Below are 144,179 nucleotides of genomic sequence, written 5' to 3'. Positions count from 1 at the left end.
AGTAGGTTGTATTGTGCTGTATTGACATTCAGGCTGTTGGTTGATTAGTCAGTTGCCAGTGTGTTGTTAAGAGAGAATATAATTTATGACAGTCCAGTGTGAGATAATAAGATTAATAAAGTGCAGTGCTGATATATATTGATTATGAGAGATCAAGAGTTCAAAAGTCTGATTGCTTGGGGGAAGAAGCTGTCATGAATTTGGCTGGTGCAGGTCCTGATGCTGCGATACCACCTGCCTGATGGTAGCAGTGAGAGCAGCCCATGGCTCAGGTGGCTGGAGTCTCTGATGATCCTCCGAGCTTTTTTCACACACCGCCTGGTATGTATGTCCTGGAGGGAGGGAAGCTCACCTCCGTGCCGTGCCTTGTATGGCACCTCCCTATTTTACAAACTCAATGTACTTCCTCTGAGGAGCATGATATCCTATGTTGGCTTTTATTGTACACAGCTCAAGGATCTCTGCCAGCTTTTGCAGCACTTGATCATGCCTCCACCTGTACCGTCCTTGTGCCAAGGTAGTCTTGCACCCAGCCAACATGTGCTGCAGATTTGCTCTTGGGGCCTCGCAGAGGGGACAACTCTCCTCTTTATCATACCACAGAGACAAATTTCCAGGGCTTGGAAGAGTGTCATAGGTGGATTTTATTAGTAAATTTAGCCTGGCCTTCTTCCACAGGTCAGCCCATCCTAAAACTCTATTAGATGCACCTTCCCATACTGTCCAGTGCCCTTGCTGCTGCTGTGTGACTACTCAAATAATATACCCTTCCTCTTCCATCTTAGTTACTTCTGTCACTACCATCACTTTCTTCTGTTTTTTAGAAGCTGCTGACCACAGTTTGGGAACTATCCCCCATCCAATGCCTGCTCTTCCTGATTAGGTTCTTCCAAAAATCTCTTGTTGCTTCAGACTTGTTGCTGGCAATCTCACCCCAGATTGTGCACGGATTCCTTGGGCCATCTGTCTGGCACCTATTAGAATGATCTCGAATGCAGCTGTGAACAGGATGGGAGAGATTGAACATCCCATCGCAATCCCCTTTTCCAGTTGCTGCCATCCAGTTATGTACTCCTGTGTTGCATTAAATATTTTCAGTTACCCATAGTAACTATCTACCAAGCTCTTAATACACTCTGGTACATGGAAAAACTCCAGTGCATAGCTGACGAGCTGTTGTGGAACTGATCCATAGGCATTTGCCAGGTCCATCCACACTACATGGAGGTATTTCTTGTCTCTCTTGGCAGACTGTATCTGCTCCCATCTTACTGATGCATGCTCCACACATCCCGGAAAACCTGGTACACCTGCCTTCTGACAGCTTTTATCTATGTATCCATTCTTCAGGAGGTAATCAGACATCCTCTTTGCTACCACCGAAAAGAAAGTCTTTCCTTCTACATTCAGCAGAGCAATACTTCTAAACTGACTTAAGTTGGTGGATTCCTTTTCTTTGGGTATAAAGATGGCAACTGCCCTTCGCCATTCCAGTGGTATGCACTGCTTCTTTCAGGCAACTCTCAGTAGTCTCCATAACAGTTTAAGAACTGTTGGGCACTGCTTATACAACCTATAAGGTATGATCTCCCTCAACTTGGGTGGAGCTACATCAAATCCCACTACTGTGGGAAATATCTGGGTGAGCCTATCGGGCTGTCTTTACAGGGATCTCCTAGTTGTTCTTTCATGTGATCTTCTAGATCTTGCTTTGGCATCACCAGCTTTCAACTCCTCTTCTCTTTGAGAAGATTTCTGGCAAATGTAAAATGATCCTTGATGATTTTCATCCTCTCATGCTCCTTCCTTCCTTCTCATCTGTCGAATTCTCCCTGCCCTCCTCAAAACCGACAACCTAGCCCTTATGCCATCCTACAATACCTTTAAGCCCTCCTTCTCATGCTCATCTGCTCCTCTCCATGCCTTGCAAAGCTGCCTCTGCTCTTTCACCAGCTGCAATATTTCCTTTTCTCTCCTACCTATCACCATGGGACCACACTTCTTCACTGATGCTTCCCAGTAATCCATATGACTCCAGTGGTTAAATCCATATCTTCAGAAGCGATATGATAGGTGTGGGTGAGAAACATAAAAATTTAAGTCCATTTTTTTATTCTAAATATCCATTTTTACTTTTACATCTGAAAGTGAAAATTAATGTGGAGATTTAGAGTAAAAAGGGACTTAAATATTGTTCTGTTTCTCACCCACACCTATCATATCACTTCTGAAGATATGGATTTAAACACTGGATCATATGGATTACTTATGTTTCCTTTATGTGATTTTTGGAGCTACACAGGTCTTATTACCATTCACTTGCATTGTATAGACCTACAGAGCTGAAATATTCTTTGTTTGTGTTCTGCTAGAGAAAGAAAGAGGGTGAGTAAATGATAAGAGAATTTTCATTTTTGGGTAAACTATTCCTTTAAGAGCAGATATATTCCCTGACATAACTGAAAGTTGTGATGTAATAAAAATAATAATAAGTTATGGGTGCTCTATAGTTATGAGGTGAAGGGTTGTTTTGCATCATAGCTGTTACTATATTGTGGATTATAGCATGGATGGAATGCTGTATAATGCAATCAGCATCCAGGATCGAAACTATCAGTTTTAAAGAGCCCATATTATGCTAATTTACAGGTTCATAATTTTATTTAGGGGGTCTGCTAGAATAGGTTTACATGCTTTAATATTCAAAAAACACATACTGTACATTTCTGCTAAACCTATTTTCATCCTCTGGCTCAAACACTCTGATTTAGGTCCTGTCTCTTTAAAGTCCCCCTTTCCGAAAAGCCCAGTCTGCTCTGATTGGTCAGCAGGCCTAGTCTGTTGTGATTGGTTAACCGCATAGAGCGTGTGTCGGAAATATAATGCCCCTTACCAAAACTGAGTTTCAGGCTTCCTTAACAGCTGTAAACACTATTGTAACTATGGTAGCAGTGGCATCGGTTTTTGCCGTACCAGTTTGAGTCTGATAATGAAAGTTTGGAAGAACAAGCTGATCAACCCGAACCACCTTCGCAAGCACAAATTGAGCAGGACGTTTCACAGTGGTAAGTTTTAATTTTGTAGCTTTCTTACAAGTACACTGTTGATTATTGTGAACCTAACATAGCTTCAAGTAAAAGACACGCAGTGCATCTAAGTTAGTCATCTTTTACTGGAATGGCTGTATACGAACTTTTTTCACCCGAGATATGAACGGAGAACAGAGGCTTACTCCTGGTTAGTGAGCAGGTTAGCCGTGGACTACCGTGGATAGTGGCCGTAACATTACAGCTTGTAATTATATAATTATATAAGACTCTTGAGATCGACCATTTTACACAGTTTTAGGTAAAAGCCAGCCCACAGCTGAATAGTAAACCCTTAAACAAAACAATAACATTACATAGCAAATTAGCCGAGCACTACCGTGGCTTGCAGACATAAAATGACCGTTTGTAAAAATAAATCCACCTCCACACTTGATCACTATTCATGATAGTAAGAACAACAAACAATCTGCATAATTTTACACAACTGTAGGTAAGTTGGCCCGCAGCTGGTTAGCAAAACTATCTCAACACAATAACATTAGCTAGCAGGTTAGTAGAGGCCTACAGATGTGCACTGGGTGTACACAGTAGCTGCAACACAAAACTCTGCATTTGAACTCTCGGTAGCAGATAAATCCACAAATAATCAAACATACTTACAGGTTGTGATCCTGAAGTGCCAGATTGTCCCAACAAAGTGAAAACTGCACCATCTTGAAAATCCAGCATTGGTTGTGGTTGTACTGCTTAATAATTCAAATAAATGTTAACCACTGATTCTTCAATTCGCCTGCCTTTGGAAGTCCAAACAAAGAGGTTTTGCTTTTGCAGTGAAGAAAACAGCGTCTTCTCGACATGGCAACAATACTAAACCAACTCATCCTGGCCTCTGCTATAACTACATTTGTTTGAGGGTGGGCCAAAGTAGCCCTTAGGGGGGCATTATGCAAATGTGTTACATCGTGACGTAGATACTTTACGGAAGAATTGGTTGGACTCAAATCCAGCCATTTCTTGTAGTTCTTGAGCAGTGTTGTCTGTGGGAGAGAATAATTCCCTTTTGCGTGGACTTTGTGCTTTGTAACGTTGCAGACATTTTACATGCACAAACAGCTATATTACACACTAAAGGAAAGGTAAAATCCCAAAAAGCATAATATGGCCTCTTTAAAAATATGGCAATATGACAATAAACATGTTTTCAGGATACTCCTTTATCTGCACCTAACAAATTTCTTTGTAAAATAGAAATGCCTGTGCACTATTTTCAGGAATGGTCTTCTGGGCGGTACAGTGTCTTGTTCAAGGGCACAGTGGTAATAAAGCAGGATTGTTATTGCGAGTATCTCTCCTGCTTTTGACTCCTCCCTCTCTGGGACTGATCCTCCAACTATTCTATTAATGGCACAGATCCTCAATTATGAACACTTATCAGCAATCCAACAAGTCTGAATAATTCTGCACAAAGATGAATTCAGGTTCAATACAAGTTAATCTCAGTCAGCAGCATTTGTGGCATAATGTTGATTACCACAAAAAAAACAAAAAAAAAACAAAAACGTTTTTATTAAAAACAAAACAAAGGCAGAAATGTGAAGCTTATAATTTATTAAAAGTACTTAAATAAATGTAAACTGCAAAGTTGTTTAAATCATAGTTTTTACAGTTGTTTAGGATTTACGGCGTTACTGCGTTATGGCAACAAATTTGGAAAACTTGGATGTAAACTTTCCAAAGAAAAGGAGAGTAAGCATTTTATCACACTAAAATAATGTTAACACACATATTGTTTATGTCTTGTGGCTATACTATAAACAGTGAGTATTTTAACATTTACAGATTGGCCCCATTCACATTTTTTGCTTTTTTTTTTTTTAAAGAAAAGGCAAGACAAGTTGAGAGTAATTTTGGTGGTAATCAACATAATCCCACAAAAGCTGTTGATTAAGCTTAATTTGTATTGGACCCAGAATGTTCTTTTAATGTCGCAGTCTAATTTTAACCCAGAGACCTACAGTCATCAGATTGATGCAAATGGCTTTCAGGCCACAGATATGGATTTTTAGAGACTTCAATAAATTATTAATGTGAGCTGCAGTATATTGTGGTGCTGAGAAATTTTCTCATCAAGCAAACTGAATTAAGCACATGTCTTGAGGGAAGACTGTTAATTTTGTATGACAAAAATGTGTTAGGATGTGAATCTGTTGCAGACTTGAAAGTACTCACTGAATGAAGATATGGGCTTAGTAAATTGTTTATTGGCTGGATATTGGATTTATTTTTTTATTTTTTTATTTTTTGGATAAGAATCAGAATTTCTAGTGTTCTTTTGAAAGCCATTCTCATCACCCCACACACTGATCTGACTGCTCTCAGATAGATCGGAACACTAATCTGAATGTTTATTAATTTCACTGAAAATGAAAATAATTTTCTTCAAAAGTCAAATTAAGTCATTTTTATTTGTATTGAACTTTTCAAAATGCACATCGTTCAGCAATCAAGAATCCTATGAAACTTCATTACCGCAATGCTGTGTTTTTAGTATGGTACCTAGAAAAATATTTGCTATTTTTTTATATGTGTCTAAGCATGTCATGGTTACTTGTGTAACCTCCATTTCCTGATAGAGGGAACGAGACGTTGTGTCGATGTAGTGACACTAGGGGTCACTCTTGGGAGCCCGAGACACCTCTGGTCTTTGATAAATGGCCAATGAAAATTGGCGAGTGGTATCTGCATGCCACTCCCCCTGACATACGGGTATAAAAGGAGCTGGTATGCAACCACTCATTCAGGTTTTATGCTGAGGAGCCGATATAAGGTCCAGCCATTTCAGCGGGTAGTTCAGCGTTGTGGCAGAAGGGACACAACGTCTCGTTCCCTCCATCAGGGAACGGAGGTTACACAAGTAACCATGACGTTCCCTATCTGTCACTCACTCGACGTTGTGTCGATGTAGTGACACTAGGGGTCCCTATACGAAACACCACAACTGGCTGAACTGTGTTACGTGAACTGGCGGTGTGTGGTGGGCAGACTACTGTGTGCCTCATAGCCAGCACACCAGGTCGACACATAACCTCCCCCAACATAGTTATGAGTGTCGAACGGCCCTTTTTGGGGACAAGTCGACTACCCAAAAGATAGAGACAGGCTTAACCCAGTCGTGGCCTCTTTTCCCCTTCTTTTTTTCCACTCCCTAAAAAAGAAGGGGGATTATCTGACTGGGCTGCCAGGTCTAGTCGGGGGGTGTCCCTCCCAAGGGGTAGACACAGCGGAGACCACACCTCGACCAAGGAGAGGGGGGGATATTTAAGTGGAAAAATATGTCAAATGGTCTTTCCAACCATGTGGAGAGTCTTCAAGGTAGATCCTGCCCAATGGGGGAGGAGTTACTACAAACATAGAGACTGGGGCAGAGGGGCTCTGCCCAAGGAAGACGCAGTTTGCCAACAGGGAAACGAATTAGCGGAAAATATATATAGCATGGGGTTAGCCTTACAGGGAACCACCACATGCGGAGCACCTACCCCAGAACAGGGCTCTTAGTTAGTGCATGTACTGGGCCTGCAACGAATCTCTCCGAAAACTCGACTGCCACAGGACTCGGAGGAAGTCAACCAGGGAACAAACTTGTGAACACTACTGGGAATTAATGGCGCACGTCTTCAGCTCAAAAGGAGGTGGAAGGCGCTATGTGCAAGCGATACACCCGGCCGGCTATCCCAGGCTTATCCGCTTGTGTTGCGTGCCACTACCTGGGACGAAACCGGTTCCACCCGGAGGCTGTAGAACCTTGCACAGGTGTTGGGTGTTGCCCAGCCCGCTGCTCTGCAGATGTCTGTTAGAGAGGCACCTCTGGCCAGGGCCCAGGAAGCCGCTACACCTCTGGTAGAATGGGCTCATAGCCCTACCGGGGGCGGCATGTCCTGGGCGAGATATGCCATAGTTATGGTGTCAATGAGCCAGTGGGTGATCCTCTGCTTGGAGACAGCGCTTCCTTTCCGCTGTGCACCAAAGCAGACAAAGAGCTGCTCAGAGATTTTTAAGCTCTGCATGTGATCCAAATAGATGCATAAAGCACGCACCGGACACAGCGATGACAGGGCTGGGTCTGCCTCCTCCTGGGGCAGCGCTTGCAGGTTCACCACCTGGTCCCTAAAGGGGTGGTGGGAACCTTGGGCACATAGCCCGGTTGGGGCCTCAGGATCATGTGAGAGTAACCCGGACTGAACTCCAGGCACGTTTCGCTGACAGAAAACGCTTGCAGGTCACCTACCCTCTTGATGGAAGTGAGCGCAGTCAGGAGGGCAGTCTTCAAGAAGAGTGCCTTAAGCTCGGCTGACTGCAAAGGCTCAAAGGGGGCTCTCTGTAGACCCTGAAGAACTACAGAGAGGTCCGATGAGGGAACGAGGCGCGGTCTGGAGGGATTCAGCCTCCTGGCGCCTCTTTGGAACCTGATGATCAGGCCGTGCTTCCCTAAGGACTTACCATCAACTGCGTCATGGTGTGTGCTATGGCGGCAACGTACACCTTCAAGGTGGAAGGGGACAGCCTCCCTTCCAACCTCTCCTGCAGGAAGGAAAGCACTGATCCGACTGCGCATCTCTGGGGTCTTCCCGACGGGAAGAACACCACTTAGCGAACAGACGCCATTTAAAGGCATACAGGCACCTCATAGAGGGGGCCCTAGCCTGAGTGATCGTGTCTACCACCACAGGTGGTAGACTGCTTAGGTCTTCCGCATCCCGTCCAGGGGCCAGACATGGAGATTCCAGAGGTCTGGTCACGGGTACCAGATGGTGCCCCGTCCCTGAGAAAGAAGATCCTTCCTCAAGGGAATTCGCCGGGGGGGGGCTGTTGTGAGGAGCGTGAGGTCCAAGAGCCACGCCTGGGCAGGCCAATAGGGTGCTACCAGGATGACCTGGTCCACGTCCTCCCTGACCTTGCACAACGTCATCAGACGTATCGGCAGGTGGGGCCTCACAGCAGGGTGGAGCTCGAGGTGGATTTGTGCCACAGCTGGGCGCTCAGGGGCGGGAGACCGCCGCTGGAGCGCCAAACCTGCCAAATAGAGTGGTGGACAGTGGTCGTGATGACAGCCGTGCACACTGGATATGTGACCCAGGGAACAAGCGTCTACTTCCTGCGGTGGGCTCCACGCCGGGGCCGGGCCGAAGGGGCGGGCTGCAGCGGAGCCAGTGCAGTCACTGCAGGGGGATGCCCTTGGCGACAAGCAAATGGGGTGCGGGATCTTGAGTCGCGCCGGGGCAGGATATGCAAGATAGCCTCTGTCTGCTGCTCCACCATCGAGAACTGCTGGGCAAAGTCCTCGACGATGTCGCCGAATAGGCCCGCCTGGGAAATGGGGGCAGCAAGGAACTGTGTCTTGTCGGCCTCGCCCATCTCGACCAGGTTGAGCCAAAGGTGGCACTCCTGGACCACTAGTGTGGCCATCGTCCACCCGAGAGACCGCGCCGTGACCTCCATCGCTCGGAGAGCGTAGGCGGTCGCCGAGCGCAGTTCCTGCATCAATCCCGGGGCAGAATTACCCTCATGCAGTTCCTTTAGCGCCTTGGCGGACTTGCAGGAGAGCCATGGTGTGCAGGGCAGAGGCGGCTTGTCCAGCGGCACCGTAGGCCTTGGCCGTCAGAGACAACTTAAACCTACAGGCCTTGGACAGGGGCTTTGGGCACCCGCGCCAGGTGGCGGCGCTCTGCGGGCATTGGTGCACCGCGAGCGCCTTTATCCACCGGGGGATTGCCGAATAGCCCTTGGCCGGCCCACCATCGAGGGTAGTGAGGGCAGGGAAGCTGAAAAGATCGGGACCGGGCAGTAAAAAGTGCCTCCCATGACCTTGTCAGCTCTTCATGCACTTCCGGGAAGAAAGGAACGGGGGCGGGCGTGGCTTTGAGCGGTGCCGCGAGCCCAGGAACCAATCATCGAGCCGCGAGGGTTCAGGGAAGAGCAGAGGGTTCCACTTTAGCCGACGCTCGCGGCTGCCCGGGAAAGTATGTCATCTCCGCGTCAGCCTGTGACTGGGCAATCGTCCCCGAAGGGAGGAGCCCAGCTGAGGCTTCCGACTGGACGAGCCCGCTCTCCGATGCTGTGCTCGAGAGCTCATCACTTACGCGGGCTCCGAATAAGAGGTCGAACTCGCCGTGAGATGAGCCGGCGGACTCATCCGGAAGCCCGATCAGGGCAGGCGAGTATGCTGGGGAATGGGAGGTCCGCGGGGGGATACCCGGCGGAGGCGGCCCCATTGGGGTCCCCAAATTGCCCCCAGTGCTAGCCACGCTGGCCTCATACCCGTGGGTAAAAGGACCGAGGCGGAAGCCTCTGGGGTGGCTTGCTTTCTTACGAAGGCGAGCCGCGACTGCATCGTTGCCATGGACATGTCCTCGCAATGAGAACATGACCATCCATGAATGCTGTCTCCGCGTGAGCAGTGCCCAGACACGAAAGACAGTGATCGTGACTGTCAGAAGGCGAGAGATAACGAGCGCAACCAGGAATAACACACAATCGGAAAAGCGTCTTTAAAAAGACGTTCCGTGTGTGCCGCTCTTTTAGAGAAATATACTCTTTTTTTTCTGCCGAAGCGCCCAGGGGCATTCTCTGCATTGCACCAGTGCAGAGGGGGGAGAAGCCGCTGAAATGCGCTGTCAGATCCAGCAGAGGTGAATAAACAGTCGTGGGAATTTAGCTCAGTGAGCATGACTGTTTGGCTCCAAAGAGAAAATCTGAATGAGTGGTTGCATACCAGCTCCTTTTATACCCGTATGTCCGGGGGAGTGGCATGCAAATACCACTCGCCAATTTTCATTGGCCTTTTATCAAAGACCAGAGGTGTCTCGGGCTCCCAAGAGTGACCCCTAGTGTCACTACATCGACACAACGTCGAGTGAGTGACAGATAGGGAACTTATGTTTGGGTTTTTACAAAATCCCTAAACCAAGACCAAAACTTCTAACACTAACTCTTCCTAGAGCTTTCAAGGTACATCCATGAAATCCTGCCCAGACCTTCAGACTGTTCTGACTTGCTGCTATATCTATTCTAACAAATTGAACATACAGTTTTCCCATATTAGTGCCCAGTTGCATAAAGCACCTTAAATGTAATTTTTCCTTAAGATCTCCCTAAACTTTCCCTTAAACCTAAGGGTGTTGCAGGAAATAACTCTTAAGTGTTACTTAAGGGGTTTTATAGATAAAACGTCACAATCTCTTATGATTTCCCTCAAATAGTTATTTTTTCCTTAAGTTCTCCCTTAAAAACTGTTATGTTTTGCATAAAGCCCCTTAATTGCCATTTTCCTAAGTATTTCTTAAGGTTAGGAAAACTTCACCTTAAGTATAGGTTAAGAGTTACAAGGTTTGTAAAAATGAAGATATGGCTTAGTTTATAGAACCAATTGAAGAGTATAATGTGCCGAGGCAAATGTTTGTGACAGGGAGAAGCCAGTTTGAGACTGTCCTCGCTACGATCATAGCGTGATGACGTAGTGGATTTAATCCACTACGTAGTTGATTTCCATGACGTAATGGATGTTTTTAATGTGCACGCCCACAGCTACATATTACATTAGATTCTCTTTACAATATTGTGTTATTTAGTGTTGTCAATAAGACTATATGCAATTTTGTTTACAGGTTATATTAGCATAGTGGTTAACTAAAAGTTAGGAGTTTAACTTCTGCTGGTAGACATCTGTGTCCGTATAAGCTTTAATGTTTAAATTTATCCATATAATAAAGGTTATTTTCTCTCTGGCATCTTCAAAGTTTGGTGTTTATTTTAAAGACTGGATATTTGCATTGTTTTGTATTTTATCTCCACGAAACTGCTCTACTCATGCCATATCGTAATCGACAATAGCAGGATATATAAAGATTCTTTTATTCTTGTCATCTCAAGTAAGTCATATTTTATAACAATATATGTGTTGTCTATAATCCACATAACTTTGTTTTGGAAATAAAAATCTACTAGCCTACACATTTTTATTTGTCCACTATGTTTTGCTATCCAAAATGTCAGGTTTAGAATCTGAAAATATCTATCTGCAACTGTATAATTATTCTCTAGTTTTATAGAGACACTTTGATCATAGATGTGCAGAAGCAGTCATCGGCGTGTAATAATCATTAATCAGGATCAAATAATGGCTATATATTTATGTTCCTCTGTGATATACGTGACAGAGTATAAAACATGTTATACTAAAATAAGATTTTAATCCCATAACAAATTAAAGAAGAAATAGGACTGTATATGTTCTCGAAAAAAAATCAAACAAATAAAAAAAACATATAATAGTCATAATCCATGCCAAACAAATTCACTCCAAATACTCAGCAACCTCATGTTCGTTATAAGACTAAAATCCCAGATGCTCAAAAGCTATAATATACTACTACTACTACTACTACTACTACTAATCTCTCTCTTTCTCTCTCTCTCTCGCTCTCTCTCTCTCTCTCTCTCTCTCTCTCTCTCTCTCTATATATATATATATATAGTATAAGTTTAAGGAAATACAATCATTATTACACTCTCTCACTTTATATTTACACATAACCCTACATACTGTACACTCTGAATAGAATGTTTGCATTAAAAACTTCCAGTATATCACGGCTCCAAACGTTTTATATCCATTAAAACATGGATTTATTCCATTACGTAATGGATGTCCGTGGCATGGTTGATGAAATCCACTATTCTTGGCCATTGTAGTGATGAAAAACTATTGCAGGAGATTTGATGGTCATGCAATATGAGAAATCGCTTACAAGCTGGAGGGAGATCTAATAGGAACACACACAAACCAGAAGTGTTCCCAGTATTATCTGCTCTCTGCCTCTGTATAAACTGTAGAAATGGACGCATTAAAATCACACCGCAAGTTAATTTGCATTATATCACAAAATTTTTATATATATCCTACACCCCTACTGACCACCACTAATATTCTTAATTTGGGTTGGCAATCAGTTCTCTGCACAGTTATAAAGCATCTTTACCTCTTGCACCTCTAGTCCACACTTACCTGGCACAGTGTTTCAAGGGTGTCTTTCTCAATAGGGCACTTGCCGGCCTGCTGTAAAAGCAGAATCCCCCATTAATTGGTCTGCATGCAAAACGTTTACACAGGAAAAATGTGTACACACACAAAAAAGTGTTTGAAGCGATCAAATTCAGTACCTCTATACAAATGGAAAATTGCCCGTGGCCATGTATCCTCCAGAAAATTAGTTTGAAAAAATATTTATGCAGTAACCATAAAAGACTGTGATTGGTGCATACTGAAAAGTGCTGTGAAAACTAACACATGACACGTGACAACGGCATTTACCCACTGCTTCAGAAGAGGTCGGACGATAATTTGCACATTAATAATGATACTGAGAAACTTTAATAGTCTTTATGATATGTTTTTATTCTACCTTTAAAGTATTTTCTTTGTGGTAAAATTGCCCAAGTGCTGATCGGGACAAATTCCAATCTTCTGAAAGTTGGCAAAGACATGTCATGTCCATGGTAACCGTAGGATTTTATGATGATAAAACCTCACTCACTTTAGTAAATCTCTTAACAGTTTCCCTTACCTAAGAGAAGTATCTAAGAGATTATATGCAACACCCTCAAGTCATTCCCTCAGGTAAAGGTAAATCGTGCTTTAAGTGATATCCTTAAGGGAAAAACTTAAGGTGTTTTATGCAACCGGGCAAAGGCCTTCAGACTGGCTAAAAAATCCCATAGACTTACATTGACAGAATGTTCAAATGTGCCAAGAGGCTGAAATGGAATATTCGTGAATTCAAACTCTTAACTGTCAGAAAATTCAAATGTAAACCAAACCACACAAGGCCTTTGATCAAAAGCTCCTTGTTGCAAGTATAGCATCCTATTGGCTCCCATTAGTAGCTGCACAGTTGATAAGTGGAAACTGTTTAGCATGGTTAGATTTATGCTTCTAAAACAAAATATTGTAACTGTAGCCAGCTGGTAGGTAGCTGCGCAGTGTGTAAACCTCACTCCTCTGGCCTCAAGAGGCTCACCAGCGACTGACGCTAAAGGCTATTGTTAGCGTGCCCGCCTCCCATGCCAGAGACCCCGGTTTGAATCACGCTCAAGTCGAGCAGGACCGGTTACAATATCTCAATCAGGCAAGACTCAATTATGTATTATGCATCTCATGGTCTTTTACTACTGTGTAAAAAAAAATGTCATCATATTGTAATTGGTTGGGGTTATTTCCTTTCAATAAGTGCAACTTAAGAAATGGCTCATGTGGGCAGACAATTGTATGTGTAGAGTGGCCAGTCAGATTTTGCCTAATTAACTGAAAAGTTAATGAACTTTAAAGGCTACCCATTTTTGTTTCACACGGTATCATGACAGAGACAAAAGCTGTGTGTGCAGATGTGCATTGTGAGTGTGCATTGACTAGCACTCTTGCTCTCACAGTGACAATGGAGTAAAGGACTTGAGGCCAGTCAGAGATAAGGCAGGGATAGCAGGCTCTGCAACCATAGTGATGTGATTAGTGTGCGTTGACTGCAGATGGACCTGTCAGACTTGCCAGCGGAGAGAATGTCACCCACTGCAGCACAAGTCACCAAATTGATTAATGTTCATTCACTGCCACACCACACAAACACAAACAACCCTACACCTAGTGTCATGTACAACACAGATTCAAAGAGGGTTTTTTTCCCCCCAAACATCTCTCATTGTTCCTCTCAATTTTTCTTTCCTGATACTGAACAGTTTAATTTCCCATTTTAACAGTTTAGTTATTACATGTCCATTTATTATTTATTTGACAAATAGTCTTGTAATAAGCTGGATAATAAGCTGTCAGATGGTAATTTATGCTAAATAAATACCAACTCCAAAGCAAACTGGAAAATAAATTCTGCTGTTTCTGGAGATTCTATGGTTTCGTTATTCTCATATAATAACATAATTTCAATGAAAATCAACATTTCATGTCTATTTATTTATTTAGCGGTGTAATAAGTGGGATAGTGTATAGTCAGATGGTCATTATAGCTAAATAAACCCCGTCACGGTGATGAAAGACCCCTCTGCGTCAAGGTCCACCATGTCCGGGTTTATTTTGCGATAATGACCGGCTTAAGGTACATTATCCTTTACATATATTGTTTATTTATTATATATTTATTGTACAACATTTTCAATTATGTGCCACTATTATTAATCCATTATTTGCTGCACATTTAAAAGGTTTGTTAGCCCTGTTTTTCCCACGACATCTAAAGAATGAGAGCTCTTTTACTGTAAACTTCACTCTTTTCAAGAAACAAGATTTCTCAGTATTGCTTTTTCAAAATATGACACACAACAGAATTATCTAATAAAATGTCTAAACACATTCCAGCTCCTCAGAGGATTCTGCTTGATGAATCCATCTTGTTGAGCACCTCTAAACAGCCATCAGTGACTTCTGTTTAATTTTTCTTCACCACTTTCCGAGTTGGCCTTTTGTTATTACCGTGACCACTTAGGACTAAGAGCCCTTTCAATGGTGATTGTAAAAAAATAAGGCACACACAAGATGGTTTTGTTCGTATATTCACATGTATATTGCTGGTCGTCTTGTAACTAGCACATTGTAATTGCAATAACATTCATCCAGATCCTGAAGTTAAGACTGGACGAGCACCCACATTCATTTTTAATCACAAATACACACCACAAGTATTCTGGAAAGTCATGCATATCATCACCAAAATACACTGCTGCAGCAGAATGTGAGAAGAAAATGACTGAATGAATTGAGCAAAGAACATCAATGACTATGTTCACACAGCAGCAGAATACTGTAGTCAGTCCTGTTTTGGGTTGCTAAATATGTGTTCACACACAATTCAGTTATGAACAAGAGTGACAGTCGCATTATATATCTATAGAACCTTTCATTTTCGTGACTGACAACCACATTTTTTGAGTGAATTTGGTTAACGTGCTGTGTGAATGGAACAGCAGTGGACAACAACAATAGTTTTCTGTCAAGTAATTCAGTGAGATAGCTAACGCATTATTCGTGGATAACGCGGAAATAGAAAAGGGGCTTCACTTTGGTTGCTCAATAATATAGACATTATTTGATAACATTCTGTAAACTATTGTATGTCAGTGAAAACAGTTGTCAATGCAAACACTATCTTAGTGAACATAGCTTATGGCGATTCCACAGACACAATCACACATGAACAGGGCTGAACATTCACAACAGAATTGTGTGGTTTTTTTTAATTATTATTAATGATTTGTTTGCTAAGGCAACTATTATAGCATTAAGTGACATTCCAAAACAGGAAGCAGAAAGGAGATATTACAAAAGTGAGGTCTCAGAGAATCTTTTAGCTGGGGTAACTCTTAGCTCTGAGATATAATTAATTAGAGAACCTTGTCAACAGACTCCAAACACGCAAGTTGTTATACATGTGGACTACAAATGAGGCACTGTATATTTATCACCTGTTCCAGACAGGCAAATATCTCACATTCAAGGTATTGCCTGAGGCAATGAGCTACCATTTGGTCCTTTACATTCAAATATAGCTGTGATTCCTTGTATCTCTCTATAAGACATCCTGGCTTGAAACCACATTGTGATACTGAGACTGTTGATGATCTATGTTCAATTCCCGGCCAAATATTTAAGGGATAGTTCACCCTATTTATTCACTCTCACCCTGTTGTTCCAAATCTGTTTGACTTTGTTACTTCTGTGAAACACTAAATGAGCTGAATGTTAGCTTCAGTCACCATTGATTTTCATTGCAATTTTTTTCCCATACAATAAAAGTGAATGTGACTGAGGCCTAACATACTCCTATTGTGTTCCATGAAAGAAAAACAGTCATGCAGTTTTCATAGAACGACAGAATTTTCTTGTCTGGGTGTATTATCCCTTTATGTGGCTCAAAGCCAAATACAAGCAAACACATCATGCTTGCACCGATTCTCAATACACCATCAGCTGCATATACAGTACACAAGTCTGGACAGAGTAAAAAGTCCCCTTATTTAATTCATGGGTTAAATTCAAATCTATCTAAGCCTGACATAATAAATGGTGCTTTAATCACTCCATAACTCCATTGAGGTGTCTTGACCCTCTATGCTTGTTGTCCACTGGGCTGGTCACCACTTCCGAGGTCTGACTCGGCTTCTCCACTTGCCCCCCCTCTCCGTGCAGAGAGTCGGTCCAATGATTTAGGAGAAGAATTATGATTCTTTCTACAAAAATAGCTGGTTATGTCTGCTCGGAACGAGGGCGTGAAGAAACCATAGATGACCGGATCGCAGCATGTGTTAAGGTTGCCGAAGATAAAGAGGGCATGGTGGACGTATTCTGGCATCACCTGTAGCATACGAGGCTGGAACCAGTACCAGATTCCGAGCAGGTAGTATGGCGTCCAGCACACCACAAAGGATGCCACAATAATGATGGTCATTTTTAGGGTCTTCATACGTGCTTTTGGGATTATGTCAGTTCCGCTGCGTCTCAGACAAGGTTCCCCACCTAGAAACGCAAATGTAGCTTAGGACAGGACTAGAGACATGTTTTATGTCAATGACCACATTTACAAAATTTTCAGATTAAGGTCCATATTCTGATTAAGCCTTAATTCTGAAAGAGATGTTTACATGCACCATAGCTTGCTAGTCTCTTTTGAAATTATAACTCTTGTCATTTATTCTGCTGCATTTTAGCAATTTTGGACAGTAGTTTAATCAATTAATATTCCATTATCAAATGAGGATACATAACAATCACACACACACACACACACAAAAAAAAAACAACAAAAAAAAACATTGGGGGGAAAGAAATGTACAATGTAGGCCATGACATTTCTTTTAAAGGGGTAGTTCACCCAAAAATGAAAATTACTCACCCTCATGCCATTCTAAATGTGTATGACTGTGTATGATGTGTATCTTTCTTCTACAGAACACAAATTAAGATTTTTAGAATATCTCAGCTCTGTAGGTCCATACAATGCAAATGAATGGTAACCAGAACTCAGAAGGTCATAACAAATAAAGTCAGCAAAAAAATTCATTGACTCCAGTGGTTAAATCCATGTCTTCAGAAGTGAAATTATAGGTGAGGTTGAGAAACAGATCAATATTTAAGTCCTTTTTTATTATAAATCTTCCTCTTTGAATAGCCCCAACACCAGAATGTGAAAGTGAAAGAGTAGATTTACAGTGAAAAAATACTTAAATATTGATCTGTTTCTCAATCACACCTATCATATCACTTCAAGAGATATTGATTTTACCACTGGAGTCTTATAGATTACTTTTATGCTGCCTTTTTGTCCTTTTTAGACCTTCTGAATTCTGGTCAACATTCACTTGCATTGTCATGACCTACATTGTCATGAGCTAAAATATTATTCTAAAAATCTTCATTTATGTTCAGCAGAATAAAGAAAGTCATACACATCTGGGATGGCATGAGGGTGAGTAAATGATAAGAGAATGTTCATTTTTGGATGAACTATTCCTTTAATGTCGGTAAAATGTTAGTACAAATTTAGTCTCCTCCTCGCTGTCTATATCTAAAATCACCCAGACTTACCTTTTTTTGGGCATGTGCAGATATAAATGAATGCTCATTTACAGTGGATATTTAGAATAAAATGCTCACATGACCCACAATTCTGATTAATACAGGCATATTCCAGTTGTCTTATTTAGATTTCTAGAAACCAGAATATTGGCCTAATTCGGTTATAGCCATCAGGTTAATGTGTTTACATGATGCTCACATAATTGGAATGTGACCAAATTTTGATAAATATCTGAATATTCTTGTAGGTAGGCAGTCAAGTCAGCTCATTTTTATTTGTATAGTGCTTTTCAAAATACACTTCATTTTAAAGCAGTTTTACAGAAAATAATGCTGTAATGTCTGTAATGTCTTAAAGTTGAGCAGTTTCATTGAAGAATGTCATTGAAAATCATTATTTAAAAATTAGGCCCCCATTGAGCAAGCCAAAAGCGACTTTGGCAAGGAACCAAAAACTCTGTAAGATGTTAGTTAATGGAGAAAAATAAACCTAGGGAGAAACCAGGCTCAGCTGGGGGAGCCAGTTCCACCTCCAGCTATACAGCATGAATATAATGCCAAAATCAGTTAACTATGTGAAATACAACAGGTACCACTTCAGAACAGTGCAAATTACCTTTTCCTTTACCACGTGGCATCTGACGGTTGATTTCCACTAGGATTCGAGTGTAGCAGAAGCTCATGACAAGCAAAGGGAACACATAGAGGGTGACAAAGTGGAACATGTTGTAGGCTGTTTCCTGCCAACGCTGCTGGAAGCTTCCATGTGTAACACACTGCACAAAGTCTACTCCTTTAGCTTTAATTGCCCTGAAAATAAACAACTGGGGGAAAAAAAGAACAAAGAAAATGAGTTGATAAGGAGAGGTAAGATGTAGAGCAACCCCAAAGATAAATACTCATTGTTTTTTGCTTATATGGGCACTTGCCAATATAAGTGTATGTCTTAGGTCCTCTAACTGATCACCATTTCTTTTAAGTTTTCACCATTTCTAACCACCTTTTTTCCTCAACTAGTTCATTTTAAATGGTCCTGCGGTGTGACCAAATAATGTATAAAAGTACAAATATTCTATGTAGTCTTTCAAATAAAATAATTAGCGAAATGCCATTTAAAATAGTTAATGTCATTCTATTCATGTTAACTACCCAAAAACATTGTAAAGTAATTAATGCTTCTGTTGTGGTGTCAAAAAGCTGTGTTGTTGTTCCGACTTCATGATAGGAGTTCCTCTGTGAACTGTGGGATGTATAATGGATTTTGAGGGGGAAATAAAAAAAGAAAAAAAAGAAAAAAAAAGAAAAAAAGAAAAACACATTCTGTTATCCTTGTTAAACTTAAATCAAATAAATTCTTGTCATGTTATGGCTTTATGCTTTCAGATATAGGAAATGTATGTGCTTTAGGTTGGCATTATTTTTCCATTCAATGTGCCTCTCTATAATATCTTACACAATTTATCAGGTAGCACACAGCGTGACAGAGGGAAGCCCCACAATTTTTTCTCAGGCTGGGGGAGGTGTGCACTGTGCACATAGAATACAGGAGTGGGGGTGGTAGTGAAGAGAAGTACAGATGTATTGATATACACAACTCAGTGCCCACACTCTTGTCTACAGAGTTACATCTCTTTCCCATTATCCGTGACTGACTAACTGCCCTTGTATCAGAGTGGCTTCTTTATCTCCCTCTTAATGATTTTAAAAGCCAATGTCACATCCACAGGCTGCTAAAAACAACAACTCCTGCATTACTGGAATTAAGTATGTGAAGAGAAATCTTTCTTTCAGAAGGGAACAGGGAAAGATCACACTGAAGGGAGTCAGTCAAGCATGTTAAAAGTTACAGAAAAATGCCCCAAGCCTAGTGTAGCTTGACAAATAGGATCCATAAGCAATGCAGCAAGTGTTAAGTGAAGAGCCACTATCCAGGGTCAGCTATTACACCACTTCAAGCTACAACTAATCACTTAAAAAAAAAATGCTAACCTTAGATGGATATCAGGAGATGCTTCATGTGGTATACTGAAAGTGGTATTTCTGCATCATTTCAATTGAATTAACTTTGGTAGAAAGCAAAACTAATTCAGTTTGGCCATGTAATTTCTCTGCCACTAGCATCTAAAGGTTTTGCAAAAATAATAACAATTTTCATGCAGGTTTCACAAACACTCCCCTCATCTGTCATCAGTCGAACAAACAGATAATCCCACCCCACACTCCCACCATTGGTTGAACCAATGTTACTGCATTCATATCAGGCTGATTTGGATGCTGAAACAAACACAGTAGTGTTTTAAAAGCATTATTGGGGGGAATCTGCCTGCAGATGGCGTTATATTTATAGTTGTTATAGTTTTTTAACAAACATGGGGTGTCATTTCACTGTTATGCAGATGACACTCAAATATATCTGCCCTTGAAGCATAATGACAAAAATGGCTTGAAGTCCTTATCCGCTTGCCTGTCGGATATTAAGTCATGGATGTCCTTACATTTCTTAAATCTAAATGAGAGCAAAACAGAGGTGATAGTGTTTGGGCCTTCAGGCATCTCAGGCAGCAAAAATTATGATTTGGGAGATCTGGAATCTTATGTTAAACCCTCTGTGAAAAATGTGGGTGTCATATTCGAGTCTGCACTGAAATTTGACAAACAGATAAATGCAGTAGTCAAATCTAGCTTTTTTCAATTAAGGCTCTTAGCTAAGGTTAAGAGTTTTTTTTTTTTTTATCATTTGTAGAGTTTGAGAGAGTGACACATGCTTTTGTTTCATCTCGACTCGACTACTGCAGTTCACTTTATAGAGGGATAAACCAATCGTACATTAATAATTTACAAACTGTTCAAAATGCAGCTGCTAGACTTTTGACTTGTACTTGGAAAAATGACCACATTACCCGTCTTATTCTCTTTACACTGGTTGCCAGTCCGGTACAGAATTGATTTTAAAATCCTACTTTATGTTTTTAAAGCCTTGAATGGACTGCCACTGAATTATCTCTCTGACCTTCTGAGTGCAAATACATCTGTTAGACGTCTAAGGTCATCTGATCAGAGATTATTGATGGTTCCCAGGTCTAGACTGAAGTCGAAGGGTGACTGTGCTTTTGCCATTGCCGGCCCTAAACTGTGGAATAGTTTACCAATATCCCTAAATAAATTTAAATCAAAGTTAAAAACTTTTCTTTTTGCGCAGGCTTACAATTGTCCTTAGAGTCCAAAGGTGTAAACTTATATATGTGCTTTGATGTACCTCTTTATCTTGCATTGCGGTTTGTACAGCATAGCTGTATTGATGTATTTTGATGGTGTATTTATGTGATGTATTTTTGTGATATTTCTTTTATTATGGTTGTAAAGCACAGTTGTGAAATACTGTTGTTTTTATTGTGTTCTATAAATAAATTGATTGATTGATTGATTGATTGATTGAGTTGTCTCTGCGTATTAAGTGGGAATAATTTTTTAACTTTAAAAATTACTCATCACATTTAAAGCTGAAGTTCATTGTAAAAAAATGTGTTTTATCAGGTAACCTAAAAATGTGCTTCATGTGTAGTGTTGTTAACTGTTTGCTGGGAAGTCTCATATTTTGGCCAAAATGAGGACCTATGCACCATTTGTCCCATATTTTAGCAGCAACGCAATTGAGGGGGAGCCCCGTCCCGTTTAATTGCTTAAAATGCTCAAGTGTCCCGTATTCACATGGTGAAAAGTTGGTGTAACGGGAGCCAGCTGGTACATGATAGCTGTGCGGTATGTGTAAACCTCATTCCTCTGGCCTCAAGAAGTGCACTAGCGACTGATGCTAGGGGCTGTAGCCTTTAGCCTCCTTGTTAACGCGCCCGCCTCCCATGCTGGAGATGCTGGTTCGAATCACGTTCAGAGCAGGTCGAGCAGGACCGGTTACAGTGGTACCGTTGACCTGGATGGGAGTGAGGTTTAGGAGGGTGAGTGTAACGGGAGCCAGCAGGTATGTGATAGCTGTGCGGTATGTGTAAACCTCACTCCCCTGGCCTCAAGAGGCACACTAGTGACTGACTCTAGAGGCTGTAGCCTTTTGCCTCCTCGTTAGTGCACCTGTCTCCCATGTTGCAGGACCGGTTACATTGGCAACACTGTTTCAGTCATGACAGCTCTTGGAAAGATTAAGCATGTTAATTTGGGTATGACATATCGATAAGATATTGGTCTTGGCAGGCTAGATCTGCTATGCTGCTGCTGCTGTTGCAGAGCACATACGCAGACTTGCTAATGCTAGGAAATATAGTACACAGACATGCTGAGGTAAGCATGTAGACATGCTACTGCTGCTGCACAATTAGGCAAAATGCAAGACACGATGCATCGAGCATTTATGACATGCTGCTGCACAAATTTACAAAAACAATCCCTATGTAGCAGATCTAGACAAGTGGAGGTGGGTTTCAGAGAAAAAATCTTACAGTGTGCTCCACTGAATCTGGCTTTTCTGCAAAATGTAGCAATTTAAACGTTAGACAAAGAGAGAGAGATGCAAGTTGATTGGCTACCCGATTACATGTCAAAGGACCATTCATCTTGCTTACACCATGCGAGCCGGTTGTCTTAACATGCCACATGTGAGCGAGCTGATTGGCTAACACATAATTAGTTCAAAGCACTTATCAGCTTGCGCCACATGGCTGAACTCTGGTCATACATGTGGTAGCTTCCAAACTGACTGATTTTACTCAAGTTAAAAATATTTAATATGACTAAATCAATCTTAATACATTAGGTTACACAAACAAAAGTTATTTTTAAGGGTTATAGAGCAAAATAAAATACTTTCTCCTATCCCATCTTAATATGCAGAGAAAACTTTTGAGAATCCTGACCAGCCTGACACAGCAAAATTGGCTCAATCAGTGGTGTGAGTTTAGGGAGGGACTCTTTGTCCAACTTTTTTTTTTTTTTTTTTTTTAGCAATTATGTTTAGTGGCAGAGAAATTATACACTTCAGCTTTAATGAGTGCCTCCAAACACCATTATTATCATCAATCTATAAACTCTCTGAGACAGTTTAATGCTGGTTCATAACAAGACAATTCCACACATGACAACTCTCATTAAAATAACGTCTTGTTAATTCACTTACTGTACCTGTGGAGAAGCAAGCAGTATGCTGAGGATCCAAGCAGCTAGCAGCATCCTCCTGTTCCTGCGTCCGGCATCTAGAGCTTCCAGCGGGTGCAGAATGGCATGGTGCCTGTCCAGACTGACCACCACTAGGATAAATGCTGCGGAGTGCATGGCAAAGAGCTTGAGAAAGCAGAGCAGCTTGCACATGGCATCACCGGCATACCACTGCACTGTGATATTCCAAATAGCATCAAGTGGCATAACCACAAAAGTCATGACCAGGTCAGCAGAGGCCAGGCTGGCGATGAGAGGCCGCAGGTGGGATGCCAGGCGGCGTCCTCGTCCCCTGGTAACACTGATCAGTACTGAGAGGTTACTGATAGCAGCAAAGATAAAGAGTACCATGGTGGCCACCACACGGAAGTGAGCAGCTACAGTGAATGTGGGTGCCTCCCAGTTAGGTGGGAAGTGAGGAGGGGAGGTGATTAACAGAGAGGAGTTGTCCCAAATACTTGTGGGACTTACTGAAAACAGAGACAAGTTTCCTGACATCCTGTGAATGAAAAAAGACTTTTGTTGAATAATACAGGATTGACACAAATTAACACAGGGGTCACACAATGTAAAATTGTTAAAATTATGCAACATTTCTTTATCACATGGTTTGAATATGGGTGAATGATGTGATGCTTTTTTTTTTTTTGTTGAGATCTATTAATTCATTCCAAAATACATAATAAAAGCACACAAAACAATTATTAAATTCACATCTACTATGATGCACATATTTTCAATTTCTAAATTCCTGATTCACTTTAAAACAACATCTGAGGCTGAAAGTCAAATTGTCTAAGTGGCATAACAGTCCTGAGACAGTAAAAAAAACAAAAAACATAAATGCTTAATTAAAAGCTGAAATTCTTGAAAAACAATTTTTTGACACTAGCAGTTTGGAATACACTTTTATTATTATTTCTTTAAAAATAAGCAGTGAAATTTAGTTTTGTTTTGTTTTTTTAAATATATTTAATATTTGAAAAACCTTTGTCCACCAAATCAAAGTCAGCTGTCACTCTGTTGTCATGTGACAAAGAAGACCCTTTCAGAACCTCATGACTATGTGCTATCTATAAAAATCAGTTATTTTGAAAAAATAATATGAAAATGCACATTATGTTCATGGAGTAACCATAAAAACCCTAAGAAATTATATAATAATTATTCAAAGAATGAGGAAAGTATTTTAATATCTTAAGTATTTTAATGTTTTCTTGATGGTTACACAACATGGTCATTAAGTAATAGACTAAGTCATAACAACAGACAAAACACGTTCTGCTTAAATAAGTGACACACAAACAATGTTATGTTTTCAAGTCTGAAAAAAGTGGAAAAAGTGAATCCTCATGCCTAGGACGTCTCCAAATCTTTGGAATCAGGAGTCCGCTAACCTAGACTCCAATAACTGAGATGAGATTGGAGATGATCAGAGCCACTCTGCCCTTTAAAAACTTAAATATTTTGAGTTTGCTATTTACAATAAGCACTGCATGCCTAATACGAACCATGCCTTGAACAAAAGAGAACTCAGTACATCTAAAATTTTAAATCATAGCATAAAGCCGGAAAGGGTTTCAAAAGTATCTCTAAGAGCCTTGATGTTCATTTGTCCACCTCTCTTAATTTACATAGTTACAGTACATTCTTAGTATCTCTTTTAAGCACATCACTGATTAATACTAACATGAATATTCTGAGCACATCTGCTAGAAACCCTGATTACCATTACATTAGAATACACAGATGCATCATTCACCCTCTCAGCATTACACCTCAATATCCATTGCCCCTGCTCCATGCACTGTAATATCCCGTGCATTCAGTGGCCATTTCATCTTCTAGAGACAGGAAACTCTTGCCAGGGGCCTTTTTTCACTCAGGATCACATCAAATTGGGGGGCCTTCGTAAAAGTGGCAGGGAGATTGATTACACCTAAGAGGTTCTTTAAATGTCTATATATAAACCTCAGAGACAACTATCAGGGGTCTGCTTTTAGATTATGTGCATTTACAGCAGGCAGAGGCACACTGAGATAAGAAATAAAGACATTGTTTTGTTTGTATGTTTGTTTGTTTTTTCATTCACATATACAATATGTTCTAAATGCCTTGTTTGTCATGCTTGATGATATCTGATTTGGCCAATTATGGTATTGATAAAACATTAAGCAGCCTACATTTAAGATTAGTTTAAATTACCATAAATTTGATCAAACTGAATGAAGCAAATTCCCATTGAATGATTACCTGATGGAAAAGATAAAAACATAAAGTTTACATTCTTGATAACATCATGCTGCCCTAAAGACAAAATAATAATTTAAGGTTCCTGCTCTGGTTCAGATATAAGTGCCCTATCGTGTTGACAAATGGCTGTTATCACTATTTCCCTCCATTTTAAAGTGATATGTATGGTCTTTTGTGTGGTTGTTGTCTGGGTAAACAGCATGGTGGTGATAGATAGAGAGAACAGTAAACAGGACTACTGCACCAATCTACCTTGTATCTGCACCCCCCACACCAGTTTGGCGCAGTGCTTTAGTACTACAATACTGGAATTGTTGTTCAATGCTTCACCTGAATTACATTCACCATAGAGTAACAAAATTATTGACTACACTTTAAAAAAGTGGTAAAATTAGTTTTGTTGTAAAACAATGAATTCAGGTTGATTCAGTGATGTTAATTTAGATTAAGACCAATTAGACCAATTTTTTTGGTTAACATTTTTTTCAGTGCAGTAAAACTTTCAAGATGCATTTCCAAATCAAAGCAGAAGAAAAGGTATTTTGTTGGATAAAATGAACCAAATGAGCCTACCTTGACATTTAGTATATCTCTGATTTATTAATTAGAGTGACTATTGCAGTTTACAGCTGTTGTAATAGATGCATCTCCTTTACATTGCTGTCAGATCAACTGAATGATTGCTGGACACCCTCCCACTGGAATCATGGCAGCTCAGCAATACTGCCCCATAATGTAGATATACATTATGTAAATATATGCAAGGAAGAGCATAAGCCATCATAACTCTTTACAATATATAACCATGGATGTTCAAATCTAACTAAAGATCTGTTAGAAATGCAGACTAAATGATTAAATTCCTGTCTTTCTTTTTCTGTCTGTCTTTCTTTCTTTCTTTCTGTTTTCCAGTGGCCTTAATGACTTAAGATGACTTGAGATGCACCTATAAGCATCTGGTTGGAAAAGTCACACTGTATTAATTTCGTTTAGTTTAGAAAGGTTTTAAGGGATCATTGCCATCATACTATTCAACTTTGTGATTAAGGATAATTCTATTTATATTCTTGATCACGTGACAAATGACTTAGAGCCAGTTAATTAAGATAAGTTTGATGAGAATATTAAGATTTCATAGCAAATTACTGTATGAGTGAGCTGACATTTGCCACAGTGCTTTGAGACAAGGCAGTGCTTTGAGAGAAGGCAAGTTTAGCCTTTAGAGTATTATTTCTAACCATGAAAAGAAAGAAAATAATATGCAAAAAATAAAAATGATAATAAAGTCGAATGAAGGCAAGGCAAGTTTATTTATATAGCTCATTTCATACACAATGGCAATTCAAAGTGCTTTACATAAAAATGAAAAATAAAACACAAGATACATTTTAAAACCAATTAAGAACAAGAAATGAGAATAAAAAGTGATAGAATAAATAAAAAAGTAAAAATTATTACAATGAATATAAAAGAAAAATAATATAGAAATAAAACGATGCAGTACAATCAGTGAGTGCAGCACAGTGTTCAGTTAGTAAATGCAAAGCTAAACAGATGTGTTTTTAGTCTGGACTTGAATGTGGCTACTGTTAGAGCACATCTGACCTCTTCTGGAAGATGGTTCCAGCTACAGGTGGCATAATAGCTAAGCAGTCTCACCTTGGTTTGAGTGAACCCTTGGTATTTCTAACTGACATTATTCTAATGATCTGAGAGGTCTGTTATGTTTATATTCACCAAGCACATCTGCAATGTATTTAGGTCCTAGGCCATTGAGTGATTTTTAAATGAGTAATAGTACTTTAAAATCTATTCTAAATGTAACTGAAAGCCAGTGTAAAGATATAAGGACTGGAGTAATATGCTCAGATTTTTTTGGTTTGGGTGACAATCCTGGCAGCATGTGCTGTCTAATGGTCTTTTTGGGAAGGCCGGCGAGGAGTCCATGGCAGTAGTCCACCCTACTGGTGATGAATGCATAAACAAGTTTCTCATCTTGACTGGATAGAAAACAACTAATTCTAGCTATATTTTTGAAATGATAGTAGGCTGATTTAGTTATTGAAGGTTATAATGCTACTCCTGCTCTCAGACATATTTCTTTTAGATGGTCTTGTTAGGTGTAAACTGTACTTAGGCAGAAGTTATTAACATATTACAGTAATGCAATATACATGTTCTGTAACAAACAATGTGTTATCCTGCACCTCACTGCCATGTAACCAACATTATCAGCTTCAACATAAAGCTCAACAGATTTTATTACTGGCCCTACTTTATGCCATTTGATGCTGTGAAATGTCTGCGAAATACACCTAAATGAAGTCACTTAGCTTTTCTATTATACCCTTTCCTTTCCTCGCCTCAAAAGCTTACACTTACACTGTAAAAAAATGTTTTGTCTGGTAAACCAAAATATGTGCTTCCTGTGGTAATATCTAAATCTACTAGTTTTATTCATGAGAAAAATAGTATTTAAAATCACTTAATCAACCTGAATACAATACTGATTTTATGGGTAAGATCAGGCACAACACCTTAAGATAACAATTGCAGGTCACCACATTTTACAGCAAATAGGCTATAGCCATCTAGTATTCAAAAGGGAAACTTCCTTATAGTTTTGTTGGTCCATTCACAACGATTTCTTAAAACAGATATCTACTAAACAGATTGATGCTGAAATCAATTACAAACTCAGACTTTAAGGCTGGGTCTTCAAACTCTGCGCTCCCTATCTACAGTAGCCCATCAAATATGAGCCTATTTTTAGATATCAATTTTGAGCTCAGGTGACTCAGAACCCACACATGATAGCCAATAAAGAGCTGCACAAGCATGTGATGCCCAGAAATGCCAAGTAGGTGGCATGCTTTGATACACAACCTTTGAGTTTTCTGATAGTGACAGTTTTGATCACGATCCTAATACGAGAGTATAATATCATTAAAAAGTTCTAAATGACTATTGTAAACATAATTGTTATTAGACTTACCTGTATGCTGGAATGTTTTCAATGTATAGATTAGTCCATACATTTTCCACTCATTTTTCCCAGTCTTGAGTCAGTCATTTACATATCAGACATGTTCTGCTCCAGAGAAAGAAATTATGCTATTTATTCGGTCCGATATCAGAACATCAAGACGAGTACTGCATTGATAAACATGCAAATCCATGAGAAGTCTCGTCTGAGACGCGGAGATTTATCGTTTCCATCTCGGCTTGAGCTTGACAGCATCGTGTACAGCAGATGACAGTTTGCCGCAGTCTACAGTAATTCACCCATCAGGGTTGTAACGATGATCTCCTGGAACAAAAGTTTGGTAGATTGAAGGTTTAGAATTGTAGAACTGTTTTTAAGAAGCTAAACTGTAGGTTTAGTCGCAGTTTTACGAAAATTGCAAATCCGTTGACTACGGATTTGCGGAGCTGTCCAGGTGCTGAAGAGTCTCCAAAGCCAAGCGTCAGCACTGTCTGTATTCATACCACCCACCACTCCTTCACCTTGAGTCAGACTTATCAGCTGCACTAAATCCTCCTCAACAGAACACCACAGTGATGAAACCTCAGCGTCACTATACAGATGTAATTGCGAATGGACTGGCAATCTGAGGGTGTGTATTCCACTTTTAGAGGTTATGTGTGAAGATTAAAAATAGCCTTGAATATATATATATATATATATATATATTAGGATTTATACGTTGTACATTTCAATAATAAACAAATAAATAAACTAAAAAAACTAACAAACTAACTAGCTAAAATAAATTAATTGGAAAAGTGATAAAGTGAAAGTCTCTTTGGGGTTTAATTGGTCAGTGAATGAATATAAAGCATGCATATTGTTTTTATGTTGCAAATAAAATAAAATAACTAAAACAATAAGTTTATAAGTAAGGATATAGGTAGGTAAATAAAATAAATAAATAAATAAAGTGAAAGTCTCATGGCAGTTAGCTTGATGGTCAGAAAATAACTAAAGGAAGGGAAAAATAGTTGACCTAATTCAGTAATCTTGTTCTTCTTATAAGCAAACCAGAAAAACTGAGTAAGTGAGAGAAAAGAGAACCTTTTCATCAAATAATATGGCTTTAAAACAACAGGAAGTCTTTGCTAAACAACTTTATTGGGTTGGATTTTCTGAAAGTCAAATGCTTGAGGTGGATTAACAGCTCATGGTAACTGACTTTTGATTTTTTTCCCCCAGTGGTAAATGTTATAAAGAGCACTATTTTATAATTTGTCTTCACCTTCCCTGTGTATTGCACACGTTAATGGATGCATTCGAAAGTAACAGGCTTTAACATTTGCCTCTGTAAACATTTTAATTGCTAAGAATGTGTTGATGCATTGATCTCTGCTGTCACATCTCTCCAAGGTTAAGTGGTCCAGAGATTAAATGTCGTGCAAGATGATAATTGCATTCCATTCTTCATGCTTTGCTGATTAAATAAATCAGTAATATTAATTAAATAATATAAAGTCAATTTTTGGTTACCTATACAGAATGAATGTAAAGAGTGCTTTATTTTCCAGTGTTGATGTGGTGAGGGACATAGAACAGAACTCCTAAATCTGCTCATTTTGTTCTTTAGTACTCACCTAATTATAGACTGTACAAGGTTTTACCATTCTAAGTAGCTACATTTCCTATCTAAAGAATTTAACAGACGCTCTTATCCAATATGACTTGCATAACATACTCTAGCTTCCAGGGTTGTGGACTCAAGTTGCATGACTTGGACTTGACTTGGACTCGAGTCACAATTTTGATGACTTGCTACTTGACTCGACATAATCAAAGAATATTTGCGACTCAAATTAGACTTTGACAACGATGACTTGAGACTTGACTAGGACTTGAGCCCTCTGACATGGAAAGGCTTTATACCTTCTAAAACCAAATATCGGAGTTGTACATTTACAAATATGCAGCAAATCAAAGATAAGATTTGTTTTCCCAATAAACAATTCATTTGATTTTCAAATCTGCATTTCCATGCTCCACATTCAAACAATCAGACAACCAACGAATCAGCTTCCACGAGAACAGGACCAAGATTGAAGATTGCGCATTCAAGGACAACACAGCCAAAATGATACCAAAGGTATTATCATTTGGATACAAAGAATGCAATATCGAAGGCAACAAAAGGATTGCAACATGTAGAACCTGTGGTTCAAAAATTACAGACGCTATATCAACAACATCCAATTTTGTGAGGCATCAGAGGCTGCAGTGGGCCTACCATCTCTGTGCCTCAGCCAAAATCGAGATTCATCAGACCAGGCTATGTTTTTCCAGTCTTTGACTGTCCAGTTTGGGTGAGCCTGTGTCCACTGCAGCCTCAGCTTTATGTTCTTGGTTGACAGAAGTGGAACCTGACATGGTCTTCTGTTGTTGTAGCCCATCTGCCCCAAGGTTTGACATGTTGTGCATTCTGAGATGCTATTCTGCTCACTACAGTTGTACAGAGTGGTTATCTGAGCTACTGTAGCCTTTCTGTCAGCTCAAACCAGTCTGGCCATTCTCCGTTGACCTCTCTAATCAACAAGGCGTTTGTGTCCGCAGAACTGCTGTTCACTGGATGTTTTTTATTTATGGCACCATTCTGAGTAAACTCTAAAGACTGTTGTGTGTGAAAATCCCAGGAGATCAGCAGTTATACCATACCTTAGTATTTATACCAAATACTCATACCAGCCCGTCTGGCACCAAAAATCAAGCCACAGTCAAAATCACTGAGATCACATTTTTTCCCATTCTGATGGCTGATGTGACCGTTAACTGAAGCTCTTTAACCAATACCTGCAAGATTTTATGCATTGCACTGCTGCCACGCAATTGGCTGATTAGATAATCACATGAATAAGTAGGTGTACAGGTGTACCTAATAAAGCGGTTGTGAGTGTATATCTCACATGAAATTGAACTGGGTGATGAATATACTTCAAAAAGCGTTCCTGATATAAATTAATATGAATTTAATATAGTAATTAATACTCGGACACTATTTTGGGCAAAGAGCACTAATGGCTTGTTTAATTCTTGAAGCTAAAAGTTGAGGACTTGGGACTTGACTTGAGACTTGAAAACAAAGACTTAAGACTTACTTGTGTCTTGTAAGCAATGACTTGGTCTCACCTCTGTTAGCTTCCAGTGTTAGACAGCTGTAGCCTACTCAACAAGTAGCAAGCAAGTGTGCAATTCGGAACATTATCGTTGTAATTTTCGATCTTTATATTATATGATCTGTTGTCCGTTAGACAATCAGTGATCTCACTGAAATTAATGGGAAATCCTGACTGTTCGGGGGGGTCACATATAAATAATAATGCAAATTAACATAGTTTAGTTTATGCCTGTTGCATAGATTTTTCTCTCTCGATTGTTTAGTATTCCTGAAACGACTCTGAAGGAGTCTGCAATGTGCTTAACCCTTGTGCGTCAATTTAAAAAAGTTACTCAGAGGTCCTTAGAGGACAAAAATGTCCACGTCAAAAAACTGCCATAAAAATGTTATATATTAATATTATTTTCCACTTTCACTGACTTTTTTAACCAACATCCGTCCTGATCATAACTACCAAATATTCATTCATTTTCAGGATTTTAAACCTTTAAATGCCAGTTTGTTTACATAATGCCACTGTTGTTTTTTTACACACACACACACACACACACACACACACACACACACACACACACACACACACACACACACACACACACACACATTTCTCAATACACATACAAAGCACATTCTGACATCCATACCAACACACCCACACAATTTTAGCGGCATCATTTATTCAATTGGGGCGGGGGCGGGTGGGGGGGGGGGGGGGTGCATGTATTTGCGCCATAGGCTAAACATGAGAAAAATTGCGCCATCTGGTGGAAAATATAAAAACATTTAATTTTGAAGCCAGGGCTCCGGAATAAAAGCATAATATCATAGAATTCATGATTTTTTAATGGCACTGGGATCAAATACTGCAGTTTTAATAGGTTTCAAAGGGGACATTTTTTTTCCTTAAGTTCCTGAGTGTAACCATTTTGTGTACACGGTGTATTATAGATGTATTATAGGAACTGAGGTTGAAATATCAAAATTCCCCCCAAAATACACACCTTTGGCAAAATTTATGCCGTTAGCATCAACACAGCCAAAATGATCGAAAACACAATAATGAAAGACAAAAATTTCCCGAAGGTCAAACTTGTTTTAGGAGCATTGAGTCGGAAATGATCAAAGCATTTAATTATTTACTTTCATTTAGTCACAATTTATTAATGACCATATTTATTCATAATTCCTTGCTCCTTTTCTCAGACTGGGACATTTTTGCAGAGCCTGTACTCATGATCGGCAATCTCTCTTAAGGCTGTACTGCCCTTTGCTGGTAAAATATGGTTATGCCAGCTCAAAGAGAAAGGAAGAGTCTCAGAGACAGACAACAGCCGCACATAAAACATATTTTAGTCTATTCTTAAGATAAATTCATAACAAAATCAATCCGAATTTTATGTAATTTTTTATAAAACTGAAATGCGGAAATATTTGTTTCAATTAGCAATGAGAAATCATGTGTAACATTTGTTTAATGAACAGTCATACATCAGTGATTACAAATCAAGCATTTGGGCATGCTAAAACGGGTTTCCCTATGTATACAAGCCATACATAGGGTGCCATACAAGCATAGAACCGCTACTCTCTCTCTCTCTCTCTCTCTGTGTGTGTGTGTGTGTGTGTGTGTGTGTGTGTGTGTGTGTGTGTGTGTGTGTGTTGCAGTCTCAGTTGACAGATTGCATAACATGAGATTATTTAATATGCACTTTGAGTGTTTATATAACATCTCCCCTGTTTGGGAGCTTAAGAAAGGATTTGATGCTGTCTCTAGTATTGATGTCACACAGTTTACTGATATTAATAGCTTAATCCTCCCATGTCATGAACTGAATTTGATGCTGAATGTTGATTTTGATGTGTTTTCTATCCAAATGTTATTTATAATAATGAACATTCAATCCTTTAAATGATCTGACAGCTCACACACCAAGGAACCCCTCTGCCAGTTGTGTGTAATAATCCTTAATGCTATTCAAACCTTACTGAGCTGTAACTCATTGACAGGGTGCTTAATTATTCCCTGTCTACAGTCTTCCTAAATCTTAATTCTGAACATTAATTTGCAATGAGAAATAATCTGTAACATTTGATCAATGAACAATCATACACAAGTAATTAAAAATCAAGCATGGCAATACAACAAATGGAGCTCTTCGTATGTCAGATCTAAATAAACGCAATGAATATCCTCTTGCTCTGTCTTAAAGCCTAGAATTTTATTGTATTGTTCACTTCATTCATATATATATAAAAAAAAGAATTAAACTATGCTATTCATACTATGTAAAGTTAACATGTACAGTGATTCAATTGGAGAAATAAGGCATCAGTTCCATCAAACAAGTTACTTTTTATGTATAATACACTATAAAGCATTTATTGTATACCTACAAAAAAACGCTACAAACCTTTGCAAGTGTTCCACTGTAATAAGTACAAAATGCTTTTTATTTTGTGAATTACATGGAGACTGTTGTCTTTTTATGTATTTATTTTTCTTTCAAGTGCACTACTTAGATGGAGTTTAACATTATGACCACCAGGTGGGAGACTAACTCTGTAAAAGCCAATCAAACACACAATCAAAGTATACAAAATCAGTCTTTTGTATACTTCAAGGCACTACTTGCACAATCAAGCCAACCCAGATCAAATAAAAAGTGCACTGATTTATGTTCTAAGCATATATTTTGACATTATTATTGACCTGAACAGTGTCTAAGAAACTGGTATTACAATGGAAAAGTGAGTGGATCTCTGTTCTCACTTTGATGGAGAAGGAGTTTGCCTAAAAACTTACTGATGGCATCGTCGAAGTCGTACTTGTTGTTTCCCTTATTTTCAAGTCGCAGTTTTTAATCATGAGTTAAACCGCTTAGTCTACTTAGATTTAGTCTTTAATGCAGACCTCATGCTGATTTACCCAGTTTGTGGGTAGAATTTGGGAGATTCTAATAGACTATAACAAATACTTTCCTCTTTGTTTTAATTGACTTGAAGCTAAGAAAGCGCTGTTAACATCTCGTAATGTGTTTTTACACATTTCCAATGTGGGATTACAGGAATCAACACAAGTGACAGTGGTGCAAATGCGCTGGTATAAATAAGCGCGGCAGTTCACACTAATTTAAATATTATGTACATAAAGCTTACAGGAAGTGTATTGGTTCACACATCTCAAGATCTTCAGCATATTGTGTTCAAGCTATGTTCATTTTTAGAGGCTTGGGTCATTTTCTTCAAAAGAAAAAGCATAAGATGGCAGGTTTGTATGAGAACCTAGTCTGGATGTTACAGTATTATTACAGTCTTTATTCCAAACATGTGACTGCACTCATACACTTGCCACATGACACCATGTGACTGCAAACCTTATAGATGTGTGTGTGTGTGTGTGTGTGTGTGTGTGTGTGTGTGTGGGCAGGTTTAAGTGGTTTACGAGGATGTTTTTTTTTTTAGGTTACAAACTGGTAATTACAATGGTATTATGCTATAAATGTGGTTTATGAGGACATTTCTAGTGTTCCCATAATTCAAATCGCTTAAAAAACATACTAAACAATGTTTTATTGAAAATGTAAAAATGCAGAAAGTTTTTTGTGAGGGTTGGGTTTAGGGGTAGAAGTTAGGGTTAGGGGATAGAATCTATAGTTTGTACAGTATAAAAATAATTTTGTCCATGGAGAGTCCTCATAAGGATAGCCGCACCAACATGAGTGTGTGTGTGTGTGTGTGTGTGTGTGTGTGTGTGTGTGTGTGTAAGAAAGACAGAGAGTATGTGAGTGAGAGAGAAGGAGGGAAAAGAACAGGAATTTGGCTTCTGTCACCTAACCAACAAAAACTTTGGTTGTTCATATTTCATAAAGTGAGTGCGAGTGTTCATTGGACTACCATACAAATGGCCAATCTGTTAAGAGAATGCTGGATTAGTTCAGACTTCAGAGAATCACTGCATGCAGTATTTAGCCCTAATCTGTATTCTTAAATCCAACAAGCTCTCCTAATTGAAATGAATTACACATAACCTGTTCTGAGAAGCACAATGGAAGTTAAGCCATCATCTGACTCAAAATAACTGGCAAAATATATTACTGCATGGGAAAATACTTGTCACATTCTCTGTTTTAACACTGAACCACTCACTTCTGTGTCATTCATAACATTTCAGTTCTGTCTGGACCTAAAGGGCAATCTAGCATCCATATAGGTAAAGTTGTGCAGTGTTTTTTCCTCCTTTGTCGAGAATAAAGAACAAGAGGTATTTAGTTGGCACAAATAAGAAACTTCTTCTAGGTTATTTTAAAGTGAAAGTACGACTCATTGAGGAGGTTTTTCTTTTGGGGAGAAGGTAACTCTTAATTGGTGAATGTTTTAAGTATTGGAAACATTTGTTAGATTTTTCTTTATGAAATACACAATTTCTATTGGCCTATATACAGAATTAGTCTAGAAGCATAGTAGGGTACAATGGGGCTATAGGCACACATTAAGGACAATATGCTTTTTTTCTGGTCACAAAGTGTATCAAGATAAATAAATACAAATAAAAAAAAAAGAGATTTCTTTATATTGATGGAACATCATAACATACACTATATTGCCAAAAGTATTAGCTCATCTGCCTTTAGACGCATATGACCTTAAGCGACATCCCATTCTTAATCCATAGGGTTTAATATGACGTTGGCCCACCCTTTGCAGCTATAACAGCTTCAACTCTTCTGGGAAGGCTTTCCACAAGGTTTAGGAGTGTGTTTATGGGAATTTTTGACCATTCTTCCAGAAGCGCATTTGTGAGGTCAGACACTGATGTTGGACGAGAAGGCCTGGCTCGCAGTCTTCGCTCTAATTCATCCCAAAGGTGCTCTATCGGGTTGAGGTCAGGACTCTGTGCAGGCCAGTCAAGTTCTTCCACACCAAACTCGCTCATCCATGTCTTTATGGACCTTGCTTTGTGCACTGGTGCGCAGTCATGTTGGAACAGGAAGAGGCCATCCCCAAACTGTTCCCACAAAGTTGGGAGCATGGAATTGTCCAAAATCTCTTGGTATGCTGAAGCATTCAGAGTTCCTTTCACTGGAACTAAGGGGCCAAGCCCAGCTCCTGAAAAACAACCCCACACCATAATCCCCCCCTCCACCAAACTTCACAGTTGGCACAATGCAGTCAGACAAGTACTGTTCTCCTGGCAACCGCCAAACCCAGACTCGTCCATCAGATTGCCAGATGGAGAAGCGTGATTCGTCACTCCAGAGAACGCGTCTCCACTGCTCTAGAGTCCAGTGGCGGCATGCTTTACACCACTGCATCCGACGCTTTGCATTGCACTTGGTGATGTATGGCTTGGATGCAGCTGCTCGGCCATGGAAACCCATTCCATTAAGCTCTCTACGCACTGTTCTTGAGCTAATCTGAAGGCCACATGAACTTTGGAGGTCTGTAGCGATTGACTCTGCAGAAAGTTGGCGACCTCTGCGCACTATGCGCCACAGCATCCGCTGACCCCGCTCTGTCATTTTATGTGGCCTACCACTTCGTAGCTGACTTGCTGTCATTCCCAATCGCTTCCACTTTGTTATAATACCACTGACAGTTGACTGTGGAATATTTAGTAGCGAGGAAATTTCACGACTGGACTTGTTGCACAGGTGGCATCCTATCACAGTACCATGCTGGAATTCACTGTGCTCCTGAGAGCGGCCCATTCTTTCACAAATGTTTGTAGAAGCAGTCTGCATGCCTAGGTGCTTCATTTTATACACCTGTTGCCATGGAAGTGATTGGAACACCTGAATTCAATTATTTGGATGGGTGAGCGAATACTTTTGGCAATATAGTGTATGTGAAAAGAAATAACTGGAGGTGGTTTTGATTCTTTTTTAGAAGGTGGCAAGGGAGCCTTTTACACCACAGTTGGGGGTAAAAGTCTCCCAGGGGGGTTATAGTGAAATCATGTAAGTATAGGGACAATAGTTATAGGGCAAAACTTGTCACCTTTCAGTGCATCCGGAAATTAGTCACAGCGCTTCACTTTTCCACATTTTGTTATGTTACAGCCTTATTCCAAAATGGATTAAATTCATTATTTTCCTCAAAATTCTACAAACAATACCCCATAATGACAACGTGAATGAAGTTTGTTTGAAATCTTTGCAAATGTATAAAAAAAAATAAACAATAAAAAAAAAAAAAAAAACACACACACACGTACATAAGTATTCACAGCCTTTGCGCAATACTTTGTTGAAGCACCTTTGGCACCAATTACAGCCTCAAGTCTCTTGGAGTATGATGCTACAAGCTTGGCACACCTATTTTTGGGCAGTTTCTCCCATTCTTCTTTGCAGGACCTCTCAAGCTCCATCAGGTTGGATGGGGAGCGTCGGTGCACAGCCATTTTCAGATCTCTCCAGAGATGTTCAATCAGGTTCAAGTCTGGGCTCTGGCTGGGCCACACAAGGACATTCACAGAGTTGTCCCGGAGCCACTCCTTTGTTATCTTGGCTGTGTTCTTCGCCCCAGTCGGAGGTCCAGAGCGCTCTGGAGCAGATTTTCATCAAGGATGTCTCTGTACATTGCTGCATTCATCTTTCCCTCGATCCTGACTAGTCTCCCAGTTCCTGCCACTGAAAAACATCCCCACAGCATGATGCTGCCACCACCATGCTTCACTGTAGGGATGGTATTGGCCAGGTGATGAGCGGTGCCTGGTTTCCTCCAGACATGCTGCTTGCCATTCAGGCCAAAGAGTTCAATCTTTGTTTCTCATGGTCTGAGAGTCCTTCAGGTGCCCTTTGGCAAACTCCAGGCCGGCTGTCATGTGCCTTTTACTGAGGAGTGGCTTCCGTCTGGCCACTCTACCATACAGGTCTGATTGGTGGAGTGCTGCAGAGATGGTTGTTCTTCTGGAAGGTTCTCCTCTCTCCACAGAGAAATGCTGGAGCTCTGTCAGAGTGACCATCGGGCTCTTGGTCACCTCCCTGACTAAGGCCCTTCTCCCCTGATCACTCAGTTTGGCCAGGTGGCCAGCTCTAGGAAGAGTCATGGTGGTTCCAAACTTCTTCCATTTACGGATGATGGAGGCCACTGTGCTCATTGGGACCTTCAATGCTGCAGAAATTTTTCTGTACCCTTCCCCAGATCTGTGCCTCGATACAATCCTGTCTCGGAGGTCTACAGACAATTCCTTGGACTTCATGGCTTGGTTTGTGCTCTGACATGCCCTGTTAACTGTGGGACCTTATATAGACAGGTGTGTGCCTTTCCAAATCATGTCCAATCAACTGAATTTACCACAGGTGGACTCCAATCAAGTTGTAGAAACATCTCAAGGATGATCAGTGGAAACAGGATGCACCTGAGCTCAATTTTGAGTGTCATGGCAAAGGCTGTGAATACTTATGTACTTGGGATTTTAGTTTTTTTTTTTTTTTTTTTTATAAATGTGCAAAGCTTTCAAACAAACTTCTTTCATGTTGTCATTATGGGGTATTGTTTGTAGAATTTTGAGGAAAATAATGAATTTAATCAATTTTGGAATAAGGCTGTAACATAACAAAATGTGGAAAAAGTGAAGCGATGTGAATACTTTCCGGATGCACTGTAGGTGCTGTCATAAATACTTTTGAGACAGCAAGATGCCTTTTTGAGTAACAAATTAAGATAATGCTCATTCAAAATGACCACTTCAGAAAAGGGTTAACCTTTTTCTGTTATTATCAGTCACATATGGCATTTCATTCCATATTCAGTTTTCTAAACAAATGAATCTCCATTGTGATTGGATCAGTCAGTGTGAGCCCACTTTGATTTTATTTTTAGAACAAATCTATTCCCCACTTAAGAAAAACAGTGTGTTTTATGGGGGCCTTTAGCCCCTGCAACAGGGGGGCTTTTATTATCCTTATTTATTATCCTTTCACCTATTGGACAGTTATTGAAAAACATTTGATTTAATCGCCTAGGATAAAAGTGAAAATGACAAATAAGTGTTCTTTATCAAAATCAATTATTATTAAATTGACATTTTCAGGGATTCTCCTTAGCTACATAAAATTGCAATATTTAAACAATTATTAAATAGTAGAACAAATTACATTTAAAATCAAATTTTATACATTGTCGCAATGATCTCATAGAATCAGGAATATTTTAGTGCATAGTGACGAACAGGTGTTAAGGAATGTACTGTTGGAATTTGTTTTTTCTGTCTAGTGTTTTGAGAGAAAATAGAATCAAAAGTGCCTTTTACCCCTGAGGGCCTTTAGCCTCGTTGTACCGTATACATACAACTCAATATAAGTTTGTATATCAGAGTAAGCCATTTGACTGTGATGTAATGCTATACAAAGTAGCTCAGACCCTTATGATAGGTGTAGACAGTAAAGTTATTAATGCATCATGTGACCCCATGTTGCAGTGACTCTCTTAGCTACTTTTTACGTTTTAAATCTACCGTAAGCAACACAAACCACCGCTAGAGGTCTCAACTCCAGTGTTGACAAACAATAAAAGAGTTCTTTGCGAACATCAGTACATAACTGATGTTCAGATAAAACGCTTTGCGGGTTTATGGTGGACAAATGTTGCGATTTGTCAGGTCAGTCATCTTCTAAAAAGACAGTTCCAGTTAACCATAGAACAGCTTCCCATGCGACTGACGGGACAAAGCCGTTTCGGTCCCGTATACCCCAGTACAGTACTGTACAGTAACAGTATTTGACTAGCGAGATACATACAGTATAAAAACCGTGACTGTAAACAACACTCGGGATCACCGCTGAATGAAAAAAGCCGAAACCAAATAAACACTGCATATAGAAATAATCTGACTGAATCTTATTTTCCTGCAGGCGCACTTGCTAACGATAACCAACAATTATATCTTTGTCCGATCTTTAGTAACACAGAGTTTCATACTTTTGCTGCATTTAGTATTCGGGGGTGCAACAATGCATGCCGATTTTCTGGTGTAAGTAGGTCAAGGGAGAATAGTATTGTTCAGTGTGTCACTGCCCGATCAGTTTGTCGTGTAAGAAAGAATAAATAAAAGCAAGCAAACGAAAGGGGAAAAAGCCAAAAATAGTTTTTTTTTTTTTTTGACAAGCACTCCAAATTAGGTATGTCATGCTACCGAAAACAACTGAGCAGATTCGGATATCTCCTTTAAATGCGCATCTTTTAATTATTATGAATATTAATTTTCTAACACTTGCCGGTTCAGACAATAGCATATCAAATTTCGCAGGAATCACTCATGTCCACCTATGCGGCCTGAAATAAAAAATAAAAGAATCACATATCTGATACTGTTTTGGTGTTCTGTAAGTTTTAGGCACGATCGAAGAATGTCAAAACGCTCGCGATCACAATGTTCCTCAAAATGCTCCAGTCGATCGCTCCTGAAGACCTGAAGAGGGAGTTAATATGGCTGTCCACAATTTATCTGTCAGTGTAGTAGTAAGTTCTCCTTGTGCTGCCGACACGACGCGCTGCATAACAACCCATTTAGTTCCCATCATTTCAGAGCTTCTTGTCCCCTCCCCTCCAGACACAGACAACAACATACACCTTAATAAGGGCGCGTCTCCGACACAGCCGCCGACCAATAACCCGTATGTCTGGGCAGAGACCAAGGGGATGAGCGCTCGCCGAGGCCCAATCAGCGCTTTTTTGTTGCCTGCCGGTGCCCGGGACTGGTTGTGAGGAGCTACAGCAGCGCTTCAGGATCGGAGAGTAAACCCGGAGCCAGAGGAACCTGAAGGGGAAAGGCGAGTCAGGTGAGTCCGGGGGTTCGAATGAGGCCTAGCCGGTATCAGAGCGGATTAGAATTTACACGCGAAATGATTTACAAGCACGAATGATGCGTCAGTTGATGCAACGGAATGGGGTAAACGAGTAAAAGCGATCACCGACGCACGCTTTTGAGGAGCCAGACAATAGCATAGCAGCATTTGCGTGGAAAGCAAAGCGCTTCTAACATGCAGCAGTTCAAAGTGACTGGCTAATACTATTAAAATGATCTCGGGATTGCTCTGTTGCGTGTCGTAAACCGAGCGGCTCGCTTTTCTACGGAAAAGCCGTTATGTTTAGGAAGCAACTTTAAGAAGTTAGGTGGTTTATATGTGTGAAATGGGTTTCATTGTTTCATCTGGTGTCTCTAGGGGTTAACCCAGATTGGCGGAGAAAGCCTCGCGTCCTCCCGGCTGTGGCTACAGTAGCAGCGGCTCAGAGACAATGAAAGATCATAACAAATTCACTCTTACTGCGCCATCTAAATCAATCTACGGGACATATTCAAGCAATATCAGCTCAAACGTGCTGTTTGGTGTCTGTTTTGAGGGAGCGGATTTTCTCTGAATTGTGTTCAGGACACACGGTGGTGCACGGTGAGCCTTGATGGCTGTATAATTAAAAAAAAAAAAAAGAAAAAATCTCGAAATGCATCAGCCATTTACGTAAGTGAGGACGTTCTCTCAACTTGCTCCATATGCACGCAAATGGCTGCCCAACACTTGACAGACGTGAGAGTGAAATCTAATTCCAGCGTGAATGCAGGTATTGATCCAAGCCAACAGGGAGTCACTGATAATCGGGGGGAGATGACGTTTAGAAAGAAACTCTGATCAATGATATATGCTGTTTGTTATTCGTGCTCTACAGACACGTCCAAAGTGAGACCGTGCTTAATTTATAGGCTTTGTATAGTCAGCGGCTTACTATAGTAGTCTGATTTGCAGAGATTGGCCCCTCAAGGATTTGTAATATGCTTTCAGGAGCCAAATAATAGAAGTTTATGGAGAGATCCGTATTTTTTTTTTCTTCATTCTTTTTTGACACGTTATCATTTTCTTTATAGTGTACAACATATCACATTAAAAGTTAGTTTGAAATAATTTTAAGTAAAAAAATTAACTTGCCACAGATTTCAAGGTCCTCCATCTTTCCACTATATGAACAAATTTCACTAATCAGTTTTATCATTTGCACATATTACACAGAGTTTACTGAGCATCGAAATGCTTAGGATGAGGCTCAGATTGGGCAAAAACAAGACGCAGATGAAAAATGTAAACACAAAGGTAATATAAAGTATAGAGTAAAAATCTGTATATAAATGAAAAAATATAAAAGTTATAAAATGAATAAAATCTAATGCATATGAAGAACAGTAAATGAACTCCAAAGGTGGAAGGCATAATATGCAATAAACAAATAGACAGTGCAGTAAAGTGATGTGCTGTGTGGTAGTAGAGCAATGACAAATAACCAGTTAAACAGTAGAAACAGTAATAGTAGGTGTGCAGTGGCCACCCCACCCAAAAAGTTATAATTTTAAAGGAATATTCTGGGTTCAATATAAGTTAAGCTCAATAAACAGCATTTGTGGCATTATGTTGATTACCACAAAAATAGTTCATTCTTCTCTTAAAACTTGTGTGTTGTTTGAGCTGTAAAGTTTTTTTTTAAACTATCGTTTTTAATAATCGCCTTAGGGTTTACAGCAGTATGTCGTCATGGGAACAAAGTTGTAAAATTGGAAATAACTTTACACAGAAAAGGTTACTTCCCGATTTTATCACACTAATATCATGGTAGTACGCATATGTTTACATCTTGTGGCTATACTTTTGAAACATTGAATACTTTAACATTTACAGATTGGCCTCATTCACTTTCATTGTAAGTGTCTCACTGTAACCTAGATTTGTGCTTTTTTTAAGAAAAGGAGGGACAGGTCGAAATAAATGTTTATGATAATCAACATTGTGCCACAATAGTGTGGATTAAGCTTAACTTGTATTGAACCTGGAATATTACTTTAAATGCAATGAATTACTTAAGAATCTCACACACATTCTTATGTACTCTTATGCAATATTTTGTATAGTATGTAAAAGTGTCAGAGAAAAGGCTCTCCACCCACTGTGATCAGAAGTCATGGAACATGTACTTCTTGTGGAATGACCCTGTTCAAATCATACTAATGTCTCATGTAGTAATTTGTGTAAACAACTTATAAAACAAAATATTTTTTAGCAAGTGGCACATCTGATAAGGGCCAGTTGGACTATTTTCTGCTAATTTTGAAAAAGGCTGCTGCATACTGTGAGGGGCACCCCACTAGTATTACATCCTCAAGAGGGGTCCAAACAATGTTCTTATTGACTGTTTTGCTCAAAGGCATTTTGTGTGGACTGTTCCCTCCCTCCTCTCCCTCAGGCGGAAGACACTTGGCAGCATGGTATTTATTTTTCTACCTTTTTTAGGCTATTCGTCAAGCTTGTGGCCATCGCTTGTGAAAGGATTTTATGCAGTTTGTTCTCTTTAATTTCCATGGTGAATGAGCGCCTTATTGCTAGTGACTGTCTGGTCTCGTTAAGCCTACAAAACCTGTGAAGTGTGGTGCCAAGTGATAAGATGGAGCTGAGCAAAGACTCTGAGCTCAAGTTATCAATGGAGATTTCATCATAGATCTGTCACGGTTTAGAAGTACCTGTTCAAGTACTGCTTATACCTGCATCACACCAGATCTTATAGTGCTACAAGTGCTTCACCACACCATTGACATTCTTATGCTAAATACACCACTATAAGTCTAGGTCGTATTGTGTAATGAAAAGATGAAAATTGTCATGGTTTACTCACTCTCATTTAGCTAAATCCAAGTTGACATTTGTTTTTTTTTTGTTTTTTATATGAAGGAAACAAAATGTAAGGGACTGACAGCCTCAGTCACCATTCACTTTCATTGTAAAGAAATATTGATGCAATGAAATTCAATGGTGACTGGGGCCAAAATTCTGGCTAACATCTCTTTTTGTGTTTCATGGAAGAAAGTCATATGGGCTTGGAATAACATGAAGGTGAGTAAATGATGACAGAATGATTTTTAAGTGCAGAATAGCTATTGACATTATACCTAAATACAAGACTGTTAAACAGTTCCTTAACTTTTCTCTGGCTCCTCTGTTCAAATGTGGGTTTGTCTGGAAGACCAGTTCACACTTTGCCACTGAAAGCTGAAAGAGATATTTGAAGTGGAAATCACATTTAGAACTGGATATTGACTCTTGGATCAGAAAGAGTAGTCAAGTTGGCTGAGTTTCAGGCCTGCTGAATGGTCAGAAAAGGTAGTGTTTAGAATTAGCAGTGCCCCCTTGGCAAACGTTTTGAGTAGACACAACAAGATGACTTGCTCTGTAAACATATGATGTGAGATTTATGGCAGTGCAAAATGATGATGTAGACCAAAGTTGTCCTAGTTTTGTAAAACAAACCCTCACTGCGACAGTTCCGAGACACGAGAGGTGAGCACTGACACTCGCATGTCCTCCCATTGATCTCTTAACCTTCAACGCACCTTCAGTGCCTATGCGGTTGTTTTAAAGCCAGTCAGAATGGCTCTTTATTTCCGCCATGTTTGCATCCAGCAGATTCTTGGTTTTTTGTGATAGTGGGTTTAAAAAAAGACCCTCAGGACCGAGCTGTCAGGTCCAAAAAGTTTGATTCATTGACTCTTGGGGAAGCTAGGGGCTGCTGCTGCTCTCTCTTTCAAAGATAAGGCTTATGGGTCTAGGAAACAATATGACCACATGTCTTTCTGCTTTATAAAGCAGAGTGACGGACAACATCATTACCTCAGACCTTCCCACTGACATCATTGTAAAATGCATTAGCCCCTCAAATACTCACAGGAATGCTATCTGTTTTGGGGCTTATGTTTGGGATACAAATGGCCGTAATATAGATCATACAAGTTTTTAATGATTAATACTCATAATTATGAAAAAAAATTTCATGTTCATCATTCATTCAGTATTTCAACTGAAGTTTCCAACTATTTCCTTTTGGTTACATTTGTGATCAAGTGGTGTTCATACTAGTTATTTCTCATTTGTCTTTGATAATTGATCAGTTTGTATACTAAGGAAGTATACTTCTCTTCTCATTTGCTGTTAAGAGCGTATCCGATTGATACCTACTTAAAATCAGTGCTCTTTTCATGGCCCATAGTTAGGTAAAAAATAAGACCTGAATGCCTTATGTTTTGATAAGAATGAAATCAATGTAATTACCTCTTAATCAGAAAAATTTGGTTTATTTAAAAATCCTCAGTGAAAATCCTTTGAGGGGAAAATGTCTTGTCAGTTGCTGGTACATGCTACTAATTGATATGTATGATGTTAATGAATGCTTGTGAAGCGATAAATCTAGAGCAGCAAATGAAGACTAGTATCAATTAAGTGTAATGTAGTCAAACTGTTTCTGGGCCTTTTTGGGCTTCATACCACTCTGTCCATTTTCACTAATAGTGAACCAAATGAGTACCGTTAAGCCATAATAAACAATTTGGAAACCAGTACTATTGTAGGTGTCAACTTCAAACTTTAATTTGAGAATAGTTATTCCTCTCAAAGTCGTCAAACAGATTTTGCAAATAGGCCTATACTATGCTATGTTTTTAGAAGTAGGCCTTAGGGCTGGGTGGTTTTTCAGATTTTTCTAATTAATTCCAATTTGCATTTTGACACACACAAAAAAAAATGTAATCGAGATTTAGCAAAAAATATTGCAAACGTTATAGTTAGATACATTTAAATCCACCAAAGGCTGAATAAGGAAGAGAAAAAGAATTCATAGCGCTTGTCTTAATGCCGCTCCCGATTTGATTAGCTGTGCGTGTGTGGCACGCTCCAAATGAACGTGACAGATGAACAACATGGAGACAGATATAAAAGACAGCGGTAATATTCCCCATATGATTGTACACAGTAGGGCTGCAACTAATGATTATTTTGATAATCGATTAATCTAACAATTTTTAGAACGATTATTCGACTATAGTTTATTAATCAACTATTGTTGATTAATCGATAATCGTTGAATATTGCCGATTATTCAGCTTGTGCCTGACTTAAAAGGTTGTATTAAATGTGCTTTCTAACAATAGAGGACAAATGATCTTTTTCACTGAATTAAAGGGAAAATAATTTTTAAGTTTAATCCAGTAAAGAAATTCACTGCAAAAAAAATGATTTTAAGTGATTGTCTTGTTTTCCATTTAAAATAGTCTAAAAATCCTTAAAACAAGATACATTTACTTGAGAAGCAAAATATAAGATATTTAGGCTTGCTTTAAGAGAATGTATCTTAAATAAGTGTATTTTTTCAATTGGTTATACTTAAATATACTTATTCAAGATCTATTCTCTAAAAGCAAGTCTAAATATCTTATATGCTGCTTCTCAGGTGAATGCATATATTTTTTTTAAAGGATTTTTAGATATTTTTAAATATTTGTATTTTTAATATTATATTCAACATTTCAGAATTTTTTTCTTCAACAGTATAGCTGCTAAAGTATTTTGTTGCAATGTTTGATGGGGCGAAGACTATCCTCTCTCACCTTTCTGTTCACTTCAATCCATCTTTAACCCACAAAAAAAACTCTTATTATTATTAATAAATAAATTATTAATGAATTATGAGTAAAGTCTTACTAAAGCTGCGTATTGCCAATTTTCTTCACGATAAGAAATGCACAGTGACATATATTATGATTCAATAAGTCGCGAGCCATCACATTATAATCTAGCTGCATTAAGCGTGCGCGCTCGGAATGAGTTTCCCCCACGACAGAGTGTGCCTCAGCCGGGTGCAGTTTCAGTCTCTTCCCCCTTAGATCGGGACATTCGCGCAACTCGTAGAAGAGGCGCTGACCGCACAGAGAAATGCCAGTTTCGAAGTTTGTAGTTATTTACATGATCTGCTTCTGTGTTATTTTAACTTTAATAAATCTATAAAGCATTAAATATAACTGCATTTAAGATGTAACACCGCAATGTTTCCTTTAAAGACTCTCGACATGCAAGTTTTGCTCCAGCTCCACTTATTCAACAACGAGAGTGCTTCTGTATTTACTTATTTTGCATTTTTGCATAAGTCCCTCATACTTTGCGATCTACATCACCTGAAGCTGTGAAAATTTTGAGTTCATCTGGAATGTGAACTGTGTAATTCTTCCTCTCCTCAGTCAGGTGTGAACTGCAGTGCTTCTCTTGCATGGCATCATTAATTTAATGTGATCTCATGTTACGTTAAATGAGATCAAACGACTATTCGACAACGAAAATTTTTGTCGTCAATTTTTTTTATTGTCGACATTGTCTATAACGTTGACTAATCGTTTCAGTCCTAGTACACAGTGTGATTGTAGCTCAGCTTCGTCCATCATGCAGACATACACCGGCTTATGACCATAACTGGCCTCGGCATGTGCATGTTGATGAACGGTCTCTTTTTCTTTTTACCCATGACCGTTATTGCGCTTCATTTCAAATCATGGAGAGGCTATATATGGGAGAATCAAACATCCGGTGCTCCTTTTGCCATGATGATTCAGGTAGATTGCAAATTATTAATGGTTGGTGCATTTGTAAATTTTTCTTGCACACCTTTGTTTCCTATATTGAAAAGAACTTGAATTTTTCTAACCAGGTTGCCTTGCATTCTAATAAAGAACATACAAATTGAATCATGTTGGAGTACATTTAAAAGGCCCTAGTAGGCCTGTCCTAAACCCTTTGGGGGTCGTCGGTTGCATGGGGACCTTTGACTCCTTAGCTTCTCCATTCAGTTCTGTCAGTTGCTGATTAATTATTCTCCACCAATTTATTTGTGATCTTAGTTGAGCACAGTGAGATGGTGAAGAGAGGGACTGTTTCTGTCGACTGTAATGCATTGCGTGTATGTTTGTGTGCTAGTCTTTAACACCTGAATGGGGAGGCTGCATTCTGCGGGCCTCCTGCTAGGCTTATTGAACCCCATGCAAAAACAATCAGCCCAGATGAATGACTTCCTGTGAAGTTTAATTAGAGGGCCTCCCTGATGCTTTTGCTGGATAAACAGCAGCAAGAAACGACATGACAGGCCTCTTAAGTTGATTCTTGAAGAATGTGTATATGCAAAGAGTGATTATTCCAACTGGAAACTTGCACAGTTGCACATGAAAGTAGGCACGAATAATATTGGGATGTACGGGGGTATTTAAACCTGGTCACTTTATGCGTTTTACTGATCAGATAGCGATCGTTGCAAAACTATGTGTAAATGCCCTCCGAAACGAATAGCAACTCGACTAAGGTATACTTCATCTTTACGCGTGCCATTACGTCTAATGGTCGACCGATTTATCTGCCTCTGCGATATATCGGCTGATATTCGGAATGTTTTAATTATCGCTATTGGCTGAGAAATTTTCCCCTTTGGCCGATTTGTTTCTTGAGTGTGCTGAGAATCGCCTGCTTTCATGTGAAGCGACTGAGACATGTAACTACCAGTCATGGTTCATTTTGTTGGTATGTGCCATCGTGTTACTACAAAAATAGAACGGTGTGCAACATAGTCTCATTTAAACGGTCCGAATATCAGAGCCGCGGCAGACGCGTTAGAGCTCATAATGTTAAAGTGCTAGCCTGTTTCATTCTCCCTCTCTCTTCTCAGCAGTTCCCTGTAACTTTTAACTGTCTTGTCTAATGATAAAAAGGCAAATATCAATAAAACTTATATCATATACTGTCTGCAAATCTGCGCATAGCTCATTTAAACATATGTAATAAACCAACCTCACACAACTTCAGCAGATCCAGCATCCTGTGGAATGCTCAAATCTTCCTCTGAAGCATGTATTCTATCAGTCTCTCCTCAACAGTTCCCTGTAACTTTTTTTTTTTTTTCTCCCCTTTTCCTCCCCAATTTTGAATGCCCAATTCCCAATGCACTCTGAGTTCTCGTGGTGGCGTAGTGACGCCTCAGTCCGGGTGGCGGAGTACGAATCTCAGTTGCCTCTGCGTCTGAGACCGTCAACCCACGCATCTTATCACGTGGCTTGTTGAGTGCGTTACCGCGGAGACATAGCGCATGTGGAGGCTTCACGCCATCCACCACGGTATCAACGCACAACTCACCATGTGCCCCACCGAGAGCGAACCACATTATAGTGACAATGAGGAGGTTACCCCATGTGACTCTACCCTCCCTAGCATCCGGGCCAGTTTGGTTGCTTAGGAGACCTGGCTGGAGTCATTCAGCACGCCCTGGATTTGAACTCGCCGACTCCAGGTGGTAGTCAACGTCTTTACTCACTGAGCTACCCAGGCCACTCCCTGTAACTTTTCTAATGATATAAGGCAAATATCAATAAAACTTCTATCATATACTTTCTGCAAATTTGCAGACATCTCGTTTAAACAGATGCAATTCACAAACCACACAAAAATCAGCGTTTTCTTCTGTCGAGTGCTAATCAAATATCTTCCTCTGAAGCGTGTATTCTATCAGCCAGAATCAAAACTTCAGGATGAAAAGTTCCTCCGATTCACAAATCATGACGGTCAGTCCGTGACAATCCAAGCAGGTGATCCATGCCGTTTAAACTGTCAGGAGATTGCTGCTCAAGCGTTTCACGTGCGCTATAAGTAAATGTCTTATTCACTATGCACTGTATGTGCAATTGGTTTGATTCTGTATTTTTTGAGAAAATGCAATTGCTAGCGTGGACATGCCATCCATGGTTGCTGGACTACTGTGTGTACTGTTATTTCCTTCCTAATGTATTGGCAATTTCTTCATGTGCAAATATATTACTAAAATTTGATGACTAAACAAAAACCATAAGAAACTGCTATCTACCATTTTAAATACAATATTTTTTTTTTAAGTTTAGTGTGAAATTGAGTAAATATAGTGCTAAAGAAGAGTTTATTCATTTTTTTAGCAGTTGTATGTTTGTTATTTACTATATTTGTGTGATTTATCGGCATTTTATCGGCCATCCCGCTCTCTGGATATCGGCATCAGCCATTAAAAAAAACGTATATCGGTGGGGCCTGTGTAGCTCAGCGGGTAAAGACGCTGACTACCACCCCTGGAGTCACGAGTTCGAATACAGGGCGTGCTGAGTGACTCCGGCCAGGTCTCCTAAGTAACCTCCTCATGGTCGCTATAATATGGTTCTCGCTCTCGGTGGGGCACGTGGTGAGTTGTGCATGGATGCCGCGGAGAATAACGTGAAGCCTCCACATGTGCTATGTCTCTGCGGCAACGCGCTCAACAAGCCACATGATAAGATGTGTGGATTGACTGTCTTAGATGCGGAGGCAACTGAGATTCGTCCTCCACCACCCAGATTGAGGCGAGTCACTACGTCACCACGAGGACTTAGTGTGCATTGGGAATTGGCCATTCCAAATTGGGGAGAAAGAAAAAAAAAACATATCAGTCGATCACTTTGCACACAGCCAAGCATTCTAGACTTTCAAAGTATACTTGCTATGTTTACATGCACTAAAGAAAACTACTCTGGAATATCTGGAAATAAAGCGAAGCAACAGAGAATAAAATTGCGACGTTTATCTCAGATGCCATGTTCTGTTATATACACAGGCGTTGTAGGAAAATTACGTTGCCGTGGTGAAGCTGTTTAATGATTGAGCCGCATATATACGGGAGTAGGGATGCTAATGGTTAATCAAAAATCGATTAATTGTCTTTAATAATTTGATCGATTAAGCTTATCGATTGTCGATTAATTAATTTCAGGTCAGATTCTTTCAGTAATCATGCAAGCAGATGTCAATAAGGCTGTCTATACTGTCACCCGCTGCTAGAGGGTACTTGCACGCTGCATGTTATGTCTTATCCAAATCACAGGAGAAGATGCACAGATCAGAAATGAAGCAGACTCGATGGCTGTTTCTCGTTTGGAAGGCTGCGTCCTCCGGGCGTCGCATTTGTCGGCCGCATACATCATCAAGGCCGTCTCATTTCAGAAAAGCGAATAGGACACTTTGAATGCAGCCTTCGAATGCGACTGTCTTTCACGGGAATTCGGAGGATGCATTAGGTGTATCCTTCGTGGGCACTCACAACCCACAATTCTTTGCTTCACGAAAATGTCGTAAAAAAAAAAATGATGCCAATTTGCCCGTAAATATGATGTTCAAACACAAGTAATGTTAATAATAAAGTTGAAGTACCTCAGTAGATGGGTGCAGAGTATATAATGTCTAATTATATTAATGTGTATTTAAAATAATGTATTACAGACTAAAAGTACACCTGTAAAATCTATTTTCTTTTCTCTTTACATCATTATAACTCTCTTAAAATTTACCTCATACATTCCCTTCCAAAGGGACTTTGTTCCCTTCTCACTCAAAGCGCTCGCGCTTGTTAAAGAGTGGTGTGCTGTCATAGCAACCATGTTACGTTCCGTTTCCGTTTGTCCTATGAAGGCCGTCTCGTTTAAACGAGGCTTGTTTAAAGGAGGACGCTCAGTATACTGCAGCCTTCAAAGGACATGTCCTACCTAGCACGCAGCCTTCGAAACGAGACACAGCTAAAGTAAACAATGTAGGAGCATTTCTATTGATCATTAATGTTTTCTGCACACACCGTGATAGTGTGTTAAAGTACAACATGACAACAAGCACTGTTGATCTCCTTGTTTCATCCCAACCTACAATTACGTCAGCGATCATCAGGAAAGCACGAAGGCACAGTCAGCTGACATCTCACCATTACCTTAGAAATGGTACATTAAGTACTTTATTTACACAGCATTTTATAATTTAACTTAATTTCAATTAAGGTCCGAAATATCACACGACCCACAATGTGAGGTTTTAATGAACTCCAGTATGTATACAAGTGACACATCATGTATACAAGTTATTTCTAACAGTAGCCTAATTTATTGGGGCCTGGGTAGCTCAGTGGTAAAATACGCTGGCTGTCACCCCTGGAGTTCGCTAGTTCGATTCCCAGGGCGTGCTGAGTGACTCCAGCCAGGTCTCCTAAGCAACCAAATTGGCCTGGTTGCTAGGGAGGGTAGAGTCACATGGGGTAACCTCCTGTAGTTCACTAGTTCGAATCCCAGGGCGTGCTGAGTGACTCCAGCCAGGTCTCCTAAGCAACCAAATTGGCCCGGTTGCTAGGGAGGGTAGAGTCACATGGGGTAAACTCCTCGTGGTCGCTGTAATGTGGTTTGTTCTCGGTGGGGCGCGTGGTGAATTGAGCGTGGTTGCCGCGGTGGATGGCGTGAAGCCTCCATGCGCTATATCTCCGTGGCAACGTGCTCAACAAGCCACGTGATAAGATGCGCGGGTTGACTATCTCAGACGCGGAGGCAACTGGGATTCATCCTCCGCCACCCAGACTGAAGCGAATCACTATGCGACCACGAGGACTTAGAGCGCATTGGGAATTGGGCATTCCAAATTGGGAGAAAAAGGGGAAACCCCCCCCCCCCCCGCCCCCAATAATTTTTTATTTACAATAATTAAGCTCAAATTCATAGTAAACATAGACTAAATATATTAAAATACAATTAACTAAGAATATTTTAAGAGGAAATTGCTAATACTTGCATTTCTTAAGTGTATTAATTTATATTTAAACAATACAGTTGGCTGCATGCACATATATGGAGTCCTTCATGTGCATTTTGCGGTATGTACAATAACGATTAATCGATTAATTAAACGTTAATTTCCACGATGATCGATTATGAAAATGTTTAAAAATTGACATCCCTATACGGGGAGTTAAGAGACAGCTGCAAACACTGCATGTAGTGCATACAATGACTTCAAGTCTTAAGCAGCTTTTTCACAATAAACGGCTTTCTGGATAATAGATCCAGCCCTCTACAATAAGAGTAAATCACGGTTTTTGGACTGTTTCAGACTTTTCACAACATTCTCCATTTCAGCATTGCTAGAGACCAGTAACGCGCCTTTTGGATGTCTGTTAGAAGGTAAAAGTGTTGCAAAACTCGAGCTTATAGATTTTAATTTGAGAACTTGTACAATAAGTCAATACATATTATGCAAGTAAAAGTCCTGCCATCCTTTTGGCTTGTTCCAGGTAATTTGTGTCCAAAGACGAGATTCACACACTCCAATTTCATTTTGTGTCTCTTTTTTTAACCTTACTGTTATTTACAGTCAGTTGGTGATCAAAAAGTAAAAAATAAAACAAATTCTAATCATACACTGCAAGGATGAGGAAAAAACACTATGCAACTTATCTCTTGTTAAAGTGCGCAGTGCTCATCTACCATAACACCATCTCTTAAATTACCATTTTACCAATTTAGCGCTTGTTATACTGTACATAACAATGTAAACTCAATGCAAATCGTACAAGTGCATATAAACAAACATGTAACAAAATGTAGTAATGTAGTATGTGTAATAAATATTGAAAGGGACAATCATACATTATTAAATATTTTAACTTCAACAAACAGTAAATATGGAAGAATTTGGCAAATAGGCTCTTACAGCATCTCTGCAGGAGTTTTTACAAAACTTTTTTACATGGTACTTTTGATATAGAAGCATTTAAATGATTATTTTTATAATACAATTATTACATTAGTGTTAGATGTAGTGGTGCACCAATCAGGAAATTTGAAGCCGATACCAATCTCTGATTTTTAGAACATTAAGATCCGACGATACCAATTTTTTTTTATTTTTATTTTTTTTTATTAAAGTGCCCTTTGCCACAAGTTATATGCTGCAGTTATATGTTTATGCCCCACACAGTAAAATTATGGTAACACTTTACAAAAAGGTTTCATTTGTTAATATTATTTAATAACGGTGGTTAACATGAACTAATGAACTTGATGTGCGTTACAACATATACTATTACATTTTTCAAATCAAAAGTTGTACTACTTAACATTAATGCGCTATGAACTAACAATGAACAACTGTATTTTTATTAACTAACATAATGGTTAATAAATGCTGTAAAAAATATATTGTTCGTTGTTTGTTCATGATACCTAATGCATTAACTAATGTTAAAGAAATGAAGCCTTTTTATAAAGTGTTACTAAAATGACATTTAATTGTGAACGGTTATGAATAGATATGTTGTCAATATCAAAGGTCATTGTGACATACTGGCAACCAGTAAAAACCATGAGATCATCACACAACAGACATATGTTCAAAAATAAGAAAATTATATCCATTATAAGATTTAAAACTGCTCCAGTGAGAGATCATTAATGTTTATGATTTGTTTACTGTCTTTGGCGTCTTGTAACTCAAATCACTAATTATTAAGCAAATGCATGAAGACGCGGTGCCGTTATTGAAGATTAAACGGTTATATCTGTTATTAGTGGTATTGTGACCAACATTGATCTGATTTAAATTGGGATCCTCGCAGAATAGCGCTGAGATGAGTGACTGATGAGATATTGAGAGCACCTGCAGAGTGCGCATGTTTGACACCGAGAGCGCTCATGTTGAAGGAAGTGAAGCTGAAAGTGATGGCTCAAACAGTCACTATCGCTCCACACAACGAGTGATTGTCACGACTCACATTACATCTCATGTACTCAGATTTGTATTTGCATTTATATTTGTTTAATTTGATTTTATACCCGTTTGCATTCTCTTTATCATCTACCTGCTCACAGTGCAGCGAGTCGTAATGACTCTAGAAAATGGGCAACTTAATATTCATACACGTCTAATTCTTACACATTTAAAAAAAAAAAAAAAAAAAAAAAAACGGCATATTCATGTGAATTACATCATGTCTGAAAGTTTAAATTTGTGAATACTTGGAATTGCCAACAACTCACCCTCCAAAGACCACTCTGTCATGCATCAAGGGCTGAGCAAGCACTCACTGTATGAGCAAGCACTCATACACTGCTATGTGAATCACACAGCAGTGTATGTGTGATTCATTGTGTGCTGCAAAAAAGATCGGCTCTTATTCTAGTCACGATTGGCCGATCACTGATTTAAGACGAAGATCGGCCTATTTCGATCGGTGGTCGATCGAGCAGTGCACCCCTAGTTATGTGGAATTCTATTTTCATGATTAGATTCCAACTTGAAATTTTTAAACCATGACAACAGCTTGTATTATTATTATATATGCAATTTCATGACATCAAATAAATTGATACAATGTGAAATTTGTACTTTAAAAAAAAAAGCTAAAATGTGATTGAAATGATAAAGAAAAAATGAAATAAAATTTACAATCTCACATACTATATTGCCTGGAGTCATATATATGAATATATATGTGAACATGCATTACGCTTGCATGTCGTCAAAAGTCTGGTGAGTAAAAACAAAAATATACTAGCCAATGGCGATTCTTTCTTCAAATTGTCCATAGAGGTTTGAGATCAGATTTATATGCATTTTGTTGAGACACATTAATGTGGCCAAGTGTAAATGGTATGTGCATACTTCAGTCGATCAAGAGAAGAGGTCTTCAACCATTTTCAGGCCAAGGACCCCTTGGTGGGTAGAGAGACAGAGCCGGGACCCCTGTTACATATTATACAAAATTGAGTGTTGCGTTTTATGCCTATAAAAACTTCATATTATTGTATATACTGTACATACTTCATGATATTTACATTGCAAAGCCATTGAAATAATCACTAAATGCTGTCCTGCTGAAAAGACCAGCTAAAACCAGCGTTTGCTGGTTGGCTGGTTTTAACTGGGCACCCAGCCTGGTCATAGCTGGTCAGGCTGGTTTTTAAAAGGGTTTTGAACACTTTACTATTTAGCTGGTCTTAGCTGGTCACAGGGGCGGAGCCAGGAGTTTTTCACAGGGGTGGCCTGGCAGGGGCCAGCGATCAGTCTGTAGTGGCACAGAAATTTTCAGGCAGCATTTCTGTATTGTGGTGGGGGGGTGGGGGAGGGGGAGGGGGAGACAGTTCCACCTCTAAAATTTAAATTGTGCCCAAGACAAAAAATGACCAAAGAGGCATTTGCGAGCGGGGTGGCCAATGGGGTGGCCAGGCTTCGGTCCATGCTTCGCCACTGGCTGGTCAGGGTGGTCTTGGCTGGTCAGGCTGGTCTTAGCTAGTCTCCCAGCCTGGCCAAGCTGGTTTAAGCTGTGAGGCTAGCTGGTCTCCCATCCTGACCAGCTAAAACCAGCCAACCACCTTAGGCTGGTTTTAGGGTACGTTTACACGACAACGATGTACTAAAAAAGGAAACGTTTTTCCTTTTGTGTTTTTGAAAAGTTTCACATACAGAAAACAACGTTACCAAAACGATCCCCGTACGCACGGATCCGCGAAAACAACAAAATCGCTGTATTATGCATGCCAGGCCAGTAGTTGGCGATGTCACTTTATGAAGAAACATTACGCGCCTGTGCACATAAGCATTCTTCCACAGAGTGGTGAATACAAACAATGAAGATGGCGAAAGCATCGAGCAATTTTGTCTGGATGGACGATGAGGTTACTTTATTACTACAATTATTTTGCTGGAGAAGCGTCAATAAACTCAAAATCTTGAGCAGCACAAACACAGACCTGTAGTCCGCCTTTGTAGTTTTGAATGTCTCGCGCGTTGTTTTGAAGTACTCGCGCATGCTGAACTCTCAAGATTATTCAATAAACTCTGCTCATTTTTACCATCACTTCATCTCCTGCCTTCTTCTGTATTCCCCCTGCTGACTCTTGGGCTGGTAGGAGAGTAAGTTAACATAACAAGCTGTTAATGTTGACTGGTTTTGGAAATCAGACAGAACTCTGATATATGGATATCTTCTGACGGAGAGAGAGGTCTTGTGTACACTGGATCTAACATGCATTTTCACTGCCTCATGTTTTCATATTCTAAGCATATCATTGAATACTGTACATGGCATCACATCTCTGTCTGTTGGCTATATACTTAAGCGGTGGGTGGATGAATTGCAGGGTAAAGGTACATCAAATAAAATTAAGTAAATAAATAACATTTAAAATACAAATACATTTTTCCCATCTGAATCCATACATTAATTTCAAGATTTTCAAATTGCAGGTTCTGCCTACTGTACAATGTTCACACTCCATACAAAACACTCCAAATGAATAAATTGTTGATTATTGTTATTTGCACAGACACCAATATTCATATTGATAATTATACATCTCAAATTGATGCCTATCAATCCATCATTCTTTATATAACACGTAATACGCGTACGCATGACGTCATCGTTTTCACATTTGCGTTTTTGTATGTTTACACTGAGACGATAATGGCATTGTTTTCAAAAACTTGCACTTTGAAACCTGTTTTCAAAAGTTTGCGTTTTCAGGCCCCAAAACGTCGTTGTCGTGTAAACGAACAGCCAAAACACATAAAAAGTTTTCAGTTTTTAGTTGAAAACGTTGTCGTGTAAACGGCCCCTTAGTTGGTCTTTTCAGCAGGGTGTACAGCAGGGGTCCACAACATTTTTGGCATGGTGACATTTTTAATTTTCCTTGTTAATCCCTGTGCCAAACCTCCTCCAAAAAGAAAGAAAAACAGACAGACCCTGTCCATGCAGACTAAAACAACTTTTATAAGGTTACTAAAGTGTCTTCATCTCATGTGAGTGATCGATTTTATACATATATTTCAAAATTAATGTTCCTTTCATTGAGTAAAATGTTCTTTTTATGAGGAAAACAATGATTGAGTGCACCTTGAATTATGTTGATTTGAGGGTCACCGTCTTGTGTGTGTGTGTGTGTGTGTGTGTGTGTGTGTGTGTGTGTGTGTATATAACTCACGCGACCCTCCACTGCAGCGCTGCTAAACTTGATGTGTGTCGTGCATTGAGGGGCTTGTGATGAGCATGGGTGTGTGAAGGGTTTGTCCGGGCTGCGCGCTTCTGCTGACAAGCTCCGTTTAGTCACACTTTAAGATTTGGCATGCAGCTGTGAAGGACTTCAACATGTCGATAAACTAAAATTCATACCCCTCGCTGTCACTCGTGTGCGAGTGAGTGATTATTACTAATGCCAATGTTGGATCAAACAATAATTTGCAGACCCCCTGTTGAAGACCCTTGATCAAGAGGCATAAAGCGACTTGGGTATAAATAGGCCCACAGTGACAAAAGATGTTTTTAGGTTTAAGAAAGTTGTCGTTTTCATTTTGTTTTTGTAGTTTTCCTTTCTTCCTCCCCCCTCCCCCCCATGGATAGTGTCTGAACATCCCAGACATAAAATAGGTGAACTTGTCACTAGTGTTCTGGATTGTTGTTAATTTGTTCAACCTCTCTTAAGTGGGAGTTCTGTAAAAATGAAATGTGGACTGCGTTAATTGCAAAGTCTCCAGGTATTGGCTCTGGTTGAAAAATTCAGAAGTATTGATTCAGGCCAAGCTGTTTTCATCATTCTGCAATGTGTTTGATTGTAGCGAGACGGAAGCTGTGAGTGAATATGAAGCACATAGACCTGTTTTACCACAGAGTAAGGTGAGGATATAGAATCCCCTGATGGGTGACTCTCGTAGTGTGACGTTCTGACTGCACTTGTGTGCGAATGAGGAAACTGTGTGAGTTGATCGAAGGACTGCTGGAATCCTTAATTCAATGCAAGATAAAAAAGAACCCATACAAATCATTTCTCTGTGGAGCCACCTTAGTTTTCATGGCCTGGGGTTAGTTTATCTATTAATATTGATGGACTTGACAATGTGCATGGCGTTGCATCATTTATTTAAGGTAAATTTGACTTAGAATGTGATGTTTAGTTTTTGACAATGCAGTCATGAAAACTTTTTTTATATATAGTGACATCAGCGAAGACTAAGTGCCTGATCTGGTTTTAGTGAATTTTGGCACACTCACATAATCCGGAATGCCTGTACTTTTAAGTTTTACATGACATTATCAGTTCCACAATGCAGTTTAGACTGAAATGACTACATAAGAAGTCAGTTTCTGGTGGTTGACCGCTATGGGTTTTTTAATGGCTGATTCCGACACCAATATCTGTAGAATAGAACGTTTATGTGTGTGTGTGTGTGAGAGAGATATATAATATAATATATATACATACCTCACAGTAGCCAATTATATACTGTATGTATGTGTGTGTGTGTGAGATTATATATCTCACACACACACACACACATACATACAGTATATAATTGGCTAGTGTGAGGTGTATGTATGTATGTATGTATGTATGTATGTATATATATATATATCTCATACATACAGTATATAATCCTGTACACCTACTTATTCATGCGATTTATCTTATCAGCCAATTGTGTGGCAGCAGTGCAGTGCATAAATTCATGCAGACACGGGTCAGGAGCTTCAGTTAATGTTCATATCAACCATCAGAATGGGGAAAAATGTGATCTCTGTGATTTTGACTGTGGCATGATTTTTGGTGCCAGACGGGCTGGTTTTAGTATTTTTCTAACTGCTGATCACCTGGGATTTTCACACACAACAGTCTCAAGAGTTTACCCAAAATGGTGCCAAAAACAAAAAACATCCAGTGAAAAGCAGTTCTGTGGACAGAAACGCCTTGTTGATGAGAGAGGTCAACAGAGAATGGCCAGACTGGTTCGAGCTGACAGAAAGGCTACGGTAACTCTGATTACCACTCTGTACAATTGTAGTGAGCAGAATAGCATCTCAGAATGCACAACATATCAAACCTTGAGGCAGATGGGCTGCAACAGTAGAAGTCCACATCGGGTTCCACTTCTGTCAGCCAAGAACAGAAAGCTGAGGCTCAGTGGACACAGGCTCACCAAAACTAGACAGTTTAAGACTGGAAAAACATAGCCTGGTCTGATGAATTTCAATTTCTGCTGAGGTACACAGATGGTAGGCCCATTGCAGCCTTAGCTTTCTGTTCATGGCTGATAGAAGTGGAACTGGACATGGTCTTCTGCTATTGTAGCCCATCCGCCTCATGCTATTCTGCTCACTACAATTGTACAGAGTGGTTATGAGTTACCGTAGCCTTTTTTCAGCTCAAACCAGTCTGGCCATTCTCCGTTGACCTCTCTCATCAACAAGGCGTTTATGTCCACAGAAATAATACGCATCTTAATATCAGGTGTAAACGGGGTCTGACAGTATACAATACAGTGCTGTGAAAAAGTATTTGCCCCTTCCTGATTTCTTCTGGGTTTTTTTTATATTTTTTTTTTTCAAAAATTAAAGCAAAATATAACATAAAAAAAGGCAATCTGAGTAAACACAAAATAGTTTTTAAATGATAATGTTATTTAGGGCCCTATGAAATCTGTTTTATTTTTCCCCAAAATTCTGTGTTTTCTGTTTTATTTTCTCTGAATTCCGGGTTTTAAAGTTTTAATTACATTTTATCATAAAAAACAAAAACTGTCTAATCATTTGTAGAATTTAAATAAAATAAAATCAGAACAATTACTTTTCAACATATCATTGCATTATTTTTATTAAATAAGGCTTCTATACTGATCCTCACAGCACACTCCAAAACAAAATCCAAAAAGTTTTTGTTTATTTTGTCAAATACAGTGCTGTACAGTAGAGCATCACAGTATTTATGAAAGCAGAAAATAAAATCTTCCTTGTGAGATATTGCTTAGATATAATGTAATAATTATTGATATATAATTATTACTACTACATTGAATTTTACATTTTACTATACAGAAGTAATATAATTCTGTCACACTTTTTTCCATTTCAGATGTCTATTTAAAAGGGACTTTTGACGTTTTTGCGGAGAACCGGATTTCACAAGACTTCTCCCCTCCCTAAAAGCAGTTCGCCCTATGAGCTAATGTGCTTATTAAACCACAAAAGGCTTTGGTTTAATTATATAAATATATACTCTGCATGTGTTGTGCTTCACAGAGAATAAAGTGCTCTGCTTGTTGTCATTTATACACCGAGCGCAAGTGATGTTAATGATGCAGCTCACATTCACTTACTGTTGAAGCTTGCAGCTCAGCCGTATATAAGATTGTAAAGGGTATTTGTTTAATTAAATCTCAGCTTTTTGTAGTTTAATCATCACACTAGGACATCACACAATTTGATTAATTGTGCATTTAGATATTCATTTTATCCCAAATTTGTCCATTTCCATGACATTCCGCGTTCTGTAATTTCGTTTTTATGACTGGATTCCTTCCGTGTTTTCTGCAACACGGAAATCATAGGGCCCTAGTCATTATTGAAGCAAAAAAGTTATCCAATACCAACTAGGCATGTGTGAAAAAGTATTGCCACCTTAAGCCCTAAGTATACTTCGCCTGTCCGCGTTCCGCGACGGTCTGCACACAGTCCGCGTGATGTAATTTTCATCATCAGGACTGTACGCACGCAGCCAGACTGTTCTGTCCGCGCGGACAATCGCGCATGCGCAAGGTTGACTGTTGAGATAGAAGAGTCCACTAGGTGGCAATACGCACAGTTGGGCTGTACAGTCAAGCAGTAGTCGAAGAACATATCCTTTTCCATCGTTTTGTTGTTGTTCTTGCTTCCTCTAATGGCGGATCCTCAGTTTGTTTCTTTTATCCTTCAGAGCGGATGTCCTGTAAATGACACGACTCGGTGCTGCCCTCTAACATCTGGTAGCATCTAACAAAGCAATTGTACTGCGTATGTGTCGAACGCGTCCATCCGCGCTCATCCGCGTGAGGTATACTTTCAAAGCTATGCGCACACAGCTGTGCGCACACAACTGTGCATGAGACGGAATGGAACGGGGTTCAGCTGGACTAGACACACCCAGGCCTGATTACTGCCTGCCATGTTCAATCCAGTCAACACCTAAATAGAACTTTTTCAGCAACATGAAGTTGGCTAAAAGGTCTCACCCAGTAGCACACTATACCAAGGTCAAAAGAAATTCCAGAAATGATGAGGAAAAAGGTGATTTGAAATACATCAGTCTGGGAAGGGTTAAAAAGCTATTTCAAAGTCTCTGGGACTCCAAAGAACCACAGTGAGCCATTATCTCCAAATGGAGAAAACTTGGCAGAGTAGTGAACCTTCCCAGAAGTGGCCGACCTTCCAAAATTCCTCCAAGAGCACAGCGACGACTCATCCAGGAAGTCACAAAAAAGCCAAGGACAACATCCAAGGAACTTCAGGCCTCTCTCACATCAATAAAGGTCACTGTTCATGACTCCACTATTAGAAAGACACTGGGCAAAAATGGCATCCATGGAAGTGTGGTGAGGCGAAAACCACTGCTAACCCAGAAGAACATTAAGGCTTGTCTGATTTTTGCCAAAACACACCCTGATGATCCTCAAACCTTTTGGGAGAATGTTCTGTGGACTGATGAGTCAAAAGTGGAACTGTTTGGAAGACAGGGGTCCCATTACATCTGGTGTAAATCAAATACAGAATTCCACAACAAACAAAAAAACACTTCATATCTACGGTCAAGCATTGTGGTGGTAGTGTGATGGTGTGGGGATGCTTTGCTGCTTCAGGGACTGGGTGACTTGCAATAATTAGGGAAACATTAATTCTGCTCTCTACCAGAAAATCCTAAACGAGAATGTCTGGTCATCAGTCTGTGAGTTGAATTCAGAGGTGGAGGTCATACTCCACCTCTGAATGGTTCAAAAGAAGCAAAATTAAAGTTTTGGAGTGGTGTAGTCAAAATCCTGACTTGAAGCCAATTGAGATGCTGTGGCAGGACCTTAGATGGGCAGTTCATGCTCAAACCTTCAAATGTGGCTGAACTAAAGCAGTTCTGCAAAGACGAGTGGGCCAAAATTCCACCACAGTGTTGTGAAAGACTGATCTCCTGTTACCGGAAGTGTTTGGTTGCAGTTGTTGCTGCTAAAGGTGGCACAACCAGCTATTAAGTTTAAGGGGGCAGTTCATTTTTCATATGGGTGATATAGGTGTTGTATAACTTTTTGACACCTGTACCTAATCAGAAATATTTAAACATGGTTTTGCCTCTAATTGCTCTTCAGAATGCAAACCTAAAAGTGATTTAAATGTTTATGACTTTATGAAGAAATTTAAGCTTCATGTTTAAATGTTTTATTAAAAAATATTAACCAGAAAAATGAACCAGTATACAAATGTACAGTATACTGTATGTTTTAAATGAAATGCCACTGTGTATTTCTTTTATTTCAACTCCTTTATTAAAATAACAGATCAAGCGTATTTACAGGAAACTAACACAAGCAAAAGCCAGTTTCAAACAGAAAGCAGGGGTTTAAAAGTTCATTATGATAATTAAAAGCCTTTATAAACCACAGAATTTTTGTTTATAGAACCAGAGTGTTTAGATGTGCAGCTGGTTTAATTTACAACAAACCTGCAGACTTGTAACATATGCTCTGCTTCCGGTTCGCTTGGCAGCGAAGTGTCCATCAGGTGAACCTTATGGAAACGGCTGTTTTGAAGAGCCCTTCGGTTTGGAAGACCCTTCAACATGGCGGCCACGATCGTTCCCCCTTTGAAGTGCACTTTGGAGGCAAAGTGCTCCTGTTTGGAATGCAGGGATTTTGATGAATTTTATTGCAAAGTGGATTGCTGTGGACTGTGGGCCAATAATAGGCTTATATTCAATAATATTTAATATATTCCCTTCCCTAAAGACACTTTTTGTTTTATCAGTGCTTTATTCATCTGCCACAATGTAATGCATTTCAATTATCTGAATTATTATTTTTATAATAAATAATATATTTAATTATTTAAATATCACAGATTATTTGTTCACTATATATTGAATTATTGTTATTTGATGAGCTTTCTCAGCAAATGTTTAGGCTATATATGCAGTTAGTTGTGATTTTAATTCGATGTTAATCGCAATATAATGCAGGGCTCAAGGGCTAAGGATTTTTTCTATTGGTCAATTTGGGTCAGGTCTTCAGATTTTTACTTGCCCTGCCAGAATTTTCAGTGACTCCAACACAAAAACTAAAACTAGCTTTATTTTACCATTATGGCTTTAAAAAAATAATTTGCCCAAAGCTAAATATTTTTATATATATGTATGTTTTTAACACAACTTCCCCCCAAATTTGATCACATATACAATTTGCATGATAGCTGTAAATTACAGCTTTACGCCTTTTACATAACCCCATATAAGTGCTTTACAGATATGAATTCATGAATGCATCATATTAACCTCAGAGGTCCTGCCATTTACACGTGTTTTTCAGCAAAGAGTTCAGTGGAGCAAATGGTGGGTTTTTGGTCACCTGTTTAGTCATGCTGTCTACATTTGGGCCATGTGTAGCGTTTTCACAAGCAGGATCAAAGATTTAGTCTCTGAGTTAAAGAATTGATTGGCTGAGTGCAATAAACGTATCAATCCCTGATAGAGAAGACCTTGCTACTAAATCGGTTGTGACATGTAATATACATTAGGTAGATATTAGGCCTAATATATGAATTAAGAATGTGGATATAAACATGAAATTAGACAACCCAAACAAGACCAAAACTGACTGAAATAAAGCACAGGATTTTACCTGTACAGTCCAGAAATGAGACATGTATCAGGTGTGTTATGAGGATGAGATGAAGTAGACAGTTTTAAATGTCTTCTTTGAGCTGAGCAGCTCTGAATATAATAGCTAAAGTAATTTTGTTATTTTCTAATCAAACGTCATTAGCATGTCGAATTAATGATTACGTTTTGAAACATAACGTAGTTGTTAAATGTACTTTTCATTTGGGATATTGAGCAGCTCAGATTTCCAGCCACGTGTATAACTGGGGTTTCACAAAATTGATTGTTTCTTCAGTGCTTCATCTCTAAAAGCGAACAAATTAGAGAAAAAAAAAAAGCACTTTTTTTTTTCTTTTCTTTTTTTACTGTGTGAACAATACTAGCGCTCTGTCCCTCATACATGTTAAAAAGCCTTTACACTGCATGGGGAGAGATGCATGGAGACATGCTTTCCAATAGAAAGGAACTATTGATTTCTTGTTTTCCTATGTGTGGATTACTAATTTTCACCAACATGTTAAAATGAAAGAATGTGGGAATTGCCTGCACTGTGAACATGGAATGTGCAGAGATAATTAAAATGTTGCATAAGACGTGCAATCCTGCTTCGAAGTTTTTTTTCTTCTTTTTTTCTCTCAACTTTTTGGTAATAGATGCAGCAAAGACACTTGGAACAGTGCGAGGACAGTTTTCGCAGAGCACACTCGGTGTCTGCACGTTCTTGTGCACTCATGCGACTGTGCCTCGCCGCGTCCAGTAAATTATCCACTCGCTCATATCTGCCCCAGGCCATCAGGCGGTTTTTATTGTCGAGACCTGTCATGTAATTAATTAGATTTAAAAAAGTTATTGATTGAAAGCCCTAATTTGAATTAAAAAAAAAAACAGATATGAATACTTACTTTGTCGCTATAAAAAATCATTGGACATACTGGCAACCAGTAAACACAATGAGAGCACCACACACAGAAGAGGTACGTTCAAAAATAGGAGAGAGATATCCATTACAAGCTCCAAAACCGCTCTAGTGGGAAATCATTAGTATCTATGATTTGTATACAGTCTTTGGGGTTTAGTTGTGAGGCAAATCGTGAATCATTATGCAGATGGGGTGCCGTTATTGAAGGTTAAACTGTTATTGCTGTTAGTAGTGGTGTTGCAACAAACATAAACCTGCTTAAATCTTTAAAAAAAAATTTACAAAATACAGCTGGAATTAGTGACCGATAAGAGCATGCATGTTTGACACAATGCGCTTGTTGGAGGGAGTGAAACTGAGAGCGTGCATAATTGTTGAGACAGTCTCTATTGTTCCACACTAGGGTTGTCACGATACAAAAATTTCAATACCAGTTCAATCACGATACCAATTTTGATACCAAAAATAAAGTAATATGCTACTGAACACACTTCTTTAGCCTTTTTATCAAAGTTAAATGTATCAATGTAAATAATAAATTGCATGTTTTTTTGAAGAGTTTGTCAATTAAGTGAACATAGGCTTAAGGTGGCAATACTTTTTCACACAGGCCTAGTTGGTATTGGATAACTTTTTTGCTTCTATAACAACTAGGGCCCTATTAACTTTTTTTATTTTTTTTATTTTTTAAGTAGGACCCAATGAAATCAGTTTTATTTGTTTTTTTCTAAATTCCACCCCCCATCATCAAAATAGTGTCAAATCAAATTAATTAAACTTATTAAACTGTTGAAACAGAAATAACTTTTCAACACACCATTGCATTTTTTTAGAATCAAATTAAGCGCTTCAGTAAAGACCCTGATAGCATAATCCAAAACACAAAATTGATCTTATTTTTGTCAAATGAAGTGCTGCACAACACAGCATCACATTATAAATGAAAACATTGAAAACTTCTATTCAGTACAACAGCACTCTTGCTTGAGAATAATACAGTTGAAGTCAGAAGTTTAAATAAAACATGTTTAACCACTCCACAGATTTAATATTATCAAACTGTAGTTTTGGCAAGTCATTTAGGACATCTACTTTGTGCATGACACAAGTAATTTTTTCAACAATTGTTTACAGACAGATTGTTTCACTTTTAATTTGACTATATCACAATTCCAGTGGGTCAGAAGTTTATATACACTAAGTTAACTGTGCCTTTAAGCAACTTGGAAAATTCCATAAAATGATGTCAAACCTTTAGACAATTAGTCAATTAGCTTCTAATAGGAGGTGTACTGAATTGGAGGTTTACCTGTGGATGTATTTTAAGGCCTACCTTCAAACTCGGTGCCTCTTTGCTCAACATCATGGGAAAATCAAAAGAAATCAGCCAAGACCTCTAAAAAAAAAATTGTGGACCTCCATAAGTCTGGTTCATCCTTGGGAGCAATTTCCAAATACCTGAAAGTACCACGTTCATCTGCACAAACAATATTACGCAAGTATAAACACCATGGGAACACACAGCCATCATACCACTCAGGATGGAGATGCATTCTGTCTCCTAGAGATGATCGTAGTTTGGTGCGAAATGCGCAAATCAATCCCAGAACAACAGCAAAGGACCTTGTGAAGATACTGGAGGAAACAGGTAGACAAGTATCTATATTCACAATAAAACGAGTCCTATATCGACAACCTGAAAGGCTGTTCAGCAAAGAAGCAGCCACTGCTCCAAAACCGCCATAAAAAAAGCCAGACTACAGTTTGCAAGTGCACATGGGTACAAAGATCTTACTTTTTGGAGAAATGTCCTCTGGTCTAATGAAACAAAAATTGAACTTTTTGGCCATAATGACCATCATTATGTTTGGAGGAAAAAGGGTGAGGCTTGCAAGCTGAAGAACACCATCCTAACCATGAAGCATGGGGGTGGCTGCATCATGTTGTGGGGGTGCATTGCTGTAGGAGGGACTAGTGCACTTCACAAAATAGATGGCATCATGAGGAAGGAAAATTATGTGGATATATTGAAGCAACATCTCAAGACTTCAGCCAGGGAGTTCAAGCTCGGTCACAAATGGGTCTTCCAAATGGACGATGACCCCAAACATACCTCCAAAGTTGTGGCAAAATGGCTCAAGGACAACAAAGTCAAGGTATTTGAGTGGCCATCACAAAGCCCTGACCTCAAACCAATAGAAGATTTGTGGGCAGAACTGAAAAAGTGTGTGTGAGCAAAGAGGCCTTCAAACCTGACTCGGTTACACCAGTTTTGTCTGGAGGAATGGGCCAAAATTCCAGCAACTATTGTGAGAAGCTTTTGGAAGGCTACCCAAAAAGTTTTACCCAAGTTAAACAATTTAAAGGCAATGCTACCAAATACTAACAAAGTGTATGTCCATTTCTGACCCTCTGGGAATGTGATGAAAGAAATCATTCTTTCTACTATTATTCTGACATTTCGCATTCATAAAATAAAGTAGTGATCCTAACTGACCTAAGACGGAATATTTTCTACGATTAAATGTCAGGAATTGTGAAAACTGAGTTTAAATGTATTTTGCTGAGGTGGATGTAAACTTCTAACTTTAACTCTATTCTATTTATGAATACAACAACATAAGCATTCTATCATATATAAGGTCTTACGAACGCGTATAAGCACACAATCACCTTCTAAAGGCAACATATCAGCATTTCAGTCTGTCTAAATAGCCCAATTAATTGCCTCAATATTGTGTCCGCTTACCATTTATTAGGGACTGTTGAGCTAGACTTGGCTCCCTCTGAGATTACACGTAACGTTTCTTTCAGTGCATGTGCTATGCTGCCTGTGTAATTTTGATACATCGGTTAAGAACATCTGGCTTTCAATGCTTTAATTTTAGGTTAATTTATCATGGGTCGCAAACTCTTCATTGGTGATTATACATTATTTAAGGCTGTTCTATTCATTGGGCTGTTGTTATTAATTTTTATTCATAATGTTTCCTTTTACCAAATATAACATTTTGCACTGGTAACATCCCTTGCACTGAGTATAACTGGTATCACAGTATATACTGTGACAAGCCTAGTGCGCAGGGACCGAATTGAGTCTGTGGTTGGTAATAGCGGTACTGCAGAAACACTGGTATCATTACATCTTTTTAATTTTATTATTTACTTTGTATCGTATTACTGGTACTTTTGACATCACTACTCCACAGAGACCGTCTCTTGCTATTCATGTTACAGCAAGTATACTCTGATTTGTGTTCATATGTTTATTTGTTGTCAGAATGACTACCGTAATGACTCTTTAAAATTGGCACCTTAATATTCATACACATTTTTAAAACAAACCAACATATTAATCTGAATTACAGCATGTCTGGAAGTGTAACATTTTTTGAATGCTTTGAACTGCCAGTTAATCACCCTCCTTGGGCATTAGTGGTGTATGTGTGATTTTGTGCATGCTTCAATTAAAACCAAAAGTTCGGCCCCGAATCTAGGCAAGTTCTGCTATTACAGAATTAAGATGAAGATCGGCTTTTCTAAATCTATGGCCGAAGATTTTATTCCTTTTTGACTGCTGTTGCCCCTGTGTCTGTGCCCATCACAGTAGGGAAAGACTAAAATGTTTTATCATTAATGAATTTTTTTAAAACTATTGGCCGATTAAACCACCAGCTGAATTGGTGTCCGTCAGTCGACCTCCATATATAATATATACAAGACAGTTTAATGATAGCAAATAAGATTTTGATAAAAATAAAGACTTTTTACACAATATTTACTCAAAAATAAATAAACATATTTAATCATTTTATAACAACATCAGAATCAGCTTTATTGCCAAGTATGCTTACACATACAAGGACTTTGTCTTGGTACAGGAGCTTCCAGTGCACAGACAATAAAGCAACAAGACAGTGATAATGAAAAAATAGAATAAAAATAAAAAGTGAATAGAAAAAGTATATATAGAAAAATACAATAGGACAATATATATACAGTTGTGCTCAAAAGTCTGCATACCCTTGGAGAATTGGTAATATATGTACCATTTTTAAAGAAAACATGAGTGAGCAGGCAAAACACATTTCTTTTATTTCTTATGGGATTCATATTCAACTCTAGGTTATAACAGAATGGCACAATCATAAAACAAAACATGGCAAAAAAAAAAAAATGAAATGACCACTGTTCAAAAGTCTGGATACCCTTAGTTCTTAATACTGTGTATTGCCCCCTTTAGCATCAATGACAGTGCGCAGTCTTTTGTAATAGTTGTCTGTGAGGCCCCAAATTCTTGCAGGTGGTATAGCTGCCCATTCGTTTGGGCAGAATGCCTCCAGGTCATGCAAAGTCTGTGGTCGTCTTGCATGAACCGCATGTTTGAGATCTCCCCAGAGTGGCTCGATGATATTAAGGTCAGGAGACTGTGATGGTCACTCCAGAACCTTCACCTTTTTCTGCTCTAACCACTGGAGGGTCAACTTGGCCTTGTGCTTAGGGTCATTGTCGTGCTGGAAAGTCCCAGAGTGTCCCATGTGCTGCTTTCGTGCAGAAGAATGCAAATTGTCTGCCAGTAATTTCAGATAACATGCTGCATTCATCTTGCCATCAATTTTCACAAGATTCCCCGTGCCTTTAGAGCTCACACACCCCCAAAACATCAGTGAGCCAACACCATGCTTCACAGTGGGGATGGTATTCTTTTCACTATAGGCCTTGTTGACCCCTCTCCAAACATAGCGCTTATGGTTGTGACCATAAAGCTCTATTTTGATCTTGTCACTCCAAATTACAGTGTGCCAGAAGTTGTGAGGCATGTCAAGGTGTTGTTTTTTGTGGCATTGGCGCAGTAAAGGCTTCTTTCTGGCAACTTGACCATGCAGCTCATTTTTGTTCAAGTATAATCGTATTGTGCTCCTTGAAACAACCACGCCGTCTTTTTCGAGAGCAGCCTGTATTTCTCCTGAGGTTACCTGTGGGTTTTCTTTGTATCCCGAACAATTCTTCTGGCAGTTGTGGCTGCAATCTTTCTTGGTCTACCTGACCTTGGCTTGGTATCGAGATCCTTGAATTTTCCACTTCTTAATAAGTGATTGAACAGTACTGACTGGCATTTTCAAGGCTTTGGATATCTTTTTATATCCTTTTCCATCTTTATAAAGTTCCATTACCTTGTTACGCAGGTCTTTTGACAGTTCTTTTCTGCTACCCATGGCTCAGTATCTAGCCTGCTTAGTGGATCCACGTGAGAGCTAACAAACTCATTGACTATTTATTCACAGGCACTAATTGCAATTTAAAAAGCCACAGGTGTTGGAAAGTTAACCTTTAATTGCCATTTTAAACCTGTGTGTGTCACCTTGTGTGTCCGTAACAAGGCCAAACATTCAAGGGTATGTAAACTTTTGATCAGGGCCATTTGGGTGATTTCTGTTATCATTATGATTTAAAAAGGAGCCAAACAACTCTGTGACAATAAATGGATCATATGATCACTATCCTTACAAGTCATATTTTCAAAATCGATGCCAAAATTTCACAATTTCTGCCAGGGTATGCAAACTTTTGAGCACAACTGTGTGTGTGTGTGTGTGTATATATATATAAAATCAAATCACTTTGTCACACAACCATATATACAAGTGCAGCAGTGGGTGAAAGTCTTTGGCGCAGTTCCGAGCAACATAGCAGTCATGACAGTGATGAGACATACACCAATTTACAATAAACATCAGATTTTACACAACACAATTTACATATCTAATATACACAATTACACATCTAATATACACAATTACACAACACAATATACAATAATATACAATGTACAGTATACAATACACACAATATAGAATACACATACAATATAGAATACACAGTATACAATAAAAATAGTATATAAAATATACAGTAGGTTGTATTGTGCTGTATTGACATTCAGGCTGTCGGTTGATAGTCAGTTGCCAGTATCGTTAAGAGAGAATATAATTTATGACAGTCCAGTGTGAGATAATAAGATTAATAAAGTGCAGTGCTGATGTATATTGATCGTGAGAGATCAAGAGTTCAAACGTCTGATTGCTTGGTGGAAGAAGCTGTCATGGAGTCGGTTGGTGTGGGTCCTGATGCTGCGATACCTCCTGCCTGATGGTAGCAGTGAGAGCAGCCTATGGCTCGGGTGGCTGGAGTCCCTGATGATCCTCCGAGCTTTTTTCACACACCGCCTGGTATATACACTATGTTGCCAAAAGTATTCGCTCACCCATCCAAATAATTGAATTCAGGTGTTCTAATCACTTCCATGGCCACAGGTGTATAAAATGAAGCACCTTGGCATGCAGACTGCTTCTACAAACATTTGTCAAAGAATGGGCCGCTCTCAGGAGCTCAGTGAATTCCAGCGTGGTACTGTGATAGGATGCCACCTGTGCAACAAGTCCAGTCGTGAAATTTCCTCGCTACTAAATATTCCACAGTCAGCTGTCAGTGGTATTATAACAAAGTGGAAGCGATTGGGAATGACAGCAACTCAGCCACGAAGTGGTAGGCCACGTAAAATGACAGAGCGGGGTCAGCGGATGCTGAGGCGCATAGTGCGCAGGGGTCGCCAACTTTCTGCAGAGTCAATCGCTACAGACCTCCAAAGTTCATGTGGCCTTCAGATTAGCTCAAGAACAGTGCGTAGAGAGCTTCATGGAATGGGTTTCCATGGCCGAGCAGCTGCATCCAAGCCATACATCACCAAGTGCAATGCAAAGCGTCGGATGCAGTGGTGTAAAGCACGCCGCCACTGGACTCTAGAGCAGTGGAGACGCGTTCTCTGGAGTGACGAATCATGCTTCTCCATCTGGCAATCTGATGGACGAGTCTGGGTTTGGCGGTTGCCAGGAGAACGGTACTTGTCTGACTGCATTGTGCCAACTGTGAAGTTTGGTGGAGGGGGATTATGGTGTGGGGTTGTTTTTCAGGAGCTGGGCTTGGCCCCTTAGTTCCAGTGAAAGGAAATCTGAATGCTTCAGCATACCAAGAGATTTTGGACAATTCCATGCTCCCAACTTTGTGGGAACAGTTTGGGGATGGCCCCTTCCTGTTCCAACATGACTGCGCACCAGTGCACAAAGCAAGGTCCATAAAGACATGGATGAGCGAGTTTGGTGTGGAAGAACTTGACTGGCCTGCACAGAGTCCTGACCTCAACCCGATAGAGCACCTTTGGGATGAATTAGAGTGAAGACTGTGAGCCAGGCCTTCTCGTCCAATATCAGTGTCTGACCTCACAAATGCGCTTCTGGAAGAATGGTCAAAAATTCCCATAAACGCACTCCTAAACCTTGTGGAAAGCCTTCCCAGAAGAGTTGAAGCTGTTATAGCTGCAAAGGGTGGGCCGACGTCATATTAAACCCTATGGATTAAGAATGGGATGTCACTTAAGTTCATATGCATCTAAAGGCAGATGAGCGAATACTTTTGGCAATATAGTGTATGTCCTGGAGGGAGGGAAGCTCACCTCCGATGATGTGTCTGGCAGTTCGCACCACCCTTTGCAGGGCTTTGAGGTTGAGGGCGGTGCTGTTGCCATACCAGGCAGTGATGCAGCCAGTAAGGATGCTCTCTACAGTGCTGGAGTAGAACCGTGTGAGGATGTGGTGGTTCATTCCAATCTTCCTCAGCCATCTCAGGAAGAAGAGGTGCTGGTGAGCCTTCTTCACAACAGCCTCAGTGTGGCCATGTGAGTTCCTCTGTGATGTGGAGACCAAGGAACTTGAAGCTGCTGACTCTCTCCACAGGTGCTCCATTGATGGTGATGGGGCTGTGTTCTCTGTCTTTTCTCCTGAAGTCCACCACAAGCTCCTTGGTCTTGATTGAGGTTGAGGGAGAGGTTGTGCTGCTGACACCAGTGTGTCAGTGTGCGCACCTCCTCTCTGTAGGCTGATTCATCATTTTCAGTGATCAGACCTACCACCGTCTTATCATCAGCAAACTTGATGGCATTGGAGCTGTGTGTTGCCACACAGTCATGTGTGTACAGGGAATACAAGAGTGAACTGAGAACACAGCCCTGCGGGGCTCCAGTTTTGAGGGTCAGTGATGAGATATTGCTGCCCATTCTAACCACCCTGGCGTCTGCTTGACAGGAAGTCCAGGATCCAGCTGCACAGCGAGCTGTTTAATACCAGAGCCCAGAGTTTCACATTAAGCTTGGAGGGCACTATAGTGTTGAATGCTGTGCTGTAGTTTACAAACAGCATTCTCACATATGTGTTCCTTTTTTCCAGGTGGGAGAGAGCAGTGTGTATTGTAGATGCAATGGTATCATCAGTGGAGCGATTTGTTGCAGTATGCAAACTGCAGTGAGTCCAGTGAAGGAGGCAGCACAGAGCAGATGTAATCTCTGATTAGTCTCTCAAAGCATTTGCTGATGATGGGGGTCAGAGCAACAGGATTCCAGTCATTTAAGCAAGTGATTTTGGATTGCTTTGGTACAGGCACAATGGTGGACATTTTAAAGCATATGGGGACCACAGACAAGGAGAGGGAAAGGTTGAAAATGTCCGTTTAAAAACACCAGCAGTTGGTTCGCGCACACTCTGACGTGGCCTGGAATGCCGTTTGGACCCGCGGCTTTACGGATATTCACCCGTCAGAAAGATCGGGTTACATCCGCTACAGAGACGGAGAGTGAACTAACCTCTGTAGCTTTGGCTGTGAGAGCTCTCTCAGCGAGGGCTGTGTTATTTCCCTCGAAACAAGCATAAAATTATTAAGCTCATCCGGGAGAGAGGCATCGGTGTTCACGGCGGAGTTTTTATTCCCTTTGAAGTCTGTGATGATATTAATTCCCTGCCACATGCTTTTAGAGCCGGTGGTGTTGAACTGTCCTCCAATCTTGTCCCTGTACTGGCGTTTGGCTGCTCTGATAGTTTTGCGGAGGGCATAACTGGCTTGTTTATGCTCCTCCAAGTTCCTGGAATTAAATGCGGAGGTCCCTGCATTAAGTGCCGCACGAATGTCGCTATTAATCCATGGTTTCTGGTTCGGGTAGATCTGTATAGTTTTGGACGGTACAACGTTCTCTGTGCACTTACTGATGAAACGCGTTACGGTATCAGCGTAAACCTTGATGTCGTCATCAGAGGCGGACCGGAACTTCTCCCAGTCCACGTGATCAAAACAGTCTTGTAGTACAGAATCTGATTGGTCTGACCAGCACTGGATTGTTCTGAGGGCGGGTGCTTCATGTTTCAGTTTCTGCTTGTAAGCGGGCAGAAGCAGAATGGAAGAGTGGTCCGATTTGCCAAATGGTGGCCGGGGGAGGGATTTGTAGCCATCCCATCCCGGAGTAGCAATGGTCCAAAACCCAGTCCCCTCGTGTGTTGCAACTGATGTGTTGGAAGTATTTCGGTGTGATTGATTTGAAATTGGCATTGTTAAAGTCCCCGGTCACAATGAACATGGCCTCAGGGTACACTGTTTCCTGCTTGCTTATACTCCCATACAGTTCCTTGAGTGCCCGTCTGTGTCGGCTTGTGACGGGATGTACACAGCTGTGATAATGACCGCTGTGAATTCCCTCGGTAGCCAGAATGGCTGACACAGAAGCATGAGAAATTCCAGATCAGGAGAGCAGAAAGACTTGATAGAATGAACGTTCCTCTGATCACACCAAGATTTGTTGATCATAAAACATGCACCACCACCTCTGCTTTTACCTGAGATGTCTTTCGCTCTCTCCGCTCGGTGCACGGACAACCCCGCGGGTGGAATCTCCACAGACATACAAGTTTCAGATAATGCAGCAGTCCCTCGTCTCTCATTGGAAAGAGATCCGCACTCTCAGCTCACAGAGCTTGTTGTCCAGAGACTGAAAATTTGCCAGTAGAATACTGGGTAGCGGGGGACAATTTGCGTGACGTCTTAGTCTGATGAGAACGTCAGCTCTCCTTCCCCTTTTCCGGCTATGTTTCCGCGGCCGGGCAGCCCAGACAAAGGGCTCCGCTGGCGTATTTGTAAACAGCGGGTCGGCATTGAGGAACTTCAAGTCTGGTTTTCTGTGTGCTATTGCAGAACCAATGTCCAAAAGTGTTTGTCTATCGTAGACAATAAGGCAGACAACATCCAAGACAAAAAACATAATTGTAGACAAAACAAACAAAAAACTGCAATGTTGGGTCGGAGCTTGCAACGCAGCAGCCATACTCTGCGCCATCTTGAACTTGATATACGTATGTACAATATGCAAATACAAATCTGGGGAAAGCAAACATAAATGAATGCCTTTAGGAAAAGTCTGAAACTGTTGTATGCTGTACCTGTGGCCGGAAACCTTGATAAGAATTACAACAGACTTGCCATACTTGCGCAACCGCAAGATTCAATTCCCATAATCCCTGCACAAATGCCTCTTTGTCTTAATCTGCTTGAACACAGTAATAACAAATTGAACCTTAGTACTTTTAAGCATCCCCACCCACCCCCAATTCAGCTGCTGGCCTTTTATTTCTTTCGAATCAGGGGGAATGCTTGATCTTTTTAACTGGTATTGACTGAGGATGGAGCTTGTGCGAATGCAGAAATGTGGATTTTCTTAAAGTTGTGGATCTATGCTCACCCTAATTCAGTCTATCTCTACCAGCCTATCTGCTTTTCCAGAGTGTGTGTCTGTGTGCCCATTACTTTGAGCGTCATAGGGGAGCCTCTGCAGATTTTATCGCAACTTGATAAAGCACTGGTCATGTCTGTGTGTGCCAAGGTAGTGTGCATGGATTGTGGACTCTGTATATTCTGTTTTGGGGGAATTTGTGTATTTTTATTGGTTTTGTATATGCTTGATTAGCAGTTTTTTTTTTTTTTTTTTTTTTTTTTTTTTTTTTGTCTCCCGTCCTTGCAGCCTCCTTCCCAATTCCACCCCATTTTAAAATCTTTTTACTACCTCACTCTCTCCAGATGGCTCACGTTCCAGCATTTTTTTTCTTTTCTTTTTGTTTAAACAACGTATGCCCCACCCTGTGGTCTGAAGTTCCGCAATGAGCCGTCTTGTCAAGGTGCCAGGTTTTAGATTCAGCGTCTCGTAAGATGTACATTTTCCTCTCGCTGCCCCCTTTGGCCCCCTCCTTTTCTATTTTTTTCCTTTTCTGTGTCTCTCTTTCTCTCTCTCTCTCTCTTTCTGTGTTCGTCCTGACGTCCTGACCACTAACGGCTACATATTAAGAGATAATTCCATACTCTGAGGTTACAAACCGGCTTAGACTGGCTCTCTCACATTTTGACTCCGCTGGGTATCCTGGGTGAAAAAAAGATATTGTAACTCCCAGATATTTTTTTTTTTTTTAAAGGAACAGGAGACTAATTCTCACCAAGAATGACATCACTTCGGTTGGCAATGCCTGAAACAAACATGTCATACATTTTCATGCTGCAAGGTTTGCTCATATCCCTAAAAGCATGACTAGCCAATCATGGACAGTTTCTTGGCTTGATCAGAAATATGGTGATTGGAAAATTCTTCTTTATTTTAGTTTGGCATAACCACTTTAGTCACAATAATGCAGGCTTTAGTTCAGAGTTGCGTTTTGCACTTTTGCACATGGGCTCTGCAGTTGCAAAATTTTCCAATTATGGACTCAATAACAGGGCACCAGTGCCTTATGGTTTTATGAACTAAATGTTCTAGACTGGCATGAAAACAAGGACAATGTTTTTCTTTCTCATAATGTTCTGGATCAGTGGTTCTTAACTGGTGGGTTACAAAAAATAGGTTGAAAGCCAGTTCTGATCAGGAAACAGAAAAAAAACTATGCTAAATTTAAATAATAAAATGTAACAAACCATGTAATTATGCATAGTTACAGTTAGGGCTGCAACTAACGATAATTTTGATAATCGATTAATCTAATGATTATTAGAAGGATTCGACTATTCGGCGATTATTGCAATGATTAATCATTAGCTCTTAACCGATTATTCAGCTTGTGCCTGACTTAAAGGTTGTATTAAATGTGCTTACTAACAATAAAGAGGACAAAATCATCTTTTAAAAATAATGACATTTACTGAATTAAAGGAAAAAAAAATACTTAAGTTTAATTCAGTAAAGAAATTCACTGCAAAAAATCCTATTGTTATCAAGTTTTTTGTCTTGTTTTCCATTTAAAATTGTCTAAAAATCCTTAAAACAAGATACATTTACTTGAAGCAAAAAAAAAAGATATTTAGACTTGCTTTAATAGAATGTATCTTAAATAAATATGTGTATTTTTTAACTTGGTTATAATGCTGCGAGTGCAGTAAAGACTAAACATACTTATATTCAAGATCTATTCTCTAAAAGCAAGTCTAAATATCTTATATGCTGCTGCTCAGGTGAATGCATCTTTTTTTTTTATATATATATATATATATAAAGGATTTTTAGATATCTTAAAATATTTGTTTTTAATATTATATTCAACATTCTCAGATAACAATTTTTTCTTCTGCAGTATAGCTGCTAAAGAAAATGTACATTGTTTTAAAGGAGTTTTAGATATTTATATTGGAAAACAAGTCCAAACAAAAACCAATCAAAAAAGTATTTTGTTGCAGTGTATAATGGGGCGAAGACAACCCTCTCTCACCTTTCTGTTCACTTAAATCCATCTTTAACTCACAAAAAACTCTCTCTTATTAATAAAGCTGTGTATTGCCAATTTTCTTAAGAAATGCACAGTGACATATATTGTGATTTTATTAAGTCGCGAGCCATCACGTTATAATCTAGCTGCATTAAGAGTGCGCGCTCGGGATAAGCTTCCCCGTGACAGAGTGTGCTTCAGCCAGGTGCAGTTTCAATCTCTACCCCTTAGATCGGGACATTCGTGCAACTCATAGAAGAGGCGCTGACCACACGGAGAAATGCCAGTTTTGGAGTTTGTAGTTATTTGCATGATCTTCCGTATTATTTGAACTTTATTAAAGCTATTACGCATTAAATATAACTGCATTTAAGATGTAATGCCGGGGTGTTTCCTTTAAAGATGCTTGACACTCAAGTTTTGCTCCAGCTCCACTTATTCCGCAACGAGTGTGCTTCTGTATTTACTTATTTTATATTTTTGCATTATAATTCCGTCATACTTTGCGATCTACATCACCTGAAGCTGTGAAAGTTTAGAGTGCATCTGGACTGTTAGCTGTGTAATTATTTCTCTCCTCAGTCAGGCGCGAGCTGCAGTGCTGCTTTCATGCGTCATCATTAGAGTTTAATGTAATCTCATGTCACGTTAAATGAGATCAAACGACTATTTGACGAAGAATTTTTTGTAGACAATTTTTTTTATTGTACACGTTGTCGATACCGTCGACTAATCAATCGTTCATTAGAATAAAAAGGGACCATCTATAACAGAGATCACAAACATAATTGTCTTTTTGTTACAAATTGCATATATACTGCATATAATATGTACAGTTTTACCATTAGCTATGCAGCACATATTAAAATTCATCTTAATTTTTTTTTTTTTTTTTGTAGAAAGCATATGGATAGTGAATTTCACCGTATTGTGGGATATCCTAAAAGAATCTGTTTTAAAAAATTTTATTCTTACACTTTATTTAAATTTTCATTCAATGTGGGACTTTTATTTTGAAATAAATGTCAAAGTGTTTGCTGTAGACATTTGCTTTCTGCTTTGGTTTAACGTGCTTGTTGTCAGTCCGCGCTGAACTTGAGACTGAAAGGAATGATTTCACAGGGCAATCCATTAATTAAAACCCATCTTTTGATTCATCCACCTAGACCACATCAGCCATTAAACAAGCCAAGTTTGAATGTGTATACCAGCATCTAATTTCTTTATCTGCACACACAAAATGCAGAGTGAAAGCACAGGACAGTGCTGGCTACAGCTACAAATTGTGACAAGCTCCATCATTTGAGTTAGTGCATATGCCTACTGTACGTACGCGCACACACAGTAACAACTGTGTGGCCAGTCTATTCTCTGCTATCTGCGTTGTCTTGTAGGTTACTGTATTAAAATCATTCTGTTTGCGATATGCATATCCCAATATGTACATTTGTGATATTTAGATAAATTTGATATATCATTCAGACCTAGTTAGAATGAAAGAGAAAATGCTTCCCATTAAGGATATCAAAAGTACCAGAAATTGGGTACCAAGTCAATACTAAAATAAAAAAGATGAAACAATACCAGTGTTTCTGCAGTACTGTTGGTTCCGAGCACCGACTCAATTGCTACAACCCTACTTCCCATACTTTTTGTTGTTTAGGTCAAAGGTTGTGTGTCCAATCAAATGTTGTCATCAATTGACAAATAAGATAGATGCCAATATGGACAAGTTGCATGAAATACACTCATCCTTAAACAAAACTATGTGAGTTAGGCTAAAAGAAAAATTTGTAAATTTCTGTGCAGCCTATGTCAGGCCTATGCAGTTCCATGCATGGTCTTTATTAAATGATTTTATAATGTTGTGCCCATGTTTCAACTCTTGTCTGTCAACTCTTGTCTTTCAGCCCCAGCCACATCTTTGATTGTTCCTCTTGCATGCATTTTTGGATAGAAAGATCCAATCTGTGTTTATTTGCTTTGTGTTTTCTCACTTTTGGCATGAGCATTAGATTGTGTTCCTCCTTAACCTTGAAGTCTGTTTGGATCTTGTATAAATAGGTCTCTAGCTTTATTCAGATCCTCTCCCTTCCCCTCTCTACAGTTGCTGCTGCTTTCAGAAAACCTCCTGTTGAAGGCTTTCCCATCCCTCTGCTCATTTGAACTGAAATTCTGATGTATGCTTTTTTTCTCTCTCTCTTTATCCTGGGCAAGAGCAGCTGAGAGGGAACTGTGTCACTGGGCCTGTCATGGCCAATTGAAGTCAGAGAGAAGATCACTATTGAGAGAAAGAGAGTGTGCCCGATAAGGTTGAGTCTATTGCTTGGTCAGTGTGGTCTGGGTCACAATCTGGGTCTGAGGTTTTTTTTTTTTTGTTGTGTGTATAAATATATATATATATATATATATATATATATATATATATATATATATATATATATATATATATATATATATATATATATATAGTGGTGATGCTTTGATTGACTTGCTGACAGTGTGCTGTACTTAACCTGTTAGACAGTTTGCATGGTAAAAACCTCTTGGAAAATTTGTGTATGTAAATTCTTCCCCTTAAATGTACCAATGCTACATCCACAAAAATTCAGAGTCACAGAGTAGAGTCGCATGATGCACTGTTTTCTGAATGTCCCGCCACCAAAGATGTGATTCTAAGATTCCTGGTCTTAAAGTCCAACTGTCAAAGGCTGTCTCGAGACCCATACATACAGTTTCATTCAATTGATACTACATTAAGTGTTTTTTTTTTTTTTTTTTTTTTTTTACAAACTGTGAAAAAACTAATCTGATCTGGGTCAGGTGAACCAAAAACCAGCCTAATTATACAGGGCTGCCTTAAGATCAGTTTGTCAGCCTGACATTTGGACAACCCACAGACTAGTCCATCCACAAATATGTATGGACATCCTCACTCTCAAAAACATTTACAGTATGAATAGTTGAAGTTCAGTTTTCCCCTATGCGCAGGGTCTCTTGTCTGAAAGTTCTGCTAGACCTGATTGCAATTCTGTGTGGTTTTTGTACCTGTGTTCAGCTCGGTCCTCTGGTTAACGCACTTCCTCACAGGTCTAATTAGGTAGGAAACCTGGTTTGGGTTTGAGGCACATTTCCTCACTGTAGGCCATCTTAACCACTGTTGCGTCTGCCACCTTCTCCTGCATCTCAAAGATCTTGTTGCTGTCTTTATTTGGTCTCTTTGTCTTCAGCCTCTCTTCCCCGCACACTTCCTCCCCTTTGCCCCTTGCTACTGCCCCCACCCTCCTCCTGAACCGCCCCTCCCTCCCTCGGGCGACAGCAGAACAGGAATTGATTAGTGGCCTGGCTTAAAAATAGAAGGGCCTGTTGTCATGGCAACGGCCACAATGAGCTGTTGTCTTGTTTAATGAAGAATGAGATTTTAATTGTTGTGGTTAAACAGTACAGTGTGCAGGAGACGCCATTTCTGGCTAGGTGTGTAGTGGTGTGTGCAGACGCCGGGATGGAGATATTTGCAATAATCTCATCCCTTCTGTTAAACGTTGCTACGTTGGGTGCATGTATTATGCTGTATGCAGATGGTTGTGAGTGTTTTGCGTGTGTATGTGTAAGCGTACACGTGCAGGACAAGCTTATGTGCGTGTGTGGCTTTGCAGGTACATCTACCAATCTGCTTTGTCGCAGTCTCATCCTTGTTGGTTTACCCTCAGATACGTGCTGAATCTGCAGAGGTGCATTAAGGTAAGGCATCAAATGCATAATGCGCTGGTAGCTCAAACACATTATGGACTCAACCCGCATCCTGTTACCCATACGTGCCATACACATCAAGCCAACCAATTACAACCTTGTTGCCATGGGTGCCATCCGCCTAATTGGCCTCATTAGTGTCAGAAACTGTCCGCATGCAAATTTTGGTCATATTCCCGGCAGATCTCTTATCTGAGTTATATACAGTAATAGTTAGCCATTGTGTAGGTCTTTGGTGAGGACAACATTCCAATTAGCAAATTAACCATTAAGCTTAGATACTGTACTCGGCTCAACCTCCCAGAAGTGTTTTTGAAATTCCTATCAGTAGCGTAGGACTGCACTCGCGACGGGTTGTATGCTAATAAGGCTGTCCCGAAATTCCCTCACACCAACCTACTTTTCTGTGACATCACTGCACAGCTGACTTTCAACATCTCAATTATGTTTGCATGACATTGCAGCTGGATTGCGTGTGATGAAAGACGTGATTTAGACAGATAAATATGTCAACAAGGTTCTTTTAATTGGAATTTTCATTTGCATCTCATGAATACAATTGTTGCAGAGCTCTAATGTGGTGCCTTAGATATGATGTGTACTGGCTTTCTCAGTTTATGAAGGACTTTTAACCAACCTTGTTGTGTGAGGTTAAAGCTTTTTCTTTCTTTTTTTTGATGTGAAAATATTTTCAACCTAGTCATTTGTTGGTTGTTTTCCCTAAAACTGTGGCAGCTTAACATTGGCCCAACCAACGGCACGAGTTTGTGGCAGGAATATCTTACCAAAGGCAGATAAGGGTGTTTCAGAAAACCAGTTTGAAAACACTCATTATTTGTGTATTTCCATTTGGTGATGCTTAGTTGCATAGAAATTACACGCTTAAGCTTTAAACTGTAAATAGGGATGCAAATTTTGTCAAATTCTTTTAACCGAATAAACACCAGTATTAACCAGTTATTAAACATTAATCAAAAACTAGAAATCAAAGAAGTGACCAAACAGGCATGGCAAAGGCTAAACATGTTTAGCCTTTTAAACGCCTAGTCAATATTGGCTGAAACAAAACAGGCTCACATGACCTATATATATATATATTAGCAATAATTATTACATTAACATTTGAATTAACAACTGTATAGTTCCTTCTTATATTTCGCAACAAACTAATTTTATACAAATTTGTTATGAGGCGATAACTTTTGCCAGTTTATTTAATAGCTAAATAAACATCAGTACTGTATGTTTAGTATCAGTCAAATGCTGACCATTAAAATAAAGAATAAATAAAATAAATAGCTAAAAAGGCAGCCGTGTTACACAGTATTCTGTTATACAAGTTCAGGGGAACTTTCAAATGTGGAAAACCAGACTTCTAATTATTACATTTTATAAATGCAACGACTGAAATTGTTCGGTTGAAGGGGGTACCAAACTGTGAATCCTAAACAAAACAGTTTGGTGAATACATGTTTACATATTAGCTTCCATTCAGCTGACGACAATGAAAGTAGCTACGTGATTAGCTAGTTAGCTATAAGCTCGTTGTCACGGAAAGTAAAAGACGGACATTGTTTATTTTACTTCCAGCATTGTCTCACCAACTAAGTAACAACATAGCATGAAATCAACACTCACCAGACACAATCCACCACCGCACCGTTGTCTGCTGAGCTGCAAAAAATGCTCTGTTTACCTTTCAATCTGCTACATTACTGACTGCACTGACAAACTATAGTTGGCTAACAGCAAACAGACATGAGTGATGTGGTTGTCAGGGACAAGGTTAACGTTATATTAGTTATATTGAAAAGGGAAAATGATGGGGTCATTGTTTAAGTTTCCAGTATGTATGTATGTATTTATATAACAAACTAGTTAACAACTTACTGTGATGACACCGCTGAACTCTACGTTATGACACCAATTCTAAAGCATTGTTTTATGCATTATATGTTCTGAAAAAAAGTTTTCATATCGGCGCATATCGGAAAAATATACGCTGTTACAGATATATCGTGAAAGGCTAATATCGGCTGACCAATGTATCGGTCGGGCACTAAAAAGGAGTAACTGAGCACATGCTCAAATAAGCTTGTGAGCATTTGAAAGCAGTCGTGTGTCAGTCAGACAGCATGCGGGTATCGAATTAAAGAGATAGTTCACCCAAAAATGAAAATTCTCATTATTTACTCACCCTCATGATATCCCAAGTGTATATGACTTTCTTTCTTCACCAGAACACATTTGAAAAAAAAATATATATATATTTTTTTTTTCTCAACAATTTGGAATGCTCAATTCCCAAGGCACTCTAGGTCCTCGTGGTGGCGTAGTGACTCGCTTCAATCCGGGTGGCGGAGGACAAATCTCAGTTGCCTCCATGTCTGAGACCGTCAATCCGTGCATCTAATCACGTGGCTTGAGCGCGTTACCGTGGAGACGTAGCACGTGTGGAGGCTCACGCTACTCTCCGTGGCATCCACGCACAACTCTCCACGTGCCCCACCGAGAGCGAACCACATATATATAGTGACCACGAGGAGGTTACCTCATGTGACTCTACCCTCCCTAGCAACCGGGCCAAATTGTTTGTTTAGGAGACCTGGCTGGAGTCACTCAGCACGCCCTGGATTCAAACTCGCAACTCCAGGGGTGGTAGCATTTGAAGAAAATTTTAAAAATATCTTAGCTCAGTAGGTCCTTAATATGCAAGTGGATTTTAAGTGGACTTTTGAAGCTCCAAAAATCACAGACAGTCAGCATAAACGTCATCGATACGACTCCAGCTGTTAATGTTTTCTAAAGCAACACGATTGCTTTTGGTGCGAAAAAGATGAATATTTAAGTACTATTTTTATCTCTAAATCATGCTTCAATTCTGCAGCGGTAAGCATGTGTGACGTAATCGCATTGGCATTTGAAACACGCGAGAACTGAGGCACGTGAGTCACAGCTGGAAAAGCAGCGCTGTGAGGAGGAACGCTGTACCGTAGCTTGTTTGGTTTTGGTTTAGATCTGTATCTGTTTCTTTACTCACAATGGTGCATTTGTGTGCTTATTCTGGATGTCTCAACCAAGAGAATAATGCGAGATTACCTCTGTATCATGGCAACGCGAATACGTCACATGAGAGATCGCTAGAACTCCACCCTCTCTTGAAGCGTACCGGAAGCGATGATTTAGAGTTAAAAAGTACTTTTAAATATTGACCTTTTTCGCACCAAAAGTGATCGTATCGCTTTAGAAGACATTTAACAGCTGCAGTCGTATCGATGACGTTTATGCTGACTGTCTGTGATTTGTGGAGCTTCAAAAATCGGATCAACATCCACTTGCATTTTAAGGACCTACTGAGCTAAGATATTGTTCTTATTTTCTTCAAACATGTTCTGGTGAAGAAAGTAAGTCATACAAACCTGGGATATTATGAGGGTGAGTAAATGATGAGAGAATTTTCATTTTTGGGTGAACTATTCCTTTAAGTCTATGCTCGGTACTGTAGAAACATTGATATTGTTACATCTTTTTTTATTATTTTAGAAAAAAAAAATACAACATACTAAAACATCTGTTTTCACCTTAGACCAGTGTGGAAAGCAAGTGACTTTTAGCATGGGGTCTAGTGAGAAAAAGCTGATGGAGCTGAGATCACCACTGTCTTCTTATATTGTATCTTTTGTGTTGGTCACTCAAACCAGGGATTGACATTAGCAATCTCAATTGTCCAGGACAATCAAAATTGTATTATTAATTGTTTTTATTGAAGTGTTGCTTCTGCATCATTAACGCAAGCAAATGATATTGTAGAATTCCTGGTCTACTATTGGTTGGAAAAACAGATCGTCTTTCCCAACCTGGTCGTGACTCTGTATGCATTTTTGAAAAACTTGTTAAACGTGTCTCCAGGTACTATTCCCTGCAGTTTCCAGGAGAAATGAACACTAGAGGTGGTACAACAACTGTGCGTTTTATTCACTTTCACTCAAATCCTGACTTAAATTATGACTTTATAAATACTTATTTATCTCTCTATTACTCGGAACCTGCTATTTTATGATATCGACACACTTTTACTCAAACACATCTTTTGAAAAACAATAAATGTTCATGCTTTTATATATACACTTATTCCAACACAGATAGCTCGTGCGGTAGCTCACCTGATAGGGCGTTGGAGTCGGTTCAAGTCCAGCCATGAACTCAAGCTGACATGTGAAATTACAAAGTCATAGAAGTGGCATGAAATGAGGTGGTTGCTTCAGAAAATTTGCTTTTTCATTTCGCTTCTGCATTTGAATACACTAATGGTTAGATTTATGCATTGATGATGTAAGGATGTCTTTTTTAACTTCTCATATATATTTTAAAACACTAATGGTTAAATTTAGGCGTTGATTTGGGAAGAATGTCTTTCAAATGTCTCATTTATATTTGAAAGCACTATTGGTTAGGTTCAGGCAAAAGTTTTAGGTTAGGGAGGTATATTTAAAAAAATAAAAATAAAACAAAATCTACAATTCACCTTAAAACCGCATCTGAATACAACATTTTACTTGCTTTTGGCGCACCCAGCTGGACATTTCACAAGAAACCTGCAGCCAAACGTGATATACAGCACGTACATTTTGAATTGCCAAAATGTTGTCATGTTCAAGTACATTTCATGAGACCAGGCTGGTCTTTCCTAGCATTGTAAATTTTTCTTAATCAACAATCGTAAATGTTAATGAATGAAAATAGATTCATAATTAACAATACCAATAATAAACTGTAAGTGAATAACTTAAAAAAATAAAATAAACGATGAATATTTTCTTCAATTAAAGTTTATTTAAACAAAGTTTGATTTTTGTTTTGATTGACCAACCGTTCTAATGCAAACTTGAAAACATCAACAGTGCATCAGAGAAAAATTCCTTACTAAGGATGTGCATGCAGCATAATGTTTAAATGTACACTCACTGAGCACTTTATTATGAACACCTGTACACCTACTTATTCGTGCGATTATCTAATCAGCCAATCGTGTGGTTGCAGTGCATAAAATCATGCAAATACGGATCAGGAGTTTCAGTTAATGTTCATATCAACCATCAGAATGGGGAAAAATGTGATGATCTGAGATTTTGGCAACTTATCTCTGCCAAGAACATAAAGCTGAGGCTACAGTGGGCATAGGCTCACCCAAAACTGGACAGTTAAAAACTGGAAAAACATGGCCTGGTCTGATGAATCTCAATTTCTGCTGAGGCACACAGATGGTAGGGTCAGAAATAGGTGCCGACAGCATGAATCCATGAACCCAACCTGCCTTTTGTCAACAGTCCAGGCTGGTGGCGGTGGTGTAATGGTGTGGGAAATGTTTTCGTGGCACACTTTGGGCCCGTTAATACCAATCAATTATCGCTTGAATACCACAGCGTATTGGAGTATTGTTGCTGACCTTGTGCATCCCTTCATGACCACAATTTATCCATCTTCTATTGGCTATTTCCAGCATGATAATGCATAATGTCACAAAGCAAAAGTCATCTCACACTGGTTTCATAGACATGACAGTGCGTTCACTGTTCTTCATTGGCCCTCCTATTCACCAGATCTGAATCCAACAGAACACGTTTGGGATGTGGTAGAACGGGGGATTCGCAGCATGAATGTGCAGCTGACAAATCTGCAGAAATTGTGTGACGCAATCATGTCATCTTGGACCAGAATCTCACTGGAATGTTTCCAACATCTTGTGGAATCCATGCCACGAAGAATTGAGGCTGTTTTGAGAGCAAAGGGAGACCCTACAGAGTATTAATATAGTGTTCCTAATACAGTGCTCTGTGAGTGTTTTTTCATTTCAGTTTATTTACATTCAGGTGATGTTCAGTATGAATTTGTAAATTGTTTAGTTTACTCTTAATGTCTTACCTTTTAATAACAACTTTTCTAGAAGAGACAAACTGAAGTTCATTAAAACGTTACGTTGCAGATCGTGGGATATTTCAGACCCCTTTTTTTATTTTAAATTAAGTCAAATAATAACATGCTGTGCGAATTACTCCTAATAACTCCTAAATGAGTCCTAAAATTTAGTGACGTGCCCTTAATATTTTAAGAGTTTAAGAGTACTCTTAAATTTCAGAGTTAGGAGCTACTTTTAGCCTTAAGATTTTTTTTGGGAAAAATAGGCCCTGATATTTAAATCATTAGTGACCCTTGTCCTCTCACCTCTAGTGAAGAGCAGTCACAGAGGAACATTAATCTGGGCTGGAAATATCCCTCTTTTCCCACATAGTAGTTGAGATTGTGTAGTCAGATTTGTGCTTAGTTTCCGGATCACAGAATTCCGGATTCTGGATCCTGTTGACTTTATGAATCACTATAACTGACTGAGCCAAGTACCTGAAAACCTTAATGTTGGCCCCTGCTATAAACCAGCTTAGTTTTTAGGAAAGTAAAAAAAAGAAAACTACCTTGCTCACTAATCTAAAGCCATGTTCTGGAAAGTCATTTGATTCATGTTCTTGAGGAGCTTAGGGAGCTTTTCTGTTGACATCTTTCACACATTTAAGCCCAAGTGTTCTGCCACTCCATATTGATCAGGGGGTTTACTCAGTTGGAAGGCTAATCTGAAAACAGAAAGGTGACAAGTAGCTGTTGTGAACTAGTTAGCCCCTAAAGCATCTCTTTGGTCCAGAGAGTATGCTCTTAGTCAAGTATGCTGTGTTTGGTCATTTTCAACTTTCACATTTTCACCACCTTGTTCAGCTTTTTCTTTTTTTAATCCATCAAAACCCACGCTCAGGTGGTGGATCAGGGAGATGGAGAGCAAAAGAGACAGCAGAGTGAAAGACGTCAGGTAGGTCTTGACCAAACAGGTGTTGTCACCTGCTTTGCGTCTCTACTGGAGTTTTGGCTGTAGAAATGGCTGTGGCATAAGATCATGAGGCCCAGGTCTGCTGTTCAAGTCATATTTCTGCTTTATGTGCCCTGGGGGAGGTCACACTTTTGCTGGTGCTTTGTCGCTTGTGAAAGCGAGTTCACAGAGTGGCAGCCAGCTGCTGAGGAGCTGAAGATAAACCTCCTAATGGCAAATGGAGGGTCGTCACCTTGTTGACATTTTGTTCTGCAACGTGCCTGAAGGGTCCGGGTGTTTTAGAAGCGAAAATCTATGGCATCCAAATTTAGTCTAATAAAATCGACTATAATTCTTTGAAACTTGGTATGCTTGGCAGCAAACGTGGTCACTATATTGTCACATTGAAAGGGATTCCAGCCAAGTAATTTGCCAATTAGCATATAGTTGCCGTTGTATGATTTAAAGAAGATTAGAAGTGTTTTTTTTTATAATTCAGATATGCCTTAAATAAATTTAGGGTGTTGTATGCTTTCCAAATATTAAAATCCAGTCCTGTTGGAGCTATATTTTTCTTCTGACGTCTATGCTCTATACCCATGATGGTGAAGTAAGGGGAATGTTTATTCTGTATATGAAGTGTTTATTCAGGATCAAGAATTCTTACATGGTAAATGTCAAATGCAAGCCCACTCTTCACAAAGTCAACAGAAGTGTATTTAAGGACAGATAGAAGGACACCAAACGTTCAAGAATTAAGGGATGGACTACATCCTTACTGTTGCACTTCTCGCAGGCATTTTGAAGAAGGACATTTTGGTTGGGAAATATTAAAGGCAGTGGTGTAGTCCTACCAAAAAAAGTGGTTTGCGACGGTGGGGGCAGGGGGTTGTGCGACTCTGTACATATCGTAAATGGGTCATTTTTACAAGTTTCTTCATGTTTCATCATTACAGGGACATATGGTCAAACTAAATTACTAAAAAATTCAGATGTCCATCCAGTTAAATGGGCAGCATCAGGGTGGACAATACCAGGGTGGACATTCAGTGGATAAATGAGCCACTACATGGTCTGTGATTGATATCTAGGAAACATATTTGTAAACTAATATTTATGATTTTATTTCTGTTAACATATATACTGTATATTGACATTTTAAAATTATATTAATTTCCCATATGTCTTCCCATAATAGGGTGGACATGTTATGCTTGACCACATATGACTAACACCACAAAATAAAACATAAATAAATAAAATAGTTATAAACTTCAAATAACTCAAAGTAATTTTGCAGAATGGCTGATGTCCACCTTCAGTGTGTGATGTCATTTCTTAACATGTATCTTCAGTGAAAGGTCATAGTATCATGACATAACAGGGTGTGCAATAAATCAAGGGACACACAAAAACCTCCACTGTCAGTGTTAAAATGACACATTTACCACAAATGAATACATGTTAGTGAGAGAATGTAATGCTAAACTCTTAACTGTATGTGGGGGAAAAAAATAGAAATCCAATGATTTAGCATTTATTTTTGTCAGATGTTTGACGTGCAGTTTATGGGGCATGAGGAAGTGACAGTGCAATAGAAAAGGATTTCAATTATTTTAAATTTAACTTAAGCCCACAGAAGTGTGTAACATTATAAAAAGTCTTTATTCTTTTTAACAAGCCTTTCAAAATTGTAATCGGGTGAAATCAAACAATATAAATACCACACACACATGTAATGGGGACTTAAATGTCAAAGAATTGTAGGAATGACCCATATTTACAGGCGTTTCTGCACGAGACGCTGCTTAACATTGAAAAACAGTGCGGACGGACGCAAAAATGCATTCAGTGTGAACGTCCCCTACTAAACTTAAAACGCTTTAATACAACGACCAGGAAGAAGAGAGAAAGGGAGAGAAAAGACTTAACATGAAAATAGTGTATTTCTCATTGGATTAGTGTCGTTGTTTTGGCAGTAAATAGTGTTTATCATAAGGGAAATGTAAGAAAATCATGTGTTTTAACTAAATCTGTACTACTGTACTTTTATTTTGAATTAATGCAGCAATGCAGTTTTACTTACCTCTCTCTCTTTTCCAGAACGAGCTTGACATATGCAATAAAATATAAAGGCATGTCATGAATAGGTGCGTTTACTGATGTTTTGCATTTGAATGCTATATGATTTTTACAAAATGATCTTGCTTCTGACAGAAAGCACGACAGAAGACGTCCTCTGATTGTCACTGATCTTTCCCCCAGCAGTTTTTAAGTGTAGCATCCATGTGAAGCAACATCCGATATCGGGCTGCATGCGAACAAGCAGATTTGGGAGATGGGCCAGACTCAGATGGCGGGGGAGGGGTTAGGGGTGGCGAAGCAAATATGGGTGCAAACCCCTGCTCTTTCACGATAAGTGCTGCGCCTTAGGATGAATCGAAGGATGAACTTGGAAAATTAAGATGATACATCGCTACTCTTGCATGAAGGAGTCCTCACAACTCACGCGAAAGTTGTGTGTTTCAGGTCCATTTCTCTCGATTTGTGAAACATTTTCAGCAGTTTGGGTGTGTGCTAAAATACGGGACAAACGGCATCGCGAATGGATTTCATATGGAATGCAATTTTTTCCCTTAATTATGGGACAATTCCTTATTTTACAGGACGTTTGGCATATTTTAATTAATTTTACCTGATACTGCTTCAGCGTGAGGGTGACTGTCTCCACTCACTGGCATGAATTCCCTCAGTCGACAACGCCGGTGACAGCGGTTGTCAGAGGCAGAGAATGATAGAATTCAAGTGATAATGCACCAATTATAACAAAGAATCTCCAGTTTCACAAAACAGCATCCAATATAGTTAAAGGGAAACTAACACGACAGTAGATTATGGACTTCTGAAACAACAAAACAAGTGAGTATACCGAGGGTATACACAAATAATGATCCTTAGAAGTCGTTAAACGAAAACAGCCCTGGGGGAAAAGTAAGCATACCACTGATTGAAGGGTTTGTCCATTTTTTTTATAGTAAAAAGTCTTTGTTTACAGCACAGCCATGAACCACAGCTTGTTAGTCAGTTGCAGGTGGTATTAGGGGGAGGGACATTTGATTGGACCTGAATGTGTGTAGTGGAACATGAGTGATTAATATTGTTGGTCTATTTTCCAGAAAGAAAAAGGCAATTTTAACTGCAAAAAGTTCATTTTGTGAACTTTTGCAAGTGTAACCGGTCCTGCTCGACCCGCTCCATACAGGATTTGAACCGGCATCTCCAGTGTGGGAGGCGGGCATGCTAACAAGGAGGCTAAAGGCTACAGCCTCTAGCATCAGTCGCTAGTGCGCCTCTTGAGGCCAGGGGAGTGAGGTTTACACACTGCACAGCTACCTACCAGTTGGCTCCCGTTACACAAGTATATCAGCTTATAGTTTGCTTCAAAACAAATAGACATGGTCTAACGGCCATAAAACTCAAATTTTGAATTCATGGAATTCATTCTTTAAAAGTCAGTTGGCTCCTGCACAGTTGGCACAGCCAAATACTTCCCCCATAGACTCCAACAGGAGACAACATTATCCTGAAGCTTGCATCCAGATTTAAGCCATTGCGTTCACACCCTGTGTGACCCTATGCCAAGCCCATTCTCTACAACTTTAACTAGGTTATTGTGGCAATGTCTGCCATTCACAATAAATCACCCTCCTTAAATTTAAGGAAAAGTGAACTGCGATTCCAACTAAACAATCATGACATCCTCCCCCACTCCCAAAAAAACACTTTTGGTTTCCATTTGATGGTCAAAGCTGCCTTTGCCTGATATGTGTGTTTATTCTTCAGGGTGTGCACACACCTTAGTGAAGGCATAGCAGCCATTTTGAGGTCTCCGCATCGGATGCTGCAAACAGGAAAGGTTTAATCGAGCTAATTGAGCGAGTGGGTGTACAGACGGGCTGCATGCGAACAAGCAGATTTGGGAGATGGGCCAGACTCAGATGGCGGGGGAGGGGTTAGGGGTGGCGAAGCAAATATGGGTGCAAACCCCTGCTCTTTCACGATAAGTGCTGCGCCTTAGGATGAATCGCAGGATGAACTTGGAAAATTAAGATGATACATCGCTACTCTTGCATGAAGGAGTCTTCAGCATTCAAATATCACTCTTGCATGTATTGGGGTGGGGGGGGGTTGGAGACCGTGTGTGTTTAAAACAAGGCACCTTCTACCTCTCTGGGCAGAGGATGCAATGCCACCAGCGCATTAGTCTTGGAGGTGGGGCAACGGGATACGTCAGACAAACGAATTGTCATGATGCAGATCATGCGTGAAATGAGCTGCGGATTCCATCATGCAGTCACAAACGGCCATATTATTATCATTCCCTTTTAGCTGGTCCGTTTTAAATGCACTTCAGTTTTTTCTAGTGGGACAAGAGGCAGTGATTGTGTGTTTGTATGTGTACGGTTTCAGGGGGCTTCATGGTGTGATGGTGTGTGTAGTGGGGGCAGACAGAGGAGGACATTTTTGTGCTCTCAGTGAACTGATCGACAAGCAGCAGTGGCGTGTTCATAAAGAAAATGGTGTGCCGGTGGGGGGATGGGCAGAGGGGAATTAAGGGTTGGCATTATGACAGGGTAGCGTGTCAGGAGAGTGCTGCTGTCTTTTTTCTTTCATTTCAACTCAATCTCACCCTTTTCATCTTCTGTCCACCCTAACACCCAACTCTGCCCCCAACCCTCTAAAGATAAGCATTGTGTACATTGCAATCTATTAAAAAAAAGTACGAAAAAGTTGTTTATGGTTGTCCGTACCTTTAAGGGGCCCACAGAAAGTGAGCTTGTGTTTATTTTTACAACGCAGGGAGGAAAAAAAGGAATACTTTTTTTGGAAGGGGGGAGGGGTGGAGAGCGAGAAGGGAGGGGTCAGTTTTCGCTCTCGGCTTTGTGGTGTGTGGCACAGCTGTATTAGAATGGCGGGTCTGAAGGGCACAAAGTGAGTCTTGTGTCAGCATGGCCCACGAAACCACGCGCGCAGAGATTGTTCTTTTTCTTGACTCGTTTTTAGGCCTGTTACATACCTAGTAAAGAAACTCTGAAGTACCTCAGTCCAGTAGAGTGCTAGTTTGAATAGGACAAAAGAGTGATAGGGTATATATAAAATAGTGATTTGCACTTTTTCCACTGAAAAGTTGACATTTTTTTGATAGGTGGTTTATGCTGATGTGATCCTTGGGAAGTAATCACATTCAGAGTTGAGTGAGATCTTTCCATTCTCCAATCCAGGGACAATCCAGCACAGTGCATAATGAATGAGTCAAAAGGTTGATCCATAAAATGTTTATTGCACTTTTTTACTGAAAAGTTGTCATTATATGGAGGGGTGGTTTGTGGGGGGTGGTCTTGGGTGAGATATTTAGGTAACCTCATTTGAAGCGAGCTATATCTTTCCACCATGGCTCTTTCCTTTCTCTGTCTCATCATTTCGTTCTCCATCTATCTCTGTCTTTCTGTTTCTCGCTCTCTCTTTTCATCTCTGAGCTGCTGCTGCTGCTGCTTTGGCTGGCGTCGTGCCCAAAGCAGTGAGTCTGTCGTAGAGTGCGTGTGTGCAGGTTTCTGGGGGGGTGACTGGGGTGTGTGCTTCGATATGCAAAGGGGGGTGGGGGGGTAAAGGAGGAGTGGGTAGAGTAAAGAGAGTCTGGTTTTTGTAGCAGCTGACTGAAACAGTCATTATATTATGTAAAGGGGGACAAGTTAAGGAGGGGGGGTGGTGGGGGGGGTCAGACTGACGTGCACTGCATGGACACTCTGATTGGCTGGTTGGTGCCATTGTTGGTTAGGTCTATGCTTGTGCGTTGTTTGCTCAAGCTCTCTGGAACTCTTCCCCGTACTGTATCAGTCACTTGCTCTGTCTTTTTTTATTTTTCCTCTCACTTACTCCTTACCATCTTTTATTTTTTTTTACCCTTTCTATTTTTACTTCAGATATTCTCAGTCTTGTGCAAGGTGGGTGGTTTGTAGTGATGGCATGACATTATACATCACCGCTGTATGCCTTCTCTTTACAAACGCTTCAGTCACTGTTTTAAGATTAACGAGTTCTCTCAGGATATGTGGTCACCTGTTAAAAATGTTGTGCAACACTTTCATCGGTTTTGTTTTTAATAGTTTTTCCGAGAGGGGTAACCAGAGTTCTGTTTCCAAAACCTTGTGAGCTGCCTACTACCTAGACAGCCAGCTTCCACACTAATACGTTTTGTTTGAAAATGCATAAATTTCACTATGTTTACTCCACGTCCACACTAACAAAAATGAAGCATTTTTTCAAATGAAAACAGATTTGTGTGGACTTGGCCTAAGGTAGCATCCTAACAGTCTTGGAACCTTATAAGCAACTGATTTGGAAGGCTGTAGATGGGCAGCAACTCCGCACGCCACACAAATAGCGCTCCAAATTGGAGGCTCAACCAGCAGTTGATATTAAGCGCTAGCATATTGCTAAGCTAACTGCGCGATACTTTAATATGCATAAAATATGTAACAATATTGGATAAAACTTTTAATCACACAACTTTAAAAAAATACTTTAGTATTGAATAGGGCTGAGTATTGATCATTTTCAGATCGATTCGATTCCGAGTCTCACACTCTTGATTCAATTAGAATTTGATTCAATATGGATGCATATTGGTGTATTTAAGTTATAATGTCCATTTTGTTTACAGATGAAAAAAGTATATATTCTCAGCTAATGTTGTTAATTATACAGGAAATTTGTAACTAGGTACATATTCAAAAATAATAATTTTACAAATTACAATTTGGTTATCTCTAATATTATTATTAGTTTATAAAATGTTATTTATCATATCTTTTTTTTAATCATTTGTCACATTTGAGCTTTTTAAAAAAGTACAAATCCATGTATTCCATCAATATGATGTCTTGGAATTTTATATATAATATTGCACACATTGTATTTTGTTACATGTTTATAGTTTGCATGCATAATTTGATATATTTACAACAATTACAATGATTTGTAGATCACGTGCTAAAGCGTCTCCATGCTTTGGTTGAACACACACATAGTTGAGAGAGGACTGGAATGGCTTCTTTACCAGCATCCATGCTATTTGTGATTAGAGTAAAAAAAAATTGTTTTTGATCAACAGCTGACTGTAAAGAACATAAAAGATATTAAAAAAGACATTATTCAGTGGCAAATGCATTGCGTGTTGCTTTGTACACACATTATACTCTGATTACATGGAACAAGTCAAACCAAAACCAAACTTATTACACTCTCAACAGACAGCAAAAGGATCCCAGTGCTACACTTCTTCACCAATATACTACTCAAGCACTGGTGAGTGAATTCTGAAAATGTTTCAGCCAGTGGCTAATCGCAGACATTATTAAAAAAAAAAAATTGGTCGCATATGTGAGTAATTAACTTGCATTTTAGGGGGTTAAAGATTGAGAATTCTAGAATTTAAGCATCGATATCGAGAATGTTCAAATTAAGATCGTGATGCATTGGAAAATCTATATTTTTACCCAGCCCTAGTATTGAATGAAATGTAAGTTTATAATCAACATTTTTAAAAAAAAAAACATCACAATGCATTCTTAGATTGCCTTCTCTACAAAGAATACATGCAGTGCTGCCTTAGAATTTGGCCAAAGCGATGTATTTTAGGGGGAAGCATAATTAAATTGATAATTTACCAAAAAATGAACATTCTGTCAATTACTCACCCCCCTGTGGTTAAACACATATGACGTTCTTTATCTTGACACAAAGGGAGACATTTTGAAAAAATGCTCTGCTCAGTAATATCATACAAAAGCAGTTTATGGTGACCACCTCTTCAAGCTTAATACTGTAAAAGTACACACCCCATGTCGCGATCGGGTGCTTCGTATTCTGTTGCTTTTGCACACTTTCATGAATGTACACAGGACAGCAATGGTCGATGGTGATACATTAGATTTCGGTTTGTTTTTCACCAAACCTTATTGTATGCCTTCAGAACAAAGCATCAGTCGCAGACAACAATTTATGAAGCTTGAAGAGGTGGTCTTCATAAACTGCCATTGTATAACATAATTGAGCACAAAACATTTTCAGAATTCCTCCCTTTGTGTTAAGAAAAATAGTCATATGGGGTTATAACAGCACAGGGGTGAGTAAAATATGGGTCTGTTCCAAAACTTAGTGAGCTGCCGCGCTGTCTCCTTCCTACATAGGGAGCTGTCTTCTATGGCAGCATCCTTACTGAAACGATGCTTCATAAGACAGCCATTTTGAACGCACTACATAGGCGGCAGCTCCGCACATCATTCAAATAGTGCTACTCACGCGCAGCGCACGGGACACTTGACTCGCAACTGATTTCAATATGGGTGACGTGAGAGAAACAATGCAATCCTCTAATGAGCATAAATATGCACAGCACACCCACATTTTGGGTAAAATAATCAGTTTTGTATCATATTAAACTGTTATTTATCAATACTTTTCAGTATTGAATAGATTATAAGTATATTTACAGTTGAAGTGAGAAGTTTACGTACACCTTAGTCAAATACATTTAAACTCCCAATTTCTCATTTTTTCACAGTTCCTGAAATTTTATCGTAGAAAACATTCCCTGCATTGCCTTTAAATTGTTTACCTTGGGTCAAACGTTTTGGGAAGCCTTCTCACAATAAGTTAGTGTTGTAGCCAAGACCAAGACCCCAGAGTGTATTGAGACCGAGACTAGACCAAGACCAGACCAGTGCGAGTCCCACACTGCATGACACACTTACGATAAAATATGGAACATGCAAACCATAGGCACTCCTCATTGATCTGAAAGATCCACATTCCCATAAAAACACCCACAGAAAATAAATTAAGATTCCTCTATTCACCTCTTTTATTGCTGTGTGTGTGTGTATCAGTGTACCATGAGAAATGTCTTAATAAAATAATCAAAAAGCATTGCAGATGTAAATTTTATGTGTGAATTTTCCTTTGTTTTCTATGAGCAAACAAATGCAAACAAACACTAAGGAGCTGAAATCAACTTAACCATCTTTATTCAACACTCCTTTTCCAAGTTTTACCATCCACCTAAAACAATAAAATTTTTGTGCTAGCATCGCATCAGGTTTTTTCTGGATGACTCTTCCCCTAGAAACCATCATTAAATACAGAATATATCAAACAATTATTCAATACTTAAGTCTTCACTTTTCTCTATCTTTTCTTAAACATTATAGTAAATTTTTTGTTGTTTTTGAACCAACAACAAGCCTTGTATAAATGAGTGCAATTTACTAACCACATAGCTAAATCTAGAAAATAGAACAAAGAATGCCAAACATAAGCAAAGCAGCCTATTTAAAATGTCAATTTTTCATATAAGTGGAGGCGCATTACTCTGTCTCCACTCTCTGCTGTCACATCTCTAGCTCTCTCACCCAAGCGAGGGAGCGTTACCGCAGTGTATAGCGTTTATCATTGGAGTTGACATTAGTTAACGTTGATGTAACGTAACTTTATATACATTAGCTACATAGCTTTATTTGGCCTGTCTCGTCATTGTTTATCACTAGCAAAAACGTAACTTGGGAACAACAATGTCACTACATGCCCTGCCCCCTCAGTCTCACAAAGTTAACACTGCATTAGCTACATCGCTCAATATATGTTAACTAAATTAGGTAGCTTTGTCTCCTAGCAACCCAATTCATAAACTATCTGCAACGCTAGCATTTGTGCTACAGGTGTACGATTATCAAAAGAGAGTATAGTTTACCATGATTTGAACAACTGCTACTCTGCTAACGTTTGTTAAACAAGCTTTATTATCATGTAATGTAGGAACTTTGACTAATTTATCGATATTATTTAATAAAAATATAAAATGTTTAACTTATTTTGTATATCTTCCTGGGTGCCGACAAGATTGTGTGACGTCACGCACCTGCGTCTCGGTGAAATCGAGTGAGTTTAAACTCGTTGAGTTTAAAATTTCCGCACGACTTTCCAAGTGGTAACTATGACTTCAAGTGGCGTTCCATTGCACTTTTCCCAGTAGGAATTTGGAAAATCCGACTTTCAGAGTTGAATGGAATGCAGCAAGAGGCAGATTGCTAACATTAGCTAGTTAGCTTTGCTAGCATCACTTCAACTTAGCTTACCTATCTTTATGCTTCCTTTCTGAGCGCCGATAAAAGTTTGACATGGTCCCAACCATTTTGGTAAGCATTGCATTGCAGAATTTACATATTACTGTGTGTTTTCTTTTGGACACTTTTTTGCAGATGAACTCCTTGTGGTTTAGGTCAGTGTTTCCCAACCTTTTTTCTGCCACAGCACACTTTTTGCGATTAAAAAAACCCATGGCACACCACTATCCCACATAGCCATCGTCGATTAGTTTTCCTTTTCAAGAACTTGTCCATGTTTTCTGTCTGTCTTAGTAGCATGAACTCGTAATGTTTGAAATTCGGCTATGCAAAAAATGCAAGTAACATGGGTACGCTGTATAATGGGGTCACAGAAGCAAAGAGCGCTAACTGGATAATGGAAAACAACAAATTTATGTCTTTTCCAATTTGTAGATTTGTTCTTGCAAATTAATTCTTGCAACGCAACAGCAAATACATGTATTTTTTATTTTTTTATTTATTTACTCTATTATCCGGAAATAAAGACCATAAGTCGCACCAGGTCAAAATCGTGTTGTTGATAGAGAGAAAAAAAAACATAAGTCGCACTGACAGAGGTTGGATTGGGCAGGCACTAGGACCCAGGAGCAGCCACCCAGCCTCCATTTAGTGGTTCAGATGTCAAATGCGCTCTTTGAAGATTACAAAGAATCTACAAATTGTATCACGGTATGATGGCTGCATGGTCCCATGGTGTTTATACGTGCGTACCTTCAGGCATTTGGAAATTGCTCCCAAGGATGAACCAGACTTGTGGAAGTCCACAATTTTCTTGGCTGATTTCTTATGATTTTTTTTTCATGATGTCAAGCAAAGAGGCACTGAGTTTGAAGGTAGGCCTTAAAATACATCCACAAGTACACCTCCAGTTGACGCCAGTTAGCCTATCAGAAGCTAATTGCCTAAAGGTTTGACATCGTTTTCTGGACTTTTCCAAGCTGCTTAAAGGCACAGTCAACTTAGTGTATGTAAACTTCTGACCCACTGGAATTGTGATATAGTCAATTAAAAGTGAAACAATGTCTGTAAACAATTGCTGGAAAAATTACTCGGGTCATGCACAAAGTAGATGTCCTAAACGACTTCCCAAAACTATAGTGTTCTAATATGAAATATGTGGAGTGGTTAAAAAATTAGTTTTAATGACTTCAACCTAAGTGTATCTAAACTCTGACTTCAGAGCTCATCACGGTGCATTCTGGGATCTCCTACCTGGGGAAGGATACATCTGATACTACCTTTAGAATTGGCCAAAATTAGATATCTTAGGAGGCAGCATAATTAAGAGACCTTTTTGAACAGCCTCCGTGTTGGGAGCGTGCCTATGGTGTCTTAAAATGCTGCCTCCAGAGGATGCTCACAAGGTTTTGGAACAGACCCAGTGAATGAATTTTAATTTTTGGGTGAACTATCCCTTTAAGATGACTACCTTTTGGAACTGCCTTTTTGTTGGGTAGCGCATCTATGATGACTTACAATGCTTCCTCCATAGACAGCACACTAGGTTTGGGAACAGAGCACAGATGTTTTTGTGCTAATTAAACCGAGTTGGATCTCTTAGATTAAATGTTGCATTATAATGAAACAGTGGATGTAAGATAAAACCATGTCAGAAGATGGTTAACTGTAAACTAGGGCGAATGATGAAATGATGACACAAGACATAATGGGATGATAGAGAGATGATGAAGTCATCAGGGGACCAATTACAGCTCAATTTAATTTGTAATTAGGGATGTCCCTACAATAAGTTTTTTTTAAGACCAGTCACTTGTGGGTCTCGGGAGCTTAATTGGGTTTTATGAATAACTACAGTACTGTGTGTTTTATATAAACTACAGTTTGAACTTGTTCTGTAAGTTCACTCAGGTGTAATTTTAGTGTTTGGTACTGGGATTTGCGAGGCACTTTTCTCCAGATAAAAAAAAAAAAAAAAAAATCCCACTGGAATATCACTGCTTTGCTGTACCTAAAAAAATTTATATTTTATGATACTGATATAATAAATGATTTTATTTCCTCCACAAATTATTCTGCAAGTCAGATTGGACTCGTGCACAGGCCGTGTCTTTGACACCCCTGACCTTGATGGCAACCTGGTCTCATAGTGAAAACGTGACTGTATATACGTGTTTACAAAACTTATATGTGTCTCCACGTCTCCCTGCAGTTTCCAGGTGCAATGAATACGAGATGCTACAACAACTGTGTGTTGGATTCACTTTCACTCAAATCATGACTTTAATTGCTGATTATGACTTTATAAATACTTATTTTTCTCTCTGTTACTCAGACACTGCTATTTTATATCAACACACTTTTACTGTAACGCATCTTTTGAAAAATAATAATACTTGTATTACAGACTCACCTACATATATACACTTATTCCAACACGAATGGCTTGTGCGGTAGCTAACCTGATAGGGAGTCCGAGTCGAAGGACCGCGGTACAAGCTGGCGCGTGACATTACAGAGTCATAGAAGCGGCACGAAATGAGGAATGAAAATTCAGAAATTGTGCTTTTTCATTTCGCTTCTGCATTTTAAAACACTAATGGATAGATTTAGTCACTGATAAGGTAAGGATGTCCTTTTTAACTTCTCATGTATTTTAAAACACTAATGGTTAAGTTTAGGCGTTGATTTGGTAATGATGTCTTTTTTAAATGTCTCATTTATATTTTAAAACACTATTGGTTAGGTTCAGGCAAAAGTTTTAGGTTAGTGAGGTATGTTTTAAAAAATTATCTAAAATTCTCCTTAAAACCCCATCTGAATATGACACCATTTTTGTTGCCCCCAGCTGGACATTTCATTAGAAACCTGCAGCCAAACGTGATATACATCACATACATTTTTAATTGCAAAAAAGTTGTCATGTTCAAAATTTCATGAGACCAGGCTTTTGATGGCCTTGAAGCTGTCGAGTGCCATCTTTTGCATTGAAGTTCAGCTTCTGTGCTGAATAATGAGATACTGAAAATATATTGCCGAGTATTAAAAATAACTAGTACTGTTGCTTGCTAGAATGACAGGAAGTAAACATTTTCTCATAGATATCACTACATAAGAGAAAGTCCAAATTACAATGTGACGCGTCCTTTATCTTGGGTAACAGAGGTCTTAGTCTTACTGGAACCAAAAACCTGTCCAGTTAGTGAATACAGATTAATCTCGCTTGTAATCTCACACACATTTAAAAGCCTTCTTTCTTTCTGGGTAGCTCAGCAAGTAAAGACACTGAGTACCACACCTGGAGTTGCAAGTTTGAATCCAAGGCATGCTGAGTAACTCCAGTCAGGCTTCCTAAGCAACCAATTGGCTAGGTTGCTAGGGTGGGTAGAGTCACGTTGGGTTAACCTCCTTGTGGTCACTATAATGTGGTTCTCGCTCTCGGTGGGGCTTGTGGTAAGTTATGCGTGGATGCCGTGGAGAATAGCGTGAAGCCTCCACACGCGCTAGGTCTCCACAGTAACGCGCTCAACAAGCCACGTGATAAGATGCGCAGATTGACTGTCTTAGACTCGGAGGCAACTAAGATTCGTCTTCCACGGAATTAGGCATGCCAAATTTTATTTTAAAAAAGAAAAAATATTGTGGCTCAGCAAGGTAACTATACCTGCCCTACCATATACTATACTGTACTGTACTGGCCACGATTAGACACATCTTGAAGAGAAAGAGCTCAGCTGTTCAGGAGCTGGAACTAATATTAATTAAGTCTTAAAACATACCCCTTTCCAAAATGTATTTTGGCTTTGAAAATTTTGATTTTGTGTGTTTGTGAAATCACTGCACTCTGCTGAAGTCTTGTATCAAGGCTGGTGCAATGCTCTCAAGCTAATATCACAAAGAGCATCATTAGTCAACCCACAGATAAGAGAATATCTCTTTGTCTGTCTCTGTCTGTCTGTACTGCTGCCATTTACGTGGTCTATTAGTGCAGGAGTGCAGTACCACACTGCTCTACTCCTGAACGATACGTGTGTCCACACACCTTTGATCCCACCTTCTGTCCAGTGCATCACATTAAACACAGAATCCCTTGCTTGCAGATACTCTAGAATCAATCTAGAGTTATGGCCTCCCAGGGCAAATGTTTGAATTCTGCATGACCTCAAACGGAGAGGGGAGCACAGATGTGTCCAAGACCATCAACTATGAACATTCAAAATGTGTTTATTTTATTTATTGACTACCTCAGATGGGGTTCATCACACTTTAAAAATTTGATGGCTCTGCCTTTGTGAGAAATACAGGGTCCAATCTTACTCTTTTCAAGTGCCAAATGCAAGTAAAAATTAGCTTTGGAGTTGCTCACCAATGGCTGGTAACTGTATAAGAACTTGATACTTGGTTTAAGGGAGCTGTAAGAATAATAGTCTGATTTGAATCATGCACGTCACTTGTATCAGCAAGGGTCAAAGTTTTACAAACTGTCTGCTACAGAAAACATCTGTGCACTGTAAAAATATCCTGTTAAATATCCTGAAAAATTGGCAACTGGAGTTGGCAAAAATTCACTGTAAAAAAAAATAAATGCAGTACAAATGTTAATTGGTTTATGGTACACTTGAAAGAAAACTGTTAAATTTACTGTTAAAATCTGGCAGCTGTGGTTGCAAGGAATTTACCGCAAATAAAATGGTGACCGCTATCATTTTATTAAATTTATATAAACTTGATACACTAACCTTCTGGAAGTGTATTAATCTGCATTTCACTTTAAAATGTATTGTTAATCACCGTAGTGACAACAGAAGGCCACATGCTGACATGAAATTCATCTAGAGAGAGGCCCTTCCAGGAACAATGACCAACACACATGTAGAGACAGTGTTACCCACACAAACACAAAGCTCAATCAGGGTAACACATGTGACACTAAAATAATGCAGTAAACATTAACTAAACAGCTTAAAATATAACATAGAACACCTCAAAGTACATAACTGATATTAAAAAATAAGAAAACAATTATATAATAACATAACTATTCCCATAAAATGTTATGAAATTGGTTGGGTCACGCAGGGATTTCTGGGAAAGCCCGATTCTTGTTTTTCACTAATTTTAAGAATAGATAACTGTGAAAAGTAAATGTTTTCTATTGTTAAACATAATATACATTTTTACTGTTACTTAAATGGTGAAATCATACTTTAACATTTAAAAGCCATAATTTTTTACAATAATTTACCATAAAAATTACATGTATCGAATGTTTTACTCTATATGTTGAAAAGTTATTTTCTGTAGCATTTTCACATTTTTGCCGTTAAAATTAATAATTTTTTACAGTGTGGTGACTTTTGCATCTTCAAACAACTTTTATCATCAGACGTTTAAAAGATGACAAAGTTTATTTTTTATGTCTTTCCGGAGACTTTTTATAGGTGTAAATGCTGCGAGTCAGGAGTGGTTAATCTTCACATGCTCTTTAGGAGCTCAGGGATACAGTCAGGGTTCAGTTGGAGTGCTCATATAATGCATAATACAAATACTGGAAAATGAGACACACAAACGGGTTGTTCATGGCATTTATATATACGCTTAAAATTCCTTTATTTGGACTGTAAAATGTGATGATAATCGGTGTTGCCTCCAATAACTGCAGTTAGATCTAATAACCACAATCAAACGATTTTTTAATAATCACGACAGGCCTGTAAACAAACAAAAATGTGGTGTGATTTTTAATAAAATTCCATTACATGCAACAAAACTCATAGTGTGTATAATTAACAACACTTTGTTAAATAAACCACAAGTCGGTAACTACACTGCCTGGTTTAAGTCTCACAAGCCTTAGGACAACATCATAACACAATAACAGTTCTTGGTTCATTTCTTATTGGTCAGAACAGAAGTCATAACTTGCAAGTCAGTGAGATTAATTCAGTAACCACTCCAACTAATGTTTAAATGTTTTCAATTAACTAAAAATAACCTGTCATAAGAGACATTTGTTTGGAAACCTTAAGATTTATTTGTTTGGTTGCGCTGTATGTGTTTTTGATTCAGTGAAAAAAACCAGCTCAAAGTAATTTGTTCAGGAGTCAGACTACACTGGTTATGCTCCATGTTTCCCATGGTAGATTCAAAGAACTGACAAGAATCATTCGTTCGGGAATTGGACTACACTGCTCATGGTCCCTCTGTAAATTTGAAAACTGACTCAAATTGCTATTGTCGTTCAAGAGTTGGACTACTCTGGTAACGCTGTGTTTTGCATCGTTGATTCAGAAGAGGTGTAGGGCTGTGTCGATACAATCAAATATCGATATATTGCCATACTTTTTCTCATGATATTGTATCGATACTTAGATCCATGTATCGTGATATATCATGATATTTTCAGTGCAGTCAGAGCACTTGTTCTATATATCTAAGTAAATACTTGTGAATAGTACAAATTAGGCATGTAAACAACAAACATGTAACAATATACTGTATATATGCAATATAATATATGCAATTTCAATACACCATATTTATTGATGTAATATATCGGCTACATTTAAAAAAAAAAAAAAAAGGCTAAAATGTCACTAAAATGATGAAAACTAATGATAAAATAACATTTGTAAAATTGATGTGTCCGTAATTTAACAAGTTAGAAGGTCCCCTGTATAATGAATAACAGCATTAACTGAAAGAGAATTTGTTTCATAATGTTTGCAAGCAAAATGGACATTATTTCTGAACTATACCCAATTTAATTTAAATTAAAAGTGAAAACCAACCATGATATGATGTATCGCGATATATCGAATTGTGACGTGTACCGCAATATGTATCGTATCATGATGTGGCTGGCGATACCCAGCCCTAAAGAGGTGTAGTGCTGTCACTGAATAGCGCTGCAGGAAACACTGTCAATGGAATTTTAGTAAGGTGTTTTGTCCGCATCAGTGGAAAATGCTAGTTTGAGAGCGGTTCCTGTATTTATTTTTAATGGAACTGTTTCTAAATAAGAACCAGTTCTTGGTTCCTATCCCTATTATTAATAGGCCTATATGAAATCACAAATGAATAGTTTACCCATAAATGACAATTATGTCATTATTTACTCACCCTTAGGTTATTCCACACCTGTATGACTTTCTTTCCTCTGTGAAACACAAAAAAGTGATATTTGGGGGCCTGGGTAGCTCAGCGAGTAAAGACGCTGTCTACCACCCCTGGAGTCGCGAGGTCGAGTCCAGGGCGTGCTGAGTGACTCCAGCCAGGTCTCCTAAGCAACCAAAATTGGTCCAGTTGCTAGGGAGGGTAGAATCATATGGGGTAACCTCCTTGTGGTCACCATAATGTGGTTCACTCTCGGTGGGGCGCATGGTGAGTTGTGCGTGGATGCCGCGGAGAATAGCGTGAAGCCTCCGCGTGCTGTCTCCGCGGTAACACGCTCAACAAGCCACATAAGATGCGCGGATTGACAGTCTCAGACGCGATTCGTCCTCCATCACTCTTAATTGTGGTGAGTCACTACGCCACCACGAGGACTTAGAGCGCATTGGGAATTGGGCATTCCAAATTGGGGAGAAAAAAAAAAAGATGTTTGGCAGAATGTTTGACTCCATCACCATTAACCTTCATTACATCTTTTTTCCTTTTATGTTCAATGGAGGACAGAAAGTCATATAGGTTGAGAATAACATGAGGCAATGTTAAGTAAATTGTGTCTGATATGGTATCTTTTTAAAGAGGGGAAAATATCCTTTTCATTTATCCAATGTAAAAATCTTTGTATTTTTGTGTACAGTGCAATTGTTATTCCTTGGTTTGGACTTCTGAAGCAAAGGTGAACCTGCATAAAACTGTATGTGTTGAGGAGACATAAGGGCTGAGCAACACCTGATAATGTTCTACCTTTAGACTGGAGCCACGAGCTGCATACAAATGTATCGGACAGATAAAGAGGTTCCACCACAAACAATAGCCTGCATAGAGTCTGCACATTCACTGTCCAGACACTCCCTGTATATGTGTGTGTGTGTGTGTGTGAGAGAGATGTGGGGGAGCTCTCTGTGCCCTCTGGCCATGAAGGGTCTGCTCAAGCGTGCCTAAATAATAAAGTCGACCAAAAACACACATGATCATTTTGATCTGTGGTGCATGACACATGTCCAAAGCTCAGCAGAGTCTTATGTGAACATACAATCAAAATTCGGCACTTGAGCATGTATGACCCCAAGTGCATACGTGCAGTTTACATGGGAGCATATATACACAAACACACACACACAGACAGACAGTCGCTCAATCACGTTGTAGGCTGGCTGTTGTGCTCCTTTGTGGTGTGTGTTGTGCTTTTGTCCGGAGGGGAGAACAGGAAGTTAATGGCTGACTGTAAGAATGCAGCAGTAAGGATTGCCTCATCTGGTTCTTCTGTAAACAAATGTCAACACTGCTTCAGACTGTCGGTTAACCGTGTGGTGTACAGTTTACGGATGTGAGACGAAAAATAATTTTACGATTCTGGTTCCGGTTCCTGAACGATTCCATTAACAAGCCTTTAGCACCCCCATACATAAACATACAGTATTGTTGTTTTTAAGTGTAATGAACACCTTTATTACTTGAACAACCAGAGTCTCAAAAGCTGATTTTTATTTTATTTTATTTATTTTTATAGTTCTTTAATCCTATTAAGAGCAGTTCTTGGTTAATTTAATTATGCCTATTGTTAGATTAAAAACAAAAACCTGTTTTTTTTTTATATATATATATATATATATATATATATATATATAATAACCGGTTCTGAATAAAAAAAAATTCTTTACATTTCCAACTCTAGTACAATTATATATTGGGCTTTTTATTGGACCTTTTTTTCAATCCACTAAAAAATTGGTGGTTTTGATGTGTCCCATCATACCATAAATTGTGTTTTAGGAGGCTAAATCTGTGTGAAGGTGTCTCTTAGGGTTTACTGTCTCCTTAGCAAGAATGCTTTAAGTCCATCTGCTGCACTACAGTTTCCTGTCACTGTCTCCCAAAACAGACTTGCTGTGCTTCAAAACTGCTTTCAAAATTGGAGTCGTTGCCTAGTGGTTGACACATGCTCTGAATCTGACATATTTATACTTTAACGTTCAAATGTGGGCAATGGATGAATGCGACTTGTCATTCCCAATTCTGTTTTATTTCCATCATTTTTTGTCTCTTTACTCCTATTATTGATTTAAAAAAAGGCAGAAAATTTAATTAGAACTAAAGAAGTTTGACCTTTTTGTACCATTAACGTAACCAAATGCAGAAATGTTTGTTTGTCAAACAGTTTCCTGAACACTCCTTTGTCTGTCATTGGTCTTGCAAACAGATTTCCACCCTAAACACATTATTGAGCCAATTTTGTTATGTCGGGCTGATTAGGATGTTCAAACAAATAGAAATGTTGAAAGTGTCACAGAGCCACAGTGTTTTCAGTTTTGGGAGGAATCAACCGTCAAATTACTTGTAGTTTTCTCTGTATAGTAAGCTGGGATAGGGAAAGTATTCTAAGAAATTACATGCTTCAGCTTCAAATTAATTAAAAAAGTAAAAATTTAACACTACTCTCACTCATCAGAGAAAAAGGTTCCTGTAATTAGAGTTCTTGGGTAAAAGTTGAATCCCCAACCACATTAATCTAGAGCCAGAAATATGATTCCACGTGTCCCCTCTTTCTGTGACCGCTTTATAACGGGCAGGGATATTGTCAGTGGAGGTTTCGGGAAACTCGGTCTGGTTTTGCATCTGAAGTCAGAAATGACTCTTGCCGTAATGGCAGCTGAATGTGAGGAAGGGAAACCCACTTAACTAGAAGCCCAAGCAAATTTACTCAAGCCAAGCCATGAAAGTTACACTGATTTGTATGTAATGATCATGTAATGTATCAATTAAGCTTGGAGAGGCCTTGGTTCTTGAGAACTGTAGTCCACGGCCTCAGCACGAGGCAGACTAATAGCTCTGCTCAGTCAGTGGGCATGTGAGGAGGAGTCATGGAAATGCCCCCCCCCTCCCCCAGCTCTTTTGCTGTAAAATAATAGTGATTTGCATTGGTCTCAAGCAGACAAATTTGCACTGATTCCAATGGGTTATGAAAAAGATTAAGAAACTTGTTCAAAGATCCTTAGATTTTCTTCATAATGAGGTAGGGGGCATCAGCAACAGTTGGAGGAGGAGGATATTAATGGGAAAAACGTTCAGTATTACAGCTGTAGGAATAATAGTCCCACCATTCTGTTAAAAGAGCCATTTGCCTTTTTTGATAGATTTTGTTCACTGGACTAGCCTAAAATAATAATAATAATTTCAGTGTGATTTGAGCTAAAGAACCAAAATTTGAAAGTATTGTTGTTTCAATTTTATTGCTGATTTGTAATGTTATTGAAACGTAAAATTGACGAACAGTTTTGGATAATCTGGTTTTAGGATAGCAGCTGTACTAGGATATGAGCGTCCGGATGTGTTTAAATGTGAGTGAATGGAGCGCAAAGTGTAGTGTGACCGGTCCTTGAACTGAAATTTGGGACCTTGAGTTGATCTTTTCTCTCTCTTTTTTCTCTAATAGGATGGAGCGGATGTCTGAGGAGGCGTTGAGGCTGAACCTGCTGAAGCGGGGTCTGGAGGCGCCGGATGAGAGGGAGGAGGCCCTAGCCAAGCGCCTGAAGATGGACGGTCATGAGGCCATGGAGAGGCTGAAGATGCTGGCTCTACTCAAACGCAAGGATCTCGCCGCCTTGGAGGGGGCAGCAGTGGCGGCAGCCATGGCAGAGGGCAAAGGCCCTGGGGGCAGTCAGGGTCTGATGGGAGCAGTTGCCTATGAGGAGAAGATGAATGGAACCTTGAGAGTCGGGGGCCACGGAGGCCCTAGCAAGAACGGGAAGGAAAATATAGTGGATGAACCAGTGGACATGAGTGCCAGAAGAAGGTGAGATTATGAGAGAGGAGAAAATTACATTTACTTTAAAATTACATTATTACTAAGAATACAGGTATCTGTATCTGTGAGTACCAAAAAAGTATTGGTACTCATACTCACTTTTACACAATGGTGTTTGTTTATGTATCCGTTATGATTTGTCCCAAATTCAGTTCTTGGGTTAAACAAAGGATTTCTGGGAAAATGTTGATCAGTATACTGATATAATATTTTTCTTAGGTTATTCAAAGAACTTTGTTTTGTGATCCTCAGTGAAATGGTTCGGGAGCGACGCACTCCATCCCCAGACGTTATCATTTTATCAGACAACGAGGCTTCCAGCCCCAGAAGCATGCCCCACCCTGAAGAGAAACTGCATCAAGCTAACTTGGAGATGTTCAAGGTACTACATCTATACCATAGAGGAGCTCTGATCTTCGACTGATTTCCCATCTCTAAACTCTTGAGTTGGTCTTGTGAATCTGTTTGCTGGTGTCTTACACTTCTTTTTTTTGCATTTGTTCTGCAGGGGAAGACTGGTGAGGAACGGCAGCAGATGATCAAAGCTCTTCGAGAGGAGCTCAGGCTGGAGGAGGCCAAGCTGGTGCTTCTGAAGAAACTGAGACAGAGTCAGATGCAGAAGGAGAACGTGGTGCAGAAGGTCAGAACTGTACTCCCTGTCCTTTACTGCAACTTACTACACCAGATGCCAACTAGGCCAGCCCATTTGGAAAAACTTGAAACAGATATTTTGGAGTTTTTGAACTGTACACATGCATTACAATGTACTACTTTGACACATTTGAGTTGATGTAGCTCAACTGGTAGAGCATTATGCTAATAACACCAAGGTCATGGGTTCGATTCCCTGGGAACATAAAATATATACTTTAAGTCTGCCAAATGCATAACTTTAGATTGGTACAAAACACAACACTAAAGTTCCTGCAAGCATTCCTAGGTTCAGTCAGACAGCACAGAGGTGCGAATTAATGAGTTCTATGGCAAACGCTTGGTTTGTGAATATTAATTTAGGTCACCGGAATGGATGCAGGTTATAAAGCAACATGAGCTTTAATTAATATTCATTCATATTCATGAAGTATTTTGCACATTATTATTTGTAATTTCACCACCCATGTACCAAATTGAGTCAGTACTACAATACAGCAGAAATACATGTATTGCATTTGCCCAATTTTAGCATTAACTTGGTGTTGAAGTATTATTATTTTCTGATTTGTCATTTTTCAGACTTTTACTGTGGTAACGAATGGTACAGAAAGTACCTTGTAGTCACTAAAGCAACCACTCATTCTGTGCTTGTGGTCCACCAGTGAGATGTCTGCTTAAATCTGGCTGTATTTGTACTCCTCATATACACTGCAGCTCCTCTGTACAGCACATTCACCTTCACTGTTTTAGCACCAAGCAAAATAACCTGTGCATATGTCCAGCTGGGTGTTACTGTATGTTAATGCCAGGAAAAACTGTTGAGGTAAATCGTTCTTTTGTTGAAAGGACGTTAGTTGCTGGTGGGGGTGAAATAGGGTAACGAGGAGTAAGATGGGCAGCCATAACCCCACAGATTTCATATCACAGCTCTGTGTGATGTTTGCTGGTGTACTGTAGCATTGAGATGTTTTGTCTTTGGGTCTCATGCCGGTGTTTCTCCAAATATAGGAACAGCCCATAAACACTAAAGTGTTACAGCACACTTTGCATGCACCTTGTTTGCTTGCACATGAATTGGAATATTACTTTTTTTTTTAATTCATTGAGATTTTGGGGGGAGAGGAAAAAGTAGCAATAGGGACTGTGGTATTACTATGTTTACCATACTACTATGTTAACCATTGTTTTTGGACATACAGAATGCTATGGTATTCTCTGAAGTAGTGTTGGGTTCGAGTCCACCTTAGTCGAGTCAGAGCCAAGTCCGAGTCTTTAAACAATCGAGTCAGAGTCCAAAAGGGGCGGAGTCGGACTTGAGACCGAGTCCATAACAGGCCGAGTTGAGTCAGAGTCCGAATGAATTTGTTCATGAATCTGAATTAAAATTGTAACGTAAACTCAACATCAATATTTTAAGCTTATTTTAAACTTCACAACTAAGAAAAACAGTGTCAATATAAATGTAACATGCTGAACAGACTTCAAAGGGGTTTCAGATTGAAAGCATATGCTTTAGGTATATGAAGACAAAACTGTCCTTCAACACAATTCTTATTGCGTTCTGTTGACATTTCAATTATTTGTTGCTTTTTCCCCTCCACTCAAACATAGACTAAAGAAAGTGAAAGCTGCATTAGTCATTACAACCAGAGTTATTGTTTCAAATTTTTATTTAGTTTTATTCTACTTCATTTTCAATTTGTCAATTAAATTTTGTTTTATTGCAAATTATCCCTATCTAAAGAAATAATAGTCTATACTGAGATTTCTTTCTGAATCTTTTTTTCTCTATCTGCTGACTGATTTGGGAAAATACAGAACATACAAATGAGTCAACACAGTAGTAATTAGCACTTGCTGAGAAGTTAAGTCTCATGATTTGACTGCAAATGCTACATCCAAAAACACTGGAAAAGCCCACTGATAATATTAGGGCCATGTCGTCACGGACATGATTTTCTAGTTAATTTGCAGAAAGCCGCACAATGCAGGGCAGTTCTGCATGCTGCTCGTGTACCTAAATCCCTGATGCGTCTGTGTGCGTCTCGCAGCAGCTGCCGCAAAAGATAAAACAAATTAGAATAATTGATATTTGCTTGAGCGGCAGCCGCGTTGGTCTGCAGTCAGTCTGAAATCTTTAAATACCAACCAAAAAAATTTAATTGAGCTCTTTAACTGCAAAAACATGAATAATAATAATTTTGAGTCATAAATTTAACAGAATTGTCCTTCAAAAGTGTCAGAGATATAGGCTAAAAAAAAAGACGTGCATAAGTTACCCAGTGGTTTAAAATAAAATCATCATAACCAACTAAATTAATCTCGTAACGTGAAGTTTAGCTTCATACACAAACTGTCATCGAATAATACATTTATTTTATAGTCTATAATTAAATTATAAACAAAATATTTCACTGCCCAAAATATCCTAATATTTTATTTTGCTTGGTTGAATGTTGTGAATGGTGGACAAATGCTGTAAAAGAATGTATTTTAAGCAGCTCGTCAATGCTTTAAACAGATACACAGCACCTATTTATTATTGACTGACTATTTTCAGAGTTGCTGTCTGCTTTAGCAGTAACACTTTTTTCCCTGCCTATTTAAAAATGTACACAGTTAATTCATCAAGCTATTATGGACCAGTTCAAGCTGGGCATTGCGTGGACCACAAGAGACCACAGAAGCCTACATGTGTAGATACATTATTCCTAAAAAGACTTAATATCCAATATTAATATTCATGAATTTTTATTTCAATATGCTGTTTTTAGTAAACTGTGAGAGACATGATGTGGGTGACTTGACTCAATGAAGTTCTTGATTTTAAGTGTTTAACCACGATGAAACCACAATGCGAGCACCGTCTTGGCTGCACAAATGGCACATGCAATTTTACCAGTTGTCAGGTCCTGTGTCATGTGAAACTGCCTTGTTTAGTTTCTATTACATTGGATACATACCCGTCTTTATGTTTTCGTCATGCCAGCCACCTCAGTATTCGATGTTATACAGTAGTCTCTATAGTAACATTCAAGCGTATTTGTTGACTGATGAGTGTGCCTGTGCATGTGCGTATGTGTGTGTTTGTGTGTGTGCGTGTGTTTGCTTAAACACAGTGAAACAACTCTATGTCTGGCTATGTCTACGACTTCAGGGGCTAGTACAGCTGCATACAGACAGAGATGTGTTCATTAATTTCAGTTTTTTTTTATTGTATCACAAATGTCATGGACACAGAAAAAAAGTCCCAAAGGCTCGAGTCCGAGTAAAAATGCATCCGAGTCCGTGACAAGTCCAAGTCCATTAAAATTGGACTCTTGACTCGAGTACCCCAACTCTAATTTTAAGTACCTTGGAGTACCATGAAAATACCAGGGTACACAAATTAGCTAATTATTCATATTGTATGTGAATTATTATGAATTATTATATGCTAATCATTCATGTGGTACTTTGATATAGTATGTTTGACAAAAGGCCAAAATTGTTAAAGCAGCTTTAAAAAAATGTTAATAAACGCATTAAATTTCCCTATATCCTGACGATTATCACTGCAATAGGTGTCTCGAGAAATCACATTTGTCTGTGTAACATCCCTAGGCTCTGTTAACAGTAAAAGAAAATTTACTACCGGTAAGTCCCTCTGTGTTAGCTAGTCAGAAAACTTGGAGGCGGCTTTCTGCAAACCTCAACCAATGGCACAAGTTTGGGGCGGGATTTCATGTTTGTAAAAATAGCTTTCCCAAATTATCATTATGACCCTTACAATTCCCAAACAATCAACAAAATCCCAAAAGATAAATGTCCATTTCCATTTGGTGCCACCAGTGGTACAGATGTCGTTTACAGTAGCTTTTTCATGAAAACCATCTCACTGGACCATGGACCACTCTAGGTTTTGACAGATGGACTTGGCATCCTCTTTAACCTTTCATTTGTGCTTGCTTTCAGGTGCCAGTGGTCCAGAATGCCCCTTCTTCAGTGCAACCGTCTCCCATGCACAGCTCTCAGGGGCTGGGCAAACTACCTGTACGGCCCGGCATGCACTCCGAGTCTCAGAATCTGCGCACTGCACAGGTGCACAAATGTTTTTGTTTTCAGTATGCTGCCTAAACATGAGCAGTAGGTAATCTCTGGGCCTATTTTCACTTAATCATTACATGTAATGTAGATTGACTACTTTATATTTGCACAAAACAGATATATATCCGATCTGCTGTTTCTACGCTATATGACAATGTAATGGAGTGCAAATACCCCCTCTGTCTTTTTTAAATCTGCATTACTGCTCATTTATCCTACTGTAAAATTAATGCTTTCAGTATTTTTCATTATGCATTTCCTGCACATGAATGCTCTGTTGTACATATTAGACTGAACATGTTAGAGCCTGCTGTTGGTTGCCATGGAAACAGCACCTTAAGATCAGCACAAGAGTGTAGAACAGTTACCATTTGTAATTATGGTCCATCTGTTGAGTAGAAACAAACCCATCGGTGACAACTATTTGCAATCTGATCTACAGTGTCTGCTGACATCTAGTGGCCATAAAGTGCATTGCACATTTATATTAATCGCTGCCTGTATGTTTTGTTTTCTTAGGGCCACACAGTAATCAGGTCTGCTGCCAATGCATCTTTGCCCCCAATGATGATGTCACAGCGGGTTATTGCACCCAACCCTGCCCAGCTGCAAGGTCAGAGAGTGCCCTCCAAACCTGGTATGGGTCGCTCCTCCACAGGTGGTTTGAGTAACACAGTGAGCTATCAGCAGGTACAGTCACAACATTAAACTCTTTAAAGTCTGAATTGGTTTAGTGTTTGTTATCCCTGCAATTTGTTGACATTGGACTTTTTTGTAGAGTCCGATTAGCTCAGATTAGTTTCAGTGAAGAATCATCTGGTAAATCCACCTCATTTAATACATTATTACTGCCCTCATTTAAAAAGATGGAGTACATGAAGCAAGGCTGGGTAATATTGCTTGATAGTCTCTGTTTTTAGTCTTTACGATTTCATTTACCTATTCAGAGCAAATTTAAAATAAATTCCGTCTAACACAGAACTATTTCAGTACAAGAGTCATTGTTGCCAAGCATATTCAAAAGTTTTAATGCAAGTATATTAAAATTTAATGCAAATACATAAATAGTTCAAATAATAATGTAATAATTATTATTCTGTTTTAAAGGTGCACTCAGTAACTTTTTGTTTGTCATCTTGGACTTAGAGTGACACCTAGTGGTGTGGATGCAGCATTATTCAAAGTCAATAGTTTTCAGTTACAGATGCCATTGTAGAAATTCATTATTCACAATCAGCCATGATTAATTTAATCCAAGAGTGAAAATGTCCAATAATAAGATGATTACTGAGATTGAGCGAGTAGTATTCAACTGGCCATGTGATTGTAAAATGGCAGCCCCCATTAGAGCGCCCTTGCCCCATGTAGAAGAAAACAGCTTTTATAAGGTTACTGAGATGACTAGTGTCCTCATCTCATGTGAGTGCTCATGACTTTATACATATGCTACAAAATTACAATTCATTTCTTTTATGAGTAAAACTTTTTAATGGGGGAAAAATTACTGGGTGCATCTTTAAGTCAGGTCATTTTTATTTGCAAAGTGATTATCACAATACATATAATTTCAAGCACCAACATAACAATACACCGTAATAAACAACAATATTTCCTTCTATATATTTTAGTAAAGCATTTTTTAAGCATGCAAAAAGCCACACAGGGACTTCCATGAACACTTTTGAATTATGATGACTCTATTGAATCATTAAATCAGTGTTTTGAACCTATTCATTGAAATGGACCTTTCAAAGTAACTGTTTCATGGAAACTCATTGAATTAGGTAACTCAATCTCTTTTCTACTGAGGTTTAAATTAGATACTATTTATTTTTTTTATCCCCTTTTCTCCCAATTTGGAATGCCCAATTCCCACTACTTAGTAGGTCCTCGTGGTGGTGCGGTTACTCACCTCAATCCGGGTGGCGGAGGACAAGTCTCAGTTGCCTCTGCTTCTGAGACAGTCAGTCCATGCATCTTATCACGATGCTCATTGTGCATGCCACCGCGGAGACTCGCAGCATGTGGAGGCTCATACTATTCTCCGCGATCCACGTGCCCCATTGAGAGCGAGAACCACTAATCGCGACCACAAGGAGGTTACCCTATGTGACTCTAATCTAGTGACTGTGCCAATTTGGTTGCTTAGGAGACCTGGCTGGAGTCACTCAGCACGCCCTGGATTCGAACTCGTGACTCCAGGGGTGGTAGTCAGCGTCAATACTCGCTGAGCTACCCAGGCCCCAAAATGAGATACTATTAAAAATAACTCTGTTAACGCGATCATACTTGTGAGTCGTGTAAGTCGTGTGTAAGTCGTGTTGAATCTAAATGCAAACATTACGATTATTCTCAGTTATTTTAATAGAATTTTAATAATTTTTCATATTGCAGTGTGATGAACTAAACGAAGTGCGGTTCAGGAAATATACAGTCTAACGGCCGCATCCAAGCAGACAGATGAAAGTCATGGGCTGCATTCATGGCACTGAATTATAATAGCTACAACAGTAAATTACAAATAATATATAGGAAGATATTAATACTTTTAATATAAGACAATATGTATTTACATAACAGTGGATAGGACTATGATTTGAAGAGCCATGATCAGATCATTCCGACCATCCCCATATTTTTAAATGGGAATATGGGTAGCCTATTATAGGCTACTACGCGGCAGTATTGTGTGCCTTATTATCGGACAAATCTGAAGGCTACGTGTAAACGCTGATTTTAAATTCACTGGTCGAGCTTTTGAGAGATGAGAATTCATGAACAAGTCACTCACTCCCAAGCGCCCTGTTAGTGCTCGCTCGCTCTCACGAAAGTAAGCCTTTTTCTTTAATGTAGTAGGTCTATGCTTCTATAGTCTTGTGGATTGTTATTTTCGGGTAATATTAACAGAGACACATTGATCTGAAAAATTTAACAGCAGTGGACTGTTATTTTGTCTCGAGGCCTTGAGGAAGAACAGAAAATGTTGCGGGTTGGCCAATCAGAAAAAAAGGAGTGTTTCAGGGTCACCCACGTGTGCGAATTCATTTTTCACCTCTTTTAGTTTCTTTTTAGACTGAATCAAATTATTTTTAACTTGAGCATTAAATCGAAAGTATGAAAAGCAAGTCATTATTTTTTTTATTTTTATATATATATATATATATATATTAATCATTAACAAAACCAATATATATATGTCATTTTTTTGTTTTTCTGATTTTTAATTCTTAATTTAATATGAAAAGAACAAATGATACACAGACTACTGATGGTTTGCCCTTTTGCTCTGTGTTGCAGGCTGTTAGCCAGCAGGTGGGGGTCTCTCAGCGTTCAGGCTCCTCCTCGGCTATCTACATGAATCTGGCACACATGCAGGCAGCAGGAGCAGCTGGCGTGGCTGGTGTTGGGGTGGGTGTGACTGGGGTTGGTGCTGTCAGCCCCTCCACCCTATCCAGCGCCTCCAGCGTCGCTTCTCTGAATGACCAGGCCAGCAGCCAAGCAGCTGCTAAACTAGCCCTGCGTAAGCAGCTGGAGAAAACTTTGCTGGAGATACCTCCACCTAAACCTCCAGCACCCCTGCTGCACTTCTTGCCCTCTGCTGCCAACTCCGAGTTCATCTACATGGTGGGGTTGGAGGAGGTGGTGCAGAGTGTCATTGATAGTCAGGGTAAGAGTGTAAAACAATAAAGCACTTCCGGATTCTTGGCTGTTATCCCTTAGGAGAAAAAGAATGTGTGACATTGGATTGTTACTCTAAAATCCATATGTGGGTCCCCTAATTTACATATGTTGGTCAAAATAATAATTTTTATCTCCATCTGTTATACTTGTATCTAATTACATATTGTACACACACAATATAAATTGTCATTTGAATTTATTTTCATTGATCAATCAAGTAGTTTTATAAAGAGAAATTAGTTTTGACCCAGGATGAAAGAGAGAGTGAACAATAGGATATTGCATTAGGTTGAAATAGTAAGTAAAACAATACTGTTAAGATAAATTAGGATTTTCCAGCCATTCAAATGTATTTCTGTTTGTCACTGAACTGCCTCTTTTCTGTTTTTGTCATTGTTTAGGTAAAATGCGGGGATCACTGCCACATGTGGAGCCGTTTTTCTGTGCTCAGTGCAGGACTGACTTCACCCCGCACTGGAAGCAGGAGAAAAGTGGCCGTATCCTCTGCGAGCAGTGCATGACGTCCAATCAGAAGAAGGCCCTGAAGGCCGAGCACACCAATAGGCTGAAGAATGCTTTCGTTAAAGCTCTACAGCAAGAACAGGTCAGTCGATATCTGAGCTTATAGTTTACTGCTTGTAGTATGTTGAACTGTGGGCTGACTTTCTGTCCCTGTCCTGTCAGGAAATCGAGCAGAGGTTGCAGCAGCAGGCTGCTCTGTCCCCCAGCTCTGCCCAGACTGTGCCCAGTGTGAGCAAAGCGGAGACCATGATCAGACACCATGCCCTCCGACAGGTGTGCACTTTAAAGGCATCTTCACACAGTCGAGTTAAAGCTCTGTGCCGGCTCCAAATTCTGTATAAAAATGCAATGTTGCATAAAAGCCATACTTAAATATGCCAGATCTGACCCAACTCAGCCCTGTAGTATGAAAAGTGTCTCTGATGCAGCTTTAGTGCATTGTAAATTAAATGCAGCATCGGTGTAATTTCTTTTTCTTATTTATAATTTCACATGTTCAGTCATTGTTTTATGTTGCTATAGTCATAATTTCACATTTAATATACGGGATATATGCCGCTTCAAATGCAGCTTCTGTGTCGCCCTTGCAGAGTTAGATGACAGCACTCTCATTGTATACAGACTCATTTAATCTTGTGGGCACATTTTTATGTATAATATAATGGCTGTTTTTATCTGGCTTTTAAGCTAGTCATTGATTTTAATGACTGATGATTCAAAATTAAGCAATGGCATTACCAGTTTATTGATACCTAGAGGTGTAATGAAATTAAACACTTATCCTCTTTCAATTCCTCTCTCAGACTCCACAACCACAGGCTGCGCTGCAGCGGGGTCTATCCAGCTCAGCACGAGGTGTCCTCTCTAACTTCGCACAGGCCTCCCAGCTCTCGGTGGCCAGTGGGCTGCTGGGTATGACAAGCAAGCGCTGTGGCGGCGGCGGCAGCAGTACCAGTGGTGGCAGCAACAGTCGGGCTCAGCATGACAGCCGCAGGCAGATCTACAACATCCCTGGTAAGTAGGGGTTCACAATCCAAAAAATAATTTGAGATTATTCTCTTCTGTTCGCAGTGGCACATGAAAATGAGTGCTGAAGAAATGTCAACAGACAAGGCCTGGATATTGATAGAGATATACCAATTTGTTTCGATTCTGATTCATAAACTCTCAATTCAATTCCGATTTCAATTAAATTATAATTTTTATGGGTGTATTTCAGTTATAATGTCCATTTTGCTTGCATATAAAATTCTCTCTCGGCTAATTTTACAAATGATATTTTATGTGATTAGTTTTTCATCGTTTTGGTCACATACGTATATACACCGATCAGCCACAACATTAAAACCACCTGCCTAATATTGTGGAGGTCCCTCTCATGCCACCAAATCAGCACCAACCCGCATCTCAGAATAGCATTCTGAGATGCTATTCCTCTCACCACAATTGTACATGCCTTTTAATGTTGTGGCTGATATATCCACTATATAGCATACAGTTGCCAAAGCAAGTATTATAATGTAAATTGTATTAATTGAAATTTAATATTCACAGTTACATTATCAAGGGAAATAATCAAAGTATGATTCTTGAGTTACATGGCATTTTTACAACTTAATAAACTTTTGGTCTGTCTGTCTGTCTTTCCTGTTGTGTCCTATCTATCTCAGGTCTGAATATTGCCTATCTAAATCCGGGAGCCATTGGGGGCCACAAGGCATCAAGCCTAGCAGACCGTCAACGGGAGTATCTGCTTGACATGATTCCCCCACGCTCCATATCCCAGTCCATCACCGGGCAGAAATGAGCCCTGACAGGACTGCAGATCCCCTTGGATGCCCCACCACTCCTCTGTTCTACATCAGAACACCCCCTTGCCCACGCTTCCCCAACACACACGCACACCATCACCCCATCGCATGCAGTGCCTGTCCGTGTGCCTACCCAACTAACCCATAAGAACAGCTCAATCAGCCAGACTATAAACACCAGACTGTCAGTGCATCTCAAACTTCGGTTTCCTACTATAGCAAAGCTCTTTATTGTTATCTCAACTTATTATTGCTGTTGTTATTGCTACTTCTATTTTTATCACAGTTATTATTAGTAGTATTATTGTTGCTTCTGTTACAGTTACTCTTATTACACTTATTAGTAGGTTTAGTGGTTTTTGCATCTTTTTATTTTCCTGCCCTTTTTACATTTATTTTTAGAGGGAGGATACCAGATTGCAGGGTCACTTAATGTGTTGTTTTTTTTCTTCTTCTTTTTTTTTTTTTTCTTCATTTAAAGCCTCCTCCCTCAAGTGTCAAATTAGACACCATTCTCTCATGTTGTATCTTCAGGTAAAAATTAAAATTCTATAATATTTTACTCACACTCATGTCATCCCAAACCTGTATGACTTTCTTCCATGGAACACAAAGAGATGTTAGGTAGAATGTTAGCTTCAGTCACCATCAACTTTCATTGCATCCTGTTTTCATACAATGAAAGTGAATGGTGAGTGTGGCTGTCGGTCCCTAACATTCTGCTTTTTGTGTTCAACTGAAGAAACAACATTTTGGAAAAAGAATTAGGGCGAGGAAATTATGACAGAATTTTCACTTTTGGGTGATCTATTCCAGTAAAATGTTCTTATCTGAGAGAGATGAATCTTTGAAGCGTCACACATCTGAAACTGCAAGTCCTCCGACAAGAAACGTTTTTACCAATGGGTTCAGAAGAACCGAGACAGACTCATGTACATCGATCTGATTGATCCTCAATGCACAGTGGTGCTGATCTGGTCATTGTTGCTTCTGCCTTGAGAAGGCTACACAAATACAGAACACCCAATGTTATCAACAGATCGAGACTGATGGTAGATGATGTACTGCACACAGAGGAATGGATGTAAGTGTGTTTGAAATGGGCTACACCATCAGAAGGGAAGAGCGCAGAGAGGACCTGCACTGGCACTGACGAGTCCCCTGCTGGTGAATGTACAGGAAGAAACTAAAATTTGAGGCCCATTACTTTGCTTAACGTTGATATGTATGTGGCCACAAGTAGGATCTCCCATGTCTCTCAAATGCCTTCTTTCAAAGGATTCAGTGATTTAACTTGTCAAATAGCTTCTTTTGTGGCAACATCGTGTCTCACTGCACCGCAAAGAATGAAGCTGGAGAGTTTCATCACCATGGATTCATTTTGATAATTTTTTTTTTTGTTTCTGCTTGGGTGTTGTTGTTTTTCTCCCCTCCCTGTCTTTATTTGATGTTCTTGATTATTTTATTTAGGCGGCGTCTCCATCCAAAATGGTCATGTATCTGAAAGGTACAATGCCACGGGAGACGATAATCATTGAAATGGCTAACAGGTGGAATTATTTGAAATATGGTTTATGCATAGATTGTTAGTGTGAGTTTTAACAGAAGGCATTGACAAGGATCAATCATCATGTTAAAGCAATGCACATGAGATGCCTCGTTGTGGAGGAGCACTTTTTCTTCTTAATAATTGAAAAAATGGTAAAAGAAAAAAAAGGACAATAATGTTTCAACTCACAGGATTTTAAGGTATGGATGCCATCAGATGTCTTGGAGAGAGTTTGGAGAAAGATAATTTTGTGTATTGTGCAGTGAATTTCATGTTTTCAAAAGAGACCTGCTTTTTCTCCTTTCGACCTCAAGTTGAAATGATTAATTTCAAGTTATGGTACAGTAATTATAGGCTTATGTTTGTTTCAGAAGTCATGTAAGATTTCCTGGTGGCAATCAGGTGGTTCCGTTTGAATGGTGTCCATAGTGACAATACAAGCAGTGTTTAGTCAATATGCAGTATTAGTGATTAAGTGGTTTTGTGCAGGAGAATTCTGCATTCTTTTTGGCTTGTATTCTTGGTCAGATTTAGTATGCATTATCATCAACTCCTGTTAGAGACCTTCTTGGACAGTTCTCCGATTTTCTGTGACATGGGTCATGAGATGATTATAAAGATGACAAATCTACGGTTTTAAGATCTGCTTGTTGACAAAAGGTTAAGCACTTATATTTTTCCATCCTAAGCATTTGACACGGTTGACACTTTTGGAAATCACTTTGAGGTCTACCATCCAGGTCAATGTATGTGTTAGAGTTTTAAAATGTTTTCTAAAAGTGGTGAATTAATGGAAAGACATCTGTGCACAGCAGTCTTTTGCTCATGTGTATAAACACTGATCATTGGAATTGTTTTTTTTTTTGTTTGTTTTTTTGTTAATGGTGTCCTATATAATGCCACTGATTTGTGGCAGAACGATGCAACCTTTGAACAAAATTATTTTGAAGCTACCTTGGATTAAATTTACAGGTGCAATATTAGACGATAGGATGTTTACATTATTTTTGTCTGGTAAATATGATGAGTCAATCCCTTTTTGTCAATCTGTTCAGTATTTGATGATTTTAAAGGGATGATTTTTACCTTTAGTCCAATATTATGATTTTTGTTTTCTTTTAAAATGAACTTTGGGTGTTTATAGTAAAACTAATTTCTCTCTCCTGCTCTCTCTTGCAGACTATATTAGAAGGATCCATATACCTGTGTTCATATTTACAAGAAAGTTGGAATTCTGAAGTTTAACTTCCTTTGACTCCTCAGTTAAGTTCCATTTTGTTTGCTTGTTTAATTTCAGCCGTTTTCTTAAAAAATAAAAATAAAAGAAAGAAAAAAGGAGAAAAAAAATCAAATTTAATAAAAAAAAAAAAAATTATGAACAGATGATGACACAATATTTGCTAGGTCAGACGTAAAACTGACTTATTGTACATATGCTTTTTTTTCTCCCTTGAATTAAAAATAATGAAATGAAATTAAAATGGTTGTATATTGTGTAGAAAAGCAAACAAAAAGCCATGAATATTGTGAAGCTTGTCATTTCGTTTTGTGATCACTGTGTATTATTGTGTAACAAATGTGCAAAATGTATGGGATTATACTTCTCTTGTTTTTGAATGAGCTCTTTAGATGCATTTTCTCCCCGGCTGTACGTTTTTGTAGTATGTAGTATTTGCAGAAGAAAATTTCATTGTTCTGGTGGAGCACTTGATCCATTCTGTAGTCTTTGGACTGGCACATGATGAGACAAATGTTACTTATTTGGTTACCTCTTTTTCTTTTTATTTCAAACATTGAAGTTATGTATCTGTTCAATGAATAAGTTCCTTTCTTTGAGATGTCCCACACAAAATGTTGGTCTTAAAGGAAATGGACTGGATGAAACATTTGACAGTATTACCCCTCTCTTGACCAAATCCAAAGCAATCATCATAAATGTAAAATGCTCAGTAATGTTACATTTAGTGAAATTACTGGGTGCAGTTTACCCTACAGGGGAGATCGTGTCAAGTTTTGTTTTTGTATTGCTTACAGTACAAACTTTCTTCAATATATCCCAGTTTTTTTTTTTTCGCTCTTTTAGAAAAAAAAAAATCACAATGCTCTTATTTCTTTTTTTAATGGAAAATTGTATACATTGTATACGATGGAAAAAATCTTTATCCGTTTGTTTTTGACTGTTCCAATGCTTATTGCCTTCAGCCTTTAAATCATAAGACAAAAAAATTGATGGACACTTTGCACTCATGCAAGTATTGATTCTAAGGTTTGTTACATTATTAGATATGCTTTTTCAAGTTTCATTTCATGGATTCACTGTCCATAATTCTCTGACTGGACAATCAGCTTTTCTGTAGTTCTAGCGCTGGGGTTTACTTCTCTCCACCATGTGATATTTAGCATTGTTTTGCTCTTTCATTTGTGTCATTCTTTTGCTGAGATTATTTTTTTTTTCTCCTGATTTTGTTATTCGTTTGCAAGTACAGGTTAATTCTGTTGAAGTGGGAGAGAGGGTTTTTGGTCATTTCTGTTTGATTTTGAAAAATTTATGTGAAATTTAAAATATTTTTAAATAGACTTAGCTGCAGTTTACCCAGTTTGAATTTTGAAGCAAATGGCAATATGTTGAAATCCGTTTGTAAAAGAAAACTATGGTTCCTTAAAAGTGTACAGTTAAAAAAAAAATGAAGTACTGGAGATTGGCTTAATTATTGATTTTAGTCAAGGAAAAGAAGTGCTTTTTGTCAAGTTTTTATTTTCATTTAGAACATTTAATCCAGACCTTTTGCACATCCTTGATATTTAACTGTCTAAAATGGAGATGGAAAAAAAATGCTGTTTGATTACTGCCGGTTGATTAACAACAATTATGCATTGACTGAAAAAAAGAATAAGCTAATTTTGGAGGAAATAACTTTGTAATATTTATCACTTGCAAGCTATGTTTAATAAAGGATGGAACAGTTTATCTCTGAGTGTGTACAAATTTGTTCAGAGATCATTTATCATGTTCTTTATGTTCAAATATTATATATCTTTTCATATTTTCTTTTACATATAGTTTTTCACTGCAATTCTTTTATCTTTAATTTAGTATACCTTCTTTCTTAGTTCCTTTCCATGTCATTGGTATACATTTTATTACTCTTACCGAAGTTATTTTTATTATGTGACTCATCATGGTGCCTGATAACAATCCATGTTTTCTGGTCACTTGAAAGTAACAGTAAAAAAACAATGTAATACTTTTGAATTTATGACCCACTCAATCAGAGTCCTCACACTCATCCAGCACATATGGTCTTCTTTTCAGAGTCCTGGTCATTCATTTACAGGCTAATTGGCTTCATTATAAGCTTTGACTTTATCCGGTCATGACAGTTATAGCTATTTTTCCACTGCATCAGTGTTCCCCTGTATCCTGCCAGCAGAATCAAGGTTGTGCTCTCTTAGGGATAATGTCCATTACTGTGGTCCAGTTCGACCAGTGTTAGTTGATTCAGGTGCATACAGTGTATGATCATCTGAATGGATAATGTCTTTGGGAGTCATTACAAAACTGTCATTTTATATTTTACTCCTGTCACACATTATAGCAGTGGGCAAGCATCTTTGTGTTGGATGTAATTTGCTTTTCTACTCAAAATAGTCTCTTCAAACCTGATGAACTCTGAATTTTCTTCACAAACACAACCAACGATTGTCCATACCTAGAATTATTCTGTTTAGAAAAGAGTAATATTAGATATCCAGAAGTGCCTCTGAAAAGCAATGTTTATTGAAGATTCCATAGTATTCTCTCAAGGAATACCATCCAGCTTATAAACATAGACTGGGCCTTCTTCCAACATTCCAGCCCTCCCTGTTTGCAAATGCCTTGCATGGTATATGGCATTCATGCGATTTGTAAAATAGTATATATCCTGACAGAAGAACTCAACGCTCAGAAAAACAGCCCTTAATTTTCTCTTTACCAAAGCTTTTAAAGTCAACATGAAAACATGTTTGCCGAGGAAAAACAAATGAAAAAAATGAAATAATGTGCCAAGATGAATAGTTTACAACAACACCGGGAACAAAAAAAAAAAAAACGTTTTTTCACCTTGTGGTTCAGGGCTTCTGTCTAAATATGGTGCATTTTGATTTCATGTTGACTATGACAAATGGATGAATTTCAGAGTGATGGTGTCTCTCTCCTAACTTAAATCTCATTAGGTAACATTAAACATTATCAAGTCCTGTAATGTTGAAAAAATACTAACATTATACATTGTTTTATTTTAATTTATTTGCAGGTACAGCACACTTCATAATCCTCTGCTTTGTGTTGGTACAACCGCTTGTATTAAGCAATATCCTTTTCTTTAAATTGAGCACAGCCCATACGGTTTTGTTTTTCTGGGAATCTTCTTACAAATATTTCCATGTGTTCCACAGTATTTTTCTGGCAAATTGTCTGAAGTATGTTTTAGTACTAAACATGTGCCCACCAGCTCTCATCTCCTTTATTACTCAACCTCCATTCCCTGGCCAGGAGAGTGGGAGCTGACCATTCTCTTCTCGGACCCCGAGTGTGTCATGGGTCAGATCTACACAGCTGGGTCGGCCAGGATTGCAACATGCATGCCATGCTGACATCACACCAACATGTTGTTATAATCACAGATTATATAATCAAGAGTTGTGTAAGAGCCCTTGTTGAAAAGATTTAAAATCCTCCTGGTAAAAAAAAAAATATACTAGAAATGTATCCCACTGGAAATATGGATGTTGATTGGTGTTGCTCCTTTTTGACTTGTTTTAGTTCCTAAGGCCACTACATAAACATCCAGAACACAATGACTGCATCCACACATAGAACAACTGAAAACTATTAGTCATTACTATCAGTGTCATTTCCACTTGCGCGCACATTGTTTAGTGACAGCTTTTCCCCATTACATCTCATTAGTCATCAGGAATGGTGTTTGGAGATACAGGTCAGTGGAAGTCACAGCTTTGGAATGAAGATCAATTGGGAATGATCCCTGTCATCAGACCAGCTGCAAGGCTCAGGCAAGGCAAGACCTGTTCCTCTCTGAGTCACTGTCTGCTCAACCCCTTCCTGATCCTTACTATTTTTCACTTTTTTATGTTGATAGGAATGGATTACTGGTTAATTTATCAGTAATCAATGGCCTTCTGTAAGGATCTGTTCAACTGCCTCTGGCTGAATCACTTTGCCTGATTCATATAGTTTTGTCCTCAATCCCAGCAATACAGGGCAGAGTTGAACAATACTATGTGAAAGTCATGCTGTGTCAATGACTGTCTTCTCCAAGTGAATGATTAAAAAAAATTCTTCAGTTTTCATTGACAAGTACATTACAGTGTCCAGATTACACATATTACTTGAACATAATTAGTTATAATGGCAGAAAACACCTAGATTTGTACATTTTCTGAAGAAACTTTGGTGTTTGCTTGCCTTTGCAAAAATCTGCCGCCTGTGCCAGGGTGTTGCTATGCGTTTGTTAAGGTGTTCTGAGTAATTGTTAGCACTTTGCTATACAGTTGCTGAGGTGTTGCTATCATGCTATATTGGTGGTTCACAGAGAAATTATGGGTTAAACATGACAGCCTTACCCAACTGCAGGGTATATACTTTTTAAGTGGCATTTACCCTTTTGGTGGTTAGCAGGCTGCCCTGTGGATTCTCTGTCCCGCTCCAGGTTTTTCCACCTAACCGGCGAAAGGGAGGGCGAGTGACATAACTGTTGGTGCCCAACTGCGCCATCTCCGCTAACAATATTACCCGCATTTTCCACCACTGTGACAGGATGTGTAAGAGACAGACACAGTGGGTGTGGTGTCAGGCCACGGAGAAAAAATAATAAAAATAAGGGGCATTTAAGTGTTCAGGGGGGTAAGTGTCCAAACAAAGGGGAAATCTGGCCTCCTCGCTGTGCAATGGGGCTTTGTGTAGGTTGGGGGACTGTCCGAAAGGGTTGGTCCAGGGGAGTGGGGTCCGGGGGTCCGGGCGTCCGGCGGTCATACCAACTACCATACTAGGTCTGGGGCGCGAGGGCCGGTGGCTTCTCTTGAGCAGCTCTGCTTCCCTGGGCCACAGTGCTTAAGGGAATGGCAGCCCGGCTTCCTGGCCCGTCGGCCGCCATGTGTGCTTCAATCTCTTGGTGTCACGACTAATTCACTCTGGGGGTCAGTGGTGCAGGTCCGGCAGTTCAGCTAACTCGGCATGTACACTCCCCACTCTATACGGGGTAATTTACAGTAATGTGAATAAAATTAAGCAATGTGCATGAATCAGTAATGTGAGACATATTGGAAGCTAATAATATATTCTACTGTTTATCATTAGAAAAAACAGCTCCGCCTCAACTGATAGCAATCACAGTAATCCAAAATTCAAGAGTTTGGCAAACCCCTGTGGCAAACTTGCCGCAAATTCACCACTCATTGTGTTCACATGCAAATGAGCTTTGCGGCAAGCTCTTCATTGTTTGCCACAGATGTGTTTGCCAGTGGTGTTGAATGATCCGTTGTTGCAAAAGTTTTGCTACAAGTTCACCACTACCAGTGAAGAGCTGCAAACTTCTGGCAATCATTTGACTTTGTGCTTCTCAATTCACTCGCCATTGGCAGGTGTAGTAACAAGTTAGTTTTGAACCCTGAATGCTTGCACCACCATCTCAAATGAACTTCAGAACAGGGCCATGCCAGGGAGTGTCTTCACTGAGCTCTTATCTTCTGGCCTTGCGAAAACGATTAGATATTGGCACACTCATAGGTGCCATTGCCAGCCGTAGGACAGAGAGGTCCCTTTACTGTCAGTATTTTCACTGTTGCCTCTTCTCCTGGTATCAACAGACATCTGGTATGAAGGATCCCTCACATTCCTCAAAGTGAGAGGCAGAGGATGTTTTATCAAACAAATGGGGAATTATACTGTGTTTCAGCTTCAAGGAAACTTGGAATGTCTGGAACCGATCGAACATTTTCTTATTGCTGAGGTAAAATCCAATGTGAAGCATCACATGCTGTTGTCACTAGGTTAGAATTACTGCTGTTACATTGATGAACAGTAGGAAAAATATTAAGTCCTAAGCTCTAATCTGTATTGAAAATAGAGCTGTGTGATATCCATTCCAGCTCAAAGACATACACACAGAAAATGTGCTCTTCCGATACCTGTCTGCATTGCATAATCTTAGGCTCTGTTCAGAATAGTGGTTAACTGATGTAAGTATTTTCCAAATTAAGCTTTTTATAGCCGATATACTGTATTCACCAGATGAAGAGTTTTACATATATGTATAGATTAGGTTTATTGATAAGGAATAAAAAACTATAGGCAACTATCAACAGATTTTTCAGATAACCGATAGTTTCAAGAAGCAACTGTCTATTGAGGAGGTGTCCAAACTAGGGCCTGCAGGCCAAAGTTGACCTGTGATGACCTTTGATTGGCCCGCCTTGCCATAGATGACATAAGTCTAGTCAGTAATGTACTGGCAGCAGTAAGTACCAAATATAAAGATATATATTTTTTAAAACCTGGCAAATCAATTACCAATTTACGGAAAGCCAAAAGGGATATAATAATTGCAAACATTGCTTTGGCATCCTTAGGGTATGACTGCTATATCAAGCTGTCTCAGGTCTTGGTATGCTGTAGCGGTCCATCCCAGAAGTTACATGACCCTGACACCCTTGACATTATGGTATGTGCCTACAGGACATATTCTGTTATAAATGCTTTGTCAGCTGAAGTCCACTCTCTTTAAAAGACCATCAACTTGAATCCTTATTTTGGCTCATGCTGTGTGTAAGTCACAAAATTCTAAGAAGTATTTCCCTAAATCTTTCAATAAATAAATAAATTTTGAAAGACCACATTGTTATATAGTACTTTTATTATTATTATTATTATTATTATTTCATTAATTAATTTCAGTGTTTGAAAGGAATTATTATTCATTTTATATCATTATTATTTTATTATAAATCGTTGTCTCCCACCTTGGAATTGGGAAAACCGGGACTTTGTTCTGTCTTTGTCTGGGCACTTTCCGCGTTTCGTTGTTTTTCCCTTATTTCTTTATTTTTCATTGTGCATGGTCATAACATATCTATGCAATTCTGGAAATTTGAGTGGGAAAGTCATGTGAAAACTTATCCTGGTGCTATGGAAAGTGAGCACATGTAGTGGTTTGAGGGTGGTGGTTATATGCTGATCTAGACCTTCAGTTCATTTCAGTGTTTTATTTGAGTGGTAGGTTTTACGTCTCCAAGGTTACAGTATACAAAGTGTAGTAAATGAGAGTATGCGGTTTGTGAGCAGTACATGTAATATAGTAACATACAGTATCAGTGGGCAGTCCCAGGTGAAAAGACCTCCACATGCATTTTGGATGCTAGTCTCCAGCATGGCTATGCAGGTCTACCAGCTAGACCAGCAACAAACCAGCATAAACCAGCCTGGACCAGTCTAAGCTGTTTTTTTTTTTTTTTTGTCAGGAATATGTGGTATATAAAATGCAGTAGACAAGACAGCAGTAACGTGTTCAAAGCTTTCGCAATTATATGATGTACTTTCTTTCTTTCTTTTTTTTGCCTTTCTCTGCACATAGGCTACCTACAGTTCACCATGATATCTGTTCAAATGGGATTTTGGCCAACTCCATCAACCAAGAATCCGAAATGATTCCAAACTTCGCTTCTTTTGCCCTTTCTCAAAACTGTCCAATTTATTTATCCACCAAAACATAACATTGTCCACAACAAAACACTAGTCAAAACACTAGTATTAAGTACAGTAAATGTTATATTACCCCCTTGTGGCCTCCCAAAGCTATTGCGCCAGACTACATTAAACAGAAGGCCAACTGACTATGAATGGGAAAGCACAAATATTAGGCTTAAAATAAAAATTTCAGCTAATGTTAATATATCGATGCCTCAAAAACGTATCAAGAAAATATCATGCCAATCGATAATCAGTGTATCAATATTTTTTGATATCCCCAGTGACAGTGAATGCAATAATTGTGAAGTAAATAGAAATGTGTTAGAGGTCATTTGAAGGGTGAGGGTTAATCAGGGTTATAACATATGGGCATTTTTGAAACGCCATTTTTGCGCCCTTGAAGGGCACTACAGGAAGGGGACGCCACTCGAAGTGTCTTTCCAAACAAAAGTAAGAAAATTCATTTTTTCCATGAAGGGCCCTTCCACAATGCTCCCTTCAGAGTGCCTACATCAAGAGCACTTTCATTCAGAGTGAGTAGGGCATAGGAATGATCACTTTTAATTGGAATTTGCCCTTTGTCAGATGATGCAAGCATAGAGATGAGTGTTTAGACTTCCAACAGCAAAGAAGAAACAGTTCTAGAGCCTGGTGCTTGTATGTGTTTGTTCCCTCTACCAGATATCATGGTAAAGACAGGAACTGGCACAATACCCATTTCGTCCAATTTTTCAGTGAGAACCAATAGTAGCTTGTTGCTAATATATCATTTAGTTTGACCTCCTTGGCAATCAACATTTTTATAGGGTTAAGCATCTCTTTTCACTGACCATCTTGAAAAAGTAAAAAAGAAAAAACTTTATTTTTGTTTTTTAGGCTCTATTTTATACCCTGTTTGTGGAAATTGCCAATTGTGTTGGACTGGATGGATGTCTGATGATATGGAGAGTTGAAGCTGATAACTGAGTTTCAGTGATGTGCTGGGCAGTTTGGACTTCCTGTTGTAGGGCTTTCCACTTTGAGAGAGTGCAGCTATCATGCCACTCTGTCATGCAGTATGTCAAGATCAGAGTGATCAGACATCCCAATTTCCTGGGATGGTCCAATATTTGAGACGTTCTATCCTGTCTTTGTGGAGAGGCAGTATAAAACACCATCCTGCTCCACTCCCGTCTTCTGACCTTAAACCGTCCATTGTCATTTCATAACCACACTACTTAGACAACCCTAGTTAACATGCAAGCTGTGTATTTTGCAACTATTTTATCCGGTATCTCTTATGGATGTCATAGAACCGCTTTATAGCCTGCAAGCCTTCTGGTTACACCAAACAGTGTCAGTGAGCTCATTATGATGGAAAACTTCCAGTGTTTCTATATTAGCCCATTAAATATTGACAGATGTTATGCACTTTAGATTGGTCTATAAAATACATTTTAGTGTGTTTTTTAAGCTAAAAAAAAAAAAAAAAGTATGATACCAGACTGTATTGCCGATTTGACCTAAGTTAATAAAATGTAATATTGACAGACAGTTTGATAGATTTCAGCTTTCTCCATTCAAATAGATAGGATCTGTGCTTGTATGCCTATTAAGTACATAGAGAAATGCTGCCTGGTGGTATGCCAGGAACTTATCATTCCCATCACCATATTGATTGTAAACATGGAGCATTGACAATGTTTATTCCAGAGGAGGAATTTGAGAATTTAGTCCCAGTTATAACTTGGCCTTTTTGCTTTGACACTGACAATTCCCTCACTGTAACTGCACTGGCAATACTGTAACTTACAGCAGACTGACAAGACAGTCTACTGTAAGTTATGATATGGCATTATATATTATCTATGGTATATATATATATATATATATATATATATATATATATATGTGTGTGTGTGTGTGTCAGGATCACAGCTTTACAGAACTGTGCTTGTGATGTTAGATTTATTGCCTCATTCTTTTGTACAGTGTCTATAAAATGCATCAAACCCCCTGCTGTTATCTGAGTTTGATATGAACCCTCATGAAGGGTGGGTTCACATTTGATATCTGAGTACTTTGTTGTCCGCCCTCACAAGTTTTCCACTTGGCCCTCTAAAAGCATTGTTTTTGTTGCTCTTGCTGATTTTCAATACAAAAATCATCAATTGAAAAGACCAGTACTGCCAGTCACCAGCATATGTTGTTTTTTAAACAAGATTGTAACCACATATTCAGGACTAGGGGAGACCAAATGTAATAATTTAAGAAGTAATTGAAAAACGTGTCCACCTCCATGTTTATGGTGGTTATGGCCTTGGTTTTGGATGCTGGTTTACTGGTGTCCCCACAAGGCTTCCTAACTAACTTAACCAGAATGAATTCCTTTGTCAGCCAGCTTCACAAGAAAGACCATGCTGCCTAAAAAGCCAATTTTGGTTGGTGAACAGCATGGCTATGTTGGTCCACCAGTCAGACCCTTACTAACCATCCTAAACCAGCCTGAACCAGCGTGGAAATTCATGCAGGAGTTAAAAGATGTTAGTCTTTTTAGAAGGGCTGAGAAGTGAAGGGGTCAGATAAACTGAAATTGCTATGGTTACTTAACAGATAAGATAGTACTCTAGAGCTAGGGACTGTTCAGACCAAACGTGTTCTTACATTAAAAAGCTTGCAGTGCAAAGAATAGAACAGAATGCAGGTGTCTCAAGGTGCATTTTTAAAGGTTGAAGTTCTTTTCATTTTAAAACCGGATCTTAATGTTTTATTAAATCCAATTGGAATAAAATTCCTTGATTTTGTTCAAATATGGTGTCTGAAAACACACACACAACATCTTTAAATTTTTTATTTGTTTTATTTCACTTTGTTACACTTGTTGTGTTCTCGGTCAGAAATGACCGGCCATTGGAAATGAATGGATTAGACTACAAAATACAGAAATAGTAAGTGTTCAGGAGTATCCCAGTTCTTAAGATCAGCACATACTGTATGTGGATGTGTTATTGCACACACAAAGTCCTCAGACATGTGCACACACACACACACACACACACACACACACATGTAGGTGCGGCTATCCTTATGAGGACTCTCCATTGACATAATGATTTTTATACTGTACGAACTATAGATTCTATCCCCTAACCCTAACCCTAAACTTAACCCTCACAAAAAAACTTTCTGCATTTTTACATAAAAAAAAAAAAAAAAAACATAATTTGGTATGTTTTTTAAGGGATTTGAATTATGGGGACACTAGAAATGTCCTCATAAACCACATTTATAGCATAATACCCTTGTAATTACCAGTTTGTAACCTAAAAAATGTCCTCGTATACCACCCAAATCCGCCCACACACACACACACACACATACAATGTGTGCTGAGCTCCCTTTTGTGCATCTTCTTTCCATGTACCATCTTGAGAAATATCTCCTTATAATATTGTGTTGTGTTTGGGCTTGTTTGAATCGAGACAGTCTACTGTAAGTTACGATATGGCATTATATATTATCTATGATATATATATATATATATATATATATATATATATATATGTTTCAGGAAGTAATAAGGAAAAATGTGACAAAAAGGCCACTCCTGTTTATTATATTTATTTGTGTCAATGGAAATTTCATACACTAATACTCACTGCAGTTTGGCCTCTGAGTGAAACAGATTTGCTCATTGCATTCTACTGATTGAGACCTTTTCAGCGTTATACGGTATAACACATGGCTATCTCATCTTTTTTATGGTTTTACCAACTCTGAATATAATTGTTGATATAACAAATTTGCAAATGATGAGAACAAAACAATTCTTATTTGTCAGCAAATTAAAAAGCATTATTTAAGAATTAGGATCAGCTATATGCATTGTAAAGTCCAGATTCTAAGCTTTAAAATTACACCTATTTTGTTCAGATCAAGTAAGTGGTTATTAATTTATTATTTAATTATTTTTAATTTTTTTTATTTATTGTTTTCCATAGGGAGTGCCCTCCACTAGCTCAGCATAAGCTCAGTTCGAGAAATCCTATTATCAATTTAAAAGAAATATATAGTTTTAAAAAAAATTCAAAAAAGGAGTACAAAACCTGTTATAATTACTAAAAAAGAAGTTGTTAAAAAGATCTAATGCATTATCTTGTGATAATATATGAGTGATTTATAAACAATCTTAGTGGGCCGGTCATTTCTGACCATGCAGGAACACAAAATGTGTTAGCACAAAACGAACACAGCACAAGGGTTAAAAATGCAGCGCTTCTTCGCAAGACACGGAACAAACAGCGAGACGTGGCGCAAAGGTCAAATACATCCGTCTATTGCATGTTTACAGAATAAAAATAAAAAAAAGATTTAAAAACAGCTCAGACAGACATGAAAACCCATTTGGTGTGATCAAGCCTTGAGAATGTGTCTGTAATAGTGTCTAAAAGCCGTTTCAAAATAAAAACAGAGATACTTTATTCTCACAAACTTGCACAGAGAACATGACTTTACTGGAAACGTCAAGACAACAGAAGCAATTAAATGATCTTAATGAAGATCTCTAAGCCAACATACTTTGTCTGATCTTGTGTCTCATTCAGCCAATGTTTGCACTTCGGTGAGTGTGAATTATTTATCAGACACAGTAAGACTGTATATTACTTATACAGAGGACAGTGTCATGGTGGTATTAGGGTGGGGGATGGTTGGGCTGAGTGACAGGCATTGATCACACCCTGATGGACAACAGGACATGGGACAGTCACTGTGGTTCACTCGCTGCAAGGTGGGGAGTGGAAAGAACCACCTGAGACCCACACTCTCTAAAATTAATGATATTAGGGATTGCAAAAGCAATGGTAATGAGGGGGTGGTGGGAGTCATTTGCTTTGCTTGCTTTGGCTAAATGTGGAGGATTTGTTTTTGTGGTCAGTAAGATTCTGCTTTGGTCTCCTCCGGAGACATTTGGCCCTCTGAGGGAGATCTGCTTTTCAAATTTCACCCCTCATTTCGGTTGACTTTAATGGAATCGTGTCCACCTAAATTAAAATTTAGTGACTTTTTCATGTTCACAATTAGATTTCCATTTATGAGCATGCTACCACAGGTTTGTTGGTTTCCTCTTCTTTGACAAAATATTTTAAAGGAATAGTTCACCCAAAAGGACAATTCTGTTGTTCCAAACCCATTTCTTTCCCCCATGGAACACAAAAGGTGTATTTTTTAAGAATATCCTGGCCAGTGCTTCCAAATAATGAAAGTGAATTAGGGCTGGTGATGTCATGCTCCATAATATGATTTGGAATGTAACGCACAAGTCATAAGCACTTTTATGATACTTTTATTGTGCTTTTTTGTCATTTTGGAGCTTAACAGCCCCAGTCCTTATTCAGTTTCATTATCTAATGATCAGGATATTTAAAAAAATTAGAAGAAAAAAAAAAAGTTGGTATGGTAGAAAGAACGAGAAAAAGCAAGAGTAATCACACATACTGTACGTTTGACACAGAGAACAGCAGCAAGTCTCAGCATGTGTTATAATTACTTTAGCCTCCCTGACTCTTTGATCATCAGTCTTACACCAAGCAAAACAGAAAATGAAAACAAACTTGCTTTTTTCTTGTTATGCAACACACAATGCCATAGGTGTGCTTGAATTTTAAGTCATCATCATCAACTCAGTGAAACATGACCAATGAGTTTGGGTACAGCTGAAGCATGTGAATGGAGAGCCCCTATACCACCATGATGATGCCTTATTCTAAATTGAAAAAATAGAAGAAAGCAAGGGAGAGGATGAAAGATGGGACAAGAGCAGGTCCAGGCCTGCTGAAAGTGTCTAGATAAAAATAATACAGTTAGAATCAAAGGGAAAAACCATAGAAGCTCAGTTGAGAGAGTGTAAATGGGAGCGACAATGCTACAGCTAAGTCAGTCCGTTATGGTGTGTGTGCAGACTGGCCAGCTGAATGATGAGCTAATGAGAAAAAATGACTCAGAGGAGGTCATGTGTTGCTTATGCTTTGCTGAAATAGAATAGATATTCTTGTATATCATATTTACTTTGTCAGCTTTTAAATCAAAAGATTACTCAAGGATGTTTTAGTCACAAAATTCGCTATTGTGAAATTTTGACATTCAACCACAAATTCACATTGTCCTCAGACTCCACAAAAATCCTAAAAGAAAGCCAATGGAACTTCTGTCATAATTTGGAATCCTTTTTTCCAATTAACACTTTTTATTGATTCAGACAAATGAAACAGAAAAGAAAACATATATACACCAAATCAAATTTTAACCCCCATTATTCCCTTTCCCCTGCCAATCCCCAACACCACCCTGACCCTCAACAAATATCCCTGTGGTCAAACTTGAGTATACACAAAAAAATAAATAAAAAATAAAAAATACTGTATATAAAAATAATAATAATAATAATCACAGACATTTAAAACTACACATCTCTCTCCACTGCCCCTCCCCAAGAGCCTTCTAAAAAGGCTAAATAGCTGCCCCATTTTTTATTGAATAAATCCAAATTTCTTCTGCCGTTACCATGCCCATCTCTGTGTACTACTGTTGGAATGAGCTGACTTCCATCCCCTAAGAATAACCTGTCTGCCAATCATAACACTGGCTAGGACCCAATTTTTTATGTATTTATCCCCTATATTAATGACCGCCCCATCGCCTAAAATACAGAGTCTGGGGCAAAATGAAATCTGAGTGCCCAATACGTCACACATAAAACTCTGAACCCTCAACCAAAATTCTTGGATCTTAACACACCACCAAAAAACATGGGCTGTGTCCCCATCTTCTGATTGGCATCGCCAGCAGGTGGGTGTGTCTTTAAGACCAAGCCTATACAATCTAGAGGTGGTCCAATAGAATCAATGTAAAATCTTAAATTGCATAAATTGCACCCCTTGCATCTCTAGATGTAGACTTGATGTTTTTTAGAATCCACTCTCATATAGGTCACCGAGCATATTAACCTCCCTCACAATCCACTCTGTCCAGAAGAAAGGAGACTTATTAATACATAATTTTGGGTTCAGCCATATGCTCGAAGCAACATTTAAATAAATGTCTGAATTAAACACTCTGGACACTTTTGTCCATACCGCATGCAAATGCGAGATAATGGGGTGTAACTTAACTTCTCTGGTTAGTTTGATAGAAAGGCTTTGCAATGGCGAAATAGGGGCAAGAACTTCCTGTTCATTACAAAACCAGGGAGGCGCTCTCTAAGGTGTAAGCGACCAATGAGCCAAATGTCTGAGACCGAATGCATAATAATAAAACAAAATCTTGGGTAGGCCTAGCCCACCTTTGTCAGTCGGCCTATGTAACTTACTGAAGTGTAATCTGGGACATTTACCATTCCAAATGAAAGACTTCACTATGCTATCAAATTGCTTGAAATAAGAGTGGGGGACATCTATAGGGAGAGATTGTAGCAGGTAGTTGAATTTTGGAAAACAATTAATTTTAATAACATTAACCTTCCCAGTAGATAAATTACATAGATAAATGTAATGAAGCCCACCTGCCCACATCACTCAAAAACCTTTTTATTAAAGGGTCAAATTTAACGCTAACTAAATTACACAACTTTGTCTGGGAATAAAATACCCAAATATTTAATGCCCTGTTTTGGCCACTGAAAGGCGCCCAGCTGAAAAGCCATTACTGGGTAGTACGCTGTCACAGCCAAAGCTTCAGATTTAGACCAATTCACTCTGTATCCTGAGAACTTAGATAAGGAATTCATAATTCTGTGGAGGCAAGGCATAGATCTAGTAGGGTCGGAAACAAATAATAAAATATAATCTGCATAAAGCAAAAGCTTATGTGCCACACCTCCCGCCACCACCCCTGGAAAATCATCCTCCTTACTTATCATGGCTACTAATGGTTCCAGGGCAAGACAGAACAATAAGGGGGAAAGAGGGCAACCCTGCTGAGTGCCCAGAATAAAATAATCTGAAATTAATCCATTTGTTTGAACCATCGCTAATGGGTGTCTATAAAGTAACTTAATCCACCCAATAAAAGTATTCCCGAACCCGTACATTTCCAAAATCTTAAAAAGATAATTCTATTCTACCATATCAAACGCCTTTTCGGCGTCAAGCGAAATGGCAGCGACCGGAGTCTGATTGTTCACCACTGCCCACATGACATTAATGAAACGCCTAATGTTATCAGAAGAGTTACTGCCCCGAATAAACCTCACCTGATCTATATGTATAAGAGATGTCATAACTTTACTTAATCGGTTAGCCAAAATTTTTGACAATATTTTAACGTCTAGCTGGATCAGGGAAATTGGACAGTAACTCTTACACTCACTTGGATCTTTGTCCTTTTTAAGAATCAGACTGATCTGGGCTTACATCGTGGTTGGCGGAAGCTTTCCATTCTTTAATGATTCCGAATAAACTTCTAGCAAAAGTGGAGCCGTGACAAAATAGTATTATATCTGTATTTCAATCGGGTCAATTCCCTGAGGCCATTTACGACATTCGGCGCTTCAGCTCTGCCTCGGCACTTTTAATATCCCTTCCAATTCTACGAGTTCTTGTGTTTTGGATTTTTGGTGAATGAGGCATACTGTATGATCTGGCCCCTAAGAACCATCTTAAGTGCCTCCCAAGCCACACCCACAGAGGATACTGAGGACCAGTTGGTCTCCATATAGACATTGATTTCAGCCTTTAGCATTTGTTGGAATTTAGGATTTTGCAAAAGGGATACATTAAAGTGCCAACTATATGATTTCTTTTTCTCCATATGTGGCAACACCTCTAAACACACCAGGGTGTGATCTGAGAATAAAATGTTTCCAATTGAGCAATCAGCAACTGATGAAATAAGGGACTTAGATATAAAATAAATAAATAAAAAAAAATCTATTCTAGGAGGGTAAATCTTATGGACTGATGAAAAAATGTATAGTCCCTCCCAGATGGGTTCAAAAGTCTCCAAATATCTGTAAGACCAAGATTTTTACACATCCTCTGAAGCATCAATGTTTCTCTAGGGGGCTTGCACACTTTTGCTTCACTATGATTAAGGACTGAGTCCATCAAAAGATTCAAGTCTCCTGCCAATATTATATCATGAGGGGTGCCAGCGGCTTGCAACGTCCCTTCAAGATCTATAAAAAAGCCCTGATCCTGGGGCCCTGGTACATAAATATTAGCCAAAATAAGAATTTGTCCCTGAATTTCAGTTAAAACAATAATGACTCTTACTAATTTATCTTTAATCTGTTTGAGACATTTGAATTGTAGATGTTTACTTATCAGTGTAATGACTCCCCTGCTCTTACTCAAGTCAGCACTATAAAAAAACATGCCCACCCCATATCTTCCCAAATTTTTCAGCTTCCTGCGGAGAAAGGTGCATTTCTTGAAGAAACACTATATCATATTTCTTATGCTTAAGAAGAGAAATAACCTTCCTTCTTTTTATGGAGTACCCCAACCCATTCACATTCCACATGGAGAGAGACAATCCACTCATATTAACATTTGACATTTTGACATATAAGAAAAAATACCTTGCCGTCAGATTGCTCTAGTCACATGCTGTGGGCATGTGAATGTTTTACGGCCATCCTTAGCATCTGTTCTCAATTTGGCCCGGAATATCAGTGCAAAAGCGACCTTCCGTTGATGCAAAAGCTTTTCTCTCTTGAGTTTCTCTCTTGTCAAATTCGCAAAGTCTGGGAACAAGAAAATACTGTGGTTCTTCCAAGAAAGCCTTCCTTTACTCCTCGCCTTGCGCAACACAAAATCTTTATCGGATGATCTCAGAAATTTGGCCAGAATTGATCGGGGCCTGTCTCCCTCTGTGGACTGCCAAGCAAGAACCCTGTGAGCTCAGTCGATTTCCAGCTTATGGCGCGCTATGTCGAGCAGCTTTGGAAGGAGCCCATCCAGAAATTTCGCTGTATCCTACCCCTCTACTCCCTCAGGGATTCCGACAATATGGACATTATTCTGCCTGCTATGGTTCTTCACCTTTTAGATGCAGACATCTTCTGTCAATCAGCCCGAGAACCCGCATTTGCAAAAATTGTATTTTTAGCTGAATGTGAGGTTAAGATACACAATTTATGATACCAATGTTGTCAGATTTTACTGCTGTGGGCAATGTTTTTAGATAAAGGAGTGAATTGTCAAAATCATGTATCTGTCTTTGTTTTAATCAAAGCAGAAATTAATTTAAAGCCTAATCTCATGAAAATTATGTGACTGTGGTGACATTTTTGCAAAGTAATATTACATGGTTCATTGTTTCACATGTGGTTCACACTTGGTTCACACACAGTGTCTCAGTTCCAAGGTGAAATGTCCACTGTGTGGTGCTAAACGAGAGGCTCATCAGCCAAACAGATGATATTTTAAGATTAATGTTTATCATCTTTTAAATCAACAAAACTTTTAAATCAACAAATATATCTCTAACCTTAACCTTATTCCTAAACCTAAGCGATAGTGTCAGAAAAAGTGAATGTTAGACGATAAATGCAATTGCTAAAGCAACCATGTAATTTTGTGGTATTTTGAGCTACAGCGCAATTTGATCGCACTTGAACAAACTTGTAATGCAAATATGAATATGTGTTGCCTTACAAGTCATGTGCTTGTAAAAGGTTCAATGAAATAAGGAAGCGGCCCTCAGATGATGCATGTGCCACTGCCAATCATTACTGTAAATAATGATATCATCCAAATAAGCAGCGGCATATGCAGCGTGCGGTCTGAGGACTCTGTCCATAAGATGCTGAAACATAGCGAATGGAAGGGTCACAAATTGGTGCAACCCAAACGGTGTGTAGAAGGCCGTTTTCTCAAGGAACATCTGCATTAAGGGGATCTGCCAATATCCCTTTGTTAAATCCAGTGTTGAATAAAAGCGAGCCATGCCCAACCTATCAAGCAGTTCGTCAATACGAGGCATTGGATACACGTCAAATTTTGACACAGCGTTGACTTTCCTGTAATCCACACAGAACCAGACAGAGCCATCACTCTTAGATACCAGAACTATTGGGCTGGCCCAATCACTGTGGGATTCTTCTATTATCCCCATATCGAGCATGGCCTTTAATTCTTCCCATACTACCTGTTTTTTTGTATTCGGTAACCGGTAGGGCGACTACGAACCACTACCCCGGGGGTTGTCTTGATGTGGTGTTTTATGAGATTAGTGCAGTCAGGGAGAGGCGAGAACACATCAGAGAAATTATTTTGCAATCTGGCAACCTCCATTTGTTGTGGCGGTGAGAGGTGGTCTCCACAAGGGACCGGGATGAACTAATTGGCTTTTAGACTCACCTCCAGACTGAGCTCCTCCCTCTCCGGAACTACCATCACCAAGGATATAGGGACCACCTCTCTCCATGGTTTTAGTATGTTGAGGTGGTAAATTTGATCCGCCCCTATCCATACACACTACCACATAGTTGACTTCCCTAACTCGCCGAGTGACTTCAAAGGGCCCTTGCCACTTCATGAGTAATTTCGAGCTCGATGTGGCCAGTAATACAAGTACTTTATCTCCCGGTGCAAATTCCCATAGCTGAGCTCCCCTGTTATACAGCCGGGACTGACATTCTTGAGCCTGTAGCAAATTCTCCTGTGATAGTCGCCCAAGTGTGTGGAGTTTTGCTCTCAGGTCAAGAACGTATTGAATTTCATTTTTACTCTGTGAAAGTCCCCTCCTCTCAATTTTTAACACGCCACGAGGATTACGACCATATTCATTCAACTGGGGAAAACCCCGTGGAGGCTTGCGGGACCTCTCCTACTGCAAATAATAGGGGTTCAAGTCATTTATCCTAATTCCGAGCATCTTCATGCACAAACTTATGAATCATGTTTTTTAATGTCTTATTAAATCGTTTAACCAATCCATCTGTTTGTGCATGGTACATGCTTGATCAAATCGATTTAATACCCAATAATTCATACAGCTCACATAGTGTACGTGACATGAAAGTAGTGCCCTGATCAGTGAGGATTTCTTTCGGAATCCCCATTTGGGAGATTATTTTGAAGAGTGCCTCCGCAACACTATGTGCTGAGATTTTGCGCAGAGGCACTGCTTCCGGATGTCACGTTGCATAATCCACCAGGACTAACACAAAGTGATGCCCGCGTGCTGTCCATTCTAATGGCCTGACAAGGTCCATGCCAATTTGCTCAAAAGGAACCTCGATCACCGGAAGAGGGTGCAACGGTGCTTTTGGAGTGGCCGGCGGATTCACCAGTTGACATTCACGACATGCCGCACATCACCTGCGAACATCCCCATGAATGCCTGGCCAATAGAAATGGGTCATGAGATGGCTTAATGTTTTCCCCTGTCCCAAGCGACCTGCCATCGGATTATAATGAGCTGCCTGGAATAACATTTCCTGACAGCTCTTTGGTACTAACAACTGGGTTGTATTTTCCTCTGTGCGAGTGTGTGTCCTGTGTTACTCTATACATCTGATCATTTATAATTGAAAAATATGTATATGCGAGTGCGATGTCCGGCTGAAGACATTGACCATCAATCACTATCACTTGGTCAAATGCGTGTTTCAGGGTTTCGTCTCCCGACTGCTCTAGAGAGAAATCCTCTACCGGGAATTCCCTAAGGGCGGGGGAGGATGACACCTCCCCTTCCACAGCGTCAGCCTGATGCGGAGCAGATGTAGACGGCCCAGGCCACGCCTCCCAGCCAGAGCTTCGCACATCCCACAACAGTTCACCTCCTCACAGGACCCATCCGCACACAGCCCCTTCAATAATAAACAAAAAGCTGGCCAATTAGTTCCCCAAATTAGCGGATGGGTGAGGTGCGGAGTAACCACTGCCTCAACATTATGCTTTTGTCCCCGGAACATTATTGTGACTGTCACTACAGGATAATCATGAATATCCCTGTGCACATATCTCACCATCACTCGATTATTTGTTTCCAGTGCCCCGTTTTGAACCAAGCATTGATGAATGGAGGTTTAATTACAACCTGAATCCACCAAGGCTTGGTATGTACCCCCCTTAATACTCACGGGTACTTAGTACATCCCTGCTCGACCAGGGGCAGTCTGTGGGGTGTCGGGGATCCGAATCAAAGCCCCCACCTCCAATACAGGGCACTGCTCTCGGTCATGACCCGGCTCCCCGCAACCCCAGCAGACCGGCCCAGGTCTCCTGCCCACACTCGTGGTGGCAGACTCCACCTGAGAGGAAGAGAGGGGAGAGACGGTGTTTGTTAGTGCAGGGAACCCCAATGACCGGGGAGTCGGTC

At 39.2% G+C, this 144,179-nt stretch overlaps 2 protein-coding genes across 2 annotated transcripts; one reads left to right on the top strand and one right to left on the bottom strand.

The window, feature by feature from the left end:
- Positions 1 to 16,014: 16,014 nt before the first annotated feature.
- LOC127421338 (gonadotropin-releasing hormone II receptor-like) lies at positions 16,015 to 28,183 on the bottom strand. Its single transcript, XM_051664351.1, has 4 exons — positions 28,091 to 28,183; positions 22,810 to 23,341; positions 18,299 to 18,506; positions 16,015 to 16,623 (listed from the first exon to the last, which is right to left on the bottom strand). The coding sequence occupies exons 2-4, from the start codon at positions 23,338 to 23,340 to the stop codon at positions 16,217 to 16,219; spliced, it is 1,146 nt and encodes a 381-aa protein (XP_051520311.1). The 5' UTR covers position 23,341; positions 28,091 to 28,183; the 3' UTR covers positions 16,015 to 16,216.
- Positions 28,184 to 40,428: 12,245 nt separating this feature from the next.
- On the top strand, positions 40,429 to 125,096 carry gatad2b (GATA zinc finger domain containing 2B). The gene is made up of 11 exons (XM_051664300.1): positions 40,429 to 41,017; positions 109,454 to 109,813; positions 110,078 to 110,207; positions 110,334 to 110,465; positions 114,434 to 114,559; positions 115,085 to 115,255; positions 117,863 to 118,232; positions 118,648 to 118,850; positions 118,931 to 119,041; positions 119,572 to 119,782; positions 120,439 to 125,096. The coding sequence occupies exons 2-11, from the start codon at positions 109,455 to 109,457 to the stop codon at positions 120,573 to 120,575; spliced, it is 1,950 nt and encodes a 649-aa protein (XP_051520260.1). The 5' UTR covers positions 40,429 to 41,017; position 109,454; the 3' UTR covers positions 120,576 to 125,096.
- The last annotated feature ends 19,083 nt before the right edge of the window (positions 125,097 to 144,179 follow it).

The sequence above is a fragment of the Myxocyprinus asiaticus genome, chromosome 30, assembly GCF_019703515.2.
Source record: "Myxocyprinus asiaticus isolate MX2 ecotype Aquarium Trade chromosome 30, UBuf_Myxa_2, whole genome shotgun sequence".
In the NCBI taxonomy this organism is placed as follows: domain Eukaryota; kingdom Metazoa; phylum Chordata; class Actinopteri; order Cypriniformes; family Catostomidae; genus Myxocyprinus; species Myxocyprinus asiaticus.
The sequence above is the reverse complement of the archived record's forward strand: the minus strand, read 5'-3'. Positions and strand labels throughout refer to the sequence as shown.

What these genes read in the sequence shown, in the direction of transcription:
- LOC127421338 (XM_051664351.1), bottom strand. Translation starts at nt 23,340, where the DNA reads ATGTCAGGAAACTTGTCTCTGTTTTCAGTAAGTCCCACAAGTATTTGG. An exon ending in TACTGCTTGCTTCTCCACAG is followed by an intron (nt 18,507 to 22,809) that starts GTACAGTAAGTG and finishes TTTTTCCCCCAG; the next exon opens with TTGTTTATTTTCAGGGCAAT. An exon ending in GCCACGTGGTAAAGGAAAAG is followed by an intron (nt 16,624 to 18,298) that starts GTAATTTGCACT and finishes TTGCGTTTCTAG; the next exon opens with GTGGGGAACCTTGTCTGAGA.
- gatad2b (XM_051664300.1), top strand. Translation starts at nt 109,455, where the DNA reads ATGGAGCGGATGTCTGAGGAGGCGTTGAGGCTGAACCTGCTGAAGCGG. An exon ending in AGAATCTGCGCACTGCACAG is followed by an intron (nt 114,560 to 115,084) that starts GTGCACAAATGT and finishes TTGTTTTCTTAG; the next exon opens with GGCCACACAGTAATCAGGTC. An exon ending in GACACCATGCCCTCCGACAG is followed by an intron (nt 119,042 to 119,571) that starts GTGTGCACTTTA and finishes TTCCTCTCTCAG; the next exon opens with ACTCCACAACCACAGGCTGC.